The 144,179-nt window shown below is 36.1% G+C and overlaps 1 protein-coding gene across 1 annotated transcript; it reads left to right on the top strand.

Moving 5' to 3' along the window:
• The first annotated feature begins 24,504 nt into the window (after window positions 1–24,504).
• LIN28B (lin-28 homolog B) lies at window positions 24,505–140,708 on the top strand. The gene is made up of 4 exons (XM_040239113.1): window positions 24,505–24,514; window positions 25,331–25,518; window positions 93,302–93,486; window positions 140,348–140,708. Exons 1-4 carry the CDS (start codon window positions 24,505–24,507, stop codon window positions 140,706–140,708), a joined length of 744 nt encoding a protein of 247 aa, XP_040095047.1.
• The last annotated feature ends 3,471 nt before the right edge of the window (window positions 140,709–144,179 follow it).

The following is a 144,179-nucleotide window of genomic DNA, read 5'->3' as shown; positions in this document are numbered from 1 at the left end:
TATCTTAAATAAAGAGGGGAATTTAAGCTCCCATGCTTATCTTAAATACCAAGTGCAATTTGTACTTTAACACTAGCTTTCTAGCTTGATCTGTAGTGCTGAAAGCACAGCAATTTCAGTTACTAAGGTAAGACTAAAGGACAAAATGACCCAGGGCAGATCTCAATTGGGAATTCTTCATGCATCAACTCTATATTTTAAAAAGTCAAGTGTTTAATATAATCTATGCTAAAGTTAAATAACAAGACAAGCTGTGTGCAAATCTGCAAAGTTTTGAGGCATCCTTTTTTTCCTTTTTTGACATTTCAAAATATGTTGCAACATAATAAATCTAATGTCTTTTTTTTTCTCAATAATTCTATTTTTAAGGCCAGTCCCTGACCCCTCTGTGAATTTTTATTGGGGAAAATCTAAATGAAAATGGGCTCTAAAAATAAGTAGATACAGCTTCATGGCTATCGCCACCTACAAGTCTGAAGGGCACTTCCAGTTTAAAAAAAGAAAATCATTATAAAAATTATTTTAAATATATTGTCTCATATGTTGTGCTTCTGACAAAACTAAAAGCAGATGATGCCAGGCACTCCTTTTCTGTGTTAAATGATGATTACACAACAGATCCTTGAACTATACTGCCTTAGTACCTCTTACGATTTACATTTAGAAGTTCTGAGTAATATTATTGAAGAGAGATGGAAGTACCTGAATTTATTTTTATATGTATGTCACTCATTAACCTTTTTCATTCAGTGGCTAGTGAATCAATCATAATTTTATGTAAAAAAAGATGGGTATGTTTTGAAGATTAACAAAAGGGCCTCCACCTATGTTGCCCACATACCACTCCCTACTCCCCCTACCCTGCAAGCAACTCAGAACAAATGTGTCTATCCTGGAAATTATTGTCCTGTTGCCCACAGTGGCCACCCCACTGGCAGAGATGACCATCACCGTCACCTTCCAGGTGTGTGCCCAGCTCGGGGGCCCAGAAGCTGCAAAGTCTAAACAGCTTGCAACCAAGTAAATGACTTAACCCAGCCGCCCACCCTGCAGTAGCCAACACGCACCATCCCCACCCACCAAGCCTCTATTCTATTTTGATACGTTTACCTTCTATTTTTCTCAAATAAAGTTAGAAGCAATTGCCCCCTGCCTCCCTAAATAACTAAAATTCCCTATCTTTGCTTCCTAGTTAGTAAGCAAAGGTAGGAGTTGTGTGAGAAGCCACATAAAAAGAATTCTTGCCTGTGATGACATATGCACACGGAGCACGTGGCCTGCAGTAGTTGTCCCAGGTGGGCTTAGCTGCTTCACAGCATATGAGATGTTCCTGGACTAGGGATTGAAACTGTGTCCCCTGCATTGGCTGGTGGATTCTTTACCACTGAGCCACCAGGAAAGCCCCTCAAGACTAATTTTTAATTAGCCAAAGCTTTTCAAACTCTTTATGTTTTACTGTATGAGGTAAACATGTAGCTGCCTTTTTAATATTGCAAGACCCTGGATTTTGGACCTTCTGTGGCTAGTATTAATAAATCCTTTCCTGTCTCAAAGACTTGGGAGAATTGGGTGAAACTGGTTCAAGTATTCATCTATTGGATCTAATCCACAACTGTTTTTTTGTGTACCAACTCCAAAGAATAAAGCAAACACAACTGTCCTTGTGGGGCTAAATTATTATTATATTGTAATACACAAAAATGATGCTCCTGATGCACATCATTAAATCTTGGATCTTAGTTTTGCAGAAGTAAAGAAATGGGGATGATGTTGTTGTTCAGTCACCAAGTCATGGCTCACTCTCTGTGACCCTGTGGGATGCAGCATGCCAGGCTTCCCTCTCCTTTGCTACTTCCCAGAGTTTGCTCAAAAAGGAGGATACATTTTCTATTAATCTGTACTTTTCTATTTTCATTGTGCCCTTAAGCAATAGCAGGGTAGGATCAGGACTGTGCACTGTCCTTGGCATCCAACATGGATGCTCCAATCCAGTGGTTTCCAAGTGGAAAGAGCACAGAAGACAATCCAGTGAGAAATGGAAAATACAAAATCAAAATTTGATTTTTACCTCATTATCTTAAATTTCTACTTTGTACATGTTTTACAATGTACACAATATAATTTTATGGTCTGAACATAAAGTTTTGGATTGAATCAGCAATAAGTACACAGAAACCTATGCAAACAAAGTCAATTATTAACTCAAAGAAATAAAAATGCAGTACAGAGTAAGAATAACATGTCACTTATGTAAGATTATGTTATATAATCTTAACTATATAAACATTCTTAATCATAGTCAATAATGTAAACACTGAATTACACATGCTGGGAAAAGGGGAGCAGAAAGTATAATGGTTTTAGTATACAAGTATGCATACATGCTATAAATACATATATATACTGGAGGAGATATATGCTCATTGATGAGGTAAAACATACAATTTTTATACCATGTGATAGTGATAGCCGCTCAGTCGTGTCCGGACTCTTTGCGACTCCGTGGATTTTAGCCTACCAGGCTCTTCCATCCATGGGATTTTCCAGGCAAGAATACTGGAGTGGGTTGCTATTTCCTTCTCCAGGAGATCTTCCCGACCCAGGAATTGAACCTGGGTCTCCCACATTGCAGGCAGACGCTTTACCATCATAGTTCTAATAATTTAAAATTTAATTAAAATGAAAAATTTAAAAATGAACCATAATGATTCTTTTAGAAGTTGGAGCTAGATGAGGAAGTTCGATTTTAAAAAGTTGGGGTCTACAGTTCTGTGTATGACTATGATATATACTATTGGCAAGGCTGTTGATTGCATATAGAAAGATACTATAATAATAAGTAATCTTTCAACCAAGCATTTCTTTTCTCCTGGTTGGCTTACTTGACCAGACTACCATTCAAAGGAGGCTTTACTAGTTATTTCTAGCCAACTGCCTTAAAGCTCTGAATTCGGCAGACTCCTCCAAAGCCAAGAAATTTAGGCATTAACAATTAAAAAAATGATAATTTTATTTATTTATTTTTGGCTGTGCTGGGTCTTTGTTGCTGTGGGCTTTTCTCTAGTTGCAGCGAGTGGGGGCTCTCTTCAGTTGTGGTGCACTGGCTTCTCACTGAGGTGGCTTCTCTTGTTGCAGACCATGGGCTCTAGGGCGCGTGGGCTTCGGAAGTTGTGGCATGTGGGTTCAGTAGTTGCAGCTCCTGGACTCCAGCACATAGGCTCAATAGTTTTCCCACATGGGCTTACCTGCTTTGTGGCATGTGGGATCTTTCTGGACCAGGTTTTGAACCTGTGTCTCTTGCATTGGCAGGTGGATTCTTTACCACTGAGCCACCAGGGAAGCCCAGTATTAACAGTTTTTAAGTGATATCTGATTTCTCTAACTTTTTAGAAATTTATCCAATTTTTACATAACTCATGAGATTTTATAAATCCTAATGATTAAGAGAACATTAGAGGGACTTCCCTGGTGGTCCAGTGATTAAGAATCCATCTACCAATGCAGGGGACATGCATTTGATCCCTGGTCTGGGAAGATCCCACATTCTGCTGGGCACCTAAGCCTGTGCTCCGCAACAAGAGAAGCCACCACAATAAGAAGTCCACCCACCACAACTAGAGAATAGCTCCCTTTCTCTGCAACTAGAGAAAGCCCATGCACAGCAACGAAGACCCAGCACAGCCAAAAATAAATAAATGAGAAGAACGAAAAACCTACATATAAACAGAGAGAACTTTAGAAATATGAAGATATTCAAACACATCATATTAGAGAAACTAATATGATGAACATGCCTATACCAAGATTCAACAGTTAAGGTTTTGTTACATTTGCTTCATTAGTCCATTCTTTCCCATTTTCTGGAGATATTTTTTAACAAATGAGTTTTCAAGAAGCAGAAAGATTTTAAATAGTGGTTTTCATAGAAATAGCATTGGTTTTCATAGAAGCAGCATTTGTTTTCATAGAAGTAGCATTTGTTTTCATAGAAGCAGGATTAATACCTTGTCATTCTTCACTGTTTTCACTAGAAGAAGTTTTTCAAAAAAGTAACACATTCACATGGTTCACATACCAAAACTATTAAACAGGCACATATCATCTTGCTTCCACCCCTAGTCTATACACGCTGACCTATTCATCCCCAATAGGCAAATGTTTGATTTCCCAAGTATCTTTCCAGTGTTTCTATATGCAAATAACAACAAATATAAGCGGTATACTCATATTATCACCTCTATTTCTCAAACAAAAGGCAGTATATGTGGAATCTGGCATGTGACTTTTCTTATTTAATAATGTATTCTGGAGTCCTTTCCATGCAAGTGCACAGAGAAATTTTCCATCCATTGTATCAACGTACCATTGCTTTTTATTTATTTGACTTCTGTCGATGGATCCAGGTTATTTCCATTCTATTTGCTATGATAAGAATGTTCAACCCAGGTATATACAAAATTTGCCATGTGGGCATTTGTATGTGTAGGATAATTTTCCAAAAGAGGGATTGCTAGGTCATAGGCTACACTTATAATTTCAAAAGATGTAACAAAATTGCCCTCACTAAATGTCATACCCCTTTTGCATTCCCTCAGTAGGGTATGAAGGCAGTGATTTACTCCGTCTTGCCAACACTCAGTGCTGTCAAACTAGGATTTTTGCTAGTTCTATTGGCACGTACAAGTTGGTCATAACTTTTACGAAGGTTAAGCTCGTGTCCATTTTCATTTTTCTCTTTTGTATATGAGACAGAGAGTTCAATAGATACCTTACCTTACAATTTGGGTGACAGTGCTTGCTTTATAAACTTTTAATTTTGAAAAGAAGATAAATTATGTTTGTGACAGGCATATAGCAGTCTAAAACAAGCTTTCATGACTGGAGTTATTTCTCTTACCACAATATGGAGGAAAATAATCCTATGTGGATCTAGTCAGTACCTGCAGAAAGCTTTCAGTTAAGAAGCAAAATTATCTAGCTCTAACAATGATAACTTATGGGCTGAACTGTGTCCCTTCCAAAAATTGCTTAAGTCCTAACCCCCAATAACGTGAATGTGACTTTATTTGGAAATAAGATCTTTGCAGATGATCAAATGAAGATGAAGTAATTAGAGTGGGCTCCAGCAAATACAATATTTATTCTTTTTTTTTAAATCTAATTTTTCATTATTCTTAAACTTTATTTTAGAAATTGTTTTTGAGCAGGAGAATAAAGACATATAGAGCCTAGTTTTTCAAATGATAACACTCAATACTTCTAAGGCATAAGTAAAATGACATGCTGTCTGGGATTTATTTTCATATACTACAGTCACTGAAAAGGGGAAGGTGAGATATAACACACTGCATTCTATATTTTCTAAATGTCTTGTTAATTATTGCTTGAAAATATATTCAGAATGCATCCTCATGCATTAATTAAAAAATGACATTTCTTTCACATCACGTCAGGCAATGTTGTAGGCATTGAGGATATTAACATGGGTAAAAAAACAGAACAAAACAAAACTTGTGCTCCTTAGGAGTAATTATCAGATATGATTTTTAAAGTAAAGCAAATTAGGCTTCCCTGGTGGCTCAGACAGTGAAGAGTCTACCTGCAATGCAGGATAACAAGCTCAGGTTCAGTCTCTGCGTCTGGAAGGTCCCCTGCTGATGGAATGGCTACCTATACCAGTATTCTCGTCTGGAGAATTCCATGGAAAGGGGAGCCTGGCGGGCTACAGTAAATGAGGTAGCAAAGAGTCAGACACAACTGAGCGACCTTCACTCACTCATTCACAAATTATCACCACAGCCCCAGGTAGAAAAATACACTTTTAATAATTGCCATGAGCCATGCCCAAATGATAAATTCATTTGCTTTTAACTTTCTCTTGTGGCTTTTCATTCACTTCTAATCATGCTAAGATATTCTTTACTAAGTGCTTAGTCTATCAAAGTTCATTATCTCTTCCTGTCACCTGATATGAAATAATACATTAAGCATTACAATGTCTCATTTTTCATTTTTGTAACAGTGGCATGGAGCCGTTGTAATAATTAGTTAGAAATAAAAAAGAAAGATGACTTTGCGACTGTTTGGAATACTAAGTCTAGGTTATATTTTAACATTGTAATTTTTGTTTTCTGATTACAAGTCTTCTCAGTAGTTTAAACAGACATTACATAAGTATACTTAAAGTCTTACAAAGCATCTGAAAGAGTACTGGTGGGGAGGAAACCCAGAACTGATAGTAGGTTCCCCCAAACTTCTGACACTACTATGCTCACTAGATTCTGAGATACGTTACGTTACTCATTGCTCTGAACTGCCGTTAGGAATTCATTATCTCCTAGTATCTTCAGAGGGTTTGTCGGTTAAGGAGCAGACACCTGGGCTGGAGATACTATTTGGTACCGTCCTCCATTTCGCTGCTGTCTCCCTCCAGGTGCAGCCAAGGGACCTTAAGTGTCCTGGTAGGTTTAAGTGTATCATTTGTAAGCTCTACTCATAAATAAAAACTTACCATAATGCTTCTAAATCAAAGCATATCATATATTTCAGGTGGTGATATATAATTAATTGCTGTTTTTATTTCCAGTGATCAATGTCTGCATCATTTTCCACTAAATTATCTTTGAAATCACACTGTAAAGTATGCAGCATTGTAGCAAATCAATTGCAATGGATTGATACAATGGTTAAAACTAAGAATTGTATCTAAAAGAATCCTCAGTATTGCTCCATAAGTAATGTGAACTACTTTATGAACTTCCCAATGAAGAAGCAACTTTAAAGTCAGTCAAGTTGTACACGTGCTCAGTGGAAAATTAGGCAGCCATTCAGGGAATGTTTCAAAGGTGGTTGACCTGGAAAATTCTTAGGGAGTCAAATGGGATTTTGCTTCTGATTAGTTTGTCTGCACTTATCTCAACCCCAGGCTAGAAGTGATTTTTCTAGACTGTGGCTATCCCTGACAGATGAACTGGCTTCCTAATCCTAACCCAGGAGCTGGAAGGGAAAATATGATCAAAGTTATATAGGAATGGTTTCAAGGCTTGCCCTTTCATTACAGGTTATCCAGCTAACTGGCCTTTACTGGTAATGTTTAAATTTTTCGACTTTAATTAGATATATATACACATCAAGTTTTTAGTTGGCTGAAATATTTAATCCTTTTAATCAGTTCCACCAAATAGTCTATATTTGATCATATCCATTCACAAATCACAAGGTTGTCATTTTTGTAGCTGGTCAGATAACGACTGATCAGGACTTCCCATCTGGTTCTGAGAAAATAGAAACTTTGACAAGAAATAACTATGAAGTCGTTAGGTAGAAAATAACAGGAGCGAAGGAAGCGTTATTTTGGAAGGAAATACCATAGATACACACAGCACAATATTTTTGGCCACAGATCTTTGGGCATTGTGTGAGACAACGTCTGTATTTAATTTGCGGTTCAGTATTTTGTTGTTTAGGAAATACAAGGTAGAGCTGATATTAGGTTCCACTAAACTTCTGACACTACGATGCTCACTAGATTCTGGGATACGTTACTCACTGCTCTGAACTGCCGTTAGGAATTCATTATCTCCTAGTACCTCCAGAGGGTTTGTTGATTAAGGAGCAGACACAGGCTGAGGATACTATTTGGTACCTTCTTACAGTTTCGCTGCTGCCTTCCTCCAGGCGCAGCCCAGGGACCGCCGGCTGAGGGTCCTCCAGGAGCCCGTGCACCGCGCAGCGGGACCCGAGTGACAGGCCCCGACGCTCGCAACCTCCACGCGAAGAGCCGGCAGCAGAGACCGTGCGCGCCCACAGACCGCGCGGGGACGCGCCTTTCGGTTGGGGCGGGCAGCGCGCGTCCTCGAGAGACGCCGGGGAAAGCTCCGCCGCCGCCGCGCGCGCCCGGCAGGCCCAAGAATGAATGGAAAGTTCAATCTCGCGCGCTCCGCGCGGACAGCCAATAGTGCGGCCCGGAGCGGCGGCGGGCAGGTGTGCGCGTGCCGCCGCCTGACGCAGGGCTCCAGTCGAGCAGTCTGGTGTGGCAGCCGCCGCCGCGGCCCGCGGCCCCCCCACCCCGGCCCGGCCCCCTCCTCCCCGCCGGGCTGTGGCGGCCGAGCGGCGGCGACAGCGGATTCCAGTCCGGCAGCCGAGCGCCGCCCTCGCTCCCCAGCCCCTCCGCGCCGCGTCCCCTCGCCGGCTCACAATGTGCTGAGCGGCCCGGCCCCGCCGCGCGCATCCCGGGTGTCCGGCCGCCGCGCTCCCTCAGGAAGTGACAGAGTCCAGGCCCCTTCCTCCGCCCCGTCCCCGGACTGAACGCCACACACGTACTCACACCCTCTCCCCCGCTCTACCCGAGCGAGCAACGCGACCATGAGGCCCCGGAGGTAAGCAGCGCGCCCCGCGGCCGGGCGAGTGTTCGAGGGGCTGGGTGTGCGCGCGGGTGCCGACGGCGCTCGCGGCCCCGGGTCTGGCACGTGAGCAACGTCGAGGGGAGCTCGGTGCGGCGCAGCCGGGAGAAGGGAGGAGGCGTGAGCGCCAGGGAGGGGGAAGAACGGGGCCAGGTGGGGAAGTAACAGGTCTCGCAGCAACTTGCTCTTCGGGAACCGGAGCTGTGTCTTGCCTTCGCCCGCCCTGATTTATTGCCCCCGTGTTCCCACCGAGATGCGGGCAGGCGATGTACTTCCGGGTTCACACCTTTCTCTCCCAGCTCCGAGCCGCTGGGTCGGCGCTGTGTGCCGGCGCGGCATTGCCTACGCGGCAGCCAGGTCTCACCGTAGCCGTTTGCCGCCCGGCCGCTGGAACTGGCGGGCCGGGTCGGGAGGGGGCGCGGGCCACTCGGGTGCGATGGTGCGGCGCCGGCTGGAGTCCTGGTGGCCGGTTCGGGCGCCTCGGGCCCGCGGGGCTGCGCCGCCAGGGGGCGTCCGCTCCTGCCCTTCGCGCACTCCGCTGCGGAGCTGCTTTGTAGCCGCAGGCGTCGGGGATCCTTTTTGCTTCGGGATTGGTAATGTAAATTCATGAATTAAAATTAAGGATTTGAGGAGAACAGAGAAAAACGCACTTGGATCTAGGTTGCTTTTGAAAAGGAAAAAAGCCAAAGAAGAATCGATACATTCGCAGGAGCAGTAACTGACTACTGACTGAACACTGAATGCGGGTGCCTTACGAGGATTTGTACTCCCCAAACTTTTTTTTTTTTAACTACACGTTGGTAAATATTGAGTGTTTTCGAGTAACATCTTGCAGTATGTATTTAGTGCCCTCATTGCGGAAATTTTTTAAATGTAAGTAATAGTCCGCCATTTTGAATTGTTTCATGTAACACAGACTGAAATCTTAGGTTCCTGTGTTTCCTTGAGTTCCTTTCTGATCTCTCTGTGGATTTGTTTTCATCCACAGGATATTAACGTTATCAAGTATTGTTACTGCTCATAGAACTAAATTCTCCATTGAGGATTTTTATCCCTATAGCTGTTAACGCAAGGGAAAATAGACTCGTGTTTTATTGCAGTTTTTAATTTCTTGGTCAAAATATTGTGGAAGTTAAAATTACACATGACAACTGTTGTTACAATGAATTTAAAACATTTAACACCATCCTTAGAAAAGTATGACAAAATGATTTTTACTCGGATTAAAAAAATCCTTTCTTTTTTTGTTCAGATTATTAGCGTATTTAGTTAGGTGATAATGTAGTAACGCTTTTTAAAATGCATCTGATGGTAAAGGATATTTTTAAGTCCAACAATAACTTATGAAACATCACAGTTTAATTTTTTAAGGACTTCAGGGAAACTTCAAAATTTTAAATTGAACTACTGGAAATGTATGCCAATTTGTGTGATTTTCAAAATACAAATTTAATTATTATGGAATTTATGCCATTAGTTTTTTTCTGTTATGGGTTTGCACTAATGTAATAGAGAAGTCATATTATAAATTAACAATAGGTAATACTGTTCCATATAGATTAGTGATTAAATAGATTCTTGTTCATTTAGGGGACAGCTCTTGCTTCCCATTATTCTTTTTCTCTGAATGTGTGAAATAGGGCAATCCAGTGTGCCCAAATTTCCTAAAGAGCTTTAAGAATTAAATTGACATAGGCCTCTTTCTAGTACTTGCTGGGGAGGGGAAGGTACTAAAAATGAATAAAATGCTTTACTTGACTTTTCCATTTCACAAATAGGATCAGCTAATCATTGCTTGATCTTAAAATATCGAGAGAATTTAAGGATAGAATTAATTTGTAGTTCATGTTGGTTACTAGAACTGTTTATTGATGCTCCTCAATAGATCTGGAACCAAATAATTCAGTGATCAAGTCCCATTAATCCTTGTCAAATTGTAGAGTGTCTTATTATATGTCTGTGCCAGATTTCTTTCAGAAACAATGAAAAATTTGTGAAGTTAATCAGGATTTAGATTAAAAATTGTATTAATGGGGGTAAATGAAGTGAACTATACTTTTGTGTAAGCGAAATAGATTAAGTTTTAGTATGGTAGTATTCAAAATTAATCTTCAGAATGATTTAAAGTGTGTTGTACATGTAAATTTAAAAAACACTAGAATTTTAATAAATATAGTGGATATAAGTGTTTTTGTTCCTGTTTACTCTGAACAAAGAGATTAAGCAGATTTTACCTAATAGTTTGATAATGTTTGGTATCTAATCATGTAACTTTTTTGTATTTATAACACACTGCTATCATAATTTACAAATCATAATTAAGAGAAAAATAAGTTATTAAATAAACCTTGTATGCATGTTTTCAGGTAATGGTCTTCATGACAGTCTTCAGGTATAGAGTTGATGTTTCTTTAAACAAAATGCTATTCAAAACTTCCAATCTTGGGGACTTTATTAGGAAGCGCAAGTGAGGAAATGATCTGTTAACATTTATCTTAATCCATAGTGGAACTGATTGGAGAAAAAGGAAAACGGAGATTTAGAGATGAATCAGTTCAGAAGTAATTAAGCTATTGATTATGAAAAGGACTATACAAAATTTTGGTCAACTAAAGAGTTTTCTTATTTGTAAATTTTTAATAGAATATTATTTTCTTTTAAAAATCTGTAGTCATAAATACTTCTAAGGTTTTATGTTTAATTGCTTTAGAGCCTGTGCTTGATTTTCTTGCCTTTTGAAGGAACTGTGTTTGGATTATAAGTAAGTGTTGTTTTTGAACTGTTTTTGATGAACCTCATTGTAAAGAATTTCTACTTTGTCACACATAACTAAAAATTCTTTGCATTACAGTACTTAAAATTGATTTATATGGTTATATCTAGGAATGTATGGAGTATAGAATCATATTGGTTTGAGAAACTTACCGGTATATATGTGTACACTGTGTTGGATTTCTCTGACAGTGACTCTCTATGAAGTCGCTGACCATAGTGCTGAACCAAGACAGCCATGTTGGCCATTGCTAAATCTGACTGAAAACTGCACACAGAAATTGTGTAGATGTTCAAATAACATCATCACTGTATATATATGATATATATATAATTTTTTATATATTCTTTTTACCCAGATGAAATTTGGTAATCATTAAAATCAACCAAAAATTATGATAGAGAAATTTCATCTCTGAAGTATATTAATATAACATTGATTTTGGGTAATGTCAGTAAAATCAATGGGATCAGTGCTAGAGGTTTTCTCTTTCTTTGCAAGTTGCCACTTACAGATGAAGACAAGATTTTAAAACCAATTTAAGAAAGAAAACCAGTGAGTTTTCTCAAAAACTGTCCAATTCTAGGGAACACCACTGTAAACTTCAGTATGAATTTGATATTTGCAGTTTTTGACTTGGTTTTATATCATTGTCAAAGTGGCACTATGAAAACCAATATCAAAACATGTGGTTACCAAAATAATAAAATTAAATGACTCATAAAAATAAGTTCTACTAGAAATAATAATAATATATGCATTTTTAAATAAAGAGAAAAATATAAATTTGAAATTATAATAATCTTGAGTTAGCATTTTGTGGGAATTTTCTATTGTTTGAAGCAAAATAAACACCAGGTTGTCACCCCTAACAATATTATTGTGTTCTGTATTGTGTGAAAATAACACTGATATGAAACCATTGTAGAAATTACCTGAAAGGAATGTTGTAATGTGTTTAATATTTCAGTAAAAAGTACTATTTTACGCATAGAACTTTGACATTATTTTCCTAAAAATAGAATGGGTTGACATGCAGGATCCTCAAATTAAGGGTCAAAGGTGACAAACCAGGACAAAGGGCATGCAGCTCATTTCAAGCAATCAGTTTCTAGTTTTTTCATGGCTGAACAAAAGCCTAATTATATAGGAAAAAGGACTTAGCATTGAATGGCCATTTCTATTGGTGGGAAAACATGTTTTAAGTTTTTTATAAATTTTCAAATCAGTATTTCTTATTGGGGAATGTGAGAGCCAAAATACTATATTTATATTTTTCAAACAATTCTTTCAGGCACTACAAAACCATTTCAGCTAAATAATTTATACTGTATAAGTTAAAAACAAAATTTACTTTTTTATAGATTAAAAATTTTAGAAGACAAGTATAAATTATGTTTTGTCTTTTTTGCATTAGGTTTTTGGTATAATCTCCTTTGCTAGTGAAAATCCTGATTTAAAAAAAAATTACATTTATTACACTATTTGGTCACTGGCTGTGATGTAAAAGTGAGCAGCTTCTAAAACATCTCTTGATCTTTATAAAGTGTTTATTAAAACTATTTCAAGTACACTAAAAGTTTTCATTTAGTTGTTAATCTCTTGTGATATAAATTTTTAATCATTAATGTATATCAAAACTTAAAATGCATATCAAATAAAATTTTCTTGTTAATGTACTTATATAGAAATATTCAGGTTTACTTAGAATCATTTTTGTTTATCATATCAAGAAGCTCCCCTAGCTGGAATACTCCTCCTACTCATTAGCCCTTGAAATTACCCACTCCTATAAAAACTGACAGCCCCATACCCTGGGGCTGCTCTCGCCTTCTGAGATGCCCACACTGTCTGTGGAGTATGTTTCTCTAAATAAATCCACTTCTTACCTATCCCCCCCCAAAAATGAAGCTATTTTAAAGTTTTTGTCTTAAAATTATGGTAAGCCTTCAAAATATATGTGATCAGCTTTTTAAAGATGGGACTTCTGCCATTATTTTGACTCTTTTAAATTTAAAACCACTAATGTTTTCCTCCTATTCAATATGACCTCAACAAATGACTCAGCTGTGAGCTTTATCATATAAAACTGTTGTTTGATATGGTAGAAAATACAAACTATTTGCATTAGCAAACCCAACTGTGCCATGGCTTAGTTGTGTTACAACATTCACATTTAAGCTGAAGAATTGTGTTTACCAATTATTTGTGCTATGGTTGGTACCTTTAAACAATCTTGACAATATGCCTGTTGACTTAAATGATTACTCTTTGAAATTTTTTATTTTCTAGAATATATTATCTTTCACCACAGTAGTTGCAGAGAAGACTAGAGCTGCCCATATTTTATGTGAAATCAATAAAATTTCAATATGTAAAATGGTCGAGAAAGTTAAATTCATCTCTGATCGAGTAGCAGTATGACAAGTACTAGCCTCTAATTTAAGGTTAACTTTTTAAAATATATTATGAAAAGTAATTTTTGCTTCATAAATATAAAAAATATAATTTTGAAATGTTTTCTAAAGTGATATTGATTTTTTTCCATTCTCTAAAGATAATTTTAAAGTAGTTCAGTGAGGTTTCCTGTTTTAACAGGAAAACAATTACATAAAGTCACAAGTAAACATTTGTCTTAACTTCAGTTCCAAATAGGTTACTTCTTTAAATTTTCTGTATCTGTGTATAGTTGAAGGTGTAGCATTTTCAGTTTTTTCTGAAGTTACAGTAGAATGTTGAGTTAAATTACACAATAATTTACCCTGATTTTGCTTAGGTGGCATTTGAATTTAGTCTGTTGACTAATTTGTAAAAATATAATTACAGTGAAACATTTCCTACCTATGAAACATTCCTTTACAGGACAGTTTCAGAAACTATTTTTCATAAAGCACACACATTAGTGTCAGCGTTGAACTTCCACATGTAATGTTTTATTTCATATGTGTATATGCTATATTTAAGTTATAGTAAGTGTAAATAAATACTGTGCTTTAGGTATTACTCTGATGTTTGTCCTGTGTTCACTCTGCTGTTTGTACTAGGTTTGCTGTGTGACTTTAAGTAATCATTTAAAAACTTTACCCCCAACTAACTGTTCTTCTAAGCAAGGAAAGTCACATTCCTGCCTACTTTGCTTTACAAAGACAGATTGAGACATACTGTAAATAGACTGTAATTTTTTATAAGCCATGCATGAAGTGAATATTTAGCAAACTATAATGTACTTTATGCTTACATTATTTTGAAAATACTAATCATAAGAAACAAAACTTTTTGTAGATGTTGAGAAATTACGGTGATGAGAATAATGAAATAAATTTGCTTTTATTATGGTGAATATTCTTGATTACTAAACCGTTCTTTGCCAACCTGAAGTTACTATTGCATTTTATTAATATTAGAAGTAAAAGCTAACATGATGTAAATTGAATTTAAATAAAGTTCTCAATAATATGTAGCAGTATTTTATTTATTATTACTCAATTTTCTGGGCTTAACAGCTTGTCAGTTTAAATAAATTATAGTGTATAATGCATACTAGTAATCATTTTCTTTTACATTTAATAGTTACAATAGTGGATTAACAACATTATGTAATGTACTTGAGAATATTATTTTACATATTTTACTAGGAGGAAATATGAAATCGAGTGTAATGAATGGTGTTAAATTAGGCAATTTTATACTGGTAGGTCTGTGGTATATTTAAAATAAAATTATTGAAGTCACTTTATATGTACATATTTTATATTTGCAATAATCAAATGATTATGTATCACATTCTCTTAAAGAAAAGATAGTTTTTAAGAAAAATTTATTTATATGTCCATTTAATTTATAAAAGGCATCCTAGAGATAGTCAGCCCAGGTTCAGAAGTTCATTGTCATTGATTCATTTTTTAAAAAACTGTATTAAACACTAAAGAATATTAGGATTACAATGATGAGCTAAATATGCACTCTCCTTCCCACCACAGAGCATAGAGTTAAGTTGGAAGAGTGAACAGCATCTTCTTGAGCACTTATAGTTAACTACAGTACAGTGCTGGATGGTAGAGGCATTGTACTCAGTATGGAACAGTGAGAAAAAGAGGGCCAAGTGGAGATGTAAATGTTAATTAGGGATTATTCTAGTGAAGGGACAGATAAATACATTATAATAAATAAAAATGCCTATGTATAAAATTACAAAAAGCTGTTTTGGGAATATTTCATTGCCATTAAAGAATTATTTTCATTATCATTTCTTGTCAAAAAATAGTCACCTATAGTAAGAATATGAACATTTAATATTATGAATATTTTATATAACATTAATCTATCTTTCCTATCATAGTTGTTCATATAGGTAGATTTTAATATTCATATTTAAACAATTCTACTTTCTCTTCCAACTCTTGTTTTTGAAAATTTTTAAATCATTATTTAACATCATTGGAATATATTGATATCTGTGAAATAATTCCACCTTTTCCTTTAAAAAGGATGATAACATTAAAACTACCAGTAACTCAAAACATCACATATAAGTTTGGATAGTGAAAAATCTGAACATCTTTATCATTCAGATTGACTGGATTTCATTAAACCCAGAAAGCTTAGTTAGAAATCTTAAAATTGAATAATGTTAGTTAATTCTTACACCATTTGATGTTTAGTTTATTAGATCTATCATTTATGGTAATTTTGCACCTGAATTATTTGAAAAAATAATTTTTGCAAACACTTTCTGTTTTTTCACAGCTTTTGAATATGTCATTTTGAACTTTTTTGTAAATATAAGCAGAGAAAATTAAGCCTGGGCTTTGGGCTATTAGAAAAATATGAGCTAGGTTTTGCTGAAATTTATGTATAATATTTAAATACACACTCACATAAACCAAATGTGTAAAATTAATATAGGCTCAGTGTAAAGGAAAAGTACTTCAGTAAGTTTTGATAATGAATTTTGTTAACAGTAGGATCTGTCATTATCTCTGTATTTTGGTTGTAAACAGAGGATAACTGAAGGATTTAATGTACAGAGGTTCACGTGCCTTTTGTTCACATTCTTCCTCTATTCTTTTCAAATCTTACTCGGTGGGGTTGTCATCCTTTGTAAGAAAAGTCTTGGGTCAACATTCAGTAGAACTCTGCATTTGGAAAACCGTCCATTTTGCTTTGAGAAAAAAATGAGATTGTGATTTGAGAATTTACACATAATGATTTATTTTTTGTGAATTGATTTAGTAGATATAGAGTATAAAACTTAGTTAAGAGCAGAATGACATCCTAGTAGTAGCAGGTGAGTGGATGCATGTTCAAACCAATCTATTTTGCAAGCCATAATAACTCTGATGTGAAGATGAAAATAATAATTCAGTGGTCATCAGGAGTTTTTGTTGCAGTTGCTGTATTTCATTACTGAGTGACCTCTTTATTGCAAGTTTTACTATACTGTGACATCTGCCAATGGATGTATTTGAAAATCATTACTTACTCATTTTTTAAAAAAGAACTGTTTTTCTTTAAAATCTGTGTTAATGCACATTAGATTCCTTTAGTTAAGTTTATTCAGTGATTAAATTTACCACCATTAAAGTTAATTTTTTCTCCAAAAGTATTTATATGTAAATAGACCCAGGATCAGTGGTGTAGCATCACAATTTAGAGTCTCATGATTTGTGTTCTAAAAGATATCTGAAGAGAATAGTCAAATAAGTTCATCAAGGAACACAGTATTGTGGTTTGGGTTCATTGTTAACTGGTTAAAAAAGAATGGGATTCTTGAATTGCAGTGTAAAATTAAATATTAAAAAATTTTTAAACTGCATCGTTTCTGAAATCTGAATCTTTGACTACATCTTAATAGGTTTTAGAATGTTTTTAAAAATACTGTCCTTGAATTGGAATGAAAGGCAAGTTTATGCCAAATTGGTTATCTAATTTTGCTAGGTGAGTCTTAAATTGTAAAAAAAAAAAGAGAGAAAAGTTTACAGGTCGCTTCACAGAGTCAAAACCTAAGCATTTTACTGCTTTTTAATGAGCCATTAAGCTGAAGAAGAGTCAATTAAATGAGCAATTAATGTAGTACTGACTTGAGCTCTTTGATTTTAGGTTCTTCAGAAGACAATGAGGTCATTCAACCAGGTTTCATCAGCCCCAGGTTAGTCTTTTTTTCAATTACATTTTTACTTAACTGACATTTATTTAAAAAGATCACTGGAGGCATATGAGGAAATGTGACAGCTCTCAGAAATTCTCCACTGTGGCAAGATGGGAATCATGTATTCTACTGTACTCTGGATTGCTTCATTTATAAACTAATACTCCCACCAGAATTGCAAGGGTGAAATCTTCTAATTAACTCTTTTTCCTCCTAATTTTAGCAGTATTGAATTTCATGATTGCTTTTTCCCTGTCTCAGGCAAAATAGATAATATTTAAATGCTTATGGACCTGAATAAAAAGTAGTTGGCTTGTTCATTTTTGTAAGTCCTTTTGTGAGTTCATTTTGAAAAGAGGCCTCACAAGTGTTTGTTAAATTAACGATAGAGACTTGCTGCTGTTTTTAAATAATTTACTATAAGATAAATAGTGCGATATATTAGACATTTTTTCAGGAAATTAGAGAATTTTCCTACTCTAGGAGAGTCCCATTTATTTTGCTTTTCACCAGTTTGTATCAAATTAGTTCTTCATTATATTAATAGGCTTCTATGGAGGCTCAGATAGTAAAGATTCCTCCTGCAATGCAAGAGACCTGGTTTGATTCCTGGGTCAGGAAGATTCCCCTGGAGAAGGGAATGGCTACCCACTCCAGGATTCTTGCCTGGATAATTCCTTGTACAGAGGAGCCTGGCGGGCTACAGTCCATGGAGTTGTGAAGAGTGGACATGTCTGAGCAACTAACATGCTATTAATACAAAATGCATCATGTGAACTTTTAACATCTTAAACCTATGCTTAAAAAATATATACCCTTTCATTTGTTCCGGTGTACTTTAAAACCTAGGTTTTTGATGTGTAAATATTCTCTTGTATTACTGAAATTACCTGAAAACTGACAGCACTCTTCTTTCCAAATGGTTTTATTAGTAACAGTGTATTGCCAGGCTTCCCTCTTGGTTCTGCAGTAAAACAATCTACCTGCTATGCAGAAGACACAGGAGATGGGGGTTCGATCCCTGGGTGAGAAAGATCCCCTGGAGGAGGAAATGGCAATCCAATTTTCTTGCCTGGAAAATTCCATGGACAGAGGAGCCTGGTGGGCTTCAGTCCATGGGGTTGCAAAGAGTTGGACCCACTGAGCCCCTGAGCACTCATGAATGCGATTAATGTATTATTCTGGCTTCTGCTCTTGTGGATTTAATGTCTTGGCTCTTCTCTTGACTAATGCTATCAAAACTCTTAAAAGCTATAAGATGACAGAGTTCATGAGCATTTATAAGTACAAGTAAAAAGATATTATTCTAGTGTTAAGCTTATCAAATACAGGATTGTAGGTGGAGAGAGGAAAGCAGTAGGGATCAAAAGGTTTAGTGAGTAGACCACTGATTGGCATTGTCTTTTGACAGCACTTTACTTTTTTTCTAGAGTGAATCCTTTGACATAGAGGTGATGCTCTAAAGAGTACCATGAAAAAGAAGATTCTGAAAAGTTGCCACAATATATTAATTTACCAACTAGTTTCCCCTTACTCTGGATTGTGGTTTTCCTCTGGGGGCATACTGGAGGCAGTCCAGAGGCCCTTTTCTCTTCTGCTGGAAGTAATGTTAACACCAATGTGTTAAGTGAGTGCAATAAAGTTTCATGTCTGTGTTTCCTCGTGATTAAAAAGGGCTTGGCCAGGGAGAGATTGCACTTTCCCCAAAAGAAAGATTATTGTCAGAGATTACATTTATGCCTAAGACTTGAGTATCAACTGCTCCAAGATCCTCACTTTGCAGGTAAGGAAACTGAGGGCTGGAGAAGCTTAATGGTCCAAGGTCACAAGGTCATTAAATGAGACCAGAACTCTGGCCTCCAGTTTGTAGCTGGATCCTTTTTCTCCACAGATTTTCCTCTCACACAGACATCTTTAAAGCCTGAAGATTTCTTCTCATTTGCCTCATCTTTTACTCTTGTAGTGTTTTTTCCCTTTCCATTTTCCTCCTACCTATCCTTTTCCCCCAAATAGACTGAAAATGAAGATATTAAAGGAAATACCTAGGAAACAGCCCCTACTCTTAATTATTTGTTTTGATGAGATTAAGTTTTAAAGAATAAACTCAGAGGGGAAAAAATTGTATGCTTACATTATTTAGTGTCATTTCTGTAGACTCAATATTTATTGCAAAAAGATCTCTAAATTAAGCATACCTGTTCAAGTAGTACAGGTGAAAAACATGGGACTCATTTTTTTCAAATAAAACACAACCTTCATTTTGTGCTGTTCTGGGCAAGGTAAAATAACTAAATGCTTATTACTAAATGATTTCTCTAACATATTGTGGTCATAATTAAAATTACATAGCCAAGTGTTTGTTTAGGACAATTCAGAAAATATTTGGGAGGAGTGACAATAAAATTTTTTTGTTTCAATTGAAGTATGTTAACAGTGATTTTTTGCTATTCGTTTTAAAAAATAAACTTTTACAAAATGATGGTGTTAAAGTAATGTCCCCTTTCTGAAATAATTTTGTTGTTCTAAAAACTAACCAAAATGAAGAAAACGTTTGCAAATGGTTGTTTTCAAGCATTGTTGTTCAATGCTTGAACTATAGAGGCAATTTGTCTGGCAAACTTAAAATGCTATTGTTTTCTGTATTTCCGTAATTTTATTTAATTATACCTAGGGCAATATGTTAAAATATTTAAGGAAAAATTTTAAGAGATTTTTATAGCTGTGTAAAAATTACCAAATCGAAACAATTGTGTTAAGACAGAGCATTTTGCTCTCAGATAAGGAAATTAAACGAGAACGGAATTGTGCTCTTTGGGAAAAAAAAACAAATAGCCCCCATATTCTAAAGTGCCTCTGTTGTAAGATCAACAGCAGAGGCACTCCTTTCATTTGACTCCGTATTGTAAGAATTTCAAGAAAGTTACTTGCCAGTAAAGGAGTTTACTGAAACGCAGTGGGAGGGATAGGCAACAGTTTGCCCGACGTGCGGGTCCGCAGCTTTTGCGCGGGAAACCTCACGCCGCGGCCAGAGAAGGGGTTCCCTAAAATCGCCCCTGGTCACCCTCCACTCCGTTTGCCCCCCACCGCCTTCCCCACAGACGGCTTTTCTTGACCCTCCAAAGGCGCACGGCGACGTTTTCGTGGCTTCCCGAAAGGACGGCGGCGCCAGGGGTCTGAAGACAGCTCCATTTTAGGCATGGCCTGGTCGGGGAGTAGGGGGTGGGGTGCTCCTTTTCTTGGCCGCTTCTGATAACCGCTCCGCACCCCCCGACTTCACTTTTTTGATTGCGGAGACTTTGACATATCAGAGATGAAGAGATCAGATTATAAATGATATATGTCTGGAAATGCAATGAAGGTAGCAGATTGTGCCAAACGTTGCCTCCATCCCAGTGGAGGCAAGGGTTCCTTTTGTTCGGTGTTCATTTGGTTGGGACAAAATGACAAATGTGAAAGTACCCTAACTAGTGAAAAATCCTCAGCCTTCTTTGGAAGGGCTCAGCTTCTAGAACTGAGGCGGTGATGTGGTGAATAAAGGAAAAGGTGACTGAAGAGAGAAAGGGGAGAGGAAGTGGCAAGGGCGGGCGGTGGAGGGAAGGGGCAGATCCGCTGACCTGGGGGTCTCGGCGACCTTGGGGCGCGGGGCTGCGCCTGAAGCTCCGTGGCTGCGAGGGCAGAGCGGGCTGCAGACCCCGGCCTCATTTGCCGGGAGGGGAGCACGGGTGGAGCCGCTCGCCATGGTGCCGCAGCCCCTCCTCCTAGTTTTAAGAAGAACCGAAGCATTGTTTCAGCTGTATTGAAGTCACTCATTGCTTTTACTTGAAAACAACAACGGTGGGCTCTGGAACCTAGTTCGGCTCCTTGCATTGTACTGTTGGAATTTTTAAAAGAAAGAAAAAATTGTGTATTTCGTTTCATAACTGTAGAAATTTTAGATTGTGATAACCAACGGGCATTTAATAAGTTATTTCCTTGATATATATTTTTTTTACCCCCAGTGCATTGAGGATTCTTTGTAGCTACTTGAACTCATTTTAAAGACATTTTGAAAGAAGTATGATAAATCAAGCTACTGAAACATTTGGCTTCCACAAGTATAAAACATTCGTTCTGAGTCAAGCACAGGTCTTTCTGGCACTAAAAACAAGTAGGAAATGAGACAAAAATTAAAACCAGAAGACTTCAGGAAGGTGACAAATTGGAAAGCGTTCTAGGAGATTCAAGAGACCATTTTAGGTGAAAGAAGAACTTTATGAGCTTAAAAAGATTATGGTTAGTTTTAAACAAGGATCTTAGGCTCAAAAGATTGAGGGCAGGGAGCAGAAAAAGATGAGTCTATGTTCAAAGACAGTGCCATATCCCTGAAATGGAAACTGGTATTTTCTATGTCACTGTCTCCCTTCTCTTCCCTCCCTACCCATCCCCTTCCCTGCTTCTCCTCCCTCTCCTCTCCCCTCCTCTCCTTTCTTTTACTCTCCACACTTCCCCTCCCTCCCCCAGGTATGTAAATGCATTTGCCTTAAATTCTCTGTGAATGAATGTTAGAGGATTTCTCAAAGTTCCCGGTTGGAAAAAGCTTTCTACACGACTTGAAAGGCCGATGTCCCTCTCAGGAAATGAATGAGTCGATAACCTCTGACACCAGTGACCAGTCCAGTGAACCCTACCTTAATTCCACTAATACTGGAGGCACCCATTCCGGCAAAACTGAATCTCATAACACCAATGTGGTTCACTTATGGTATTTCCCACTTTTCATCTATGTATTTATAGGTTTGAATTTCATCATATTGAACAAATAAGAATTCAGAACCCACCTACATGTTTGAGTTTATGCTGATTAGGCCATTTTCTGATTAAAAACAAACATAAAATATTGTTTATCAGCTGTGTGTCAGTGACAAAACTAAATTACACTACCTGTGAATTTTATGATAATTTTACATAATGACATGTCCTCAATTTGTGTTAATACTTTTCATGTTATTTCTGTTATCAGATGTTGATTTTTAAAAGTGATTCATTTAAAATATTAAAACCCCCACTATTGATTTAAATTAATTTTTATATTTCCTATTATTCAAAACATTTAACCTGGAGTAACATTGTTAAAGTTATTTCATTATAGGTCAGTGTAATCAGTTGATTTCTAATAAAGTAATGACAAATAATGTTAGCATTTTTTTTTTCAGAGCTTCAAGCTTTTGGGACTCTTGCAAAATAATTTGCATTTTTATACTTTTTCTTTCCTCCTTACCAGCTGGCACATGGTTATCTCCCCCTCTCCACCAAAGTAAATAAAATGAGATAGCTTTGCTCCCTCTCTTGAGAAACAACAAAAGAAAGAAACGGACAAAAAATCTTTTCAAATTCATCAGTCTCCAATGAAGCCTTTTACCACAAACAGCTGAAAATAACATTTATTTGTATACATCCATTTATTTCAGATCTGAACTAATTAGTATAATTGTCCATTTCATTGTTTAATATGGGGAGAAGGTGTAAATAGGAGGATTCTGTGGGTTTTCCAAAGCTTTTGGACTCAGAATCCCTACGTTTTAGTTTGTGTGAAACAGTGTTAAGAGTTAGGAGTGTGTTGGGGGGGAGGTGGATTGCGGGTTTGGTGGGGGAGGGTAAACTCGGTAGCTTTGCCGAAGGGAAGTGGTATCTGTACAGTTTCTCGGTAAACTGCTTGTTTAAGAAAATGGGGGGTGGGGTGGGGGAAAGGGTGGTGGTGCGTTTCAATGTTTCAAAGACCGGTGTTATTTTATATTCTAAAGGAAATCAAGCATTTCCAGTTGATCTATAGTATTTACTCTAGTAGTCGATGAGGGAGGCAATATTGGTGTCAGCATCTAGTAATCAACAATCGTTTGTAACAATCTGAAAGGTAAAAGGATAAGCATTTTGAAACTGGGGTGCTGGTCGTGGAAGGGACGGTAGGAGCCTAATCCGTTATTAAATTTTCGTTTATTCAACTCTTGTACCCACTGGTAGTGCACTTTTACAATGTCAGGGTCCAGTCAATAAGATGTGAATTTACCTTTTTCCTCCCAATGGCCCCTCTTTTTCACCCCTCCCCCCACCCTCGCCCGCTGTTTCTCCCCCACCTCTTTCTCTGGCTCCTCTTCACCTCGCCTGCCTGGCGCTCCCCTCCCCCTCCCTGCCCATACATACGTCGCCTTGCTCTTGGGGAACAATCGCCACTGATTGAGGTTCACTCTATGTTAGGCTGGAAAACTGGGCTGTTATTTAGGAAGTCATTAATCACATCTCCTCCCCCGGAAAGAGATGGCGGAGAAACCTGTGAAGTACAATTCCTTACCAACCCCCTCCAAAATGTTCCGAAACGGTAACCTAAACACAATTTGACTGCATGAAGGTGATAGCGATTTTTCCGGTAGGATTTTATTTTAAATTTGAGAAATATTTCAGGGCACAATCAGGTACTTGTGTGCATTTCTCTTACTGTGGGTGTAGATTACCATTATATAAAGTTTCATGGATGTGTAATTAGGTTCAATTAGATCCTTTGTAAATTGCATATTTTCCTCTAAGAGTTGAATTAAATGTGAAATTTGCATCCTAAGCAGGTTTGTTGTTACCGATCAGTTGAATTCTTGGGGCGGGGGGAGCATAACATCGGTTGCTTTATTTAAATAGCTTTTCCCCCCTAAATGAGATTATTTAGACAGGCTTGTGTGTAAGGCACGCGTGTGCACATATATGACTGTGCCGTTTCTTTAAATCGACGATTCAAAAGGACCCTCCATTGTGTTTAAGTAAAAGCACGAAATCGGCATTCTGATTTATCGTAAAGAAGCGTCCCAAATTGTCTTTAAGATAACATGTTTGAGTTTTTCGTGTTCATTCATAAATTATTTTGATGTCAGCATAGATGAAATGGCGATTGGTTATCTCTTCCTCTTGCCAGCCCCTTAAGGATCCGAGGTGAAATTAGTAGCAAGAAAGCATGTAATTGACAAAGTCACGTGTGCTCAGGGGGCCAGAAACTGGAGAGAGAAGAGAAAAAAAATCAAAAGAGGGAAAGCACATTAGACCATGCGAGCTAAATTTGTGATCGCACAAAATCAAGATGTTAGATTGATGCAGAAGACCACTCCGTTCCAAAGGGAAAGTTTTCATCTCACGAGTTTGGAGCAGAGGGCCCGTGGGGCAACATGGCCGAAGGTTAATTTTCTTTTCTATTGTTTTACTGTGATTTTCTCTCTTCCTTCTCCCCCTCCCCCTCTCCCACCCTTCTTTGCCCGTCCCTCCCTTCCCCTTTTTACCCCAATACTGAGCAATACCCCCACCCCCCGTCGCGCAGTGGGGCTTTCTGCAACCTATTGTTATAGATCTCCAAAAATGTTTTGTACCGCCCACACTGATTCACAACTTGAAAAGCTTTCAGGGGACTATTGTTTGAATTGTTTGAGTGTGATTAAGCGCAGTTTCAGTTAGTGAGCCCGAGAAAACTTTTATACACCTGCCCCCTCCCCCATTCCACCCCAACTTTAATCGAAAGTTATTGGGGGGGAGGGGAATGCACATTGCAAATAACCCTGGATTCAGTGCTGCCGCATGTGCATTAACTAGTTCTAATCATCTTCACGATTTCTTTCCTCCTCGTGCATGCCGGAAAGAATTAGTTTCGCTGAAAAATTCTTTTTGTAAATGGGAGTTGTTAAATCAGCAATATGCAAGTAAAGTATCGCTTGCTGTACTGTAATATGTGGCTGAAAAACGGAGTTAAATGAAAAAGTACACGTATGTACAGAAACGTGGAAGTTGTGATCGATAGAACATTGTGGCTTCCTCCCTCCTCCGCTTCCCCCTTTAACCCTTCAATTTATTTTTTGCAGAAAAAAAGGAATCAACCATTTAGTAACTCCCCCCCCCCCGGTCCGCGCCCCGAGCCCCCCTCCCCAGGGGGACCCCCCCCCCCCTTTCAATGAACTGTTTGGGACTACTGACTAACTGACTTTTTTGTCCTGTTCTACTCAGGCGGGGCAGGCAAAGGTGGTGGAGAAGAGCCCGGGAAGCTGCCAGAGCAGGCAGAGGACGAATCCCAGGTTTTGCACGGAACTGGCCACTGCAAGTGGTTCAACGTGCGAATGGGATTTGGATTCATCTCCATGATAAGCCGAGAGGGAAGCCCCTTGGATATTCCAGTCGATGTATTTGTACACCAAGTAAGCCAGACTGTGGTTTTTTTGTTTGTTTTTTTGCTTCCCATCTTTACTTGTTTCTATGTGGAGGAACTGACCGGTAGTTTTGTCAACTGACTTACAATAATGTGTCCTTCAAAATCTTTAAAATCACGAGTGATTGTAGTTTTTAGGGTATGTGCATGGGCTCTTTCCTGCGTGTCTTTTCCTAAACAGAAAATGAAATCTTTGAAATTTCAGTTCTGGGTGCTTGTTGACTTCAGTAATTTCCCTTCTTCTTTGCACAGCGAAATTGTAGTGTAGCTTCCGGTGTTACTGGTTACAATATTATGTGGTTTGTGTGTGGAAAATGAATTAAGAAGCGGTGATCATACTAAGTTTAAAAAAAAAACACGCCAGTTTTTTACTATAAGAATCTCTAGGTACCCTTATTTTAGACGCCTCTAATCACGGTAGCTTCCCCAATTATTTTATATTTGCTTATAGTGATTTGTAGATTCAAGTTAAAATAATTTGATTTCACAGTAAAATAAAGTCGGACATTGTTGATCTAGTATGGATATGAAGAAATGTAGGAGAGAATTTTTGGTAATCAGACATTTTAGAAACGTGCTCCGTGTAGGGCATAGATCCAAGGATACTGTCTCTTTAAGAGACTGAACTCAAAAAAAACATGTGGCCAGTGGCGGCTCTAGTTTGTGTGTTTAAAATGTACTAGTTGGCTACTTGAGGCAAATTTCCACCGTTGCTAATATTGTGTTTTAATTTTAAAAGATGCTAAAAAAAAAAAAAATAAAAGATGCTTAAATAACAAATATGCTGTCTTTTCTTCTCATTTTCGAAATTTTATCCGGAAACAAGAAAATGAATACATCTTCCCCTTTCACTCTTCTTAGTAAAAAAAGGTATCTACAAGTTTGCAAGCTTGATTATTTAATCCAAAGAAGTTGGAGAAATATAAATGATCTGTAAAGAATTATTCGAAGTAAAGGGATTTAAGACTAAAGAGGTTTATTTTAGCTTGATATCTGAGTTAAAAAGAATTGAATGCATGGATATCAGTCTTACAGGTTCACTAACATAGATACATGCAGGAAATACTTAGTGTATTTGCAAAAAAATTATGTTTTGATTGATAGTATGTTGCATGTTCCTGGTAATAATTTACAGCCTCCTTTCCTCCCTAAGGAATATCATCTTCAAATTAAGTATATAAACAATAGAAACATATGAAACCATTTTGTTTTGATCTGTTGTCCTGTGCTTGGTAGCTTCCTGACCTTGCTGTGTGGTGTGTTTTCCTTTCCTAAAGGCCTGGCTATCATTATTGGCTGTTTACATGTGGAAGGATCAGCATAATCTGTGAATTGAAGCAGGGTTTAAATACATAAATAGAAGTCCACAGACAGGCTACTGGATTTTATGCCTCCTATTTTATATGGCAGAATGAAGCCACATTTTCTGCTTTTCTCCTCCCTATACAGAATGACTGAAATCATTGACAAATCCATTTTCTCTCAGGCTCTGGCTTTCCCCTCTTTGAACCTTCTTTAGGTTGTTAAATTGTTCTTTACAATCTCATAAATTTGTTTTATAGATGAATGAAAAAAAATAGCCCTTTTCTTCTTTGTCTTATCACACCTTGTTATAATTTGGTTTTCTATGTTTACCTTTTAATATATTCAAATATTAGACATTTTATTAACTGATATTAATGTTGAGAACAATGAGTCATCCAGTTTTAAGCAATTTCATGGTTATATGTTGATAAGCATTTCTATATCTACCAAATTAAGAAATGCTGTATTGCTGAAAAAGTTTTTTTATATAAATGGTGAACAGTTTCTAGAGTACAACATAGATTATTCATATTAGACTTACTTTAATCTTCTGTTACACATCATGTATTTACTAAAGAGTATTAAAATGATATATGTGATTTTAAAAATGTCTCAAATATATGTGTATTTTTCATAAGAACAGTCTGGATATATTCTTAGGAAAAAGTATGTAAAAGTCAATAAAACTCAAGTATTAGTATTTTTGTGATGTAAGAAAAATCAGGGCAGTAATAATCTTCAAATTTAAAATTAAAAAGTGATATTTAAGGGCCTTTTTTAATGGTTACAGTATTTGTGTTTTAAAATATATTTATTTTTCTCCAGGGAAAATTATTTTGAATCTGTTTCTTTGTTACTGTTTCTGCTTTTGTTTCTTCTTGACTTTGATGCCTAGGTGAAGGGGTTTCTGTCTTATACTGGTAACATAAAATTTTGAGGAAGGCAGAATTCCACTGATTTCAGCAGCTCAACTGCAAGTAACAATTTGATGGCCATAATGATGTGTGCAGGGATCATGTGAGCATCACTTTACAAATCAGGTTGTGTTTCATGATGATTTCATAAAAGTTTTTAAGACATTTAAAAAATTATTTCTTAGCTGCCATTTTTACTGTATGAGCATTTTTGAAAGCATATTAGATTTTATGTATAATTAAAATTAGATTTTCCCCATTATATATATATTATTTTGTAATGAAAAGGCATCATAGATAATTAGGAATTTTAAATGTTTAACTACAGTGGCATCTAATTATTATTTTAAATATATGAAATAATGGGAGTTTTTTGGACTGTTTAGAAGTACATGTGTTACTGGAGTTTTAAAAAAGTATTCTGAAACATGTTTTTAAGAGTATATATTCGGGAAAAATTTAAAAAATGGTTTTAGTTACTTTAAAATAATATTTAAAAATTCATGCCAAAGCACCCAGGATATTTTTTTCTCCTTTAAAAATATTGACTGCAAAGAACTGCACATCAAAAGCATTAAGTTGCTATGAAAATTAAGAGAATATATGAATGTATTCTTAAAATAGAGCTGGACATTTTTGGTTACATAATTCTGTTTCAAATTTATTGGCAACAATACAGTCAAACTTTGATTTAGTTTCTATAATGTCACCAAGTCCTAAAAAATAAACCCAAGACTTAGGTACTGTCCTTTCTGTATCTTCAGACTTGTTAATAAATATAATAAGACTGCTGTTTGAACATGGTATGTGACCACTGGTTTAAAATGACTGTCTTTATTGGACTTCCTGATGTTAGCTGGTGATTTAAATAATCGTATTTTTATGGATTTGTAATGAATAGATGTATTTTGACACATGTTAATAGTGAAACATTGATAGCATTCAGTATTTTTTAAAACTTAACAAAAAGGTATAAATGTTATATTTGTGAATTTTGTCATAGTTTTAAGATGTTCCTTAAAATTTTTGATAATGATTTAGTTTGTAAGTAGAATAAATTTGTAGAAATTTCTTACTTAAGCAAACAGTGCAAAACAGAATCTTGTCTCTTAACTGAAGGAAGAATATAGATGGTTAATACAGATATGTAAGTATAGCTTCCTATTCAGGTTATGTCAAGTTATGTAAGTGCCAATAATTAATACTCTTATCAGTTTATTATTATTAATAATTTTTTAAAAATTTTGCACCCACAGATTATATAGTAACATGTTTAAATTACCTGGAAAGGTCTCTTGTCAAGTTTCTGAAATATTGTTATCTTTTAATAGGACTTAATATGTGATGATATTTTAAATGAATCACATGGTAATTAAATACTAGATCCTTTATGAAGGAGGGCAGTATTACTCAATAACTACCTGTTGATGTTATGTAACTTTTTCTTTATGTAGATATTTACATTTATTTTTAAAGTCATTACCTCAACTAATAAGATAAAATGATCATTTGAACTTTGTTTTGTCCAGAGGAAGTATAGAATCCATTCTCCTTATTACCCTCTCTACAGCTCATTTGCATAATAATATTTTCTTGCTGAGTTATATATTTGGGATTGTTAGCCATCAACTAGGATACAAAGAATTTTTAACATAAATATTTCATTTGCTTCACAATTTATGGAAGAATTTTTTTCAAAAATGACCATCATTTAGCAATTATCTTAGTTGTCTTCAATAGTATTTTAATTTGGTTTTGAAGTCTGTATTTACCTTTTAACTATTGATGTTTTCTTTTTATGCTTTCTATTTCTGATTTTTAGTTTGATGTGTATGGAGAATACAAATGCCTATATTACAAAGATTTTATATAATTTATGTTCCTTTTATTACTTTGCTCAAAAACATATCAAAGAATAATGAAAATAGAATAAATGAGTAATTATTACAGTATAGGATGTAAAAATATTTGGAGATGGCTAATATTTAATATATAATAATTGAAGTATTATACACAGTTCAATTGACGTAGGACAGAGTTCATGACTCAGTGTTTTTAACATTAATTAGCTACACAGTTATGAAAGTTAATTTACTACAATGTGCTCATGTTTAAGGGTTTTTCATAATAGTTAATTGTTAATTTATTAGCCATATCACTTTATAGTTCAGTATGAAAACATTTTCCAAACTCAGAATACATATGATTATTTTTATCCTTGGTGCTGTTGATAAATGTCACTGTTAAAAAATACATATATTTAGATTGAAATCTTGGAAATTTAAAATGTGATCATGTAACAATTATAGCTAATTTGTTAGTGAGTTATGCATGTTAACGTTTTGAAAATGGTTCCTGAAACTACCAAATTTTCCAGATGAATTTCCCAGTTGACCAATTCGAAAGAATCCCAAGTGAAATGCTTTCAAGTTATTTAATCATAAAGTCACATTTAAAGGTATTTAAATAAAAATTTTATAAGGCTTTAATTATTTTAAAAGATACTGGGTACTTTCCTTCTAGTTTTCAAATGGTGATCCATTTTCAGGACCTTTTATACTTCTAAAGTGATATTCTCATTTGGTTTAAACATAAAATGAATTGTGTACATAATTAAGACCGTGTCTTTCCTCCTCATTTTAAGCAGTATTGCTTAAATATTTCCCTCTTATTTATACCATTCACAGCAAATGAAGCTGATAAATTGAAGAATTGTTTTTTTAAACAAATATGTAAGTTGCAAGCCACTTACAAGTGTAGTGTAACATCTTATAAGCTATCTTTGACTCATCTCAGAGTTCTTGGGTTTCTTAAGAAATTAAAAACTTGTTACCTGCCCTCAACATGCTAGGTCCTTTGTTGTAAATTTTGTTGCTTTTGACACCAAGGAACCCTAATAAGGGTTTGAATTTGAATTATCTTCCTGTTCAGAAATTATATAATTTCTATTACAGATAGTTTTGTATATCTTAACTGAGCAGTTTTATTGGTATTGGGAATTAAATTTACTAGTTAAAAATATGATGTACTGTAGTTTTTATTTCTAAACCAAGTATAACCTCAATAAGTAAAGTAAAGGATATTTCTGACTAATGAAACTGGAAAATTTTTACATTAGATATGATATTTTGTAGACTTGGTTTGAAACTTAATATTGAGAAATTTCTCCCTTGGAAGTTCAACTTGTTCAGTATGTAGTATGGCATTGTAACATACAGTTATATGAAACAAATTATTTGTATTCTTCTCTAAAATAATTTGATAATATTTTCTAATAATCAGACAAATTGATAGCAGTAATATGTTAAAAAACAAGTTGTAGATCAGTGGGAGTACATTGAGAAATGACTTTTTGAAGAGTATCAATTGAGTAACAAAAGTGTTCATTCTGTTGCATTTTGATACATCAGGATTAATCTTATCTTCTATCTGGCAATAAATTAGAAGATTATCTGATGATTCCCCCCCTTCCTATCTAAATTTTGACAGTTTAGAAATGTCTCAAATAACTTTTATTGATAATTGGTAGCTTTAGTCTTATATTTCTTTCTATAATCAACCGTAAATTGGAATAAAAATACCTAACTTTTGGTGGGTTTTGAAGACTAGAGCTCTGTTGTATAAACTGCCTAGCAAGTTTGTGTTGACTAAATAAACTAAAATGTAAACTAGTCTTTGCCACGATAAAATCTTGAGTAAGTTATATATATGATGTGTAACTCAGTAGTATGTATTTGTGGTCGGAAATTAAACTGGTATCTTTTATGTGCTCTCTGTCAAATTAGACAAAATGTATTGCATAATATTATAGCTTAATTTTGATGACTGAACTGTAAGTCTTTTTATTATAATTTTATGGTATACAGTATGGTTTAATATTGTGTAACACATCAGTATATAAACTGAGACTTGGATGTAATTTTGTGATGTTTTTGTTTTACTGCTAATGGTTTGTTGTATCGTGAGGTTTTACCTGTGTATTCAGGTATACATATTCAGTTCGTATATTTTTCAGTGTAAGCTAAGGGGAAGATATGAAATATTGTCTTCAATAGAACTGCTGTGATAATTTAATACCTATTGCTCTATTAATAATTATTCAATCCTCATGAGATACAGTGGGATAGAGTTTGGTCAAATAGATCAGTGTTCAAATCCCAGTTTATTATGTTTGTAGGGCAAGTAAGTTACCTTGTCAGTGTTTCAGTATCTTACAAAGGAAGGAACAAGAACCTACCTGCTTTGTATAGGGTTATTATGAGGATTAAATGGTACTGCACATGTAAAGCATTAAACACAGAACTGGGCAGATCATAAGGACTCAGCAGTGTTTGTACATAGTTACTGTTACAAAGGAGATGTCATGTGGTAGAATGAGGGAGAAAATACCAGAAAGGAAGGTTTGAGTTTGGCTGTGCCACTTGGTGGAGTTCTTTCTTTTGACTAGTTGCTTCCAAGGAGCTTCAGTATTCTCATGGGTAAAATGTGGCAATAATAATTTTGGTCTCTATTTTTGAGGGGTGGGGTAGGGGTCAACTGAGGGAGCATACATGAAAATCATTTAACAATTCTAATGATCCAGGTTTGGTTTTAGTCTTTATTTCAAGCACTGTATTTTTAGTAACACTTTCACCAAGTAAATCATTGTCAGAATTTTCAAAAGATACTAAGCTCATGTCAATTATTTTTTGCCTTGTCAACTTAATTGAGGTATAATTTATATAGAATACAGTTCACCAAAGTTAAGTATAAAATGAGATGACTTTTTACACATTGTGTAACTACCACCGCCATCATGATACAGAACATTTCCTCACCCCAAAAGATCCCTTGCGCCCATTTGTAGTCATCCTTGAAGAAAAAAGGCTCTGTTGTCCTGGGTGATATCAATGTCATATTAACTAGTTAACTGCCCTGTTTTCTTTTAACTTTGTGTATTTAGCTATAAGCAACAATCCAGTATCCTTATGAATACATTCCACCCTTATTTTATGTTCTTTGTTTTTGTTTATTTCTGCTTGCCAGTGACCTTTTCCCCACCAGTAGTTTTTTGTGCTTGTGAAAGTAAGATTAATTAGTATACATTTCACTGATCTTCAATCTTAATTTCATTTATCCTAATGGTACTTTTTCACACACATAAACTGCTTGCCTAAAGGACATAATTAAGCTTATTGATGTTCATATTTCTTGTCAGAAATTTAATGGATTTCTTTCTCCACTGAGTTTTTGTATAGATATTCTTAGAGCTTTAAATCAGCAAGATGGCTGTATCCAAGTATTAACTTTTAAGAAAATGGTTACTCTAAGAAAAACTTACTGTTCAGTAATTTATCTATTCAACTGTTTTTTTTTAACTGATCACATACTAAGTGTAAAGGCTTAATAAGAGTTTTGCTCTCCAGATTGCTGTATGTTCTTCCTATTTTCTTCCTTTTAGCAAACTTCTTAATAAGATTTTTCCAATTAATTCACATTCTTTTCATACACGGTATGGAGCAGAGACTCATTTTCCCATGTACTATTCACTTTCTTTTTACAAAGTTTAATTGTGCTCCTCTACCAGTAATTTGGGGATAATTATGATGAAAAAAATGTTTGTTTTTAAACTTCTGAACTAAATGCAATGATTCCTCACAATCATTCTCATAAGTCTTATATAGTTTTCAGATTTCATGTATAGAAACTAAACTATCTTTAGTATTGCTGAGAATCAGGTTATTTTATTGTGCTATTAATAAAATGCTTAATTTTTACCAGCTTTTGTTATAAGACATCTAAAAATCAAACCCCACTGAAATTTATTACCTTTGTTAATCTTAAAGGTAGCTTCCATTTTAAAATCTTGTATGTTTGCTAATAGCTAAAATATTTATTGTTTTATTCTATATTTGTAAATTTCAAATTAATTGTACTTTGGCTTTCATCTGTTCATGAACGTTTCTTAAGCTTTGTAAGCAATTCCCTAAGTCATTATTGATAGAAACTAGAATGTTCCTAACTATAATTTCTAAATTTTTTTTATCCTAACATGTTTTCTTTCAAATGAATTATCTTTATCTTTAATTCAGTCTGTAACAGAAGTCTGACAACACAGGTTATATCACTTTAAATACTTAATAGATCATTGATGTGTTGTACAGCTTGGAATGAATCCCATCAACTTTTCTCTGAAGCTCAGATTTTTATAACACATCATTTTGCTTACAATATGGCAACATTGGTGCTTGGAAACTAATTCCACTTTTCAGCAGCTCCTTTAAATAGATTAAATGATACTAGAGACGTGTACCTAACACAGTTAAGTATAAGCCATACATTTAAAAAGATAAATGAATAAATCTTTTTCAATTTTAAAAGAAAAAACAAAAAGCTCTTTTTAAGATCGGTTAAACTATGAGTCAGAAACGTAATCACAGTCTTGACCTCACTTTTTTTTTTTAGCTCTCTAATTAAAATTTTTAGTTGAATACTAAATCTCAGGACAGTTGGATTTGCATGTTTGCCCCTTTCACTGTTTCCTCCCCCATGCCATTGAAGAATTTTGAATGGGGAGGAATTTGCGCCCTTTGGCTCAGGTTGCAGACCCACTTGATCAAGCCAGAGAAGCCAGGGTCAGAACTATTCATTGCTTATCTTTTCCTTGGGCCACTTGTAAATCCTGCCTTTCTGCTCTGCAAAAAAAATCTCTTTATATTAGACTTATAATAAAGTCTGGAGAATAAAAATAAGCCTAATAGTTGATGCTTGATTGTGAATCCACATGGGTTAATTTCACTTTTTGAAGTTTTTCATGGCACTACAGCTTATTTGATGTACATAATTTTGTTTAAATGCATGCTATTTCATTAGACATTAGGCATTAGACATTCAAAAGTATCCTCTTGGTAGTGAAAGTATGATATATAATATTATATCTCAGGTTGAGATTTAACACCCTTAAAATGCAGTAATTACTGTTAAGTGAATTAAATTAGTTAATTTGAATTAAATCTATAAAAAGCCCCAAAGTATTTTGTTTTAAAGTGCTTAATTTCTAGCATGTATGCTGACACTGAAAATTTGCCTGAATCAATTATAGCACAAGTTTATGAACTGTATCAATAATGGTGTAAAGACTTTAAATATAGACCCAGGTTTAAACAAACACAAAACACTTTGTTCTTATCTCAGCATCCCTTAAAAGTATACAGCTCTGGTTCAAGACCTCAGGACCACCCATCACCCTGGACATTGGATACTCCTATTTATTCTAGAAGCTTGTGAAGTATCTGTGTGTCAGTGGGGGGATGGTGTGTGTATCTGTGTAGGGAATCACAGTTAGGTGATTTTATCCCAACAAAACAGCACCGTTGTTTATAAACTGAATTATGTTTCTGTATCCGTAGAATTTCCTAGTTGTAAAAACCTTATTTACATTAAATGTGTTATTTTACACAAGTGCTGGTTGCAGTTTTCACGTTTTTGATGCTTTCAGAAGGTTAGAGTGGGCGTCCATTAAGATTAACCTCAATCCATTACAGCTTTTTGGTTTGCAGGCCCCACCCATTGGCCTTGGATAGCTAATACCGAGCTTTTGTTTCTTCCTGTAGAAAGGAAAGGAAAGGAAAGAAAACTGTTCTTTCTTTCTCATTGTGTAAGTCATGTGACTTCCCTATTAGTTAGTTACAGAGTTGAAATGAATCTCAAAATACATAAGATATCAAAGGTTATGTGAAGTATTTATTGAAATGTGCCCCTTAATTCCTGTGTTTTATGCATTAAAATATTTGTTTTGAATAACTATACCTTAGTTTACATCCATGAAGTTCTTTTGGAAGCCAAAAAGATAACTAAATAGATTTATAAAAGAATACTGATCTTTTTATCTATATCATGGTAATTGCTTAGTTTACTCAAAAATTTTTCTGTCAGTTATCTTGTAGCATTGTTTGAGGTTTCTAAACTGTAGCTTATTTCTCAGAACTCACAGTGTAAAAAAAGTAGGAGTGGTATTTGGGATGATTTTAGCAAGGAAAATTTGCTGATAGCAAAAAAGAAATGTGTTATAGGATTGCATGTAAACACAAGAAGGAACTAATTGGGTATATTTCTTTTTGCTCCTCTTTTCTCTCACCTCTCTATAATAGTAAGTGGTGTAGCTAGCTGTTGGAAAATGCTATCCAGCTCTTAGAATATTTACACTGATGTTTAGTCTCAATTTGGTTGATTTAGTCATGATGTTACAATTTACTATTAAATTTTTAATCTTTAAAATTGTTTTAATCTGTTTTTAAGCTGTTCTCCCAAACCTTTAAAATCTATTTTAGTAAACAGTAGACCTGTCCTCAAATAATAAATAAGATATTTTTAAAAACAGTAGTTCTAAAAGAAGTATCCTGTCGATGATTTTTAAAATATAATGTTCTTTGAGAGTGATATTTCCCTGCAAATAATTATTTTTAAGACTTCTAAGAAGAATGCTTCTGTGTTTTAAAATCCTGCATGCATTTTTATTTAAAATGTTTCAATAAAATATGTTCTTACATAAAAGCATTTTTTCTTACATTTTATCGGAGTCTAATAGATTTTAAAAAGGCAATGATATTTAATGCTATGATTTTGCTATCATCCAAAGTTATTTGGTTAGATAAGATTTTTTAATATGAAAATTTTGTGAAGTTGTGTAGAAAAGCTGCTTAAGTTTAATAATACTGGGTTATCAATTTGTAAATAACCAGGATCTGGTTTGAAGTCAGGAATGTGCTAGTCCATGCTTTCATGGGCATTAAAATTCATAGTAAGTGATTTATTTTGCATGTGTTTTACAATTGAATATTTGAGCTTCCAATTATTTCATTAATGTTACTTTTAAATATTTATTGATCTTTTATTTAATGTTTATAAATTGCCACTAAAATTTTCCATTGAGAAAAGGTTTAAGATACTAAATATTTCAAATTTGTGATACTTCTTTATTTACTATTTGGATAACAAAGTATTCATAAAACACCTAGCAGTCTATTTTTAAGGTTTTGAATTAGTACTGGCATTTTTTGGTTGAAATAATCCATTTAGTATCTTAGTGTCACTCTGAATTTAACATAAAAGATTAAGAAATAAAGACTAGTTAAAAAAGATTACTACCAGGTTTTTCTGTGTAACATGTTTTTATTAAACTTTGATATCAGAAAGTGAAAAGTTGGTTGCTTTCCCCGTTATCATTTATTTTCCTCCTGCTAAAGTTTTCTTTAACTTGTGTGGAGAAAAGTCATTTTTAAATGAATTTAGATGACTCTAAGTCTCTTCATGTTCAGTCAGAACTATTAATACAAGGTTTATTTGTGGGGAGTAGTACCACCTGGGATATTGCTACTTGTTTTCATGAAGGTTATTGTAAATATATGATTGATGAATCACTTGATTTCTGGACTTTTTTCTCCTAAAGTAAACTTTATACTAAATGGGAAATGATTTTTCAAATTGTTGAAATATCTGAAGGTCTAAGTAAACAGGGACATTTGTTTCAGTACATGTTCTTTAAGGTATTTTCTTTTAAAGATATTCTAATATAAAAAAGCCTTAGTATGTAACCTTAGGGAAGTTGTCTTGTTAGTTATTGACCACTTTTCCTGATTCTCTGCCTTTATTTTTAAAGTATTTGGTCACTATTAAGTCATTAATATTCCTAAAGGTAATCCATAATACCCTGTGAGATTCAGTGGTGAACATGTATTCAATTATTCAAATTTACAAAATTCAAACAATTTTTTTGAATATCTCTTAAGACATGGAATAATGTCTTCAGAGTAAGATTTTGACAGAATAGAATTCATTATTTTGATATACATGTATAGATTTCCATTTTTAGCTGTAAATTGAAAAAAGAAATTACTCCAATTATTAAAGTATTATGTTGTCCCAAAATGATTCCCTGCCCTAACATCATTTGATCTGCCACCAGGAATTATTACTGCCTTAAGTGGTCTGTCTTTAGTGTCCGCCTCCCTTTTTGCCCTCCCCCACTCCCCTTCGGGAAGGAAGCCTGGGGCCCTGGCTCTAGAGATACCAGGAAAAGCAATCACTCAGCAGAAAGTGTCTGTCTTTAGCAGAAGTATCATCCCTTGCAGAAGCGTGTAGTTGAGAAGAGGTTAAAAACAGATTAATTAAGAGTTTATCAAATTTACTTTACATTCATTTAGAATACATTTTTGATACAGCTGGATATTGTGGTGTTATGAAAAAAGAAGTCAACTTTGTCTGTTTCGGGCATTAGCAAAGTCAAATTTAGTCCTTCACCACTTTTCTTTCTTAGCTTCAATTAAATCTTTTATACTGTTTCTAAAGGGTGTTGCCAGTGGTTTTCCTAACTTTGAAGAGGAGAGTGAGTTCTGAATGAAAACCATGAGTGGTTAGGTAATTTTAACGTTTCTCAACACTTAATGATTATTTGAAGTATTTTCCTAGATTTCCAAAAGAAAGTATATATGAAATGTTTCACTCAATGTGAGTTGTCATCTAAAGATAATGTATGTCTAGCACATTTTTGCCTAGAAGGCTTTTTAAACCACAGACTGACTCATAAAGTAGGCTAACAGTGAAAATAAACTGATACTGATAGATCTAGAAATGTTTTAATTATTTACTTCCTTAGATTGTTCGTAAAGTGCTTTTTTGTTGGTTTCAGGATGAGTAAGGAAATGCAGATTTAGTAGGGTAAACACTGTAAATTTTGGCATAAGCTTGCTGAAGGGCCCAAGTTTCTTTGTGCTATAGATACTTGGGCCAGCATTTCTTCATTTTAAAGGGCAATCCCTTTTCTTAGCTCCACATGTGTTTAAGTCTCTCATACTTTTGACCCTTTGAAAAAATTAAGCAGCATGGCCATGGAATCTCAAAATGAACTTAAAGAGGATTTTAGAAGTTATAGTTCATGTCTGAAAGATAAAAATAAATAATAAATAATATTGTGTAATACTTATGTTTTATAGAGTAAATCAAAGATGTTTGACATTTTTGAATGTTGTTTACCAAAAGGGCAAATATAAAAGTAAAATTTCATGCGTATTTCAAATAATGTAAAAATGATGAGTATAAGTAAAATTTTGGTAGAATAACTTGAAAAAGACAGAATATAATCATATATTCCTTTCTGTTAGTCTAGCCCCTCTCCAGATCAACAGACATTTGTATTTGGTTTGTTATAGCCACTGCTGATGCTAAGTTCCCACTACTATCATTCCCTGGGGATGGACCCCATCATTTGATCCTGTCTTCCCATCATCCAGACTCCCCTGTATCAAGGTTTCTATTCCACCAACACAAGAGACCGTTCAGCTACAGCCGATCAATATTGTAGCAATGACAGTGATTATGACATCAATAACAACAGAATGATAATAGTATCATGTAATTTTATAGTGTTTGCATGTGCAAGGTACCATGCTAAGGGTTTTACATCCATTAAATTTTCTCAAGTCTGAAACATAGTTACTATTATTGTCTCATATTTACAGATAAAAACATGATCTTAGAATTAGAATTGCCTAATTTACACAATTGAGCCAGCAATATGACTCCAGAGCAGTGCTGTTGACTCTCTGGATTCCAGCCACATTTTTAGCTGTTTTAATTTTATATTGATGTGCTTATCTTATGCTAAGTGCTTCAGTTTCAGTTGTGAGCCACAAGCAGACGGGGATTCTGATTCTGACTTCACGAATTTAAAGAACAGTAGGGGAGACAGACAATCAGACCACATAAATGAAAGTAACATAAAAACCACAATGAGTGCCTAGAGGAAAAGGTACATGGTCCTGTGAGTATATAATTGTGAGGGCTCTAACCTAGTTTCAGGGTCAGGATGACTACTTTGGGGATGACTACTTTGTGATGAGAGTAGAAAAATTAGTAGATAATGAATAAGGGAAAGAATGTTTCAACAGAGGAAAGGAGAATGTAGAGAGGCAGGAGGGAAAATGAACATTAGCTTTACAATGTGTTAGGATTAAAAGATCGGTAATATCCTGTCCCTGTCTTTAAGAAGCTTGCAGTTAGGGGCATGTGTGTATATGTGTGTGTTGTGTGTGTGACCAGTGGTTCCCACAGAGTGATAAGTGCTAGGATAAGAGCATTAAGGCATTGCCTGTGCTTTTAGTAGTGAGAAAAGTTTGATGAAAGAAGAGGTCATTTGAGATATGCTGTGGAAATACCTAGGAACTTGGTAGCCTGGGAGGGCATTTCGCATCATACTTGTGCAGAGATGACAAGTGAAAGAGCCTCTATAGGTAGGTAGGGTGTCAGATGCTTACTGGGTGGAAGGAATAGGCAAAGGGCATGGTGGAACTGTGCTGGAGGATGAAACTCTCAGGCCTGGGTGGGCCAGCTAGACATTAGGCAGGTTTATCCATTGGTCCTCACCTTAAACATTGCTATTTTTGAATTTCTTTAAAGTGCTCCTGCCCCCCAAAGCTTCATTGGCTATTTGTTTTTAAATAGAATTTAGATTTTTTAGCCAGGCATTCCAACTCTTCATGACCTGATTGAATCTACTTTTACAGTCTTTCTTGTCATACTTATTTAAATTGTTATCTTTTGTCAAATCACAACATAGCCTATATGTCTTCGCCTCTTCCTCTTGGCACAGACAATACTGTCTTTCCCCAAATTCCTTCCTACGTTCGCCTTTGAAAATTCTTGCCATCTTTGAAAATCCAGCCCCAAATTCAGATCCTTTTGCTGAAGACTTTCCTCATCATTCTAGCTAGAATTGCTCGCTTACTTCTTAGAAACTTCAAAACTCTTTTTGTCATAGATTGTCTGCTGTTAAATTTTGTTGTGTCTCCAACTAAATTGTAAACTCTTGAGTGGAATTGTCTTACCAAATTTTGTATTTTGTGCAGTATAATGCTTTTCATAATTCATACACAAAAATATTTCTTGAACATTAAAGTGTAATACATTAGGAACATTTCCCCTATCTTCCATTGAATGAAAGATATGGATGTTATTCAAAAAAGCATACGTAAACTCTTCTTTAAGAAAACCTAGTGTTCAACTTATGTTTGCTTCTCTTTTAATATCACTCTTACGTGTTCATTATGCATCAATTTACACATGGTAAACTCTGCTTTTATGGACCCAGAACACTTGGGGCTTCTGCCCCTCTCTTTTTTTTTTTTTTTTAGCAGAAAAGATGGTGGCTTCTCTGCTGCATTTATTGCTAAGTCTAAAATGTCTGCAGTATATTGGAGGGGAGGAACTTACGTGTCTCATTTTCTATTTAAGTCCAAAGAGCTTGAACTTTATTCTTTTTCCTTGGGTAAAACTTCCACCTGTGACAATTCCTTTCATATATACTGATTTCCAGTCTGGAGGACATACCTTTTCACTTCTCCCTATTGCAAACATTCACCAAAGTGCTTTAGTTGGCTAAGAAAAGTTAGTGTCATTTCTGACTCCTGTCTCTTCTTTATCCTTCATGTCCAACCAGTAATTGTTGCTGCTGCTTTTATAATCTCAAAATGTCACACAATTTCCTGTCATCTATACTTGAGATCTTAATGATCAGAACCCAACCTTGATTAGCTACTTAGGTTCCATACCTAAAAGAGTGAAGACCTGAAAGGTAGGCAAATCAGAGAAAGAAGCTTTGGAATTAGACAGGCGTTAAGTCAAGTCTATGGTTTTTCCAGTGGTCATGTATGGATGTGAGAGTTGGACTGTGAAGAAAGCTGAGCACCGAAGAATTGATGCTTTTGAACTGTGGTGTTGGAGAAGACTCTTGAGAGTCCCTTGGACTGCAAGGAGATCCAACCAGTCCATTCTAAAGGAGATCAGTCCTGGGTGTTCATTGGAGGGACTGAAGCTGAAGCTGAAACTCCAATACTTTGGCCACCTCATTCAAAGAGTTGACTCATTGGAAAAGACCCTGATGCTGGGAGGGATTAGGGGCAGGAGGAGAAGGGGACGACAAAGGATGAGATGGTTGGATGGCATCACCAACTTGATGGACATGAGTTTGAGTAAACTCCGGGAGTCGGTGATGGACAGGGAGGCCTGGCATGCTGCAATTCATGGGGTCGCAAAGAGTCAGACACGACTGAGTGACTGAATTGACTGACTGAAGATGTGATGTTGAGGTCTTTTTTCCCTTGGTGAGCCTCTGCAAGCATATCGCTTTCCAGAGGGGACTTGGTGGTAGGCAGTCTTCGTCAGGACTTAGCTCCTTCAGGTCATTCAGCAGACTAAACACCTACTATGTGAGATAATAGCAATGAGCAGAAGAAGATGAACAAAAATACCTTTTCATGCATTAACTCTTATTCCCCTGCCTTTTTTTTAATCTTCTGTTTCACTGTAAAAAATAGGGACATAGACTAACAATACTCAGTACAAAATATGGTGTCTCTAAGAAATTCCATAGTGATATTTGAACTCTGGAAAACAATCTCAGGAGAATTGGCACATGTGCATTAAAAAAGGTTTTATTTTGGGAGAAAAGAAAAAATAAAAACACATATGAGATGATGGCTTTAAGTCTGAATTAATTATACTTTGAGGTACATATAGTATTATTCTCAATAAAGAGAAGTAGAGGTAGTAGAGGTTAATGATTCACAGCAGGATTTCTCAATCTTAGCACTTTGGGCCAAGTTGGAGCTTTGGGGCCAGATAATTGTTCGTTGTGAGAGGTTATCCTTTGCTTTATAGAGTATGTAGCAATATCTCTGACCTCTATCCACTAGATACCAGGAATACACCCCCCCAGTTGCGTTAACCAAAAACATCTCTCATCATTGCCAAATGTCCCCTGGATGACAAAATTGCCCCTATTTGAGAACCTCTGATTAAATGACTTTGTTAAGTGCTTTACTATATATCTAACGTTTCATAATTATTATCTGTAGTCTTTTGTTTTATACAGAATTGGTCTAAATGATTTTAGAGGGCCTGAACATTTGGGATAAGACCAATAAATTCATATTTAAATAACAGTGTGAACTGAAAGCTAAGTATGAAACATTCTAACATTTTAATTTCAGAATGTCATATCATTCTGATGATAAATGTCGTATATGTTGACTATGGGAAATTTAGACAAAGGAAAATATAATAAGAATCACCCATTAGTCCACCATCCAGAGCTAACCACTGCTTACCTTTCATTTATTTTTTTATGCTATTTACTGGGAAAAAAATTATTTTTTCTTTTTTTGCAAATGGGGAAAATAACTTTCAGTTGTCAAATTATTGCCAATTTAGAGAAATTTTAAACTAAACTATAATAGGAAAATAAATTTATAAATTAATATAGAAATTTTTGTCATCTGGGAAAATTCAATAAAAATCAGTGGCATTATATTAATATGTCTTAATTTTTGCATGCTAAATATAGAAAGTATTGGTATGTTCTATTTATTTTGTATAAAAATTTAGAAGGTCTTTATTAAATTGTTGACTAGTTTTCAGTTTTATAGGCAAGTTAATATTTTTTTTCCTAGCTGATGTGGAATTCAATTCTGCTATTTATATTTAGAGATGACCTTCATTTTAAAATATACTATTTGAAATTCTGTAATTTAGTATCTTAAATTTTTTAAGTAAAATTCCATGAAAGAATCGTTATTAAAATTTATCAGTTTGTACAAGCTTTGATGAATCTATATATATAACAAAAGCATATTAAGTACCTTGTTAGTGTTACATGCAGTTGAGAGAAGGTGAGTTTTTATTTCTTTTAGAAAGGAAGATGTTTGGCCACAGAGCAAAGAGTAAAAAAAACATTCTTGGCAGGAAAATTAATGCAGATAGTCAAAGGTAAAAACTGTCCTTATTTTGAGTTGGAAAATTTTTATATATGACATAAGGAGTTTCCTGGAGCCCTTCTCAACTTGAAATTCCCAAATTGGTTTCAAAGATGCACAAAAGTATATATTCCTTTTTTATACTCAGAATAACCTAGATTTCAGTGGCAGATATACTTTAGGTCTGTCTGACACTATAGGAATTAAAAACCTATATTAAAGGAACCTATATTAATTTTCACTTAATATGAAAGGAAATAGCCTTTATTGTACCCTCTTTATATGTTTGTTTCTCAACAGCAATTGATTCATTATCTGCTCATCCACATATTTGTTAGTTGTCACCCATGTATCTTTACTCATTGAGATTCCCCTTCTACACTCAGATTGGATTAACATTTTCATATTGTGTGCACTTAAATTGTTGGCTAGGCCATTCATTTTCTCAACAAAACCACGAGGAACAGTTGTGCTGAGAAATCTAATGTCCATCCTTAGTCTAATGTCAGTAATTTTGTTCCTACCACATATTCAAAGGTATGCCTGTTGCTGTCAGTTTCTGCTATGGATTTCATGCTGTACATTTTCTCTTGTCTCCTGGATATTTGGCCCATTCTCAAGATAAATGCTAATCAGAATGGAGGTTGGACTTCACGGTTCGGGAACATCTTATTTTAGCTAGTAAAAAGAAAGTACCACAAAGGTTCCTGGATATATTCTTTCTCCTTTTAAAATTCACCTTAGCCTTTGCTTTCTTTGTGGTATTAGTTTCCCCATCTCTTCTATAATACTGCTGTTTTGAAATCTTTCACTCATTTTGCTCCTCTCACCCTGTTGTGTGTTTCTCCTCTTGCTCAATTTCCACCCCCACTCTCTCTTCCTGGCGTAAAGAGCTTCTGTAGGAAATTGATAATCGGTGTCTTTCTGCTTCAAAGTCTTTAACACATGGAGCTGGCTGCTAAGAGAAATTGACCAGGTTCCTGTGATCCTTGTCAGTTTCTCTGATTAATCAATTTTTCTTTACTGGAGAAGCTGCTTTTAACAAAAGAAAACTAGCTTGAAATTTCAATCATTTGCCCATTGCTGCCAAGCGTCTATCTGCTCTTCTGTTCCTATTTATCACTTCAGCTTTTTATTATAAACTTTTAAATCTTGACTTTCAGTTACCTCATTTATACTGGAGGATGAACAGCCAATTTCATTTAATTCATACATCCTAGACAGTTACAGCTGATTTTAATACTTGCACAATTTAATTTGTAATGCTGTTTCCTATTCAGAAGGGAATGATTGCAAATCAAAATGAGTGTATTTCTTTCCTAACTTGTTGACTTTCCTACAAAACCAAGGCAAAGCACTTCCAAAGCACTTAAAAGAAAATCATGCTGTCATAGAAACTAATGCAGTGAGATCTAGAGAAACCAGGGAGAGTTACTATATTGCTTTTTCTTTAATAGAGGTATTTCTTTAAACACGTCAAGTACTATTATACTTAGATACAGAGTTAAAAGAATTTGTCTTTAGGTCATGGGCAAGTTTGAGCTGCCAGTTAGCCTGATAATAAGGTTTATACGATCTGATGAGAGAATTTACAAAATGACCAAAATATATTTGGACTATTCCTTAGGCATTATATAAAGGTGTTTACACATAGTGGTATTAGATATAGACAAGACTATTCCTAGGAAGGAGTTAATTTGAATGACTCCAGGCCCAGTGGTGAAATTGAATGATGGCTAATGCTCCAAGGCATGTTTTGCAAATGAGTGTTCTATGGTGTTTTAGTAAGTGTTCCCTGAAAGGGAAAAAAAGTCCTTACTCATTAAGTTCTGGAAATTCTTGGTTACACAAAGTTCAGCTAGTTTATTCATTTACTATCTGACTTTTCAATGCTATATTATACTTAAGTATTCGATCAGCTTCTAAGATAAAGGTGCAAATTATGATATTTTACATACTTGAACATTGGCACCTTGGTGGTACCTCTTTTTTTTTTTTTTTTTTAAGAATCATCTCATGGGGCATGATTCCATGAGAACAAACTGAGAAATTCTTGGGTGACGGTCACAAATTTCAGTTCAGTCGCTCAGTCGTGTCTGACTCTTTGCGACCCCATGGACTGCAGCACGGTCACGAATTAATCAATAGTAATTAATTTGTTGGTTAGTTGCTAAGTCGTGTCTGACTCTTTGCGACCCCCATAGACTGTGGCCCTCCAGGCTCCTATGTCCATGTGATTTTCCAGGCAAGAATACTGGAGTGGGTTGACATTTCCTTTCACAATTACCATATAATTATTATTGTGTAGTTAATACTGTGTATCAATAAATGTTAACATCTTTACTCTTTAGCTCATAATTTATCCTTAAATTGAAAGAAATTAAAGGTCTTTTAAACACCTTCTAAACATTTTCATGATATATTTTTATTTTACAAAACCAGAGATATAAATAATATTTAGGACATCCATTAAAGCTGGGAGAAAGGGTTGGTTCATCATATAAAAATAGCCTAAGAGATGAACTGAAATCAGGTAAACATTTAGAAAACATTAGCCATGCATTTGGGCATTTAAAGGAGAGTGAAAATAGCTCAAGATTGGTAAATGGTATTGGTGGTGATTATAAGAACGTTGTAATTTGGCTGAAGGTTCTGTGTTAAGCGGAATAAAAAGAAAAATGGTACACATTTGTCTTTCACTAGCAGCTTCTGGGCTTCTGGCCTGTGGCACCTGGCTTCCTGCATCTTTTTTTCTTTTTTTACTTTAAAAAAATTGAGCAGTAATTAATGTACAATATTATATGTTTCAGATGTATAACATAGTGAGTCACAATTTTTAAAGGTTATACTCCAGTTATGGTTATTATAAAATGCTGCCTATATTCCTTATGTTGTATAAAATATCATGGTAGCTTATTTATTTTAAGCATAAGTTTGTACCTCTTAATTCCCGACCCCTGTCTTGCCCCTCTGTTCCCTCTCCCCACTGGCTTGTTCTTTATATCTGTGAGTCTGTTTCCTTTTTGTTTTATTCCTTAGTTTGTTGTATTTTTTTCAATTCCACATATGTGTGTGTTTGAATTGCTCAGTCGTGTCTGACTCTTTCTGACCCCATGGACTATAACTTAGCAGGCTTCTCTCTCCATGGAATTCTCCAGGTGAGAATACTGGAGTGGGTTGCCATTCCCTTCTTCAGGGGATCTTCCTGACCCAGGAATCGAACCCAGATCACCTACTTTGTGGGCAGATTCTTTACTGTCTGAGCCACCAGGGAATCCCAATTCCACTTAAAAGTGCTATCGTACAGTATTTGTCTTTCTCTATACAACTTATTTCACTTAGCATAGTACCTTCCAAGTCTGTACATGTTGTTGCAATAGCAAAATTTCATTCTTTTTTATGGCTGTCTCCCTTTTTTTTGAGTAGTAGCAGAGCAAGGAGATCCAACCAGTCCATTCTAAAGGAGATCAGCCTTGGGATTTCTTTGGAAGGAATGATGCTAAAGCTGAAACTCCAGTACTTTGGCCACCTCATGCGAAGAGTTGACTCATTGGAAAAGACTCTGATGCTGGGAGAGATTGGGGGCAGGAGGAAAAGGGGACGACAGAGGATGAGATGGCTGGATGGCATCACTGACTCGATGGACATGAGTTTGAGTGATCTCCGGGAGCTGGTGATGGACAGGGAGGCCTGGCGTGCTGCGATTCATGGGGTCGCAGAATCGGACACGACTGAGCAACTGAACTGAACTGAGCAGAGTCTGAAGGTGGCTACCTCCGTTACTCAACAGGATTATATCAGGTGTAGTCTCCTGGCAAACTCTAGGTGTCCTAGAGTAGTGATTGAGCTTTTTTTTTTTCAGTGTTAATAATTTATGATCTCTTGCAGATGATACACCTTGGTGCAAGTCTTTTCTCAGTTTGTATACTTGTCATGGTCCAGTAATGAACCGCTTACTTAGCAGCACTTATCCTCACACTGCACCAGCACTATTACTAGATTATCACCACTTCCGCCCTGCTCTCAACTGGTAAATATCTCACCACTTACAACTGCCAGAAATTCTTCCTACTACAAACTAAAGCTTTTGTTCTACAACCAGAGGAAAAAATGGTTTAAAAATTTAGGTGCTGTTTCAGAGATTGTAGTTTTGTTACTTTCATGGACCAGTAAACACTAAAAAAAAAAAAAAAGGATGATGTGGTAACTTTTTAATAATTGGCTTTCTAAAAAAAAAATTTGTGTCTTATAAGTTTTATTGATATAAGTTCTACTAATGTAGAATACAATTTGCAAATAATAATATATAATACTTTTTATTATAAATTCCATGTGGCCAATTGATTCTCTCAGAATATCTTCTTTTTTTTTCCTGAACTTTTATCTATAGCCAAACTCTGCTTGCAATTGATGAACAAATATAGTTCATATATGAATGTTAAATGATATTTTTGCACTAATGAGTTAGCCCATAAGTCAAACAACAAAAACAAAGATGTATATTCAAATTTTACTGTGACTTTTTTGCTGAACTGGATAACAGATTTTGAATATTTTGGAATATTTCCTTAATTTTGTGCTATTTACAATTTAACAGCTATAGAAAGGAATCACCGTTACATTTAATCTGTATTATTAACATTTTCTCCATCACTTTCCTAAGTGTGTAGACAATCAGTAAAACAATATACCGTGCCATGATTTGTACTACTTGCCAGTTTTCATGGTATCAGTACTTCCACCATAGCCAATCTGAAGCTATCAATGTAATGTCAGTGATGTGGAACTGGGGAGAAATGCACGGTGACACACAATTATGTACTAATTCCACTGTACATATTCAGAAGATGTAAATAACCTCACAATGTAGGTAATAGTAAAGGTAGTAAAATAATTAGGGAGTAGTAACTTTTGAGTATTTTTTAAACCATTTTTTCATATAATTTATTTACTTTTATATTTATGTTAACTTTTAATACTGGCCATGTTTAACAACTATCTCATGAAATTCGTACAAATTTAACAATGAGCTGTCTTTAGCTGGTATGAGCTAGCTCTGGCATGCTGCTGCATAGCCTATTTCTTGTTTTGCCACATAAGGACATGTATTTGCAATTACTATCAGTTCATAAGAGGGACATCATCTCTGAGTAAAGGAAAAACCCCAAGAAAGACAACTTGCAAGCATTGACATTGTCCCTATGTTTTGCATTTCTACAATGCAGTATTTAAAATGTCATACAAGTTTCTGCACAGCTATAAGGGAAGTACTGTCCTGGATAGTGTAAGTAGCATCCGAATGAAGCTAATTTTTATTAGCTAGTGAATACATACCAGAGATCACTCAAATATTTTTCTGTTTTGGATGAGAGAGTGAATTACTGTTAGTCTTAAGAATTTTGTAATCTTCAATGGATGAGGAAAGGCACTCAGAGATAAGAAAGAATGTAGAAAACAAATTCCAAAGACTTAAAATTTTGTGTGGTCTTTTTTTTGTAACCTTCCACACTGCATTGGTAGGTAGTTGCTGTGTAAGAGCTATTGTTACTCTAGGGCTGTTATTTTTCAGCTCTAAGATAGTCCTTGAGCACTACTTTCTACACTGCTTCCTGCTGTTTATGAGGTATACGTTTTTTTATATTTCTCTTCTTCCTTTTTTCCTTCCTCCCACTTCGATACTGAATTAGCTTTCTATTACCACAAACTTAGAGGCTTAAAACAGTGCCCTTTTATTAGCTCACAGTCTGTAGGTCGGAAATCTCCTCACTATGGCTGGGTTCTCTAGTGCTGGGTACGCAGATTATCACAAGGCTGAAATCAAGGTATCAATCAACTTGTTCTCATCGCTAGCTCAATGCTGTCTATCTAGCTCATTCCTATTACTAGTACAAAATACTTCTTTGTGACTATAGAGCTGAAGAATCCATTTTCTCATCAGCTAGGAGCCAAGTACCACTCTTGAGTCCTAGAGGCCTCATGGACCCAGTATCTTCATGTCAGCAATGGTGGGTCACATTCTTTGCCTGCTTCAAATCTCTCTGCCTTACCTTTTTGTCACCAGCCAGAAAAAAATTCTGTTTTTGAAAAAACTCATGTGGTTATATAGAGCCCAAGACACACCCCGTAATCTCCCATTTGATTAACTCAGGGTCAACTGTTAGTAACTGTAATTACAACTGTGTAACATAATGACAGGAGTGATATTCCATCACCTTCACCAAGGAGGGAATTATTAAAGGGTTGGGGATGATTGTTTGTGAGTGACAGAATTCTGTCTACTGCAAGTACTAAATGCATCATGTCTCACTTAAATATAATGATGGCTATGTTAACACTTTGCATGTAATAAAACTTTAAAAATTATATCTGAAACCAATAGCTGTTTCCTTCAGAATAGAAATTAATTTTTAGTATATATAACAATTTAATCTCTTGAATGAGCAACTTAAAATAATGGAGTCAAGGTATTAACATTTATAAAATAGTGAAGACAAGATTGTATTTAATTCTTAAGTCTAAGTAGTAATTAATTACTTAAAATGTATTAAAAAGGCAACTTATTTTTAACATGTAAGTGTTTGTTCAGAAAATAAAGGTACCTACCTAAATGTAGGTACCTAATACAGTTGTATAAAATATAAATTCTTGTGCCTGAAGAGGTAGTCCAACTAACATGCTTTCTCAAGAAAAGGGAGTTTCACCAGGGTAGAGGGAAAAAGATTGAAACTCATAATAGATAAAAAATTATTCTTCGTTGAAGAGTCAGGCTTATAAGGAAACAGTTAAGCAATGGCTTATGGAAGAATTTATTTCATTATTGATAATAGTGCAAATATTGACATGAAGAAAATCTATAAGAATCAGCATATCTTTAAATGATGATATATCCATACAATGGAAAAATTAAGGCCTATTCATTCATCCAGTATTTATTGAATACCTACTACATGTAGGTATTTATTTTGCTTGGCTTTGCATAAAATGTTATTTGTTAAAAAATAACTTGAAGAATAACTAATGCCTCAGAATATGTTCTTTGTGAGCTGTTAAGTGTTATAAAGCTAAACTTATTAAGTACAATTTTAGTACTATTACTGATACGCATAGAAAAATTGAAAATAAATACATTTTTAATGCATTTGGCTACACTATGTGACTTCCAGGATCTTAGGTCCTTGACCAGGGGTTGAACCTATGCCCTCAGCAGTGAAAGCACAGGCTCTTAACTTGTGGGACTGCCAGGGAATTTGCCCCCAAAATTTTGATCGGTCCTTCCTTTATGTTCATTGGAAGGACTGATGTTGAAACTGAAACCCCAATACTTTGGCCACCTGATGCAAAGAGCAGACTCATTTGAAAAGACCCTGATGCTGGGAAAGATTGAGGGCAGGAGGAGAAGGGGACGACAGAGGACGAGATGGTTGGATGGCATCACCGACACAATGGACATGGGTTTGGGTGGACTTCAAGAGTTGGTGATAGACAGGGAGGCCTGGCGTGCTGTGGTTCATGGGGTCGCAAAGAGTCGGACACGACTGAGCAACTGAACTGAACTGAATAAGGGTCAGACACTGTGTAATGCAAATGTATTATTTAATTTCATTTCATCTGGATTAGAGATTATTTCATTTTAAAAAGAGAAGATTGAAGCTCAGAAGGTTAAATAAACTTGACTGACATCATAGAGTAGTAAGTGCCTTAGCTAGTATTTTCATCGGTGACAATAGAGACTTTCCTATTATATTTTTGGTGGGAGAATGGAAATTTAATTTAGTTGTGTGCTTTCAGTAGTTATACAGTTTTGGTGAAGATTTTTAGATGTGGAAGGACCTAGAGAAAAACATGTAAAATGTCTTTTTTCTAATGAAACATCTTTCTATCTAACATCTGATGTTTGATTTAATGGTGAAAGTTGAAGAGCAAAGAATGTTATAAATTTATATAAACTTACTATTAAAGAAAATCAACAACTTATTAAGATGCCAAAACTATATATTTTATGCATTGAGTAATTATTCTTCTAGGTTATATTTCTTTGAAGGAAATACTTAAGTCTATGCTGTTCATGAGATAATCACTTATAAAGAAAATCACTTACAAAAAAATCACTCTTGAAATGGGTTAAAATTAAAAATTTAATTTCTCTGCTGCAGTAGCCACATTTCAGGTGCTCAGAAGCTAATATTGTTAGTAGCTATTGTATTGCACAGTACAAATATAGAACATTTCCATCATCACAGAAAGTTCTGTTGGACAATGCTGACTTAGATTATTCATTTTTATTTTAAAGGAAATAATAGTTTAGTAGTTGTCAGCTTAACTTTTAATTTTAAGAATTTTTTTAATTTGCTAGTTACACCATAGTTCTCCCACTTATATTTCTTTGGGATTAGGAGACTAGAAATTGATTAAATCATTGTTTATTATGGCTTTTTAAAAACTATTTTAAAATTGGTTTTTGTCCTTAATATTTAAAGACATCATATATAGTTGTAGTTAATCCATATTCTTATATGGATTTTCACCTATCTATAATTGGTATTATATACTCTTGCCTGGAGAATCCCATGGACGGAGGAGCCTGGTAGGCTACGGTCCCTGGGGTCGCTAACAGTTGGACAAGACTGAGCGACTTCACTTTCACTTTTCACTTTCATGCATTGGAGAAGGAAATGGCAACCCTCTCCAGTATTCTTGCCTGGAGAATCCCAGGGACAGAGGAGCCTGTTCGGCTGCCATCTATGGGGTTGCACAGAGTCGGACACGACTGACGCAACTTAGGAGCAGCAGCAGCAGCAGCAGCAGCATTCTCTTCTATGGATATACCATATTATCATCATTATTATCATCATTATTATCAATTGATGTTTAAATATTTTGTTCCATTAAAACGATACTGTACTGAACATTCTATTAGTCTTCCAGTACACATATACAGGAATTTTTCTAGACTGTATCTCAAAATAGAACTTTTGAATCATATGGTATGTGTGTTTTCAACTTGATTCAGAAATGCTAAATTGTTTTGTTCAGTTCAGTCGCTCAGTCTTGTCCAACTCCCTGTGACCCCATGAAAGGCAGCATGCCAGGCCTCCCTGTCCAACACCAACTCCTGGAGCTTACCCAAACCCATGTCCATTGAGTTAGTGATGCCGTCCAGCCATCTCATCCTCTGTTGTCCCCTTGTCCTCCTGCCCTCAATCTTTCCCAGCATCAGGGTCTTTTCAAATGAGTCAGCACTTCGCATCAAGTGGCCAAAGTATTGGAGTTTATGCTTCAACATCAGTCCTTCCAGTGAACACCCAGGACTGATCTTTAGGATGGACTGGTTGGATCTCCTTGCAGTCCAAGGGACTCTCAAGAGTCTTCCCCAACACCACAGTTCAAAAGCATCAATTCTTCATCCCTCAGCTTTCTTTACAGACCAACTTTCACATCCATACATGACCACTGGAAAAACCATAGCCTTGACTAGACGGACCTTTGTTGGCAAAGTAATGTCTCTGCTTTTTAATATGCTGTGTAGGTTGGTCATAACTCTCCTTCCAAGTAGCAAGCATCTTTTAAGTTCATGGCTGCAATCACCATCTGCAGTGACACACCCGCCAAAGTCTGACACTGTTTCCTCGTCTATTTCCCATGAAGTGATGGGACCAGATGCCATGATCTTCGTTTTCTGAATGTTGAGCTTTAAGCCAGCTTTTTCACTCTCCACTTTCACTTTCATCAAGAGGCTCTTTAGTTCTTCTTTGCTTTCTGCCATAAGGGTGGTGTCATCTGCATATCTCAGGTTATTGATATTTCTCCCAGCAATCTTGATGCCAGCTTGTGCTTCATCCAGCCCAGCATTTTTCATGATGTACTCTCCATGTAAGTTAAATAAACAAGGTGACAATATACAGCCTTGATGTACTCCTTTTCCTATTTGGAACAGTCTGTTCTACTGCCAGTGTAGAATTTGGGGCTGTATCAATTAATAAAAGGGATTAATGACATATCTGTGCCTTCCTTCTTTGTGTGAAATAAAGATACAAATGTTTGGATCATGAGAAGCTTATCTTCTTTTTTTTTTAAGAACAAATGTATATTGGCTTGTGGTGGAAACACATTTATTGTATCAGTAAATGCATAAAATTCAATATGACCTGTATAAGTATGTGCGGAAACTAAAAACTAGGCTTAGTTTCAGATAATGGAGACTTTTTAGTTAATATGTGATTTGAACAAGATTAAAAGGTAAAAGTAAAAAGCATTATATAATTATATATATGTAACTGCCATCAAAAATATACCTGAACAGTAAAAAAAAAAAAAAAAAATTTAGATATATGATCTTGAGGCAGCAAGGAGCATGGTACGTCATGTGTCGCATTGGAGCATCTCAGTAAAGGGGGTATTAGAAAAGATTAGAGGTTTTGCTTTATGATCTGGGAAAGCGGTCAAGAAAGTTGAGATTTGCTCTGGAATGGATGCTATAAGAAGAAAGGAATCATTCTATGGTGGGTATCTTAATAATAACTTTTCTAGAAGGCAGGAAGAACAGAGTGTAGCTATGACTGGAATTCGTAAGGAAGCATACAAATTAGCCAGAAAAAGGGAGTGTTGATCATTTGTTTCATTTAGACAATGATTTTGTTTCTTGTTTTGGTTTCTGTTCAGATAATGTCAGAGTGGCCTTGTCTGGTGTTGGTGTTCTGAAATCATTTGTGTTGAGAATACATTGTTATGCTCTGCACACTGTAGCATAGCTATGAATGCTAAGCCAGCATCCCAGAGCCTCACTCAGAGTGACGGGCCTGCCCCCAGCTGTCAGGCACTGCTTATAGCTTTCTCAGTCTATAACAGTAGGAAGAGGAGAAGAGAATTTAGCAAAGGCATGGTTCACTTCAATTCAGTTCAGTCTCAGTCGTGTCTGGCTCCTTGCAACCCCATGGACTGCAGCACGCCAGGCCTCCCTGTCCATCACCTACTCCTGGAGTTCACTCAAACTAATGTTCATCGAGTAGGTGATGCCATCCAACCATCTCATCCTCTTTCATCCGCTTCTCCTGCCTTCAATCTTTTGCAGTCCCTAGGGTCTTTTCCAATGAGTCAGTTCTTCACATCAGATGGCCAAAGTATTGGAATTCCAGCTTTAGCATCAGTCCTTCCCATGAATATTCAGGACTGATTTCCTTTAGGATGAACTGGTTGGATCTCCTTGCAATACAAGGGACTCTCAAGAGTCTTCTCCAACACCATAGTTCAAAAGCATCAATTCTTTGGCACTCAGCTTTCTTTATAGTCCAACTGTCACATCCATACATGACTACTGGAAAAACCATAGCCTTGACTAGACGGACCTTTTTTGGCAAAGTAATGTCTCTGCTTTTTAATATGCAGTCTAGGATGGTCATAACTTTTCTTGCAAAGAGCAAGCATCTTTTAATTTCATGGCTGCAGTTACCATCTGCAGTGATTTTGGAGCCCAAAAAGATAAAGTCTGTCACTGTTTCCACTGTTTCCCCATCTATTTCCCATGAAGTGATGGGACCATATGCCATGATCTTAGTTTTCTGAATGTTGAGTTTTAAGCCAACTTTTTCATTCTCCTCTTTCACTTTCATCAAGAGGCTCTTTAGTTTCTCTCTGCTTTCTGCCGTATGTGTGGTGTCATCTGCACATCTGAGGTTATTGATATTTCTCCCGGCAATCTTGATTCCAGCTTGTGCTTCTTCCAGCCCAGTGTTTCTTATGATGTACTCTGCATACAAGTTAAATAAGCAGGGTGACACTATACAGTGTTGACGTACTCCTTTCCCAATTTGGATCCAGCCTGTTGTTCCATGTCCATTTCTAAGTGTTGCTTCTTGACCTGCATACAGATTTCTCAGGAGGCAGGTCAGGTGGTCTGGTATTCCCATCTCTTTCAGAATTTCCCAGTTTGTTGTGATCCACACACAGGTAGAAAAGATAGAAAGGCATGGTAGGAAAGATAAATGTTGGATGTCATTAGGAATTACTCTAGTAAATTTGTAGTTGGAGTACAATAAGGATAGTAAAATAAGGAGGGTTGGAAGGGTAAGGAGAGACCATTGGTGAAATGTTTTAAATGATCAGCTTAGAATATAGTTCAGGTAGATTCCTAAATCAGGTCATGGTGTGATGAAAGTGAATGTTTGTGGACAATTCAATTGATTTCGAAATTATTAAATGTCTAATAATGATTTTAATGACCATTTCACCTTGCCTGTAACTTAAAATAACTCTTTTTATTAAAAATACTTGTCCCTATACTTTCTTGCACTTTTATAGTTATAATTTTGTATTCTAAACTTTAAAAAGGTTCTGCTCAGTGCACCATGATACACTTTATTCTGCATCTTTACCTTTTTTCATGGCATCTGGTCCCATCACTTCATGGGAAATAGATTGAGAAACAGTGGAAACAGTGAGAGACTTTATTTTTCTGGGCTCCAAAATCACTGCAGATGGTGATTACAGACATGAAATTAAAAGACACTTGCTCCTTGGAAGGAAAGTTATGACCAACCTAGATAGCATATTCAAAAGCAGAGACATTTGCCAACAAAGGTCTGTCTAGTCAAGGCTATGGGTTTTCTAGTGGTCATGTATGGATATGAGAGTTGGACTATAAGGAAAGCTGAGCGATGAAGAATTGATGCTTTTGAACTATGGTGTTGGAGAAGACTCTTGAGAGTTCCTTGGCCTGCAAGGAGATCCAACCAGTCCATCCCTAGGAGATCAGTCCTGGGTGTTCACTGGAAGGACTGATGTTGAAGCCGAAACTCCAATATTTTGGCCACCTCATGCGAAGAGCAGACTTATTTGAAAAGACCCTGATGCTGGGAAAGATTAAGGGCAGGAGGAGCAGGGGACGACAGAGGATGAGATGGCTAGATGGCATCACCAACTCAATGGACATGGGTTTGGGTGCACCCTGGGAGTTGGTGATAGACAGGGAGGCCTGGCGTGCTCTGGTCCATGGGGTTGCAAAGAGTCGGACACGACTGAGTGACTGAATTGATTGATTGATTACTTTTTTGAAGAAGATCATTTCAATAGTTTTATGTGAGGCTATCAGTTTTCTCAGAAAGGGAGAGACAGTAAAACAGTGATATAGGGAAATGGCAAACATTTTAGAATAAGAACTAACAAGCCCCTATTACAGATAAATGGAGTAAAGGAAGAGAAGAATAAAAAAGTTTGAAGCCTCGACAATGACAAACATGAAGTATAGCTTCACAGGTGGCGCTGTTGGTAGAGAATCCACCTGCCAATGGCAGGAGCGTCAAGAGATGCAGGTTCAATCTCTGGGTTGGGAAGATCTCCTGGAGGTGGGCATGGCAACCACTCCAGTATTCTTGCCTATAAAATCCCATAAACAGAGGAGCCTGTTGGGCTATAGTCCATGGACTGGCAAAGAGTCAGACATGACTGAGCAGCTGAGCACACTATATTTACATAGTTTCTTTGTTAAATAATAGAGTATCAACAAAAGTAAGTAATACCCACCAATGCTATTTTTGTTAAAATACCTTGAAAATTTCAAGCTATGCCTGATTATCAAAATGTGTTTTTAGTTAAAAGATTTGACATTTGATGACAATGAGAAGATTATGATGGTGGTAGAATTTGCTAGTGCTAAGAAGTTCATATTTATACTGAACTCAGAATTTGTAATCTGTGTGTGGCTGGGTTCACATCCCATAAAAATTAGTCTCAGAGCATTAGTGAAGGCTGACATGTAACGGGTTTCGATGCCTAGCATCCCCATTAGTGTTGGTATTCATCGGAAGGAACACTAGCCTTTCATCCTTAATTTATTCCCTAGTGCCTATTGGATAAGGTGGTTTCTTTAGGTGCCTTTGAAAAACTGTCTTATTTAAACACACTAATAAACTGAGGACAGAAAGTTTCCATTATTGGAAAAGTCTGATTGTTCAAAGAATTATTTTAAATGTTTTTATACTGTAAAACATGAGTAATTTTTTATCCACCTGATTTGTTTTAATTATATTTAGAATAGTTTTAGATATAGTACTGTTATGCAAATCAAACCATAGTATTACACAATATTGAAGTTCATATGTCTAATTCCTGGATCATAATTTTAAGAAGTGTTTCATGTTGTAAAAATTAATAAGTAAAGAAGTTGGAAATGATTGAAGTTCACTGCAGTACAATTTATTGTGTAATTCAAGTCCTGAGATTACATTCATAAAGTTCAGAAAAAGAAGGATGTAAAATTAACGTTTTGTCATTTTATTTAGATTATTCGATGTTAAACTTTAGCTGGAAACATAACGAACATACCTTAGAATTGTTTAGGGCTAGATTTACTTTATCTAATTTTATTCTTAGTATAGTAATTTATGTTTAAATTATAGATAGCAATAATGACCAAGTAATTATTTGTGACTTAAAACTTTTTTGACTATCACCACTTATATTTAACTGCCTTTTGCTCTCCAAATGTGCCAGCTGTGTCATGTTACAGCTGCATGTATAAAAAATTAATTTTGTCTTGCTCATTCATTTCCTCTTAGAATCCAGTATTATTAATCATTCACTGACATGGACACTGAAAGTCAGTTTTTAATTTAGATGACCTATTGTTTATAAAAGCAGTGAGCGATTTAATGAGCGAAATCTTTTATTCCAAATATATATTAATTCCATATGCTACAGTGTAGTTACACATTGGAGTCGTATACATTTATGTAAAGTGCATAAATCAATATAGAGTAGGATAAACCAGATTATTTTTATATTATGCATGACCATGAATCTTTTTCATATTAACTCTATTTTAATTTTTACTTAGATTTAAAAAACTTATAGAAACTTTTTAGGAAATTAAAAGGAAAGTTGCAGAATAAAACTATTTGCAATGCAGAGGGAGAAGTTTACTATCTTTGCAGTATAAAGAAGTCTTCGGACTTAGTAAGAAAAAACAAGCATCCTTGTAAAAATGGGCAAAGGACAGGAACATAGAAATTCATAAAAGTATATATAAAAATTAAGTTTAAAGCAGCATTTAATGCATTAAAGTTTGGCAAATTTTTATTATTATTTTAATGATCATACCTGATGTTAGTAAAGTTGCAGAGAAATGATCAGTTTCATTTACCTCTGGCAGAGATACATGCTGATACAATTTCTAGGGTATAATTTGATGATACGGGTCAAAAATCTGTGAGGATAGATGTACACAAATGTTTTTATCATAGGATCTTTTTAACTTCTATTTTATTCATTTATTCCACCTGGCATGCGGAATCTTAGTTCCCCCATTAGGGACTGAAGTTCTCCCACCAGTGACTGAAGTTCCCCCACCAGGGATGCTTACCCTCTAGTGGAAGTATCTTTTGGGTCTTTTTATTTTTGGCTATGCAGTGTTTCTCCTTGACCAGGGATTGAACTTGGTTTGGAAGTGCAGGGTCTTAACCACGGGGCTGCTGGGGATGACCCTCTAACACTTTTTATAACAAAACATTAGAAGCAATTAAATGTTGATTATGTAATTAAATTATGAACACCCACATAATGTAATACTGTGTAGCCAGTTTTATAAAATGATGTTTTCAGACTTAGATTGTTCAAATGTGTTCAGAAGTGCCCTTGATTTCTTTGGAGGAAGTTTGAGGACCCTCGAAGAGGAGGCGGCAGAACACGACCTCATTCTGCTTCAACCACATCAGCTTTGTCTTATTCGTTTTTGGTTTTGTTTTTGTTAAAGTATAATTGACTTATGATACTATATTTATTTCAGATGTACAGCATAGTGATTCAGTATTATATACTACAAAATAATCACCACAATACATCTAGTCACCACCTGTCCTTAAAGTCATTACAGTATTGTTGACTGTATTCCCTTTGCTATACTTTTTTCCCTCTGGCTTATTTATATTACAACTGGAAGTATATACCTCTTAATCTCTCATCTGTTTTGCTCATCCTTCTCTCCTCTGTGGCAGCCATCACTTTATTCTCTGTATCTATGAGACTGTTCCTGTTTTGTTATCTTTGTCTGTTTTGTTTTTTCGATTCCACATATAAGGGAGATGGTACCGAATTCATCTTTCAGTGTCTGACTTACTTCACTTAGCATAATACCATCTAGGTCCATGGCAAGATACTATACTTTATTAGGGCTGAGTACTATTTCACTGTGTGTGTGTGTGTACACACCACATTTCCTTTATCCATTTATCTGATAATGGACACTTAGGTTGCTTCCATATCTTAGCTGTTATCAGTAAGGCTGCAGTGTGTATAGGGGTACATATATCTTTATGAATTAGTGTTTTTGTTTTCTTTAGAAATACTTTGAAGTGGAATTGCTAGATCATATGGTAGTGTTTTTATATAAAAGTTTCAAATAAGAGTCTATCTGAAGAAAGGGTAGTCCATGTGCAACTTTAAAAGGTTCAGTGCAATGAAAAGTTCTACATGTTACTGCTAAATGAAGAATAGTAGTGTGAAAGATTGGGGTATAATAACATCCACTGTTTGAAAAAAGTCAAATCTCTTGTCTATCTATGCCTATGAAAAAATGGAAAAAATGATGATGAGTAACAAAATGATTTTTAAAATGATAGCAGTGGTATGATGGAATTTCAGGTGATTTTTACTCTCTTTTTTGTATTTGTAGATTTTATATTTTTATAAAATTAATGTTCTAATTACATTTTTATTTTATTAAATTTATAAAAATTACAGGTACTACTTGTGATAAGAGAAAGGCAATAGCAATTACTTATACTTTTAAAATGTTATTAAATTTACATACAAATTTCCCTGTAAATGTGCATGTGGTCAGAACTAGTTTTAGCCTCGTTGGCTAGCTATTCATGATAACTTTATTTATATAATAGATGGTATGTTGTAACTGAGTTTCTCTTTCATTACTATTTTTAATTGATAAAATAGTTTAAAGAATATGTAAGGGCAATAAGCAGAACTTGGATTAAAAATATGTATTAAATTAAAAACATAGAAAATGTTTCTTTACCCAAGAATAATAGCAACTAATTATAAGATCTACTATATGCCATGTACTGTTCTAAGTGGTTGACGTATATTAACTCATAGAATTCTTATAATAACTCAGTTTAGGTACTCTTATTATATACTGAGAGCTTAAATAATATGACCAAGGTCATATTCAGACTACATGGGTATATCTTCTCTTGTTTTCAAAGAATTCAAAATATATAAATGTACTGACATGTTTGTATATATTTTATATTTTGTTTGAATTTTCAGTTTGTTTTTTAATATTTATTTATTTAGCTGTGCCAGGTCTTAGTTGTGGCATGTAGGATTCAGCTCCCCAACCAGGGGTTGAATCCAGCCCACTGCATTTGGAGTGCAGAGTCCTAGTCTCGGACCATCAGAGAAGTCTGAAGATTTTCTGTTTTTTTATCTCATCCTGTTAGAAATATTTAAAACCTGCTGCTGCTGTTGCTTTACTCATTGCCACTATCTATGCAGAAAGGAAACTAAGATGATCTTCTAAGTCAATTCAATGCCCATTCTTGTTAAAACATTTTTGAAACCTGTCTTTGGTAGGCGTGGCCCTGAGTTACTGTGTTTGCTTTAAAGTAAGTTGAGCACCACACTTATATAGAAATGTGTAATGTCCATATACTGTGCCTCTGGAACATGTATAAGTCATTTGTCCTTGGAACATACACAAATCAGTTTTTTATATTTGAAGATGGCATTTCTTTTAGTATTATTTCCTGGTCCAGATTTCCCACTGTCAGTAAGATTTATGCCTGACTTATTTATGGTAGTAACTGATTGTCTTGAGCATTCACATACTCTGTTATCTGTGATCCTGTGGACCTTCACAAAGCTAGGTAAAAAAAGTTGGAAGAGATCCAGGTGCATTTAGATACCAGTCATTTCTATGGATGTGCTTTTTTTCAAGAAGAGATCATTCATTTCCAAAATTTTAAAAATTACGAAGATTCTAAGGGAAAATGGGACTTGTGTAAGAGAAAGGAAGAATTATTAAGTGAGGCAGTGAAGTGTTCAGAACAATTGGATAGGGAAGACAGGAGAATGTAAATTTTGGGTTAAACATGCTAGTGAAAATATCATGGATACTGAAACAGTATTACTGAAAGATGATAAGCTAACTGTAGAAATACTGTATCCCTATCCAGTGTTCTTGCCTGGAGAATCCCAGGGACGGGGGAGCCTGGTGGGCTGCCATCTATGGGGTTGCAGAGAGTCAGACACGACTGAAGTGACTTAGTAGTAGTAGTAGTGTGAATAAAAGGGATATATGAGCCCTTCTCTAAGATCTTCTTGATAATGAAAAAAGAACATATTCCGAGCTGGAAATTGATTTTTTAGCAAGTATTTAAACAATAGAGGAAAAGGGGAGGAAGGATAAAATACATAGCACATCATAAATTAATGAAGCCCTTGCTTAAAATTATATCTTTTTCTGTCTGATTATTTGGAACAATTTGTAATAATGTAGAGATTGTATTGTGGCATACCTGGGGCATTGCCGTACATATATCCAGTGATTTATCCAGTGAAAGAGAAGAGTTGTGGAACTTGTTTCATGCCTGGGAAGATCCCCTGGGCTTTGTGACCCTTCTGTGATCACTGGAGCAGGCTGGACACTTGAAGAGATCCTCTGATTTTTTTTAGAGGAGGAGGGTTTGTTCATTTTTTTGCCCAACCTTGCACCAGCCATAAAGATTTTTTCCCATGATAAATAATCCCCCACAATCTGATACATTGCTTCAAAAATGAAAGTGGTCTTGCAGTTTATAAAGAAGTTTCAAAATAATCTATCTTAAGGTCATACCTATGTTCATTCTTCTACATGAATAGAACTGAACTGTATAGTTATCTAGGGAATTCCCTGGTGGCCCAGTGGTTACGACTGTGCTCTCAGTGCTGAAAGCCTGAGTACAATCCTTGGTCAGGGAACAAAGAACCCACAAGCTGCCCTGTGCAGCCAGAAGCAACAACAGAAACCTCAATCAAACAGTATAGTGATCAATTTCCAAACCTCCTTTGTAAAGTACCTATCAGATTTCTGACATAATTCTAAAATTGCACTGTTAAAGATGGCAGTCACTAACTTGAGTGGCTATTTAAATTGAAAGTAGTACAAATTACAAAATATCTGGTTCCACAGTTACACTGACAGTATTTCAAGTGCTCAGTAGCCGCATGTGGTTGGTTAGCAGCTACCATCTTGGATGGCTGAAATATAGAGAATTTTTATTATTGCATAAGATTCTATTGGTCAACATTCCTCTAGAGGATATATGTTTTGAGGCAGTCATTAATTTTGCTTTATCTGTAGCTTTTAAAGTATAGGTTTATTGATGAGAAACCATTGTGTTTTCTCAAGTTGAGCAGATGTTGTTCTGGTAACTTTGATGGTATATTACAGCGGCAGTGGATTTGTGAGTTAGCTAACTCTACTATAGGGGAGTTTCATTCAAGTTAATCTGTAATGGAGATTCACAGTATTAAGCTGTAAAACAAAAAGTTGAGCTTGTGGGAAAAAGCATTATGTAGGTAATAAAGAACACTAACTTTGAAGACAGGAAATGTGATCTTGTCTTAGCTTTGCCACTAACTAGTTATAAGACTTTAGGCATTTAATTTTCCTAAGTTAATTTGCAATTTCTTTATCTCTGTATTATAGGTTTGAATAAAATATTTTTAACATCTTTTTTCTTATAATATTAAATTCTGGGCCCTTTGTTCCCTCAGATATAATTTTGATCAAAGACCTGATGGAACAGGTAGTGCAAAGAGAAAGAGGTATTGATGAAGCTCTTAAGAGAACCTGCCCTTGTTCACAATCACCTTAGGAGAGAGCAGTTAGAAACCACTAAACCACTGCCTAGGAATATGAGAAGGGCTCTGTTGTTCTTAAGTTCTAGCAGTTCACCCTAAAATATTGTCTTCATTATGTTCACTCCTTCTGCCTAAAATCTTTCTTTTTTAAGAAAAACTTTTTAATTTGTATTGGCGTACAGCCAATTAACAATGCTATAATAGTTTCAGCTGGTCAGCAAAGGGAGTCAGCCATACATATACATGTATCCATGCTCCCCTAAACTCCCCATCCACCCAGGGTACCACATAGCACTGAGCAGGGTTCCCTGCACTATACAGTAGATCCTTATTGGTTATCCATTTTCAGTATAGCAATATGTACATGTTGATCCGTCTAGTCAAGGCTGTGGTTTTTCCAGTGGTCATGTATAGATGTGAGAGTTGGACTGTGAAGAAAGCTGAGCGCTGAAGAATTGATGCTTTTGAACTGTGGTATTGGAGAAGACTCTTGAGAGTCCCTTGGACTGCAAGGAGATCCAACCAGTCCATCCTAAAGGAGATCAGTCCTGAGTGTTCATTGGAAGGACTGATGCTGAAGCTGAAACTCCAGTACTTCAGCCACCTCATGCGAAGAGTTGACTCATTGGAAAAGACCCTGATGCTGAGAGGGATTGAGGGCAGGAGGAGAAGGGGACGACAGAGGATAAAATGGCTGGATGGCATCACCAACTTGAGGGACATGAGTCTGAGTAAACTCCAGGAGCTGGTGATGGACAGGGAGGCCTGGCATGCTGCAATTCAGGGGGTAACAAAGAGTCAGACACAACTGAGCGACTGAACTGAACTGAACATGTTGATCACAGACTTCCTAAAAACCTTCTCATGCAGATCTGGATTTCGATAGCATTTCCCCTGAAACAACTGTGTGACTGTGAGCAACTTACATAACCTGCCTGTCTCCATTTCCAGTTGGATGGGTGAAATGAAGTGGTATCTCTTGGAACTTGCAGTCAATTCAGAGGGAAAGACACATTATTATAGTAATAGAGGGAAAGTCTATTATACATATGTGCCAGGTATTTTAAAACAGAAAGGAAGGTTGTCACCTGAGACCTGGCCAAGGTAGAGAATAGAGTAGTGGAAGAATATTCCAGGTAGAGGAGAGTGCTCAAGGACACTGGGATGCAAGGTAAGTAGGTGAAACATTGAAAAGGATTAGAAGAATGTGGTACGACTTAAGCCTGGGAATACAAGCAGAGGCTAGAAATTTAAAGGAAACAAGTTTAAACTTCATGCTGAACCCTGCAGGGGTACCCTGAAAGTTTCAAGACCAGATTTGTGAGCATCATTGTGAAGTATAAGGAGAGAAGGAACAAACCCCCAAGATGTTCATGAAGCAATGTGGAGAATGGCTTAAAAGCAAAGAGACCAAGTAGGAAGCTATTAATCCAGTTAAAGTGAGATATGAGGAAAACTCATATTAGGAAAATGGGGGCAAAGGAGCTGATGCTTACAAGTGTTAAATAAAATCTATGAGTTGGTGACTGGTTGATGTGGGGTTGAGGGAGATGGATATCTCTGTGTGAAGCAACTAGATGGATGATGGTCAGTTTTCACTGGGTAAGGAAAACAGTGGAGAAGGCAGTGGCACCCCACTTCAGTACTCTTGCCTGGAGAATCCCATGGACAGAGGGGCCTGGACGGCTACAGTCCATGGGGTTGCTAAGAGTCAGACACGACTGAGTGACTTCATTTTCACCTTCATGCATTGGAGAAGGAAATGGCAACCCACTTCATTATTCTTGCCTGGAGAATCCCAGGGACAGAGGAGCCTGTTGGGCTGCCGTCTATGGGGTCGCACAGAGTTGGACATGACTGCCATGACTTAGCAGCAGCAGCAAGGAAAACAGTGATGTTACTGGTGAGGTAATACAGTGTGTGTCTCATAGGCTATATCTCAGAACCAGACTGCCTGGTCTGAAATCGTAGCTTTGCCATTGATTAGCTTTGTGGTGCAGGACTGGTTACTTTGTCTGTCTGTTTCTTTCATTAGATTCATTTACACATGCATTAGTATGTGTAAAATGCTTAGAATAATGCCTGGCAAGTAATCATTGTATATATTTGCTGTTATTATGCATGGAGGATACAAATTAGTTAATTTTTAGACATAGTAGGGAGTTGTTATTCAGTCACTCAGTCATGTCTGACTCTCTGTGACCCCATAGACTGCAGCAGGCCAGGCTTTAGAGTCCACTATCTCCCAAAATTTGCTCAAACTCATGTCCATTGAGTCAGTGATACCATCCAACCATCTCATCTTCTGTTGTCCCCTTCTCCTCCTGCCTTCAATCTTTCCCAGCATCAGGGTCTTTTCCAATGAGTCGGCTCTTCACATCAGGTGGCCAAAGGATTGGAGCTTCAGCTTCAGCATCAGTCCTTCCAATGTATGTTCACGGTTGATTTCCTTTAGGATTGACTGGTGTGATCTCGTTGCTGTCTAAGTGACTCTCCAGAGTCTCCTCCAGCAACACAATTCAAACACATCAATTCTTCAGCACTCAGCCTTCTATATGGTCCAACTGTCACATATGTCTGTATATGACTGCTGGAAAAACCATAGCTTTGACTATATAGACTTTTGTTGGCAAAGCGATGTCTCTGATTTTTATACTGTCTAGGTTGGTCATGGCCCAAGGAGCAAGTGTCTTGTTTCCCGGCTGCAGTCACCATAGGCATTGACTTTGAAACCCAAGAAGAGAAAGTCTGTCATTGTTTCCACTTTCTTCCCATCTATATGCCATGAAGTGATGGGACCTGATACCATGATCTTCATGTTTTTGAATGTTGGTTTTTAAGCCAGGCTTTTCACTCTGTTCTTTCACCTTTATCAAGAGACTCTTTAGTTCTTTGCTTTCTGCCATGTATCATCTGGATATCTGAGGTTGTTGATATTTCTCTCAGCAATCTTGATTCCAAGTTTGCGATTCATCCAGCACGGCATTTTGCTTGGTGTACTCTGCATATGTTAAGTAAGCAGGGTGACAATATGCAGCCTTGACGTATTCCTTTCCCAATTTTGAACTAGTCCATTGTTCCATGTCCACTTCTGACTTGCTTCTGGACCTGCATACAGGTTTCTCAGGAGACAAGAAAGGTGTTCTGGTATTCCCATCTCTTTAAGAATTTTTCACAGTTTGTTGTGATCCACACAGTCAGAGGCTTTAGCCTAGTCAGTGAAGCAGAAGTTTTTCTGGAATTCCCCCTTTTTTTTTTTAATGAGAGTTATTATATAAGTAGTAGTTGAAATTAGTGGAATATAGAAACTCTTGCAGGGGAAGCAGATACAGTGAGTAGAAGGCCACAGTGTGGTTCCAGGGAACTATAATAATTTACAAGTCAAGGAAGATGGGCTTATGGGTGTCACTAAAGGGGAGTGACCAGAGGCATAAAGAAGAAAATTAGGCCTTCAGATCCTGGATACTAAGGGCAGTGAGGGAATGATTGATGTCAAATGCTGTAAAGCTGACAAAATACGATAAAGACCGAAGATTGAAGAGTCAGCTGGATTCACAGTGAGAGCGGTTTTGTAGAGTTTAGGGCAGAGGTCACTTTACCAAGACCTGAGGAATAAATGGATGAAAATGTAATGGAGATGGTGAGTTTTCATCTTTCTCCCGTTCTCTTTCACTGATTTTTTAAAAATTAATTTTATCAAAATAATGGTTAAACAATGAAATAGTTCTGTTAGGCTTAGTAGGTAAACAATGAAAAGCAATCCTGTGTTCCATTCCTCCTCATCCCACTTCCTTTTTCTAGGGGAAATGAAACAATTGTCCAGCTGTTTCTTCTGGAATTGACTGCCGTGTTTCATAATATTTCTTTTGCTTCTTAGATATTATCTGTAGACTTTCTACTGTGGAAAATTACCTTTACCTCCTCAGTCCTCAAAAAAGTTTAGTACAATTTTTGATTAAAGAAGTATTTAGTATTATTGTAGTGCATGAAAGTTAAGATAGGAATCACAGTGTACTGTGATTTTTTTCCCCCTTTTTTAAAAGCAGTTTTTAGAGTTAATAATTGCTTTTTCCTTTTTCTTAATTTTTTATGTATACATCATTACTGTGTCTCCAAAATATTCAACAGAACTGGAAAGCTGCTTTGTAGCTTCAGACATCTCAGATCATTTGCCAATTTCATTTCATTTTTCTTGGAGCATCCCTCCTGAAGTTTGCCACACTCTTGCTCTAGTCTAAACTCTGTTGTTCTATGAAGACGTACTGGATAGCTCTTGTCTCTATGCTTTTTTAAAAAAACTCATTTTGTGAAATTTTTGCCTCCTTACTATTTCTTGAACTCATGTCATCATCTTTCTTGGTTTTATCCCATGCCTGGATGGAGCACATCCTTAAACTGCTTCCAAAGAAAGAGTAAAAGGGAGGTAAATATTTTAAGACTCCACATGTCTGTTGGTTTGGTTAGGTATAGAATTCATATGGAAATGGTTTCTCCTCATATTTGCAAATATTTTTCTGTCATGTTTTAGTGTCTGTTGTTGCTGTTGAAAAGTCAGATGCCATTTTGATACTTATCCCTTTTTATGAGACTCCACCTTTCTTTCTTTTCTCCCTAGAAACTTTTAGGCCACTCCCCTCTCACCAACCTGGGTTGTTCTGAGGTTTCAGAGATTATTTCCGTATGGAAACTCATGCCCTTCTGTTATTGAAAGTATTCTCAAAGCCCTTGCCTCCTTTCTTCTTTCTTTCTTTCTGTAATTCCTACAGATGGATGCTGCATTTAAATTTTTTCACTATTATTGCCCATCATTTTTTGTCTTTATGCACTTTTGGAGTATTTAATCAGATTTCTAACACTTCTTTTGAATTTTCAGTGTCTCTAATCACATACTCAGTTTCTAAGGGCTCTTGTTTTCAGGAGAACCCTAACTTGTTTTATGAATGCAATATAATCTTTTGTATATCTGAGGATGTTAATTGCAAATTTTTAAAGCTTTCTTCTCCCTATTTGCCATGTTTCCTTCAGACTCTTTTTTTCTGTTTGCCTACGTTGGCCTCTTTCTCCCATGTAGAAAGCACGGTGATTCTTGGCTGTTCCTTCTTAAGAATGACCAAGATGTTTTGTTATGCAACAGTTTCACTGAATGCCTTAACACCACATGGCGTGGATTGCCTTCTAGTATAATTTTGTTTTCTTCCACTTGCCAGCCTATGAGATAATGGCAGATATTTTTAGGTTTAGGGTATGGTTACAACTCAGTTCTAGATTCCTTTTTCTGTACTACATAGGAAAATCTATGTTTTGATAACAGACAACCTCAAATTTTTCGTGACATATACAATTAAAGTTTTTTTTCTCTTACATGTACAGTGTGGTCTGCAGGACCTTGTACTCATGATCCTCACTTCAGGACTCAGGCTAATGGAGGCTGTATCATGAAACTTCCTTCTCTAATTGATGAGGCTGCTGCTGCTCAGTTGCTTCAGTCGTGCCGGACTCTGTGCGACCCCATAGACTACAGCAAATTGTGCACTAGCCCTTAAAAGTTCTACCCAAATTTCTACCCAAAGTGAGTCATTTCTACTCACATTTCGTTGGCCAAAGCTAGCCACACGGCCATGCCTAATTTAAAAGACAGTGGTGAAGTAAAAGCCTACGATTTGTACTGAGGGAGAGAACAACCAGAATGTCTGTAATAGCTATAATACATATGTTCTTTAATTTCTTTATGCTCTTGCATTTTCATGGATTGTACTATAGTTCTGAAGGAGATCAGCCCTGGGATTTCTTTGGAAGGAATGATGCTAAAGCTGAAACTCCAGTACTTTGGCCACCTCATGCGAAGAGTTGACTCATTGGAAAAGACTCTGATGCTGGGAGGGATTGGGGGCAGGAGGAGAAGGGGACGACAGAGGATGAGATGGCTGGATGGCATCACGGACTCTATGGACGTGAGTCTGAGTGACCTCTGGGAGTTGGTGATGGACAGCGAGGGCTGGCGTGCTGCGATTCATGGGGTCACAAAGAGTCGGACATGATTGAGCGACTGAAATGAACTGAACTATAGATCTATCTTTCAAGAATGGGATGCCTAGGCTTCCCTGGTGGCTCAGTTGTAAAGTATCCTCCTACCAGTGCTGGAGATGTGGGTTCGATCCCCGACCTGGGAAGATCCCATATATCTCAAAGCAGCTAAGCCCATGTGCCACAATTACTGATGAATATATGCCCTAGAGCCTGGCAAGCTGTGATTACTGAGTGCACAGGCTGCAGTTGTTGCAGCCTGAGTGACCAGAGCCTGTGCTCCACAACAAGGAAAGCCACGGCAATGAGAAGCCCACACACTGCAACTAGAGAATAGCCCCCAGGCACCACAATTAGAGAAAAAAACCATGCAGCAAGGAAGACCCAGCACAGCCAAAAATAAATGAATACATAAAATTATTTTTAAAAACGAGAATTGTTCAGTCACTCAGTCATGTCCAACTATTTGCGACCCCATGGACTGCAGCACTCCAGGCTTTCTTGTCCTTTACTGTCTCCTGGAGTTTGCTCAAACTCATGTCCATTGCATCGATGATATCATCCAATCATCTCATCTTCTGTCATCCCCTTCTCCTCTTGCCTTCAATCTTTCCCAGCATCAGGGTCTTTTCTAGTGGTCTGCTGTTTGTCTCAGGTGGCCAAAGGATTGTAGCTTCAGCTTCATCATCAGTCCTTCCAGTGAATATTCAGGGTTGATTTCCTTTAGGATTGACTGATTGGATCTCCTTGCTGTCCAAGGAACTCGCATGAGTCTTTTCCAACACCACAGTTCAAAATCATCAATTCTTCAGTGTTCAGCTTTCTTTATAGTCCAACTCTCAGATCCATACATGACTACTGGAAAAACCATAGCTTTGAATAGACAGACCTTTCTTGGCACAGTAATGTCTCTACTTTTTAATATGTTGTGTAGGTTGGTCATAGCTTTTCTGCCAAGGAGCAAGCGTCTTTTAATTTCGTGACTGCAGTCACTGTCTGCAGTGATTTTGCAGCTCAAGGAAATAGTCTATCACTGTTGCCATTTTTCCCCCATACGTTTGTCGTGCAGTGATGGGACCAGATGCCATGACCTTCATTTTTTGAATGTTGAGTTTTAAGCCAGCTTTTTCACTCTCCTCTTTGACCTTCATCAAGGGGCTCTTTAGTTCCTTTTTGCTTTCTGTCATTAAGGGTGGTGTCATCTGCATATCTGAGGTTATTCATATTTCTCCCCCCAATCTGATTCCAGCTTGTGCTTCATTCAACCTGGCATTTCACATGATATGCTTTGTATATAAGTTAAATAATCAGGGTGACAATAAACAACCTTGATGTACTCCATTTCCAATTTTGAACCAGTCCTTTGTTCCACGTCCAATTCTAAGTTTTACTTCTTGGCCTGCATATGGGTTTCTCAGTAGGCAGGTAAGGTGGTCTGGTTTTCCCATCTCTTTACAAATTTCACAGTCTGTTGTGATCCACATGATCTAAAGCTTTAGCCTAGTCAATAAAGCAGAAGTAGATGTTTTTCTGGAATTCTCTTCCTTTTTCTATGATCCATGGATATTGACAATTTGATCTCTGGTTCCTCTGCCTTTTCTAAATCCAACCTTACATCTAGAAGTTTTTGGTTCACATACTGTTGAAGCCTAGCTTGAAGGATTTTGAGCATTACCTTGCTAGAATGTGAAATGAGTGCAGTTGTGCAGTAGTTTGAACATTCTTTGGCATTGCCTTTCTTTGGGATTGGAATGAAAATTGACCTTTTCTAGTCCTGTGGCCACTGCTGAGTTTTCCAAATTTGCTAGCATGTTGAGTGCAGCACTTTAATAGCATCATCTTTTAGAATTTGAAATAGCTCAGTATGAAAAGGCATAAAAAAAGAGAATAATATCTCTAAAGTTCCCTTACAGCTTCAAAGTCTATGGATATATGACTTGCAAACTGCCACTCACCCCTTACAACTTGTTGAAAATTACTGTGTTCAAAAATGTTGTAAAAATAAACCCACTAATATTCTATTGAAGATAGGAACTATTTTCTTAAAAGCAGTTTAGTTTTTTCAAGAAAGATTCAGACACTTGAGAGAATGGTAGGACATTTTTGTTTCTGTGTTGAATGGCAGTATTTAACAGCTGCCTTGATTCTTGAATTATAAACATCCAATTGGGGGTTTTAAACAACCAGATAACTTGGTTAACTTAAATGGTCTTGGTTGAAAATAAACATGTATTTTAAAAATATATATCTTGTTAAAAATTATATTATTCTATCTTATCATTTAAAAAAATACTTCAAATATTTTACTACCTTTTCAGTTAGATAAATTTTTTTTAAATCTAACTTTCATTTATTTTGTGCTTTATGTTCAAACTTTGTTGTAATTTTACCGCTCATGTTATCTTTGTAAGCCCAGGGACACTGCAGCACTACATACTAACCCAGTAAGCTTTTTCCTTGTCCATGACTGTTTTTCCAAAGTACTCCATTTAGTACTTTTTAAAGAAATGATATAATTTTGCTTTCCAAACCACTAAGTTAATTTCCTTTAAAAATAAATTAACAGCTTTATTTTCATTCTGTTTTAGAAAATGATATAGTATCTTGACAGTGACCATACAAACACTTTCTTCAGCCTCATTATTTGAAATATATGTATGTTTGATCACATTTTATTTTCAAAAAGGAATATGCCAATATGAAATAGTTATAATATTTTCTTGCCTTTAAATGATGATATATGTGAAAGACTTGGACACTGTTCACATAGTGTAAACAGTTGACCAGTTTGTTATCAGTATAATGGAAATGTGTTTTGCCTTAATTCTAAATAGACTCAACATATTTTTAAATTATTTTTTATTCAAGTATGGTTGATTTGCAATATTTATTGTGTTTCAGGTGTACAGCAGAGTGATTCAGGTATATTATTTATGTATATACTTTTTCACATATATTTTTAAATGTCCTACTTTTAGGGAAGAAATAGAAAATTCTTTTTAACTTTAAAAGTAGTTATTTTCAGCTCACATCGCATTGATATTCAACTCAGTGAAGTGAAGTCGCTCAGTCGTGTCCAACTCTTTGCGACCCCATGGACTGTAGCCTATCAGGCTCCTCCATCCATGGGATTTTCCAGGCAAGAGTGCTGGAGTGGATTGCCATTTCCTTCTCCAGGGGACTTTCCCGACCCAGAAAACGAACCCGGGTCTCCTGCATTGCAGCCAGACGCTTTACCGTGGGAGCCATCAGGGAAGAACTCAGAGGAACACTTAAAATATAACAAAGCTTGTTATGTGTTCACTTCCTAATGCACAGCTGACAATTTACATTATATGGCTGGGTCTCGCCACATTTGTATATGTCACACGTGCTTTAGAAGTAATTGCTCTTATTTTTTTTGTGAGTAGCCTTGAGCAAGTCAGAAGCTTTAATGAAAGAGCAATAAAAGGCTGTACTATTTTAAACCAGAAGCCCAAGTTTTAATATATGCACTGAAATATACTAGTTGAAACTTCTGAAATCTGCACACCCCCCACCCAAATGTGTAAAGCTAGTGGCACTGAGTAATATGTTAAGACGTCCTACTGACTTAATTTAAGTGTATATTATGATTGTTGCAAGTTATAGATCTTTACAGAGTTAAAAATGATAATTAAAAATAGAAATTCAAATCAATTATTGTAGAATCACTGGAGTATTTCTCTGAATTCCAGAGTTTTTTCATTAACAAAGTTTAAGAGTCATTCTTTCAAAGGGCCTCAGATGGGGGTAAGTAAGGGGAGTTGTGGAAAGCCTTAGTTATTGATTTTTTTTCTGCATTGGATAAACCTAGAAAGAAAAATTAGGAGTTTTTGTTATCGTCTGTGCAGCTTGAGAATTTCCTAATTTTTTGCTTAGCTCTAAAGGGAAAGTGGATGTGCTTCTTGTTGAATCATCTTCTCTGCTACCCATCCCTGCCAATGTTCATTGTACTAAAAGGTGAATAGCATATTGTTCTCAAACCCAAATCAGCTCCATGCAGAAACTGCCTTGGAGGAAAGGACTAAATCTCATTGCTCTGAGAATATATGCTAAAGTGGAGAGCAGTATTCCTCTCTCAGTTGTCCTCTTCAGGTTCAAGATCTTTGCTCTTCTGTGCTGTTTAAATCACCTTCCTGCTGCCTTTCAAATTCAGGCAGCAGCCCAGAATGGAGAGTCTGAAAATAATTCTGCTTATTCATTCCAAGTTCTTATATTCATTAATTCTCAGTTCTAATCATGTTTATATTCATTATTTCTTACTCATCTTTTCTTTCTCCCCACCATCCACCTCTCCCCTTTTCCAATTATACAAGTAATATAGAATGGCAGGTTTTGGGGAGAGCTGCTCTGGGTCTTCATTGCAGTGTGTGTGCTTTCTCTAGTTGTGGCATGTGCGATCTTAGTTCCCCAACCTGATCAAATCGGAGTCCCATGCAGATTGGCAGGTGGATTCTTAACCACTGGACCATCAGCGCAGTCCCTAAAAATGTCAGATGTTGAAGTCACTAGAATATTTAATTTTCTAAAATTAGAGGGTAATCACGAATATAGTGCCATATACAAACTGGTCTTATTAAGTGCTTTATAAATATAATAATGATAACTTTAAATTTCAACTTAATACTTTAAAACAGTTTTAAGAATGGCAACATATCTCTCATTCAAAGTATCAAAGATGTATTTATACAATATTTTTAAATGGAAAATTTGAAATATACAAAAAAGTTGAAAGAATTTTAACAGTAAACCATTATATGCAATATCTAGATTGTACAGTTAGCATTTTCCTAATTAGTTTTTTTTTTCATTTAACTCTACATCTTTAAATATGGATCTATTAATCTGTCTTTTTAATGTGTTTCAAAAGAAGTTGCAAACATCAATGTACTACTCCCTAAATCCTTCAGCATGCAGATCATTAACTAAAGTTCAGTGTCTGTTTTGAGTAAAAATTGATATACAATGAAATGCACAAACTGTAAGTGCACCATTCAATAACTTTGACAGATGACTACATTTTTGTAACCTGGGCCACTTTTAAGACGTTAAGCATTATTATTGCTTCAGAAGGATCCCTTATGTCCTTCCTAGTCAATTCTGTACTCTCTTTGTATAGATCTACTTTCACTCAGTACCATTGGGAGACAATTTCCTCTTGGTTTCTTAGCTTGCTGCCTGTTTTATGTGTGAGGCACTGACAGACTTTTGTTCTCAACTATATTTTCAAGAATACTTATATAGCAAACAGCCTTGGAACATAGAGACAGATGTTTCCTTCCAGTGTAAACGGCATTGCTCACTGCCCATTATAAAAATTCAGGTTCCCTAAGGTCAGTGATTCTCTATCATAATGCAACTCATAATGTATATGTTTTATTTGACCTTTTTCACATCACCCTGTAGGAATAGGGACTTATTGAACCAGCATAAAGAGGCTGATAGTCCCTGGTTACTACTGTTGGTCTGAATAATAAACTGTTCTTTGTATGTGAATCTGTAATACTATGCCTTCTGCCATAATCTGAAATTTTAGCAGGCTAATTTTTTAATTTGCATTTGAGGTAAAATCAAAGACCCTTTATAGTTATTGATAAGTATTGTTAGTGTACATTCATTTCTTTTTATTTCTCAGTATTGTTCTGTTGTATATGCATTGCACAATTTATTTATTTGTTCTTTCATTGAAGGATAAAAAGACACTGTTCCTAGATTTAGCTATTACGGATAAACCTGTTATAAACGTTGGCGTACAAATCTTTGGGTGGACGTGTTTTCATTTCTCTTGGGTAGGTACGTAGGAGTGAAATACTGGGCCATATGACAGGCATATGTTTAAGTCTATTAAAAATTGCAGAAGTTTTTTCCAAAGTAGACCTACCATTTTATACTCCTACCTACAATTTATGATAGTTTAACTGTTGCATAAGATTCTGACTCCAATTTAGATTTGTGGATTTTTTGACCACACTACCAAGCAATTCTGTGATACCCACTGGGTGTACTACATTCAACTCAATTCTGACAGTCTTTCTGGAGATAGCATCATAACCCACAGGTTAAAGGCTTAGTCCTCTCAAACTGCAGCCCCCTCTTCAGATGGCAGTTGCAAGCCCACCTTGTCACTTGTGCTCCTGACCTAATGACTGTTAGATTAGAGACTCCTGTGACCCTCTCTCTGGTTTTGATTAATTTGTTAGAGCAGCTCACAGAGCTCAGAGAAACATTTTACTTATTAGATTTCTGTTTTATTATAAAAGAGTATCAATAAGGAGCGACTCAATGGAAGAGATTCATAGGGCAGGGTGTGTGGAAAGAGGGACAGATCTTCCCTGACCTCTTCAGGCACACCGCTCTCTGTCACCTCTTCGTGTTCATCAAACCAGAAGCTATCAGAACTCAGTTATTTTGGTGTTTATAGAGGCTTCAATATAAAGGCATGATTGATTAAACTATTGTCCTCTGGCAACTGAGCTCAATCTCTAGCCCAACTCCCATCCCCAAAGGTTGATGAGAGGTTGGCGAGTGAAAGTTCTAACCCTCTAATCACAGAATTGGTTTCCTTGGTAACCACCCTCCACCCCAGGATGCTATCCCAAAGTTACCGTATTAACATAACAAAAGACACTTTAAATAAAATCAAAGTTTTTAGGAGCTCTATGTCAGAAATTGGGATAAAGACCAAATATATTTCTACCTCTCCCTCCCCCTTTCTTGTTGCGGTGGCTAGGACCTCCAGCACAATGTTTAATACAGGTGTTGAGAGTGAGCACCCTTGCTTAGCCCGTCTGAGAAGCAAAGTGTTCAATACTTATTCAGTTTGATTTTGCTGTAGGTTTTTCATACATGTCATTTAATGGATTGGGATGTTTCCTTCTGTTCCTAGTTTGCTGACAATTTTTGTTGAGTTTTATTTTATTTTCAGTTACTGTTTTCTCTTTCAGCTGTTAAGTCCTATTTTTCGAAGAACTGTCCTTTTCTTCTGGGTCTCCAATTTTATTGGCAATCTTTTATTCATGATATCCTTTATTATTCTTTCAATGTAGGCTCTAGTTCTTTGGTTCCTTCTTTTAGTAATTTTGTTCTAATTTTTTCTTATTAGTCTACCTAAAGGTATATCGATTTTGTTGAAAGCCCTGACTTTTGAGTTTCTTAGTTTTCTCTATTTTTTCCTATTATATTGATTTATGCTCTTAGTATTTTTTTCATTTACTAACTTTGGATTTTCTTGTTTCCTTGATTCTTAGGTGAAACTCTATGACACTGATTTGAGACTTCTCTTTTATTTCTGATATAAGCATTTAAATCTATAAGTTTTTCCCTATGGATGGTTTTAACCACATTCTACAAATTTTGCTCTGTTGTATTTTTCATTATCACTCATATAAAACATTTTCCTAATTTGGGGGGATTTCTTCTTTACCAGTTTAATCAAAAGTATCTTGTTTACTTATAAATATTTACACTTACTTTTCTATTTTTAAATTAGTATTGTTTTCTATTTAATTGTTTTGATGTGAGATCTCTGTAAGACTCTGTAAGATCATCTAAAATGAATTGAGACGCTTTTTTTGGTGAATGGGCCATATGGAATTGTAAAGAATTGTATCTTGTAGTCAATGGATGTAGTTTATATATATATGTATGTATGTGATCTATCTTTATCTATCTATATAATATCTATATATCCATATTTATGGGTTTCCCTGGTGGCTCTTTACCCTGGTGGTAAAGAATCTGCCCAAAATGCAGGAGACCTGGGTTTGATCCTTGAATTGGAAAGATTGCCTGGAGAAGGGAATGGCTACCCGTTCCAGTATTCTTGCCTGGAGAATTCCATGGACAAAGAAGCCTGGCAGGCTACAGTCCATGTGGTTGCAAAGAGTTGGACATGACTAAGTGACTCATACTTCACTTCATCCATATTTATATCTATGTCTATTAGGACAAAGTGATTAATTGTATTTTTTAAGATTTTCTTTTTGTCCTAAGTTATTTTTGTTCTAGTTCTATCAGTTGCTGCGAATAGCATATTAAAAAACCTCCAACTATGGTTGGGCTCTGTCTGTTTCTCTTTATAATTCTGTCAATATTTGATTTATACATTTCAGAGCTCTATTATCAGATACCTGTTTATGATCCTTACGATTTATTGCATGCGTGCGTGTTAAGTCCCTTCAGTCGTATCTGACTCTTTGTGACCCTGTGGACTGTAGAGTACTAGGCTCTTCTGTCCGTGGAATTCTTCAGAGAATACTGGAGGGGATTGCCATGCCCTGCTCCAGAGGATCTTCCCAACATTGCAGGCATGTTCTTTACCACTAGCACCATCTTGGAAGCCCTGATTTCTTATTCAGTTGTGTGTTATTTCATTTTGAAATGCGTTTTTATTTCTGGTACTACTCTATCTTAAAGTCACATTTACTGTTATTAACATGGCTGTAGCCTTCTTACTGCTTATTGTTTTCACATCATGTCTTTTCTATCCTCTACATTTTTGTGTGTGTTCTGTATCTTTTGTAAACAACCAGTAGTCAGATCTTGCCTTTTTATTCATTCTGTCAATCTTTGTGCTTTGGTTGGAGTGTTAAGTTCATGTATATATGATGTATTATTTATATACTTTGATTTATATCTATCACTATGCTATTTTTGTTTACCCTATCTTGGTGTTTTTTCTTTTTTTTTGTACCTATATTATTCTATTTCTGCCTTCTTTTGTTTTGGTATGATATTTTTACAGTTCTATTTTAATTCACCCATTGACTTTTTGATTATACCTTTTGGCTTTATTTTAGTGGTTGCTCTAAGGCTTGCATTCTCAAATAGGATGATATCTCAAGAATGTGTAAATTGGTTTTAGGGGTAGGAGCAAAAAAAAAAAAAAATCCTGGATATCGTATTAGTTTGTGGCCATGCAAAGAGCCACAGTACATACGTTAATATTCAGTATATCTATGTTATTTAAATTTCATGGGAGAGACAAATAAGAAAAAAAGCTTCTTATGAGTGGATGATGAAGAACAGGTTGAGAAATATTTGTCTCAAAGTGTTCATTCTTAAACTTTTCATAATATACATAGACTTAATATCCTGCCACACTTTGAGTAAAATCAGAGTTATATTTTTTTTAATTAAAAAATTATCTTTATGACATCTTAAGTTATATCCAGATGTTCAAGCTGGTTTTAGAAAAGGCAGAGGAACCAGAAATGAAATTGCCAACATCCACTGGATCATCGAAAAAGCAAGAGAGTTCCAGAAAAACATCTATTTCTTCTTTATTGACTATGCTGAAGGCTTTGACTGTGTGGATCATAAGAAACTGTGGAAAATTCTGAAAGAGATGGGAATACCAGACCACCTGACCTGCCTCTTAAAAACCTGAATGCAGGTTAGGAAGCAACAGTTAGAACTGGACATGGAACAACAGACTGATTCCAAATAGGAAAAGCAGTACGTCAAGGCTGTATATTGTCACCCTGCTTATTTAACTTACATGCAGAGTACATCATGAGTACATCAACTTACATGAGTACATCCACGCTGGGCTGCAAGAAGCACAAGCTGGAATCAAGATTATTGGGAGAAATACCAATAACCTCAGATATGCAGATGACACCACCCTTATGGCAGAAAGTGAAAAAGAACTAAAGGAGCCTCTTGCTGAAAGTGAAAGAGGAGAGTGAAAAAGTTGGCTTAAAGCTCAACATTCAGAAAATGAAGATTGTGGCATCTGGTCCCATCACTTCATGGGAAATAGATGGGGAAACAGTGGAAACAGTGTCGGACTTTTTTGGGGGGGGGCTCCAAAATCACTGCAGATGGTGACTGCAGCCATGAAATTAAAAGATGCTTACTCCTTGGAAGGAAAGTTATGACTAACCTAGATAGCATATTAAAAAGCAGAGCCATTACTTTGCCAACAAAGGTCCGTCTAGTCAAGGCTATGGTTTTTCCTGTGGTCATGTATGGATGTGAGAGTTGGACTGTGAAGAAAGCTGAGTGCCAAAGAATTGATGCTTTTGAACTGTGTTGTTGGAGAAGACTCTTGAGAGTCCCTTGGACTGCAAGGAGATCCAACCAGTCCATCCTAAAGGAGGTCAGTCCTGGGTTGTTCATTGGAAGGACTAATGTTGAAGCTGAAACTCCAATATGTTGGCCACCTGATGCGAAGAGCTGACTCATTTGAAAAGACCCTGATGCTGGGAAAGATTGAAGGCAGGAGGAGAAGGGGACAACAGAGGGATAAGATGGTTGGATGGCATCACCGACTCAATGGCCAGAGGTTTGGGTGGACTCCGGGAGTTGGTGATGGACAGGGAGGCCTGGTGTGCTGTGGTTCATGGGGTCACAAAGAGTCGGATACGACTGAGCGACTGAACTGAACTGAAGTTATATCCTTTATGACTTTGTTATTTTAAGGTAGCTTTAGGTTCATAGCAAAATTGAGATAAAACTACAGAGATTTCCTATATACCCTCTGCTCCCACACATGCTTAGCCTCCCCCATTATCAACATTTCCTGCTTGAGTCACACATTTGTTACAGCTCTGTGTTCGTGACACATTGTAATAGCACAAAGTCCATGATTTACCTTAGGATTCACTCTTGGTTGTTTTACATTCTATGGGTTTGGTCAAATGTGTAATGATATATACCACTGTTATAATATCATACAGAGTGTTTTCATTGCCCTAAAAGTCTTCTGTGTCCTAGTGTTCAATGGGCCATGCTTCCACAGACCCCTGGAAAATAATGATCTTTTTACTGTTTCCACAAAATTATGTAATTGGAATCAGACAATATACAGCCGTTTCAAATTGTCTCCTTTCATTTAATAATATGCATTTTAGGTTCTACCATGTCTTTTCGTGGCTTGATAGCTGATTTCTTTTCAATGGTGAATAGTATTTGGTTGTCCAGATGTTCCATTGTCTGTATTTATCCATTCAGTTACTGAAGGACATCTTGGTTGCTTCCAGGTTTTGACAGTTATGAGTAAAGCTGCATTAAACATATATGTGAAGGTTTTTGTGTAGACATAAATTTTCAGCTTCTTTGAGTAAACACCAAGGAGTGTCATGCAGTTACTGGATTTTGTGGTAAGAGTATGTTTAGTTTTTTTTAAATAATTGCCAAATTGTCTTCCCACCAGCAACGGATAAAAGTTCTTGTTGCTAAATATCCTGATAGCATTTGGCATTGTCAGTGTTCCAGATTTGGGGCATTCTACTAGATATATAATGATATTTCATTTTAATTTACATTTCCCTGATGATATATGATATGGAGTGTCTTCTCATGTGTTCATTTGCTATCTGTATATCTTTTAGTGAGATGTTTGTTAAGATCTTTGGCCCATTTTAAAATCAGAGTGTTTATGCTCTTACTGTTAAGTTTTCAGAGCTCTTTTTATATTTGAATAGCAATCCTTTATCAGATGTGTCTTTTGCACATAATTTTCTCTGTCTGTGGCATATCTTATTTTCTTGACGTTGTCTTCTGCAGAACAGAAATTTTTTATTTTAATGAAGTCCAGGAGCTGCAGGAGATACAGCTTTGATCCCTGGGTGGGGAAGATCCCATGGAGGAGGGCATGGCAACCCACTCCAGTATTGATATCTGAAGAATCCCATGGAAGAGGAGCCTGGAAGGCTACAAGTCATAGGTTTACAAAGTCTCAAATACAACTGGAGTGACTTGGCATACATGCATGCAATAAATAATAACAATCATAAATATGTATCTGGTAATAGAGCTCTGAAAGGTATAAATCAAACATTGACAGAATTATAAAGAGAAACAGACAAAGCCCAATCATAGTTGGAGTTTTTTAAATATGTTATTCACAGCAATTGACAGAACTGGAACAAAAATCACTTAGGACCAAAAGAAAATCTTAAAAAATACAATTAATGACTTTGTCCTAATAGACATAGATTAAATATGTATGAAGTGAAGTGTGAATCGTTCAGTCATGTCCAACTCTTTGCGACCCCTTGAACTGTAGCTTGCCAGGCTTCTTTGTCCATAGAATTCTCCAGGCAAGAATACTGGAGTAGTTTGCCATGCCCTCCTCCAGGGGATCTCTTACAATTCAGTGTATCAGTACAATTCAATGTATCAGCTAGGAAGTTTTGGAGAAATTTTTTGAAAGTATTTAACCAAACAATTAAGGGATGAGTTGAATAGGGAGGCCTGCCAGAGACTTGCAGCTTCAAGATTCTAAGCCTAGTGTTTTGAGCTTTGTATTGAAGGACAGTTGAAATATTCTGGAGAATGTCACATTAGGCATTATGAAACCTAGGGCTTTTGGTGTCAAAAGATCTGACTTTGAGTTGTGGGCTCTACCATTAATCAGATTTTACCTCTCAGTGTCCTCATCTAAAAGAGACAAAGTCACAGATACTTTGTCCTTCCTCCCTCCCTCTTCCCTTTGCTCCCGACCAGCCTGATTGTCCTCCTCTGCCTTGAATATATATTAAACACCTGCTGTGTTTCAGGAATGGTTTTGGGGTGGGGATATAAATAAAAATTTATGGTATTTCTTCTGGGGAAGTCTGTAGCCTTATAAGAAAACCCATGATAATGCAGAATGGTAGATGTTAAAATAGTGATACATGCCATATATGATTAAAAGGTACCTGTATTTGCTCAACAATGTCATGAAAAAGTTTAAAGGTGAGATAATGTTTAAACTGAAACTTGGTAATGTGCAGACATTTGCCAAGTGGGGGTCAGGGGTAAGGGTAGGTTGGATCAAATGAAAGCATTCAGAAAATATTTGTGTTTTTGTTTTTGTTTTCTGTTACGATTTATGACAGAGTATTGAATATAGTTTCATGTGCTATATAGCAGGACCTTATGTATCTGTTTTATATATAGCAGTTTGTATTTGCTAATTCCAGCCTCCTAATTTATCCCTCCCCCGCCCTCTTTTCCCTTTGTAACCATTAGTTTGTTTTCTATGTCTGTGAGTTTCTATTTCATAAATAAATTCATTTGTGTCATATTTTACATTCCACATATAAGTGATATCATATGAAATCTGTCTTTGCCTGACTGTCTTCAGTTAATGAAGATATCTGAAGATATCTGTCTTCAGTTAATCTCTAGGTCCATCCATGTCGCTGCAAATGACAATATTGTATTCTTTTTTATGCCCGATTAGTATATTTTATATATATATATATATATACACACCCCACGTCTTCTTTATCCACCTGTTGATGAACATTTAGGTTGTTCCACTGTCTCAGCTATCACAAATAGTGCTGCTTTGAATAAAGGGGTGCATGTATCTTTTTGAATTAGAGTTTTTCTGGAGTGAGTGGATTGCATGGCAACTCTATTTTTAGTGTTTTTAAGGAACTGCCGCACTGTTTTCCACTGTGGCTGTACCAATTTACATTCCCACCAACACGGTAGTATGCTCTCCTTTTCTCCACACCCTCGCTAGCCTTTATTATTTGTAGGCTTCTTAGTGTTCTTGCCTGGAGAATCCCAGGGATGGGGGAGCCTGGTTGGCCGCCGTCTATGGGGTTGCACAGAGTCAGACACGACTGAAGTGACTTAACAGTAACAGTAACAGTAGTGATGACCATCTGACTGGTATGAGGCGGTACGTCATTGTACTTTTGATTTACATTTCTCCAATCATTAGTAATGTTGAGTATCTTGTTGGTCATCTACATGTCTTTTAGTATTCTGCCCATTTTTTTAATAGACTTGTTTGTATTTTTTGTTATTGAGTTGTATGAGCTATTCTGTATTTTGGAAATTAAGCCCTTGTCAACTGCATTGTTTGCAAATATTTTCTCCCAGTTTGTAAGTTGTCTTCATTTTGTTTATGGTTTCCTTTGCTGTGCAAAAGCTATTAAATTTGATTAGATCCCATGTGTTAATTTTTGCTTTTATTTTTATTGTCTTAGGAGACTAAGAAAACATTGGTATGACTAATGTCAAAGAATAGTTTGTCTATATTCTCTTCTAGGAATTTTATGATGTCATGTCTTATATTTAATTATTTAAGGCATTGACTTTATCTTTGTGTATCGTGTGAGGATGTGTTCTAACTTCATTGATTTGCACTGACTGTCCAGCTCTTTCAATACCACTTGCTGAACAAACTGTCTTTTCTCCATTGTATATTCTTCCCTCCTTTGTCAAGATTAATTGACCATGGGTGTGTAGGTTTATTTCTGGATTCTCTGGTCTGTTCCATTGATCCATATATCTGTTTTTGTGCCAGTACCATGCTGTTTTACTGTAGTGGAGACAGCGCTTGTTTTTGAATAGATTCTTGAACCTGTTTGTTTTTCTCTTACCTCTCTCCCATATGCAGAGTGGATGCTTATAGAAATAGTATAAACCATTTATTGAGCTGCTATTCAGCCTGCTAAGCACTGTTCTAGGCATTTTACATTAATTACTTAGAATCTAATAATAACTGGTGTTGTTCACCCAGTCCTGTCTGACTCTTTCTGATGCCATGGACTATATATAGCATGCCAGGCTTCCCTGTCCTTCCCTATCTCTCGGGGTTTGCTCAAAATCATGTCCACTGAGTAGTAGATGTTTTTTATTTCTTGATGATATTATTATCCCCAGTTGATAGATAAAGAAACTTAGGCACAGGAGTTTTTAACATGTCTCTAGTCATGCAATTTGAGGTTATAAGTAGTAAAATTAGGATTTAAACCAGTATTCAAATCCAACTTTAACCTTTGCCTGCTTTACATTATGTCTCGTTTTAAAAAAACTTAAAATATATATATTTATTTTATATTTTTACTTATTTATTGTCTGTGTTGAGTACTTGTTGTTGCGTGTGGGCTTTCTTTAGTTAGAGCCAGCAGGGGCGACTCTTCATTTGCAGTGCTTGGGTTTCTCATTGCAGTGGCTGCTTTTCTTTCAGAGCATGCCCTCTAGGGCGTGTGGTCTTCAGTAACTGCAGTGCATGGACTTAGCTGCCGTGTGGCACGTGGAGTCTTCCTGGACCGGAGACTGAACCCCTGTCCCCTGCGTTAGCAGGTGGATTCTTAACCACTGAACCAGCAATGTTGTCAGTTTTAGTGTAGCCTTCTCAGTTTTGAAGTACAGATCAGGTGAAGGAACTTACTTAAGGTTTACTTTAATATCAAGAAAAGAAGTGTAAAACTCATTATTTTTAATCCCATTTATGTGAAATTGAATAATTTGACTGAGGCGAAACTGAATTTTATCTGTTCAGATAAATCTCAGTAAACATTGACTATTCTACAGCGCTACCATACTTCTTTTAGCTTCTGTTTTCTTAAGGGATTTGACTTAAGTTTTAAGAATTAAAGCCTTGTTCCTCTTTAGTAAATTGGGAATAATAAGAAAGCATAAAGGGACATTTGAGCATTGACTAAAAAATATATACTCATTCATTTATGTCCACATAGAGTGAAGTCACAGAATTTAAAAAATATATTTTAACAAAGGATAGAGACCTGTGTCCTGTAACAGAAAGAAAAGAAGGAGATCCACTCAATTGTAAGCAGTTTGTCCATTGTTGTGCAAGATTGTGCAAAGGCTAGATCCCAGATCGCCTAATACTTAGTCTCATGATATTTTTGTTGTGTTATTGTTCAGACTTCAGACTTATTGATTCTTGGAGTATCTTGGCGTGCAGATCAAAAGCATATGGTCCTTAAGAGTCTTGACTGTTACTCATGCATATTGTGTACTATCTCTACTGCATATTTGCCCTTTACTAATTGTTTAGTTTTCCACTGATACCTTAGAAAAAATAGTCTTTGCCTTATAAAAAAATATATAAAAATATTGAAAGAAACAATATATTGGACTTTTCAGCACTTTTACCTTCTAATATTATAAGGTATTCAAGAATTTTTTTCTAACAAACCTGTTATCACCCAGCTTTATTGGACTGACATTCTTCTACAACTTGATTTTTAATTATATTCTTAATATACTGTCTAACAATGAAGTGAATCACCTAAGTGTGTTGTTATTAGAGTAAGTCAACTATCAAGAAGGTATTAATTGGCCTGTTCGGGGAGTGGTGGTTTTAAAAAATGCCAAATTTTGATTTTTAGAGTTGTCTTCCAGTGGATGGTGTTATCAACAGATAGTCTTTTCTGTGATGAAACACTTGGAGCAATCTTTCAAAGATGTTTGTGTAATTTATATAACATAGCTATCCATTTACCAACTATTTGTTACATGGGACAAGTAATAATTTATACCAGGTGATATGTATGACTCAGAATGTGTTTTGCAAAACCAGTTCCTCTTTTAATTTTTTAGTTTAGTTGTAACCATCTCTTGCTAAGACTGTGACTGTTACCTTATAACAGGTATCCACCTGTAACTGGCATACATTCCTCATGTCTCCATGCATCCTTGGTATTGCCAAAAACGTTACACATTTTTTAAAACACAGATTTGATCTTGCAACTTGTGAAAGCAAAAATGTATCATTGTTTATGTCCTAAAACGCTTAGGATATTAGTCAAAGTTTTCCATTTTCTAGCTTTAACTTGCATTTTCCAGCCTCATTTTGGTCACCCTTTTCACACTGATACACTTGAAGTAAGCTTCTTGTCTTCCCCAAGTATCTATTAATTATTCCTGCTGTACAAGCACATGGTTAAACCATTAGCTCACTTTGGATTACTGTCTTCACTCCCCATTGAAATCTTACTCTCTCTTCACACATGCAAAAATGTAGCTCACGTGTAAAAGCTTTCATGATACATATTCCATAAAATATGCTTTACCCACTATAAGCTTCTCCTTGGCATTCGCCTTAGCTCTGGGAAATTTTCTCATACTGTTCATTTCATAGTTTATCTTCCTCTATCTTTTATATTCTTTTTCCTGGACCCCCTAGTCCAAGGTTTGGATATTTGCCCTTTTGGATTCATCCTTTGTTTCTCCTTTCCTTCATATATTTTGGGGATCCATTTATGTTTATTCTATGTGCTGAGAGATTTTTTAAAAATGTTTATTTCCAACTCACAATTTCAGCAGTCATTTTTAACTATCTGAGTGTATTTTTAAATTTCTCTGATTGTTTTTGTTCTTGTTTTATTGAGAGTATATTGTCTCAAATATCTGGAGATATTAATCAGATGGTGGATAAAGTTTCTTTTGTTTCTTCATTTATCTTGGCTTTTCTTCGTCGTGCTGCGTGTTTAGTGATTCTTGGTTGACCCTTCAGATGTATGAATGGGGGACATATGAGAATAAGGGATAGGAATGATTTAGAGTTGAGTGGGTAGGTGGGGAGACAGCTCATTTACCAGCAGCTTCCTAACTGTCAGAATAAATAGAGATTCGTGTGCAGTACCCAATATTTCGCAAGTTGTCCAGATATTTCCTTTAGTCTCTTAACGAAAGAGTCTCACATTGTTTGCACTGGGATATTGTTTGCCTGTTTTCACATGTATAGGTGGGGAGAGGGGTAGGAGAATTAAATGGGCATCTAGTGTATGTACAGACTGTCCATTAACCCTTCTGTTTTCATAGTATATGTAGTGTCTCAGCACAGTCTCTTTGAGTTCTGTTAGGAATGCTGGTTCCTACTTCTGCTGCAGATCGTTTTATGACTTGTCCTAGGGTGTGGCTCTTTCACCTTGGTGGATCAGTCAGCAATCTTTCTAATTTCCAGAAATTTCTTTAAGTCTGCTATTTCTTGATGACACTCCTCTTTTTCTCTTCCTTATTGTGAATTTATTATTTCTTTTTATTATTTTATTGTTAGTTTTCATGGCTTTTAGAGAGTAACATGAGACATGTTTATTCAGCCTGCCATCTTAACTTGGAAGTTAGCTTATGCTTCTCTAAGGAGAATCAAGCATAAAACTGTGGCAGCACTTCATTGCCTTCCCTGTCTAGTTGGAGAGAAAATGCATATGCCAAAAGAGATAAGGAGTCTCATTACTAACTAGAACCGTAGGTAGAATACTTGGCAAACAAAGTATAGTATTTGGACCACTCTGATTTGACTCCATGTTTCTATCATTCTTTGAAAGTCAATTAAAAACAATTGAGAGGAGGAAAAGGAATATAGCAAGACAGTTGAGCATCAGTATTTTTATAATTCTAAAATAATTTTTTTCCAAGATGAAGTTTAAAATGTGGAATAAAGGGAAGTGGTGTTAGAAGATGGTTAACTCAATATGTGCACATTCAAAATCAGCCTATCCCCTTTGTAAGTGCCTGATATCTTTAGCAGGCATGTCTGCAGCTTCTAAATGCTTCTATATTTTTCTCATCATTCCTTTGTTCATTTATTTATTCAACAATTGTGATTCCTTCCTACAAAAAATAAATGCCTATTTTCTCCAAACAGATGTCACATATGACAGTGGAAGCCCAAACACCAAATGTTTCTCCTTAAGCAAGTCTTACGTGTAGATTGAATACAAATCTACATAAATCTGCATTTCTTGGTTCTTATAGGCAGAATATCATGTATTGTGAAGCATATCAATGAGAGTGAATAGAGAATATTGAAAGAAGGAAGAACAACAAAAATAGATCCATATTGATCTCTGAATGGCTTCCCTCGTGGCTCAGATGGAAAAGAATCCACCTGCAGTGCAGGAGATCCAGGTTTGATCCCTGGGTTGGGAAGATCGCATGGAGAAGGAAATGGCTACCCACTCCAGTATTCTTGCCTGGAGAATCCCAGGAACAGAGGAGCCTGGTGGTCTCCAGTCCATGGGGTCCCCAAAGAGTTTGACATGACTGAGCGACTAACGCTTTCACTTTAAACCTCTGAATGGAGTCAGAGAATAACGTATTACCATGAATCATTATAATCCTATCAGCATTTTATTCCAGAGGTACCATGTGTGGTGTCACCTTGGCACTAAAAATAGAAGTTATTTTATATAGCAGAAGTAGCAGCTGAGAAATTTGACTTGGCTTTAGCAACTCACTTAACCCCTTATGACTCAGTCCACCTTTTTTTCAAGTGAGGTTTGGACTAAATAATCATTAACGATCTTATTGATACTAAATCTGGGATTCTTTAAGTACTTACTGAATGATAGTTGTTTGCAGGTATTAGGCTAGATCCTTTGGGAAATACTAAGATACATATGTCACAACCCCTGGCCTTAAGGAGAGGATAAATCCAAAAGTGCAAATAAAGGCATACACAAATACCATATTATGTAGATATATATTGTAAAAACTAGATAAAAGAATCAATTAAGTGAGAGAGAAGATTGTTTCTGACCTGGGCGATTGAGAATGAGTGCATAAAGGATCACATGAATTATGATACTTTACTCTTCGGTAAGATTTTGATAGACAGCTACAACAAAGAGAATAATGTACCCCATCAGCCTAAGTTGAAATACAGAGATGAGAAAACATGAAGTGTGTTTAGTAAAATACAAGTTGTGCCTGTGTGCCCAGTCACTCAGTCGTGTCTGACTCTTTGCAAACTCATGGACTGTAGCTCACCAGGCTCCTCTGTCCATGGAATTTTCTGGGCAACAATACTGGAGTGAGTTGCCATTTCCTCCTACAAGGGATCTTTCTGACCCAGGGATCAAACCTGCTTCCCCTGCATTGGCCGGTGGGTTCTTTATCACTTAGCCACCAGGGAAGCTAAGTCAGCCAGCTCTATTAGAGTAATGGGAAAGGAAGTGTTTCTTCCAGTCCAGCGTTTCTAGAGGTAACATTATGAGTGGTCTAACCTACAATTTAAGACAAGTGTTGTAAATTTTTGAGACAGGGAAACCAACCGGCTACAATTTCTTCAGAGAACATATACAGGCGTAGAAGAAGCTAAGGATAAGAGAGGAGATCTGATGCTGAAATACCAATAAGACACTCATCCAGGTAGAAGGTAGTTAGGACCAGAAGTAGGGCAGTGGCAATCCAATGAAATGGTTGGGGCAGGTGAAAGAAAGGATGCATGCAATTCAATAAATGATTGGATAAATGTAAGATTGGAACCAGTGTGGCTGGAAAAACAGAGGCACCTTTAATAAAAATTGCTGAAGCAAGAAGTTGATTTTTTTTGACGAAATAAGATGAGCTAATTCCCCATCTTTCAACAAATCCTTCCCACTTATGTAGCAGCAATTTTGGTATAATAGCAAAGATAGAATATTCTCTGTGAATTCTTGTCCTTTTCTTGCAGGCCATTATAGTTTCTTAGGGATTTTTTTTTTTTTAATGGTGAATGATTGTGAATCCAGATTGCCTTGTGTGCTCATTTGGGGAAGGATGGGAGTATATGATAGAATGGAAAAAAGTTTTTTTTTTCAGAATATCATGAAGATTAGAAGTAAGAGCAGGATTTTACTTTAGATTTGGAAAAGCAGTTCAATAACAAATGATCCGTATCAAGAATTGTAATAGTAGAAAATGAAATCAAATTAAGTGTACCCATATACTGGGAACTATGGGGAAATAAGTGACAAAATTTTGATTACATAAACAAAGCATGAACATATGATAGTTCTAATTAAAACTGCTATTTCTCCCTTCTCTTAATTGTAGTAGTTGACCGGTGCTCCACTTCATCTGAGTTGATAATCTGCACTTTCTAGAGTGGGGAGTGAGAAAGGGAGAGAAAGTAAAGGACAATTTATAATTAGTGAGGAGGGAGCTTAGGAGAAAAAAAATAGAAGATTTGGAAATACTATCAGTTCAGTTCAGTTCAGTCACTCAGTCGTGTCCAACTCTTTGCGACCCCATGAATCACAGCACTCCAGGCCTCCCTGTCCATCACCAACTCCCGGAGTTCACTCAGACTCACGTCCATCGAGTCCGTGATGCCATCCAGCCATCTCATCCTCTGTCGTCCCCTTCTCCTCCTGCCCCCAATCCCTCCCAGCATCAGAGTCTTTTCCAATGAGTCAACTCTTCGCATGAGGTGGCCAAAGTACTGGAGTTTCAGCTTCAGCATCATTCCTTCCAAAGAAATCCCAGGGTTGATCTCCTTCAGAATGGACTGGTTGGATCTCCTTGCAGTCCAAGGGACTCTCAAGAGTCTTCTCCAACACCACAGTTCAAAAGCATCAATTCTTCACCACTCAGCCTTCTTCACAGTCCAACTCTCACATCCATACATGACTACTGGAAAAACCATAGCCTTGACTAGACGGACCTTTGTTGGCAAAGTAATGGCTCTGCTTTTTAATATGCTGTCTAGGTTGGTCATAACTTTTCTTGCAAGGAGTAAGCGTCTTTTAATTTCATGGCTACAGTCACCATCTGCAGTGATTTTGGAGCCCCCCAAAAATAAAGTCTGACACTGTTTCCACTGTTTCCCCATCTATTTCCCATGAAGTGATGGGACGAGTTGCCATGATCTTAGTTTTTTAAACGTTGAGCTTTAAGCCAACTTTTTCACTCTCCTCTTTCACTTTCATCAAGAGGCTTTTTAGTTCCTCTTCACTTTCTGCCATAAGGGTGGTGTCATCTGCATATCTGAGGTTATTGATATTTCTCCCGGCAATCTTGATTCCAGCTTGTGTTTCTTCCAGTCCAGCGTTTCTCATGATGTACTCTGCATAGAAGTTAAATAAGCAGGGTGACAATATACAGCCTAGACATACTGCTTTTCCTATTTGGAACCAGTCTGTTGTTCCATGTCCAGTTCTAACTGTTGCTTCCTGACCTGCATATACGTTTCTCAAAAGGCATGTCAGGTGGTCTGGTATTCCCATCTCTTTCAGAACTTTCCACAGTTTATTGTGATCCACACAGTCAAAGGCTTTGGCATAGTCAATAAAGCAGAAATAGATGTTTTTCTGAAATACTATATATAGCTCTAAAAACAATTTTTAAACAATCTTATAGTGTATAGGCAGTGGTGATTTTTTGTTCCTTCTGATTCCTACATAGCATCAGAGAGCAGAAAAAGTGCTGCCAAATTATTCTTCCACATGAGGGACTTCTCAATGTCAAATTACCTGCATGAGAAACTTGTTTTTAAAAAAAAAAACCTGTTTTGGGGACTCTATGACAACCTGGAAGGGTAGGATGGGGAGGGAGTTTTGGGAGGGAGGAGACAGGAGTGTTCCTATGACTGATTCTTGTTGATGTATGACAGAAAATCACAAAATTCTGTAAAGCAAATATCCTTCAATTTATAAAATTAAGTGGCAAAAAAACCCTGTTTTGTGTGTCATATTACTTTTCCAGTGGGTATTCTCCTTTTGCATTAGAATTTGAAGTGTTGGTTTTATCTTTTCCACGTAATTATTTGGTTATATGTAATTATTTAGCTGCCTTTAGAGTCATTACTTGGGAAAGTTAGACTTTTCTCTAATTCAGCATTTCTAAGGATGTTAGTTATCTGTAGTTATACCTAAGAAAGGTCTCTGGGAACAATTAGGTTGAGAATTTGCTGGGTTAAACGTTGTTAAACAAGATTTTTTAGTGGAGGTGGGGGAGGGTATGAATTATCAGAGACTTAAATAGGCTAACAGCAGTAAAGAATCTGCCTACAGTGCTGGAGATTCAGGAGACCTGGATTCAGTTCCTGGGTTGGGAAGATTCCCCTGGCGGAGGAAATGGCTACCCACTCCAGTATTCTTGCCTGGAGAATCTCATGGACAGAGGAGCCTGACAGGCTAAAATCCATGGGGTTGAGAAGAGTTGGACATGACTAAGCAACTGAGCACACACATACACATATATATGATCCAACTAAGAGGAAACTACATTTAGCAGCAATTCACAAACTTATTTTACCACCATCCTTTTCTCATGAAATCTTTTTCCGAACCATTGTTCCTCAGAACACTGTTCCTTAAATTTACAAATAAATTCAAAAAAGAGATAATTGACTCATTCAAAGTTGCATGACTATTGACTTAAAGAATTGGGCTTGAATCAGGGTCTCCTACCTACCATATTCAGATTGGCTTCCTTTTTTCCCCAAAATTCAAAAAAGTCTTTAAGAATTGCTAGGTGTTGCTGGAACCTAGATCTGTTAAATGCACACAAGGGAATTCAGAAAAATAAATAAAATTAGAATGATTTAATTACTTTATTATAGTTTGAATTGGCACATAGGTTGAAAGAGCTGATTATTATTTGTAACCTAAGTTACATTTTTCCAATCAGGAAATTAAAAAAAAAATCAAGTTATCTTTCAAATTCCAAAAAAAAAAAGCTATAATGGTACAATGTGTGTATCCAAGAGCTTCCCCACTTTCCCCCCAAAAAAGATTGGAGAAAATGACTGTATGTAATTTGCTGTCAGTTATTCCAGACCCCATAACTATATAAGTTAAACACGTACCTTTTAAAAACTTCTCTGTATAGACAATATTATGGTAGATACACTGTTCTTCCCCTTAATTGTTTTACTCAGCAGTATTGCAGATTTATCTTGCCTGCAGTAACACATGTAGATCTTTTAGTGACTCAGTGGTATTACATTATGTAGCTTTATTATAATGTATTTAATCAGTTCCCCATTGGTGGACTTTAGGGTGATTGTTGTTTAGTCGCTGTGTCCCCTTTATGCAAACTCATGGACTGCAGCCCTCCAGGCTCCTCTGACCATGGGATTTCCCAGGCAAGAATAGTGGAGTGGGTTGGCATTTCCTTCTCCAACCCACTGATTCAACCCTTGTATCTTACATCTCCTGCATTAGCAGAAGCAGGCAGATTCTTTATGAAATGGTATGAGTTTATTCTTTCACTGCCACATTATTACGACAGGAAACTTTTAAATGATATCCCTTTTACTGAACTTGAAAACAAATGATTTTATACTTAATAATGAATAACTGGAGATGTCTTGCTATGTTAATCTTAAAATCATGGGATAATTTATAAAGCATTAATAATAATCATAATCTCTTTTTCTCTCTTCCTCTTCTGCTCTTCTCAGAGCAAATTATTCATGGAAGGATTTAGAAGCCTAAAAGAAGGAGAACCAGTGGAGTTCACATTTAAAAAATCTTCCAAAGGCCTTGAATCAATACGGGTAACAGGACCTGGTGGGAGTCCCTGTTTAGGAAGCGAAAGAAGACCCAAAGGGAAGACACTACAAAAAAGAAAACCAAAGGGAGACAGGTAATCATTTTACTTTGTTAGTCTGTGAGTTTATTTGGAAAAGATTTCTGAAATCTCAATTTAGATTTTTATTATGCTATTAAATCTAGCCACAATAAAATAAAATGCCACCACTGAGTGTTTGAATAGAATTTATCAGAAATATAGGCTATCTTGCAATTTGAACTCTCTGCAGAATATATTTAACTGAGCCTTCAGCATTAGGCACTGAGCAGTCCCTTAAACCACTATTTCCACCAGACTATTCAGATAGGGGAAGTTCCCAATAGACAGAGGTGGGTGCCCCTCAGTACATCCTAACACTTCACCTGTTTTTTTCAAATGAGAATACATTTATTGTTTTGACTGTTTTGAAAGATAATTCACTAGTGAAAATTCAAATATAAAAAAATCACCAAATCATGATATATGTGCAATGTTTTTGATTTTGCATTTTTTTTCACTTAACAGTGTATTGTGGAACATTTCATGTCAGTCTTTATCATCTATGTAAATTCCCATTGTGTGAATGTAACAAACTTTAAACAAGGCTTTGTTAAATTAATGTAATTGGTAAATTTAGGCTATTTCCAATCTTTTAAATTTACCAATAGCACTGTAGTAAGAATGCTTATATGTACATTTAAAAAATTGTCTGATTCTGTCATTAAGGGATACATACCTAATACTGAAAAATCTGGATCAGAGACTATGCCCTTTAAAATTTTACTATCTATTTCCAAACTGTTCTTCAGAAATAAGGTCAGTGGATAACCCCTTTAAAAGTGGGACTGTTCATTGAATAATGTCATCTTTTAAATTTTTGCCAATTACATAGGTTAAGAAATGCAGCTCATTTTTTCCCTTGGCATCCTTTGACTAAGGTTAAATATATTTTCATATGTTGATTTTCATTTTTATTTTTTTCTTCTATGAATTGCATGTTCTTTGTCCTTTGCTTGTTTCTTCTGAGATGTTCATTTGTTATTGTTGATTTCTAAGTTCTCTCTTTAGGAAAAAAATCACAGTTTTCCTCTTTCCTATCCTGGGAAAAACTCAGTTCTTCCATGTTATGTTTCCCTCCTTCCTGTCTCCATTACTTTTACACAGAACATTTAACTTCCGATCACCAAATGTGCAGAGGTTTTTCCCCACGCCAAGCGATTCTCCACAATCCAGCTAGATGTTCTACAGTTGAACTCAGTTTTACAGCATCTACCTGGAGATAGTATCAGGGCCCCACAGGTTAAGGGCTCAGTCTTACAGGACCATCCTACCATATTTCAGATGCTGATTGCCTTGCAACTTCTTTCTCAGTTGGCTTTAAATCAGAGGTTTCCAAGACCCCCTCTTCAGGTTTGATTAATTTGCTATAGCAGCTCACAGAACTTAGAGAAACCCTTACATTTACCAGTTTATTAAAGATTATGATAACAGCAGATAAAGGATACAGATAGAGATATTTTACATAGGGTAAGGTCGAGGAGGGTCCCAAGCATAGGAGATTCTGTTCCCAGAGGTTTGGGTGCTTTATCCTCCCAGTGTGGATGTGTATGCCAGTCTGGGAGCTCTCTGGATCTTTACTTTTGGAATTTTGTGGAGATTTCATCACATAGACTTGATTTTCAGCCCCTTTCACTTCTCTCAATAAAATTGGGATAGGGCTAAAAATTCCAGGCTTCTGGTCATAGCTTGGTCATAGCCCTGACTCATGAGCCATCTAGGAGCCCACTCAGTGTCTGTCACCTCATTAAATAGAAGACCCTCCTATCATGTAGGAAATTACAAGAGTTTCAAGAGCACTGTGTCAGGAACAGAGGTCAAAAACTGATAACAGATAAAGAGGTACTCCTAGTGTTCTTATCACTTATGAAATTACAAGGGTTTTAGGAGCTCTGTGCCAGGAACTAGGGGCAGAGACCAATATATTTCTTGTTATCTCACATTCTCTTTGTATACTTACCATATTAATCTTTTTTTCTCAAATAGATAGGAAATAATCTGTATCAGCTTGTGAAATATACATATGTATGTGTGTGTTTATATGTATTTTTTACATAATATACATATAGGTAAAATACCATATGATCAAACAGTATATGATAAAATATGATACGATTTCCCTTGCAAATACTACGTAATCTCCCTTACATATAGAATCTAAAAGCAAAAACCAAGGTCTTGTAAACAGAAAACAGATTGGTGGTTGCCAGAGGAGACTTGGGGACCTTTCCTATGAATTGATATTAGAGTAATATTAAGAAATTGTTTATTTTGATGGAAATGATAAGGTGTGATTTTTTTGATTACTGATTCAGTCTCTTTTGATTACTTACTAGTAACTGATATGCTTAGATTTTCTTTCTTCATGATACAGGCTTGGTAGGTTGCAAGTTTTTTGGAATTTATCTATTTATTTTAGTTTCTTCAGTTTGTTGTTGTTGCTTATCACTAAGTCATGTCCAATTCTTTTGCGACCCCGTGGACTATAGCCCGTCAGGCTCCTATCTTCATGGAATTTCCCAGGCAAGAATACTGGAGTGGGCTGCCCTTTCCTTCTCCAGAGGATCTTCCCAACCCACGGATCGAACCCATGTCTCTTGTATTCGCAGGAGGATTCTTTACCATCTGAGCCACCAGGGAAGCCAATTTGTTTAATTTGCTTGTGTAAAATTGCTCATGGTAGTCTCTTATAATCTTTGTATTTCTGTTGTATCAGTTATGATGTCTTCTCTTTCGTTTCCAATTTTATTTATTTGAGTTCTCTTAAGTTTGGCTCAAGCTTTGTCCTTTTTTGTTTATCTTTTCAAAATATCAGGTTCATTAAGATAAATGTCTATTTATTGTCTATTTAGTGGTCTTTATTTTCTTCTTTCTACTAATTTGGACCTCGTTCATTTGCAACTTTTTGAAATTGACTTATTTTACTCAATATAATGGTTTTGAAATTTATCCAAGTTTTTGAATATATCAATACAGTATTTCCCTCTTATCTGCAGTTTTGTTTTCTGGGGCTTCATGAAGCCCCAGAAAGTTATCCATGGTCAACAACTGTCAAAAACATTAAATGGAAAATTCCAGGAATAAACAATTTGTAAGTTTTAAACGGTGCACTCTTCTGAGTAGTGTGATGCAATCTTGCAGCATTTTCTTTGGCCTACCAGGGACCTGTATCATCCCTTTGTCCAGCATACACCGTCATCAGTCACTGCGTAGCCATCTTGTATACTAGGTGGACTGTCATCATAACTGCAGTGCTTGTGTTCACATAACCCTTTTTTTTACTTACTAATGGCCCCGAAGCAGAGGAGTAGTGATGCAGGCAATTTGGATTTGCCAGAGAACATCCACGAAGTGCTCCTTTTAAGTGAAAAGGAGAAAGTTCTTGAATTAATGAAAAAAAATCATATGCTAAGGTTACTAATACATGAAGAAGTCTTCTGTGTGTGAAGTTGTGAGAAGGAAAAGGAAGTTTGTGATAATTCTGCTGTTGCACACCAAACTGCAAAAGTCATGGTCACAGTGCATGATAAGTTCATAGTTAAGATGAGAAAGGCATTAAATTCATACAGTAAGATGTTTTGAGTGAGAGAGACGTTCATATAGCTTTTATTATACTATATTGTTATAATGTTTCTCTTATTAGTTGTTAATCTCCTGGTGGCTCAGATGGTAAAGAATCTGCCTGCAATGTGGGAGACCTGGGTTTGATTCTTGGGTTGGGAAGATCCCCTGGAGAAGGACATGGCAACCACTCCAGTATTCTCGACTGGAGAATCCCCATGGAGAGAGGAGCCTGGTTGGCTGCAGTCCATGGGGTTGCAGGGTCAGACAGGACTAAATGACTAAGCACACATGCCTAATTTATAAATTAAACTTTATCGTGGGTGTGTATATAGAAAAACATCTTATGTATAAGGTTTGGTGGTGTTCATGGTTTCAGGCATTTTCTCAGAGTCCTGCAATATATTAATATCCCCCACAGACAATGGGGCCTAGTGAAGGAATAAGGCATTTAGGTAGTTTCAGTTTGACAATTATGAATAGAGCTGCTGCAAACATTTGTGTACAGGTTTCTGTGTGAACATAAGTTTTCATTTATTTAAGAGTGAGGCTGCCGGATAATCTGGTTGTAAGTTTATGTTTAACTTTATAAGAACCTGCCAGATTTTTCTCCAGACTGATTGTATCATTTTGAATTCCCTCCAACAACATATGAGTATTCCAGTTGCTCAGCATCTTGACCAGCATTAGGTATTGTCAGTACTTCTTAGAGAATTTTAAGCATTCTAATCTACAGTGATATTTCATCATGGAATTTTCATTTCCCGAGTAGCTACTGATACTTACTGATATTTAGCTCCGTTTATATTTTTGTGTCATCCTTATATTCTCATTAGTGAAGTGTCTGTTCATACCTTTTGCCTATTTCATACTGGATTCTTTTCTTATTGTTGTATTTTGAGAGTTCTTTATATAAAATGTGGATATAAGTCCTTAGATATGTGATTTGCAGATATTTTTACCTCTGAGTTTATAGTTTATCTTTCCAGTCTCTTACAGAGCAAAAGTTTTAAATTTTGATAAAGATATTTATCAATCTCTTACTCTATGTCATGTTTAAAAAAAAAATCTTTGATTAACCCCAGGTTTGATTAATCACAAAGTTTTTTCCCCTGTATGAGGTATGAGGTTGAAATCTAGGCTCATTTTTCACCTTTGAATAACATAAATTGTTGAAACACCATCTGTTGAAAACTATATCTTTTCTCTTGAAATGTTTTTAAATTAAAAAGTTTAATTTCTATCATTTCAGGTTAAAAGATTAAAACTTTAAAGTTTTATTATATAGTGTTAATATGTTTAACACATTCAAATTTGGTTTCATCACTCAGAACTTATTTGTTCTATATATGTATATACATATAATAGAGTTATATCTTGTGAAGATCTATGTTCTGTGGCAAGAAATAAAAATAATTTTAAAGATTCTGTCAGTTTTAAATAAACTATTAACAGAAGAAAATGGGTTTACTTTTAAATTCTGTCTTAATTCTGCTGAATGCTGTTTAGTATGCAGATAGTATCCAGCTATGTCATAGCAGTACATGTTAACTGGTTTTATTTTAACTCCTCGTTTAAAATACTCTCTTGAAATTTTAAATGGAATAATTTTTTTATTTATATTTGCTGTTTACTTTTTTCTTATGTTCATTATCAGAGAGTAAAGAGGTTTAATGATCTTATAAAAGCTCTCTTTATACTACTGATAAAACAAAAATTGTTGTTAATTAAAAATTTAAAAACTCATTCTCAAAAACTGGCTTATATTTGGTATCTTTTTATTCTTTGAAGAGCTGCAGTTTACTCTGAGGAAAAAAGAGTGACCTCTAATAGAATAAAATTATGGGGGAAGATAGGAGAATGATTTTTTTGGTCACTATCTTTCCTATTTATATGAAATAATCATGTCAACCTATAATACAGAATTAAATATTTTATATAATAAAATTTTAGTTCAGATTAGTAAAAAGGATGTGAACTGAAACAAATGGTATGATAATGTTTCTATATGTAGGTTAAATGATTTTAATCCTTTAAGAACAAAAATATGTGTAATTTAAAAAATATTTGAAATGTATTTATATATATGATAGGTATATACACATTCAGTGTATACATAAAACTGTTTTCTTAATTTATGTTTTTTTTAAATCTCCTCTATTATTCTGATTTTTTTCTAGCAGAGTGAGTATCTTCTTTGTTCTCCTGAACCTTCCACATCTTTTGACTCAACCACACAGTCCAAGAAGTGCTATTCATAATAATAATGAAGGTTCCTTTTCAACAATGTTTACTTGAGATTTACAAAATAACTTAGAAAATAATGTCAACGTTGTGTTGCTTTTATTCTATTTCAAGCAGTAATAAGTTTGCATCACTGCATTGGCACATGAGTAAGCTTCCTGATTTTCTACATGAGTTGAAGTTTAAATGTTTTTTGTTTAGAAAGAAGGCTAATTGTCATGATGTTTGTTATTACTGCTTTTGGCATGGAAGTGCAGGAAATTCCTTTTATTTGTTCATGTTAGAAATACTTATTAACTTATCATTTTTAAGATGTTTTCATTTAGACTTAAAAATTGATTATGAAATTTGAAAATCCTTATAGTTCAGTATTACAATGGTGTTAGAATGGTACATTATGTTTTATTTACCATCTATGACCAGAACAAGGTGAATGTAAATAGAAACTCATTATATATGTCTAAATTATTCTCTGTTCGAAGAGCTTACTTGTCTTTTAAAAAAAATTAGAGCAGTATAATAGAAGAATTATTTTTTACAGGGTCCTAGTTTTGTGTTTTCAAATTCTTTAAATTTACAAGGTTTTGAAGTCTTAATGATTTTTTTTTTTGCTTTTGTTTTTAATCTATTTACTTTGTCCTCATTGAAGGACTGTATATTTTCACTTGTCTATTAAAAAGAAAAAAAATATTTATTTAATGCCCTCATTCACCTTTAGAGCAAGGGGGCTCAAAACTGACTGGTGGTATGCCTCCTCCACACCTCTCCCCACAAACCTCTGTGGCAAAATAATCTCTTCCTATTATCTCTGTGGTATAATGTGAAGTTTTCCAGGTACTTTATAGTTAGGGATTCTAGTGCTATATTTTTGAAATCCACATAGCATTTTCAGAAATAATGAAGCCATACCTAGGTTTATGGTGCTGTTTTATTAAGAATATCTATTTTATATTAAAAGTTCTTTCAGTGATTTTTTTTTTAATTTATTATGTCCCAGAACCTGCTCCCAAAAGAAAAATAAAAATGTTGAAGATGTTTGAAAAATGTAAATCAACAAATTCCAATAAATAACTGTTTCACCCTGATCCTTGTGTGATTAGATTTAGGAATTTGCTGTTTAGTAGGTTCCTATTGTGGAAGAGAAATCTCTCAGGCATGAATTGATAGTTCAGATCCTTTGAGGTCTGTCTAGTCTGACCTATGACCCCTATTCTTACAAGGTCAACATCTGAGGGCAGGAGATTAAGGCAGTTTAAAGACTGGAATGGTAAATGGAATGGAAAAATTAGCCAGCACATTTTGGGTGCAAAACATCAAAGTCATCAAATAGTTTGCTTATTTTAAACCTGGCTTGTGGTTGTAACAAGCTAATTTTACTGTGTTTTTTGGAATCAGAAAAATTTAATAATCATAATTCTCAATTCTATTTATATGTTATTAACTGTATAATACAAATTAATAAAGCTTAATCTTTTGAAATATCAGGAAATGTGGAAATGTCACAATTTCAATACATTTTAGTTTTTCATTCAGCTTAGATGCTTAATTTAAATTAAAATTAGGAACATTTTTACCTTAGCTCTGAATGTGAAATAATTTTATTTTATCAACATGTTGAATAAAATATATGTTCAGTTGTATATAATTTAAAGTGACCAAGGCTTTAGTTGTAACTATATGCTATATGCTATTGACTTTTAAGAAAAATCTCTTTTTAAAAAGTAGAGATGGAAAATGAAAGAAAGTAAATTGGTTAAGCAGAGACAATTTCCCGTTTTTTCCCTCTTGTTCCTAGACTTTGCTCTTTCATGTTTTACCTCTTTCCTGCTTATGCCTTTAATTGTATGCTTAATTGTATGCTTTAAAATAGACTTTAAATCTTAATTCCTAAGTTTTGGTCTGTAGTAAGCAATTCCCACCACCCTTTTACATTTGTCTGTAGCCTGGACAGCTGTGAATTTGCATCTTCTGCTTCCCTACTAATAACTGGCAAGGACTAGAGGTGGATAACTGAACTGTTGAGTCCACATTTCCATTCATTCATACAGTGACTAAGGAAATTAGTAACACCAAAGGAATACCCAAGTCTCCTTAATTCTCCTGCATTTTTTACTCTCCCCCAAATTTTCCTTATTATATACTTAATTTTAGGGTGCTTCCTTTCTTCTTGTGATTACTTGGCTACAGATCTCTTAATGAGGCAATTATGGTTGTTTCCTTCATTCACATTATTTCAGCAGATGCTCTCCCTGCTGTGACCTCTGTTCAGACCAGGCAGACAATGTGCCATTCTCATCACCCTCCGCAAGACATTGTGTGGGCTGAGTTTCATTTGGCGCTGCATAGGTCTCCCAAGATGACTGATAAAAATGGTCAGAAGCCAAGTGGCAAATAATCACAATTTTAGGTTGATTTTCTGATTGCTGTTTTATTCTAATCAAAATAAATAGTAAAGTAATGCCTATTAGGGAAAAAAAAAAGGTCCAGAAGCAACTCATAATAAGTAGAAGTTGTGTGTCTAAACTCTGATATTTAAGGATCTAAAAGTATAAAGCCGAACTTACAGCTTTTAGATTTGGGAAAGATTTTAGTTTTCTTAAACAAGACCCAGAACACACAAGCTATAAGGGATAAGGTTAAATTGAGTATTTCAGAATTCAAAACTTCTACCTGACAAAGATTTCAGTCAGGAAGATAGTACCACTTTAAGGGTTATGAAAACCAAAGATTTAGAACCTAGACAAATGTGGGAGAGTTGGAGGGGAAGGGAAGAGTCAGCTCATTAGAGAACTATTCATTAACCAGTCTTCGGAAGCCCCAAACTAGATTGACAAATCAGAGCTTGCAGGGAAATCTGAAAAGCCAAGCATATCTGGTATTGCAGAGGAACTGGGGAGAGCTGTGGAATCTGCTGCCTCTGTGTTACCACAACCTCTCTGGGTTTGCAAAGAGCTCATGGGATCTGAGTCAGACATGATTAAGTCACTGAGCATGCACATGCTCTGGGTTTGCAAACAAGTGATGGTGTCAGGCTGGTGGTCAGCAGGACCAGATTTGGGAAGACAAGCTAGGTACAGAGCGCCACAGAGGACACACTAGGGCATGCCGGGCAGACTCTGGGCTACTGTGTCTCACCATGATACCCTTCCAAGAACTGTGGCTTCTGCTTTATTTATGCTTTCTTTTGTAGGATACCAAGTTCTCTTTTGGCTGACTCCAGCTACCTTTATCAATCTGGATTGCTTTTAAAAATCTCACTATAATGTTGAATTATAAAGCAAGTTGCAGAGTGATACATCCAGTGTTATTCAACCTGGAATCATCCAGGAAAAAGACTGGGAAGTATAGTTACCAGACATAACCAAACTGACATAAAATAGTCCAGCACCAACAGTGTAAACCAAGTCAGGAAATACAATATAGGGTGGGAAAAGATATTTGCAATGTGTGTAGCATGAAAGAATTAATATCCATAATGTATAAAGGACTACAAATCAAGAAGAAGTAAAAGCCCAAATGAGCAAATAAACAGCTACCTTTATCAATCTGGATTACTTTTAAAATATTGATATTTCAAATTTAATTTAAAAATTAAAATTTAATTTTATTAAATTTCAGATTTAATCTGTTAATTTTTTCAGTTAATAATCATCATTTTAATTGCTTCCTTTCTCTTTATTGTGAATAGCATTGGATTATATCAAAAGACTTCACCTGTTAACATAATTCTGTAATTTTTTACTTCAAGTTATTGATAAAATGAATTACATCTACAAAGTCTGTGAAGTTGAATAATTCTTATATTCTTGGGGGCAGAGAAACCCATCTTAGTCATGACATGCTAATGTATTCAGTTTCATAATGTTTATTTGTCTTCATGAACTTGGGCTGTAAAATGTGTTTTCCTCATCATATTTTATTATTAAGTTTACTTTGTTTCATGTTTTAGGGAGGTTTCTGTCTATTTCTATGTCGTGAGGGATTTTAATATACATAAGAACTAAAGTTGTTGTTGTTTAATCACCAAGTTGTGCCCGACTCCTGTGGACTATAGCCTGCCAGTCTTCTGTCCATGGGATTTCCCAGTCAAGAATACTGGAGTGGGTTGCCATTTCCTTCTTCAGGGGAACTTCCCTACCCAGGGATCAAACCCAGGCCTCCTGTATTGGCAGGTGGATTCTTTACCACTGAGTGATCAGGGAAGCCCCAAGAACTAAAGTACTGGTCTCCAAATTGGAAAATCTACACTCTGATAGATAGACAAGGTAATAGATTCATTTTCTTCATACATGAAACAAGTCTTGATACTGTTTTATTTATTTTTTGTTTTATTATGTATAGTAGCATGCATCCACTTTGGGCTCTCCTCATGGCGCAGCTGGTAAAGAATCCGCCTGCAATGTGGGAGACCTGGGTTCTATCCCTGCATTGGGAAGATCCCCTGGAGAAGGGAAAGGCTACCCACTACAGTATTCTGGCCTGGAGAATCCCATGGATTGTATAGTACATGGGGTTGCAAAGAGTTGGACACAGCTGAGCGACTTTCACATGCATCTACTTTATGAATACAAATAAATATATGTATATTGGGATGGATATTCAAAAATATTTTACTGATAAGTGTGTGTGATCAAAATGACTTGGAACCCGCAGCTTAGAAGGTTATAGAATGGAGCTACAAAACATCTAAACCCCTCATTTGCCTTTTATAATTTAAAATTTTTAATTTTCAGAGTCTTTTTTATTAGGTTTTTGTGCTTCCTATAGGTCAAATTTAGTATATTTTGCTGGGGAATTATTTACTTCCTTTATATTTTCTCATGTGCTCAGTCCCATCCGACTTTTGGTGCCCCCATAGAGTGTAGCTCACCAGGCTCCTCTGCCCATATAATTTTCCAGGCAAGAATACTGGAGTGGTGTGCCGTTTCTTCCTACAGGGGATCTTTCTGACCAGTGATTGAACTCGACTTTTGCATCTCCTGCATTGGCAGATGGATTTTTTACCACTAGTGTCACCAGTATATATAGCCATAAAGTTGCAATGAGAGTCACTTAATTCTTTTGGTCTCTTCCATTTATGCAGTTGGATTTTAATACTCTCTAGGATTTTACATTTTTATTTTCTCTCTTCCTCTTCAGGCTTCTTGAGGATTACCTTTTCAAAGAATTAGCTTTTCTCTTGTTTATCGTTTCTGCTGCTTTTGTTGGTTTTCTCTACTTCTCTACTTTCAGATCTTACAGTAAAGAGTCTTCAGCTTTTGTTAATTTTATTGTATTTTTCTATTTTCTGAAGTTGAGTATTTAACTTATTTTTAGTCATTATTTTTATTAACAATAAAGATTTCACTCAAGTATTCCTTTAAGAAAAGCTTCACTGTGTTGCATAGTTTGGGGTGTGAATTTCTAATTATTTTCTAGATAACTTAAAATTTTCATTTTAGTATTCATTTTGCTATCTGGCGGTTTATGGGGTAAAGAATCTTCCTGCAATGCAGGAGACTCTGGCTTAATCCCTGGATCAAGAAGATCCTCTGGGGAAGGGAATGGCTACCCACTCAGGTATTCTTGCCTAGAGAATTCCATGGAGAGAGAAACCTGGTGAACTAGTCTATGGGGTCACAAAGCATCAGACTTGCCTGAGTGACTAACACTTTCATTTTTGCTTTAAGGATTATTTCACTTTTTTTCATCTGGCTGGAGATAGGTTGGTTACTAATCCTTCTGGTGTGAGTGATATGAACCAGCTGATAAAGGCAGTCGTCGCTGTACCAGCGTTACATGGAAATGTTAGAAATGCAGATTCTCAGGCCTCATCAAGATTTACCTCCAGGTGTGGACCTCAGCAGTCTGTCTTTTACTTTTTAACAAACCCTCCAGGTAATTTTGATGTGCTCTGAAGTTTGCAAACCACTGGTTCCTCCTTAAGGAGGAAAAGAGGAAAGGTATTAACACAGAATTTTATCATTCCAAGAATTAGAATAGCTTTAGATACGTCTGAATTGAAGGTACATAGCTACTTAGATACATCTGAATAGCTTTAGATACATCTGGCATGTGCTCAATCCACATGCCAGGAGGGACAGAATTGACAGCAGTTCTAGCAGAAGCCCAGGATTGAGTCTATGGCTAACCTATAATGCGGGACTCTAATTTGTTAGACAGAAGTCATTTGCCTACCCTTGAGCTGAGGAGTCAGGTGAGCCCTATCCAAACCATAAGGATTTAAAGTAGAGAAAAGAGAAGTCTCCAAAAGAAACCAAAGTGCTGTTATGAAAAGAAATGTTGGATGAGTTAGGCAAAAACAATTGATATCCATAAAACTGTGCTATCCAGAGAAGCAGGTCTGCAAACTGCTTCCGTTCTTGAACACTAGGAACTTGTGCTGTAATGTAAAACATTGTACTTCCTTCACTGATAAAGTCATAGTACAAAAACAGGGTTGCCTGTGCTAAATATCCATTTTTTTATGTGTTTAGGAATTTTCTACTGTAATTTGTTCACATATTTCTTTTCTTGTTTCCTTTTTCTTTTTAGAGCTCTTTTATTCAACCATTAGTTCCAAAACTGACCTTTAATGTTTCTTCTTTCCTTAGCATTTCCATCTCCTGTCTTTTTGTTGTAAGATTGTCCCTCTTGAACTTCCAGAATATTGAGTTCTCAGGTGTTACTCGCTCCCTTTGCTGTACTTTCTAATTAAATTTAAAATTTAAAATCATGCTTTTAGTTCCAGACAGACTTTCCCCACCCTGTGCTAAACTAGCGGTTTAGAGTAAAATTTTCTTCAGAGAAGTTTCAATGGGCGCGTTTTCTAAAGGTATGTGTTTCTTCATCAGATTACATTGTCCATATGTTTTTCTCCCAACTATTTATTTCTCAGGTCATGGTTTTCCTCCCCTCAACAAGAATACAGTGCTGCCTTTTAACATTTCTTATGTAGAGGCAAATCTCTAAGCTGTGAAAGGTATAGTTTCTGCTGTTCTCAGCTGTCAGTAGACTGCAAACATGACCCTTCTGCTAAGGGAGATGGGGAGATGAGGGGATGGAGGGCAGAGGAGAGAAGCTGTTTCTTCCTCTGCTTACTGAAGAATATATTTAATTTACCAAAAGAACAAAACACGAAAACACTTAGCAACAAATATTAATGAGAAATATGTAGGACCTAAATAGAGAAAATGAATGCTTTGTTAGTGTAAAAGGAAAGTAAACACGTCTAAAATCTATCCTGGATTCTGTTATCATTGTGTATGTGTTTGGGTACTATTAAAAGTGACAGTTTTTCCTTCTTTTATTTTTATCATCTTTTTTTCTAAACAGAATTGATTTTGTTTAATAATTTTTCGAAGTATTTATGGTTTCCCATGTATGAAATGTTTTCACCTACAAATAATTCTATTTCATCTCTGATAATTTTTGGCATATCTAATTTTATTGCTTTTTCATTTGTTGAGTTCCTGCATTTTGTTTCTGTCTTTGTTTCTTATATGTCAGATAAATACTTATCTACATTTTTTTCTGGTTTATTTCTTTTAACTCTTAAATCCATCTAAAATTTGATTTGAAAATTTACCTAAAATAAAGCTTCATTCTAAATTTCCCCATACTCAGCATCTCTTGTTTGAACTCTTTCTATTAATTTATGAAGTTTCTTTTGTTATATTGATTTCTTCTACTATTATTTCTAATGTGTATGTTTCAGGACTCTAATTTTGTATTGTTTGTCTTGATTTTTCTTCAACCAATTGTCTTTATTTGTCTGTATTTTTAATACCTTTTAATACCTAGAAAACAAATCTCCCTTTATTACTGTTCTAAAATATTCTTGTAGCTCTTGGATAAACTTTAAATCTCTTTGTCAGGTATTCCTGTCACTACCAAGAGAATCCCACTTGTATTTTGATAGGAATTCAAGTCATTTTATTCATTCCTATGGTACAGGAATCCCAACTTTACAACTGATAAATCTGAGGAACAACAGTATAAATAGAAATATAAATTTTCATAATAGAGTCATAAGTCTGATCATAGCTGTAAACTATTACTTTATATACCTTGATCTTTTTTTTCATGCTCTAAAAATTGTATTAATAGTTATTGGATATTACTTTAATTGCAACAGTTTAATATCTTTATATTTGTTAAAAATAATTTACTTCTATGTAATAAGTAAATTGGAGAAAGTGATCCCCCCCCCCCGCCCCCCCACTCCAAGTACTCTTGCCTGGAAAATCCCATTGCCAGAGGAGCCTGGTGGGCTGCAGTCCATGGGGTCGCTAAGAGTCAGACATGACTGAGCGACTTCACTTTCACTTTTCACTTTCATGCATTGGAGAAGGAAATGGCAACCCACTCCAGTGTTCTTGCCTGGAGAATCCCAGGGACAGAGGAACCTATGGGGTCGCACATAGTCGGACACGACTGAAGCGACTTAGCAGCAGCAGCAGCAATAAGTAAATTTGGATCTCTGGTGTATTTGAAAGATGTTGTTAAAGACAGAAGAGAGGGGACTTCTTCGTGGTCCCGTGACTAAGACTCCATACTCCCAATGCAGAGGGCCTGGTTTTGATTCCTGATCAGGGAACTAGATCCCATATGCCGCAAAAAAGAAGCTCACGTGCTGCAATGAAGATATAAAATCCCATGGGCCACAACACAGCCAAATAAATAAATAGACTTTTTTAAATAAAGGGAACAATAATTCTATAGGTATATAGCAGTTAAACTGTTAAAAGTAGAAACAGGAAAAGCAGATAAATAATCCCATCACAGACTGAAAATTATGGGAGTAACTGAAGGCTTCCTTTGTTTCTTTGTCTATTCTAGGTATATTTTATATAGGTAGATCTGTTTAATTAAATACTGAGTGATCCTTTACCCGGTCATTTAAAATTATATTTTCTTAAGAAATTGAAAAGCTATCACGTCTGCAAACACTTGTGTGCTCAGTCATGTATAACTGTTTGTGGCCCCATGGACTGTAGCCCACCAGGCTCCTCTGCCCATGGAATTTTCCAGGCAGGAATACTGGAGTGGGTTGCCATTTCCTTTTCCAGGGGATCTTCCCGACCCAGGGGCAAACACTTGAGCCATGCTTTTCAAAAATCACTCATTTTTTGGCTCAGTAAGGAAGTCTGATGTCTTGTTGTGCATGGCCATGCTCCTTTTCAAAGTCCAGTTGGTTGGATGCTAAGCAGAAACCTGGCCAGAACTCAGATCTCTAAACTTAACCACATGCCTCCAAATGGTCAGTATACAATGTCCTTGCTATCTAATACTGCTGTTTAAAAAATCTGAAGCTCCCATATTCTTTCATTCATGAACTGTTTTCCTTCTATTTGGCATTTTTTATAGTTATAATTTTGATCAATACTAAGTGGATTTTAATGTTTTAAAATCACTGTTTCTATATTATCAGGTCAATTATAGGCCTCATTAATTTTAAAAAAATTTGTTTCTTAAATCAGATATAGATCACCAAAATATCTGAGAAATGTTGATTTAGCCACTTTGTTTTATTAAGAAATTCAATACATGGTATAAAATGTAAGACTGTGTTTTACAAATGATGTAAAAGGTATGTAGTACTCATGTAGGCTAAGTAGGTATATCTAAATGGAAAAAAAAGCACTTATAATGGGAAGTTGTTAAGAGAGTCTTTTTTTTTAGTCTTTTTATTTATTTATTTATTGGAGGCTAATTACTTTACAATATTTTATTGGTTTTGCCATACATTTACACGAATCTGCCACGGGTGTACATATGTTCCCCATCCTGAATCCCCCTCCCACCTCCCTCCCAAGAGAGTAAATCTTAAAAGTTCTCATCACAGGAAAAATATTTCGTAACTCTATAATGGATATTTTTGTGGTTGTCATTTCACAATATGTAAAATGTTGAACCATTATGTTATACACCTGAAACTACTGTAGTGTTGTATGTCAGTTATAGCTCAATTTTTAAGAAACAGATAATCAGGGGACACCTAGTTATAATTGAATTATTAAAGAATGTTTTGTTCTAGCTTTGTGTTCAGTTCTCTCAAAGGACTTTTTTTAAAAGATTCAGAGAAGCGTGTGTCATAGATCAAAAGGCCATGAGACCTACAATCTGAGTTACTTTGACGTATAAAATCCATGAGAATAGGATCTGATATTCCTTATTTCTTATTGTATATGTAGTGTGGTATATAACTAGGCTTCCCTTGTGGCTCAGATATCTAGTGTGGTATATAACTAGTGGTTGGTAAATATTTCCAATGTCTGTATGTGGGTGTTTGTCTACATATGTATACATTCATATTTGCCTAAATATATGGTTCTTTTATAACCTGATAATTTTTAGTCGTTAATCTATTTTCCATTGTTACACATTTTCATCTTAACTGAAACCCATACCATATTCAAATTTCTTCTAAATAACTGCAAAATGTCCTCTTCAGGTGGTTCATATAACTAGTATCTAAAGTGGTGAATTTGTGCATTTCTCCCTCTATATTTGTCCTTTTTTGTATGTATGCATAGAAGCATTTATAAATTGAACTATTTTTCATTATGTAGCATACTCCTCTATTCCTAAGAATATATTTTTGCCTCAACATATATTTTTACTGTAAATATCAATAAAATCAGCTTTCTTTTGGTCAATATTTGTCTAATGTTCTAGTCTGCTAAAACTGCCATAACCAAATACACAGATGGGTGGTTCAAATAACAATTTATTTCTCACAGTTCTAGAGGCTAAAAGTCTAAGATCAAGATATAAAAGATGAAGGCAGGTTTGGTTTCTCCCGAGGCCTCTGTCCTTGGCTTGCAGATGGTGCCTTTTCACTATGTCCTCACATCCTGGTGTTTCTTCCTCTTCTTATAAGGGTACTAGTCATTTTGTATTACAGTATCACCCTTAAGACTTTATTTAACCTTGATTACCATATGCGTGTGTGTGTGTGTAATTTTATTTATTTATTATTTTTATTTTTGACTCTGCTGGGCCGTCAATGATGTGTGTTTTTTTCTCTAGTTGCAACAAGCAGGGGCTACTTTCTAACGTTGCGGTGCATGGGCACCTCATTGTGGTGGCTTCTCTGTTGCAGAGCATGGGCTCTGGAAACACAGGCTTCAGTAGTTGTGGCACATGGGCTTAGTAGCTGGCACTCACAGGCTCTAGAGCACAGGTACATGGGCTTAGCTGCCCTATGGCATGTGGGGATCCTCCCAGACGAGGCATGGAACCCATGTCTCCTTCATTGGCAGGTGAATTCTTTACCACTGAGCCATCTGGGAAGCCCCTTGGAGGGGATCAGTTCAGTTCAGTTCAGTCGCTCACTCATGTCCGGCTCTTTGCAACCCCATGGACTGCAGCACACCAGGCCTCCCTGTCCATCACCAACTCCCAGAGTTTACTCAAACTCATGTCCAGTGAGTCTTTGATGCCATCCAACCATCTCATCCTCCATTGTCCCCTTCTCCCGCCTTCAATCTTTCCCAGCATCAGGCTTTTCAAATGAGTCAGTTCTTTGCATCACATTGCCAAAATATTGGAGTTTCAACTTCAGCATCAGTCCTTCCGATGAATATTCAGGACTGATTTCCTTTAGTATGGACTGGTTGAATCTCCTTGCTGTCCAAGGGACTCTCAAGAGTCTTGTCCAACACCACAGTTCAAAAGCATCAATTCTTTGGCACTCAACTTTCTTTATAGCCCAAGTCTCACATCCATACATGACTACTGGAAAAACCATAGCCTTGACTAGATGGACCTTTGTTGGCAAAGTAATATCTTTGCTTTTTAATATGCTATCTAGGTTGGTCATAACTTTTCTTCCAAGGAGCAAGCATCTTTTAATTTCATTGCTGCAGTCACTATCTGCAGTTGGAGGGGATATATAAGATGTAATATAATTTCTTCCATCTCTTTTTTTTCAATCTATTTATATTATTTTGTTTTATATGTTCCTTATAAACATATATCTGATTTTTATATTTTTTAATCTAGTCTAACAATCAGTATTTAAACTTGTACATATAGTCTGTACACATTTAATGCTGTTATTGATATATTTTTACTATAGGTTTTGTGCTGTTTATTCACTCTGGATTTTTTTCTTTTTTTTTTTTTATGTTGTTTTCCTTTCTCCTTTCGTTGATTGAAGTTTCAATCATTTACTCTTTGTTTATTTCACCTTTCCCCCTCAGTTGTATAGAAGTTATACAACTTATTCTAGTCTTTTATGATTCTCTTGAGATTCTCCCAGGCTTAACATAAGTTATCAAAGTCTAAAGTTCGTCTGCAGCTTAACTAAGGCTGATGTTCATCAGTAATGCACTAGTATAGTCGTCATACTGATTATTTTATTGATCATTCTGATTGGCTAGTATCCATGATGTAATAATTGTTAAATATTTTTAGTATTATTTCTGCTTTTGATTCCTTTCCATCAAACAGTAATACTAGAGTAAAGCCTAGGAACCTCCTCCAAACCTTTATGTTATGTTTCAATTTTTATTTTTTGACCTTATAAATAATTATTACCATAATTTGTATATTAGCCATTGTTACATACATGCTTAATGAATTGTATACTCATTTTTTTTTACATCTCTGACTTTCCTTCTGGGATAATTTTTCTCAATATATATCTTTTGGAATTTTTCATAAGTACACCTGTTTGTAGTAAACTATTGTTTTTATCTCAGTATATCTTTATTTTACTCTGATTCCTAAAAACTAGTTTCACAGGGTGTGCATTTCTAACTAACGAATATTTTCTGTCAGCATTATAAAGATATTATGATACTGATTCTTGGTTTCCATTAGTGTAGTTAAGATATCTGCCATCATTCTAGTTGCTGTTTCTTTGCAGATGATTTTTTTCTGTCTCGCTGCTGGTGAAATCTTTTTGTTCTAGGTTTTTACTGTTGCAGTATATTATGTATACATGTAGATTCATCTCTCTTTGTCTTGCTTAGTATGAGTAATAGTCCCTTAATTTATATATTCCAAGTTTTTCATCCCTTCTGGAAAATATTCAACCATTATATCTTCAAATATTGCTTTCCGTTATTTTCTCTATGCTCTCTCTTTATTACACATGTTTATGATGTACTTTAGACATTCTTAACTCTATTCTCAATATCTCTTAAACTCTCTTTAAAATTTTTAATCTTACCTGTCTATGCTGTATTCCATGCAATTTCTTCATATTTATTTTCCAGTGTACTAATCTAACCTTTAGCTGTGTCTAAGTGCTATTTTATAACTCCACTAAGTTTGAAATGTCAGCAGTATTGGTTTGGTATCTAACAGATCTATTGAACTTTATGTTTTCAAATATACCTGGTTATTTTTGCTGGTCTCTTGTTGATTGTTCATTTTTATAACTTCATCTTTTATTTCTTTATAAACTTTGTCTCTAGCTATCTTATAAGCTGTTCTTTACGATTTAAGTATTTTAGAAATCTAACTTGGTGGTTTGTTGTTTCTATTGACCCTTACCTCATGGTGATTTATTTCCTGGTGTCTCATCATCTTTGATTATAAGGTCATACGTGTTTGATTATAATCTATGGAAATAATACAGAGGAAAAGTTATGACCAACCTAGATAGCATATTCAAAAGCAGAGACATTACTTTGCCAACAAAGGTCCGTCTAGTCAAGGCTATGGGTTTTCCAGTGGTCATGTATGGATGTGAGAGTTGGACTGTGAAGAAGGCTGAGCACCGAAGAATTGATGCTTTTGAACTGTGGTGTTGGAGAAGACTCTTGAAAGTCCCATAGACTGCAAGGAGATCCAACCAGTCCATTCTAAAGGAGATCAGCCCTGGGTGTTCTTTGGAAGGAATGATGCTAAAGCTGAAACTCCAATACTTTGGCCACCTTATGTGAAGTGTTGACTCATTGGAAAAGACCCTGATGCTGGGAGGATTGGGGGCAGGAGGAGAAGGGGATGACAGAGGATGCAATGGCTGGATGGCATCACGGACTCGATGGATGTGAGTCTGAGTGAACTCCAGGAGTTGGTGATGGACAGGGAGGCCTGGCGTGTTGCGATTCATGGGGTCGCAAATAGTCAGACACGACTGAGCTACTGAACTGAACTGAAAGTGAGAAAACTTTCCTCTAGAAGGAATTGTGTTTGCTTCTGCCTGGAACTATGGCTTTCCATAGCCTTGATCATTATAACTAATTTCAAAAATCTTCGCCTTGGTATAGAAGAGGTGCTGCAGGGCCTATGACTCAGTCTCATCACCTATTACAGCACTAATATTATTCATCCTTAGGGAAGCCCTGCCTTTCCAGCTTGCTTACAGCTCACTGCTCCTTGCTCTAACTTTACTTTTTTTATTTGGGGAGGTTGTTACCTTTATTTTCTGCAAGCCTGGTATATGTGTTTTTTATAATCTGCATTGTTTAGAGAACCTGGTTGGTCATGTTGCTGGAAGCAAAAGTCCTTAATGTTCTCTTCAGCTGTTTCTGATCTACTTTTAAAAACATCCATTTACTTTTTAGTTACAGTTACATTTTAAAAAATTTCTAGGTATCCTGTTTATTTTGTTAATCTCTTTGCCTTTTGCTCATGATCATATTTTCAGTCGTTTATTATTTCTCTAGATCAGAGGTTCTTCATGAGCACAGTTCTATCACACAGAAGATGTTTGGAAATTTGTGGGGGAGATGTGGTTATTTTCCCTACAAATGGTAGTCAGTGATGGGAAAGGGGTTTTTTTATTATCTCCTCCACTTTGGTCAGTAATGGGAAGGGGTAGTTTAACTATTTAGGAATGTTAGATAATTTCAGTGTGTGAGACAGTCTCAGAGGACCCACACATTGTCCTACCTCCATTTTAGTAATGTCTTCTTGATAAAGAGTTTCTTTGTTTCATTGATTTAACTTCAATTTTTGTTGAAAATCAACTGGCTGCACAAAGGTAGCATGTTTATGGATTCTTTTCTTTTATACTAACCTAGTTGTCCATCCTAGTGCAAGTATCACCCTGACTTGTTTATTGTATGAGAGCTGGGGTTGATTTTGCCCTGGCAGGGACATCTGGCAATGCCTGGAGACATGTTTGGTTGTTACAGTTGAGGAGCCAAGTTGATCCTGGCATCTAGTGCTTAGAGGCTAGGGACACTGATGAGAATCTTACGGTTTATAGGGCAGCCCCCACAATAAGAATTTTCTGGCTTCATGTCATAGTGCTGAGATTGATGAACCCTACTGTATCTTTGGGCTTCCCAGGTGGCTCAGTGGGTAAAGAATCTGCCCACAATGCTAGAGACCCGAGTGATGTGGATTCGGTCCTTGGGTTGGGAAAACTTTATCTTTACAGTAACGCTTGAAATCAGGTGGTATCAGTCCTTCAACCTTGTTTATCTTTTTCAAAATTGCCTTGGATATTTAAAGTCATGAAGTTGCTCAGTCGTCTCCGACTCTTTGTGACCCCATGGACTGTAGCCCACCAGGCTCCTCCATCCATGGAATTTTCTAGGCAAGAGTACTGGAGTGGATTGCCATTTCCTTCTCCAAGTCGTCTGCATTTTATAGAAATTACAAATAAACTTGTAAACTGGAAATTTGGTTGAGATTACATTTAATCTATAGATTAGTTCAGTGAGAATTTATATCTTAACTGTTTTGAGTTTTTGGATTCATTAATTTGATGTATAACCATTTATTTAAGCTTTCTTTTATGTCTCTTAGGAGTATTTTACAGTTTTTAGTATTAAAAGCCTTCCATATCTTTTGTTAAATTTTTTCTTGAGTGTTTTATGTATTTGGATGCCATTATATATGATTTCCTTAAATTTTGTTTACTGTTTGCTGCTAGTATATAACAATACAATTGACTTCTTAAGTACTGTATTTATTAATTCTGTTATCTTTTGTAGATTCCTTAGGATTTTGTGTGTTAACAGTCATTGTCTACAATGAAGATAACCCTTTTTTCATCTTTATGCCTTTTATTTCTTTCCTTTTTCTTGGTTTTATTTTCGATTTTTTTTTTTCTCCTTAGGAGTGATGGACATCATTACCTTCTCATTCTTTGGAGGAAAGTGTTCAGTATTTCAATATTAATTATTTTGTGATAATCCTTTGCCAGCATGAGGAAGTTTGCTTCTGTTTCTAATTTCTGAAAAGTTTTAATCGTGAATGAATGTTGGATTTTCTGAAGTGCTTTTCTGTGAATATACTGAAATGATCAGCTGTTTTTATCTCCTTTATTAATATGACTTTTAAGTCAATTAATTGACTTTTCAATGATAGTACCAACAGACAATGTATTTCTGGATCAACCTCAGTTGGTCATGATACATAGTCTTTTATATTGCTGGATTCTTTTTGCTAATATTTTGCTATGATTTGTGTATTCATGAAGGATATGGGTATATAATTTTATTTTCTTATAATATATTTCTGAGGCTTTGGTATTGGGATTATTTAGATCTTATAAAAAATTTCCTTCCTTATAATTAAAAAGATTTTGTAATGTTGTATAATTTATTTAAGATTTTTTCTTTAAATATTTGATAGAATTCACCAGTAAAACCACCAGACTTGTTAAAAAATTTATTATTGATTCAACTTCTTTAATAGATAGAAAGTATTATAGAGAGCTCCAAGGACACAAAACCAGTGTTTTAAAATAAAAAAACTGATTTTAAAAACGTGTTTTGTTTTTTTTAATCAAACCTGACAATCTGCCTTTTATTTGGAGAACTGAGACTATTTGTATTTAATTATTGATATAGTTAGATGTAAGTCTACAACTTTGCTATTTGTGTGCTGTTTTCCTGTCTTTATTCATTCCCTGTCTTTTTTTTTTTTTGCTTTATATTGTTTAATGTGCTGTAAAATGTAAGCACTTAGAAAAGGGTAATTTCATTCACTCCTCTGTCACGCTTTGTGCTATTAGATCATTCACTGTCCTATTATGTCATATATTTACTTTGATATAACTTGTAAATTCCACAATTTAGTGTTATTACTTTTGCTTTAGATTGATATTTATGTTAGAAATAAGTAAGAGTAGAAAATAGCATTTTATGTTTATGTACACACTGCCCATTTCCATTTCTCTTCATTTCTTTGTATAGATCTAAATTTTCATGTGGTAGCATTTCCCTTGAGCCTGAAGAAATTTTTTTCCTTTTTTTTTTTAGCATTTCTTCTTATGGAGGTCTGCTGGCCACAAGTTCTCTCAGGTATCTTTATTTTATCCTCAATTGTGAAGGATATTTTTAAAGATTCAAAATACTCAATTGAAAGTGTATATTTTTTATCTTACTACTTTGAAGATGTTGTTTGTTATCTGGCCTCCATTAGTTCTGAAAAGGCATTAAATGTCATTCATTTCTTTGTTCCATGGTGTGAAATGTGTCCTTTTGTTCCCCTTGCCTCTATATTTGGATTTTTGGTAGTAAGTATCATGTGCTAAGGTATGTTTTCTTTGCATTTATCATGTTTGGGGTTCTCTGAGCATTTTAAATCTGTTGATCCAATATGTTTTTCATAAAATTTAGGAAATTTTTAGCCATTATTTCTACAAGTATTTTTTTTCCTGCTCCATTCTCTCCTTTTTTTCTGGGATGACTTACATATATAACACACTATTTCATATTATCTCACATGTCACAGACACTCTGTTCATATTTTTCAGTCCTTTGTTTTATCTGAAATCCAGTTCATGTTATTTTGCAGTCTGTTTTTAAAGTCACTGATTCTTTTTCTGAAATTTCTAGTCAGTGCACTTTTTGTTTTAGCTATAGTTTTCAGTTCTAGAATTTCCAGTCAGTTTATTTTGTTTATCTTCTTGCCAAGATTCCCCATTTTTTAAAATTCAGCATGTCTTTCTTTTCCTTTATGTTGTTGAACATATTTCTCATAGTTGTGTTGAGTGCTTTTATTTCCAACATTTGGGTCTTTTCAGCGTCTTTTGTCTGCCTTTTTTCGCCCCTGCTTCTTTATATGTCTAGTATTTTTTTTTTTTTTTTAAATGCAGAATGTTGCTGCTGATAGTTGTAGGGAGTCTGGGTTTTTAACCTTCTTTATAAGATGTTGAGTTTTCTTCTGGGCAATTGAATTACTGTTAGTTTTTTTTATTCTGCCAGCCGTGTTTTTATTCTAACTTAGTGTAGATCTATTTTGGTTTTGTGTTTAGTCCTAGGATGCACCTCTGGGGTACGCTCCTTATTCCTAATTATTAGTTACTGGGATCTCAGTTGAATGCCCGAGGTACTGGATTAGGAATCCAGTGTGGTCATACTACTTTGTCTGTGTAGAACTCCTGTTACCTTACAGCACTGTGTGACCTTGGGTATCTGCTTATATTTCCACCGAATAACAGCTTCTTTCTGCTGTGCTTAGTAGTCTCACTCTGTGTATGGGGGTAGGGGATGTTCTTTTGCATAGATTTCTTCTATCCTGTAGTCTGTTCCACAATTTCAACTGCTTTGTAAACCTTTAACTCAAATCTTTAGTTCTTCTCCTCATTGACATTACTGTGCTATGCCTGGATTCTGTCTCTGACTCTCTTAGTCCCAAGTCTGCTTGAGAAGCCAGATCACACAGGGTGCTTATACTGAATGTTACCTTCCCATAAAGCATCAGGTTTTCACTGCCTGTTGTCCCATCCGGTGCCTGTAAACAGTTACCTCATACATCTTTTTCAGTTGTTGTTTACTGAAGAAGAGCAAGTCTAGTGAGTCTGTCAGGGTCAGAAGGCTACTGAATCTGTATAATCTTAATTTTTCTGTAACATAGAGATTTAAAAATTGCACATAGAAATTATTTATTTGGGAGTTGCAGGTTGTTTATCAGAGCTACTGTGATACTGTCTCCAGAAACAATTTTTCTATAAGCTCTTGTATTATCATCTTATTTTCCAGTTCTTCAGCTATTTCTTGTCACCTGTTAAAAGGCAGGGTTTCCAAGGTCTTTTTATATACTTGACACTGAATTTATGAGGTAGGGTTGAAAGATGTATGTTTTCTGCTGTACTTCAGCACAATTGTCTACCATGTTACAGTATGGGGAGTGGGATACTGCAATTATAAATAAGGTGTAGCTCATTTGAAGAGTGTTACTTTCTCATATTTTATATGTTGATTATTTTCAAACCTGCCTTGATATGTTATTTCAATTACAGTCATTCCCTTTCTCCTTGTGTATAGTATATTCACACTAACTTTTTTTCTAGTATTCCTCTGTACCTCTTTTCATTTTCCTTTGCTTGTACAGAATGGCTTCACTTAAGTTCAAATTTATCTCTCATAAATAAATATCATCCACTGACAATTTTACTATGTCATCTAGTGTGGTTTTGTTACTGCATTTTTTAATTGAAATATATATTACTTTACTATTAATTACTTTTTCTCCTATATTTTATACTTTGCATATATGTATATAAATATATGGTACATAATGTGTATGTACATTATATTAAATTTCTTTCATGAAAAGAATAGGGGCATTACAAAAATATTTATTATAAAAAGTAGATATGGGCCTGATAAAAACCATTGCTTTAAACATATCAAAATGTATTTATTTTACAGTTTGAATCTAATCAATGCAATATCTGAGATCTTTGGGTCTGATTCTGCTGGCTGGTTCATGGTACCCTATTTTCCTTTTGTTTTTCATTATTTTTTTAACCAATCATATTTCTTGGACTTTTACCTATAGGAATTCTTTGGCTCCTGGCTTGAAAAATACATTTTTTTCCAGGAATTTTTTGTGTTTGCCTGGAGACATTTGTACCAACTGGGAACTATTTTTTAAGACATGCTCAGCTCATGCCACATCCCCACATGAGCTGCAGTCTGGGTTGTGGTTATCACTTCTCAGGGGAGATTGGTTTCTCTTCCTCCCAGCATCATGTTGGGGGTTAGGAAAGTTTCCATACCATCCCCTTCTTCAGGAAAAATTTATTTTTCATTTATCTTTCCATTGTGGGTTTAGTTTTGAGGGGGTTCCGGCTCTTGGGACAGGATCTCCTCTGACAGCCCCAACTTCCGGGCAGATCCTGGAGTTTGTTTCCTCCCCTTCTACTTCATCATCCCCCTTACAAGGTCAAAGCTTAAGGTTTGCAGGGTTCTGTGGATGCCTCCAGGGTAAGAGTGTTTCAATGCTCCACTTACTGCCCTGGTTTCCTGTTTTCACTTCCTTTTTGACTTCTAAGCATTCCTTATTTTCTTGCCTGATCAGTAATGCATTTCAAAAGATGTTTTAAAAATATTTTGTCCAGTATTTTTAGTTGTTTTTGGTGGTATGGTCAGAGTATTTTTATATGCTACTTTGAGGGGAATATAATTCGTTATGGGGTTTTTGGTATGGTTGATTCATTTTTGCTAGTGTATTTAAAATCTTTTATGTCATTTTTCTTTCTCTTTTTGTAAATTTTCTGTTTGTGTTTTCTTTTTTTTTTTTCCCTGCTTTTCTATTTGATTCTGGTGATTTTCCAAAAAAAAGTGTGTACAGCTTTGGAATGGGCTTTTTCTGTACTCTTTGACAGACTTCTACTTCCTAAGATATGCATGTTTGACTCTCAGGAAGTTAAGTTTGATACTGGCACTGCAGTTCAATTTTAGATCCTTAATTCTTTTGTTTTTATTGTATGTTCTATCTGAGGCTTTTCACTACTGCCTGATTGCTAAATCCATCAACCTATTATTTTAATACCTCATCTTATTAGCCACTTTCTCCACTACAAAACTATTTTCATTTTTAACTGGGGAAACCCTTCTTTTCTCACCTTCCTGCTGTCAACAGAAAAAAAAAATTGCATGTAACTCTCAATTTTTAGGTTACGCAATTTTTTTTCAGTCAACACTGCTACCCTTTTGACAATTTCGATACTTCGCTGGTCCTTCCACCTGAAAATTATAAATAGGAGTATCTCTGAAAACTTTGTCTGCAGATCTGTTCTCACTCTTCACGTTTTGCTGGTTGACCTCTGTCCTATGGTGTAAACTACCATCTGTCCTTTCAGTGATGTCTGCCAAATCCATGACTTCAACATTAGCACCTCCTCAAGTTTCAGAATAGCAGTACCTCCAGAATGCATGTCAGCTGACAGATAACTTTTAGTTCTTCCATTACAACTTCTTTGGAAACTCCTTTTTAAAAATTACTGATTTATTTTGCTGCATTGGGTCTTAGTTGCAGCACACGGAATCTTTCATTCTGGCACACAGGCTTAGTTACCCCCCAGCATGTAGGATCTTAGTTCCCCAACCAGGGATTGAACCCGAATCCCCTGCATTGAAAGATGGATTCTTAACCACTGGACCACCAGGGAAGTCTGTGCAAACTCCTTATGTAGTGATTGCTGATTCCAAAAGACTTGTCAAAAGATGAGGAAATTGAGCTGAGTTGGTAGTTTTTGCCCAGGAGATGAGGCTGCTGCCTCGGGTTATATGATAGCCTAGTAGGTGCCTCTTCCTCTGCAGTATTGTCCAGAATACATGATAGTAACGACAGTACAGAAAGTAAAGTATGTGGGAATGCATGCCTTTGTTTCTTTCTCTTTTTTTTTTGACATTAGTTACTCTATACCTCAATCACTTTCATAATGATGCCCTTTTGGTACTGCTGCTGCTGCTGCTGCTAAGTCACTTCAGTTGTGTCCGACTCTGTGCAACCCCATAGACAGCAGCCCACCAGGCTCCCCTGTCCCTGGGATTCTCCAGGCAAGAATAGTGGGGTAGGTTGCCATTTCCTTCTCCAATGCATGAAAGTGAAAAGTGAAAGTGAAGTTGCTCAGTCGTGTCCGACTCCTAGCGACCCCATGGACTGCAGCCCACCAAGCCCCTCCGTCCATGGGATTTTCCAGGCAAGAGTACTGTAGTGGGTTGCCATTGCTTTCTCAGCCTTTTGGTACTAAATTATCTCTTTCCACCTTCAGATTCCAGAAGCTCATAGTAATTTTCCTTTTCACTGTTAATTTTTTATCATGCTATTAAAAATAATACAGGGTGACTAACTTAATAAGTTTTTATTTCACTTATAATATTTAAGATAATACTAACATGGTCATTGCTGGTTTGTAATTGAGTGGAACAGGTGGGTTGATAGATGTACCTGGAATATCACTTAGAATGACCAGTCTTTGGTATGACATCATGATACAAGACCAGAAGTCTATCCCCAAATGGACAAGGTACTTGAGAAGACTGTTTATATGTTTAGGAAAGTTGACCTAAGAGTAAGCTTTATGTTTCCATTTTGCTTCTAAAGACAAAAAGTTAGTGTAGATTTTAATAATACCTTTTTCTTTTCTTTGAGGCAACCAACTAATAAGATAGTAGACACTATGAAATGCAGTGATAAATGAAGGAACTAACAGGAAAATTAATCAATATTGGAAGACATCTGGAAACAAGGGGTCAGATGGCCTTGAAGAGATGAATTGAGTTTGAGATTACAGAAAGACATCAAAGTGGAAATAATTTAGGAGTGATCAGCATAAATAAAATTGCTTAAGGAAATGGATCAGTTGTTCAAAGGAGCGATGATAATAGATAAGCATACATTTAGATCTTGGTGAATCCAAGAAGATACTGAGAATAAGTTAGGCAAATAATGTCAGAAAGGTAGAAAGAAAGCCATTATAACAGTATCCTAAGAGCTAGATGAAAAAAGTAGTTTCTAAAATATGCAAATAGTAAGCCAATTTGCCATACATAAAATTGTAGTATACACAGATTGTCTTTATAATTTTCTTCATCTATAGAATTACTGATGGAATTTATTAAAACAAAGTTACTCTACATTTGATTTTTAGGTACTCCAAGATAAAAATCAAAAAAATACTGAACATTTCAACAATTATCTATATACAAGAAAAAATATTTGGCATCTGCAACAAACAAATAAATTTGCTAATAGCTCATCAAAGTTCAGAGTAAGAGATAGTAAAGAAAATCCCAGTGGACAAGGAACGGTAAATACAAATTAAATATAGAGCATTATCAGTTCAGTTCAGTTCAGTTGAGTCCCTCAGTCATGTCCGACTCTTTGCGGCCCCCGTGAATCGCAGCACACCAGGCCTCCCTGTCCGTCACCAACTTCCGGAGTTCACTCAAACTCACGTCCATCGAGTCGGTGATGCCATCCAGCCATCTCATCCTCGGTCGTCCCCTTCTCCTCCTGCCCCCAATCCCTCCCAGCATCAGAGTCTTTTCCAATGAGTCAACTCTTTGCATGAGGTGGCCAAAGTACTGGAGTTTGAGCTTTAGTATCATTGCTTCCAAAGAACACCCAGGATTATAAGATAAGCAAAATATTATTATTAGGCTATTTAGTTTGTTTTCTTCAGTATTCTTGAAAAGATATTTTAAGCTTCTGTTGTAATTCATTTTTGCATTCTCTTACCCTAACTCATGAGAACTTCAGTTCTTCTACCATTATCTCACCACCAATGAAGTGGAAGTGCTTCAGGAATATAATATCCAAGATAAGGGAGAGAAATTGTACCTACTGTTTATATAGAGCTTTGTAGTTTGCAAAGCATTTTAAAATATTTATCTCACTTGAGACCAACAGTGGCCATGAAAAGTAAGTGGGAATCATTATCATCTTTATAAAAGGATTCCTAAATGATGAAACTTATTTTAGGTGAGGAAACCCAGAGATATTAAGTGATTTATCATGCATCACTAGAGTTGTAGAGGGAAATCCTGGGCTGTCCATTATTAAGTTTGTGGTCAGGAGCAATGCATATATCAGCTTTGAAACTCAATTTTTTTTCAACTCTTAAGATGAAAGATTTTAAAATATTAAATTATAAAATATATTTAATATTCTGCTCAGTAATCTTCTCCATTTGCTTTTGCAAGCTAACCAGTTGCCTTCCTAGATATATCCTCCAGTTTTTCACTTCCATTTTCTAATTCAAGCCATAGATTCACCTGGCGTGTTTTATCTATACAAATCTTACTTATTTTAAGTAGCTTTCGACTAACTTGTTGCCAGGTCACCTCCCTTACAAAACCATTCTTATTGCTCCCAGTAAGTGTGACCATGTCTAATCTTGAAAAGATATAACATTTTCTATCTCATAAACACCATTTGTCAAACTCTACATTTTATTAGCCACCAGCATACCAGGAAGAATAGTCATCGCCAGTTACTCTCTGAGCTCAGTGGCCTCTTGTAAAACATATTTTAAAAATCATTTTATAAATAATTTACAGATACAAAAATGAAGGGATGTTGTGAAAAACAATTGGGTTGGAAATTAATAAGAATTTAAATGTAACAGACTCAAATTTTATTCCATATTTTTCTGATATAAAGATATAGACACCCAAAATGGGCAATATCCTTTGAATGAACGTAACTACTCATGGATGAGCTTGGAACATAGCCATCTTAAAAATAGTGATCCAGATTTAAAATATATTTCTAAGAATTCCAGCTTTTTATTACCTATGGTTCTTCTTGTGCTTGTATTGTCAAAATACAGTGCTTTTAAAACTTTTATGGTTCATAGTTTTGTGGAAGAGAGTGTGGTAATTTTCCTCAGTCAATAGCAACAAAATATTCTCATTTTAGATGCTGATTAGAATGATCAGTTCAATGAGATTTTTCATTTCTGTGCTGTTTATCTCCTTACAGTCAGTGCCTTCATCATTTGTCCACTTATTAACCATATCAAGTAAATTCACAAGCACAAACTTGATAAAAGGTGAAAAAATACTGTTACATGTCCTTGTAGCAAACATGTCTTTTCAAAAAATATTACATGATTTCATCCTCCCTGAAAGACTTGAGTAACAAATTTCCTTTTTGTCTATAGAAGTATATTTTTCACTCATTGATTCATAAGTTTGCTAAAATGTATTTGAGAATCCCAGGGACGGTGGAGCCTGGTGGGCTGCCATCTATGGGGTCGCACAGAGTCGGACACGACTGGAGCAACTTAGCAGCAGCAGCAGCAGCAGGATATATTATGCGAGTACTCATGATCTGAGCTTTATCTTATATGATTAATTTTATCATCATTACAGTCTGGAGTATTACTGTCTCTCTTTTTGTATTTGTGTTCTTTTTCATGTAACAACTGCAAAATACCTTCTGTCAGTTTTCTTCCCTTTGCCATTATCCAAAAGGTGAAAATTTCTGAATTCTCGACTGTGTTCAGTGAAGAGGTAAAAAGAAAAAGACAACAAAAGTCCTGTCTCCTGATGTCTTTTATACCTTCTGGAAAGATCGGACAATACTTTGGACAATGCAATAACAAGGATGATGAAATGGCGATTATTTCATTATTTTATCATCCCTCTAGATGATCACATCATTTTTAAATTTTCTCCTTTATTTTCTGTGAAAATTTTAAATTCAGTATGGTTATTTGCCAGTTATCAGAAAGTTATTTCATTGTACAATTAATTGATTATTCTGGAGGCAGATCAGAATAATATTGAACAGACTCTTTGCCAACAGTTCTGGATGCCAGGTTTGTACAGGGCAGTTGAGTGATGATTTCGTATAATTGATATTTAGGGTTATGAAATTAAAGAAGATTGAGACTCTTGAGTCTAGGTATTTAAAATCCTCCTTCCCACCCCCACCCCCATCCCCTTTTTTCATCCTTTGAGTTGCTTCTGATCTCGGGTGCCCCTCTCCCAGCTTGGATGGACTCATTTCAATAATGCTTTTATAAGCAAACTATTCCCCCTTATCCTTTGGTCCCCTCCCAACCCCAGCTTGAGATAAATTTGAGTCTCTTTTACCTACCATTGCCCACTATGGATCTGGCAGATATTTCTCAGAGAGTATCATTAAATCAGACCGAGTTATGCATTATGAGAGTAGAGAGATACAGACAGTTTAAGTTGGGAAAGAATCAAGAGAAGTCAAGTCCTAGCACCGGAGATGTGTGTGCATGTTAAGTGGCTTCAGTTGTGTCCAACTCTTTGCAACCCTTTGGACCAAAGCCTGCCAGGCCTCTCTGTCCATGGGACTCTCCAGGCAAGTACACTGGAGTGGGGTGCCATGCCCTCCTCCAGGGGCTGTTCCTGACCCAGGGACCAAGCCTGCGTCTCTTATGTCTCCTGTGTTGGCAGGCAGGATCCTTTTCACTTGCACCCCCTGAGAAGCCCAGCAAGCTCATGGGAAGTAATGGAGAGTTAGTTAATAGTAGAGCTAAAAACAAAAGTGCAAGTCTCCTGATATTGTCTCAGTGAGTTTCCAGCACAGTGAACTGAGAATAGCAAAGTTATATAAAATGAAAGAGAAGAGAAAAAGCATTAAGTGGCATGAAGTCCTGAAAAGGAAACATTCTAAGTCCTCTACCCACCCTAGCTTTATTGAAGTGTAGCTAACAAGTAAAACTGTTAAGATTTTAAAAATGTACATTATGATCATTTGATATATGTATGCATTACTACAGAATTCTTCCCATCTAGTTAATTAACATGTCCATCACCTCACATATTTATCTTATTTTTTTCTTGTAAGAACATTTAAGTTCTACTCTCTCGGCATTTTTCCGTTATACAGTACAGCGTTATTGTCTGTAGTCACCATGTTATACATTAGATCTTCAGAACTTATAGCTGAGAGTTTGTATCCTTTTACCAGCCTCTCCCTATTTCTCCCACCATCCAACACCTGACAACCACTTTTCTTTCTATGAGTTTGACAGTTTTTGTTTTAGGATCCACGTAAGTACTTGTCTTTCAGTGTCCGACTTATTACATTTAGTGTAATACCTTTGAGGTTCATTCATGTTTTTGCAAACGGCAGGATCTGTCTTTCTTATGGCTAAATAATATTCCATTGTGTGTTTTAAAATACCACATTTTCTTTATCCATTCATCCATCAGTGACTGCTTAGGTTGTTTCTAAGTCTTAGCTATTGTAAATAATGTTAGAGTGTGATGTCTTTTCAAGGTGAGGATTTCATTTCCCTTAGGTCTATACTCAGAGTGATATTGCTGGATCCTATGGTAGTTCTATTTTTAATTTTTTGAAGCATCTCCATGCTGTTTTCCATAATAGCTGTACCAATCTACATTCCCACCAACAGTGCACAAACTTTCTCTTTTTTTCACATCTTCATCTACACTTGTTATCCCTTGTCTTTTTGATGACAGCCATTCTAACAGGTGTAAGGTGACAAACTCATTGTGGTTTTAATTTGCTTTCCCTGATTAATGATGTTGAGCATCTTTTTTTGTACCTGTTGGCTGTTTGTATATCTTCTCTGGAAAAATTTAAATTTTCTTATTTTTTTCAACTACTTACAACATTTGGATATACTTCTCAGGATCATGAAAGAGCAAAATTTTTCAAGGTATAGGAAAAATAACATTCCTGAAGAGAAACACAAAAACTTAAATTGGGTCCATTAACCCTGAGTGTTGGGACTTCCCTGGTGGTGCAGTGGATAAGAATCTGCCTGCCAATAGGTTCAGTCCCTGGTGCAGGAAGATTTCACATGCTGTGGAGCAACTGCCGTGTGCCACAACGAACAATAGCCCCCACTCGCTGCAAGCAGAGAAAGCCCTTGCACAGCAATGAAGACTTAGCGCAACCGAAACAATAACAACAACACAGACAACCTGAGGGTTAAAGTTAGTTGTGCATTTATGCATCTGATCTCTTTTCTAGATTCTGTGTGCTTAAAAAACAAAGTCATCATGATGTCATAATGATCTTTGCATCTCATGAAGTGGCTTCTATACAGATTTACTCTATGAGAATTACAGGATAGTTTTCAAAAAAGATGACATCATGACTTTCATACAGATATAAGCAAGTGTTAAAGATTTTTTTTTAAGTCAAATGAGGGAAATAAGCAGATGTTACAAACTTTCAAAGGAGAATCCACAGAACAGACACATGTAGATGAGAAATATTGAGATTAGCATGCAAATAGAGGCAGCACTAGCTTTTTCCACATGGGAAAGGAAAGTTAATTGAACCTGACAGGGCAGAATTTGCCGCTGTGTGGGCAAGAATAACTTTGCAGTTATCGGCAATTTAAAGAGCTGTAAGATAACTCCCATAGAATCGGAATCAGATAATCCATAATTGTGAGTGCTGAGTCTAGACAATGCAGTTTTCCAGTGAAGCACTACTTTTTCCTTACACATATGTTGTATTCAGGCTTCCCAGATAGCTCAGTGGGTAAAGAAAGAATCTGCCTGCAATGCAGGAGACGCAGGCAGATGGGGGTTCGATCCCTGGGTTGGGAAGATCCCCTGGAGGAAGGCATGGCAATCCCCTCCAGTATTCTTGCCTGGAAAATCCTGTGGACAAGGAGTCTGGTGGGCTACAGTCCGTGAGGTTGCAAAGAGTCGAACATGACTGAAGTGATTGAGCACACATGTATTCAATTAATTATAAAAATAAAATACATAAAGAGAACTTAACACTCAGTGTGATAAATAGCACTTTGCTGCTTGCATCTGTCATATTTTTCAATGTTTATTCTCTGAAACACATACATTTTTATAGTGAAAAGATCAAGTATTATCCAAAGAAGGTCACCTCCTTTTACCACTTCTACCAGGATATTTTTCAAGAATTTTTTGTTAGGGAATTCCCTGGTGTCCTTGTTGTTAGGATTCTGGACTTTTACTGCTGTGACCCAGTTTCAGTCCCAAGTTGGGGAACTGAAATCCTGCAAGCTGTGTGGCACAGCGAAAAAAAAAAAAAAAAGAGTTTTTTGTTAGAGACACATAGAAAAATTCTTCAGTGGCTTTATTTCTTTTGTCCCACTGAGAAGTTAAACGAGATTCTTAGTGTAAACTTTATCAGCCAAATTTAAAGGATGACCAAAGGAGATGAAAACTATCATTCAAATGTTAAAGGAATTGTTTCCAAGGCAAGCCATAGTTTGGCTTATAGAATTTGCAAACGTAAATTTGTTAATGGGCAGAATCTAGTCCTAATGGTTTTTACTTATTAAGAGTATTGGGGGATGTTCCTAGTCATCCAGTGACTTAAGTCTCTGTGTTCCCAGTGCAAGGGTTCAATCCTTGGTCTGGGAACTAAATCTCACATGCTGCAACTAAGAGTTCACATGGTGCAACTAAAGATCCCACATGCCACGCCTAAGACCCAGTGCAGCCAAATAAATATAAATAAATATATATATTTTTTAATTAATTTATTTATTTTTATAAATATATTTTTTAAAAAGTACCTGGATGTGGGTAAGCAGTCCTGGCTTAGCTGTGTCCATGGATCTATCTGCCCTTCTCATACTTCATATTTTACCTCCATCCTTGGCTCCTCAATTGTCTCTTTTTGTTATAATGACTGTGTACTCACAAAATCACAGCCTTTAAATGCTCAAATAGGGAATCAAAATTTCTTAAGGGATCAGTGAAGATCTGTAAGAATACCTTAGAAGCTTGGCCATCAGTCTTTAGTCATATAAAAAGGTGGGATGACATGAAGGGCAGCAGCAACCAGTAAGGAGGAAAACAAGAAGTAGCCAAGCACTCAGTCATGTCCAACTCAGATCTTCCCAACCCAGGAATCAAACTACATTGCAGGCGGATTCTCTACCAGCTGAGCTACCAGGGAACCCCTACATGATTTTAAGCTTTAATTTTCAGAATGAGACCTACACAGAGAGGGGATAACATCACAGTTGATGAAGGTTGTCTGAACATAGTAGAGATTTTCTTTGTTCAGTTTGCACTTAACCTACATACCGACATGTAAACAATATAAGAACTACTGATTCTTGACAAAGCACAATATTATATAGCCAGTCACAGGAAGACCACTTGGGCTGGAGGGAGAAGTGGACAGAGGTCATTTACATCTCATCTGTACTTCATTATTTTCCTCAGCAGTAGCTGGTGCTGGAACAGGAGGAGATCAAACTTATCGATCAGTAAAAGCCTTTCTTTGGTGATTTCAGCAGGATAGTTTTTAACTCCTTCTGATTCTTGAGTAGCTGTAGTGATGGAAGATGGTTTGGCACAATCTTCTTGTGCATCTTTCACATGAATTAATCCTGAGAATGACATTTTGGGTAGATCACACCAAGCAACATGCTCTAGGGCAATAGGTCCCTTAAAAAATATATCTTAATACGACTTGTATAAACACTGTCAATGTAGAAAGCTTACAAGATGTTCTTATTAATTCAGGAATATAGCAACAATTCAGTGTTAATATGAAAAATATTGATCTAGTAATAGGGAGTTGTTTTAACACTATCTTCATAGAAACTCAAACACTACCAACATTATTATTGGCACAAAGGTAATTAAGCCGTGGTAACTTCAAAGCTATAGTCAGTTTGGCTAAATAAAACAACAACAATACCTCAGTTGGCTAAAAGTAGGCTTGCATCTTAATCCAGACCTCTTTTTTGCTTCCAGCTTGCAAATAACCAGCATAAATCTGGAACTGTTATCTAACCTTATTCTGTGCAGTTCATCAGTCATGCCACTAAAATTGGTTCTTGACCTCTGTACATCATTCTTTCCTTTGAAATTTCTCATGCTGTCTCTTCCTTTTATGCTTTAACTGAGAAGGTGTGTGTGACAAAATAGAGCTAGTCACTTTTTAATTTTGCAGTCCTTATTTGAATACCTAAGGTGTTTTCATCTTTAAGTATTTTTTATTATGTGTTTAAATTATCTCATAAACTGTTTTGATATTTATATCTACTTCTCTAGAAAACAAATTATTATTTCACCTATCAAGTAATCATAATGAAATTCCTCTTAAATTTCTGTTTTGGACCAAAAATTTAATAAAAAATTCAATGTACACATAAAGAGAAAGATACCACTTTAGAATGATTTGTGAAATATGGCAATCATAAAAATAAAGCTAATTTTTAGCCAGTGCCTAAAAAAAAATCATGTGATGAGCAAAAAAAAAAAAAAAAAAACACCCCCCAAAATTTATAAACGTTGACATAAAAGCAGTGGTGGAATTGTCTTTCTTCAGGGCAAACCAGTGTTTATTTATAGCAGGTGTCGTACCTCTGACACTGGTGAATGTGAAATGGTCTGGAGGAAAGCAAGCAGCACTGGGGTTTTAAGTTTTCAGCAGGACTGCTGTAATAGATAAATGAACCAACATTTTCATATTGCTGTAATCAGATTACTATAATCTGATTCTTTCCTCAAAGTAAATACCCAATTTTAACCACCTCAAGATAAGATAAATATTGAATGTCTTTCTTTCACTTTACTACCTGCATTAACCTTCTAAAAACACTTTATACCTAAAGTTCGGTGTGACCAAAAATGGTAGATAAATTGACCTTGGTTGCAACTAGAACAAATTTAAACCAGCAGTTTGGATAGTTGCAACTCTGCCACTTCAAAAATACAGTGACTTTTGTGTGTGTGTGTTTGTGTGTGTGTGTGTTATCTGCGTGTTGTCCTGACCTGGACACTTCTTGGCTGTGATGGGATCATGCAAGCTGTGCTGTCAGAGTGCCCACTGCATGTGAGATTGGGTCCTATTTTATAACGGACTGTTTTGACTTCCCCAGAAATTGGAAAGCATTAAGTTATCTATGTTTGAGTCTATCTTTCTCCTTGTTTTTTCAGCTTTTCCATTAGCCAGAAGAGATTACCTGTGTGGCATGTTGTTTGCCACCTAAAAGAGAGATAACATTTCTATTCCAAATACAGGTTTAACTTATGACCTAGAATTCATTATAATGCTCCCTCTCAAGTTATGGTACAAAGTAGCCAATTCTCAACAAGCAATTATTGTTCCATGGAATTGCTGCATGACTTCCAAGTACTTTTAAACATAATGGAATGAAATACAAAAATGCCTGGCTTATACTTATAACTGATGGAAGGGCCCTTACATGAAAAAGGGTCCCTTTGCCCCAATTTTCCCAGTGGTTTTTCTCTCCCGTTTCATGTCCTCAGCTCTTTAAAATCTGCTGTATGTTCCGTCCCTACTTCTCTTGACCCTGCACCATCATTCATCACATGTCTGTCCCACACATTTTCCATCTTATCTTCTTGTTTTTATAAGATGATGAAAGGTTTGCGAATAGAGCTATTACTATATTTTAGCCAGTTGTCAAGATACTGCGGTACATTTTTAGCTGGTGTTATGATACAGATGACAGACCATGGCATTAATCAAAGAGAGTGTCCAAAAACTAATAAACATAAGCAATCCAAAAAGCAGTTAGGCGAAGACATCAAACAAGATTTTACACACACACACACACATATGTGTATATTACCATTTAGCTAACTATTCACATACATTTCATTAGTATGAAGTGATATTCATTGTAGATATTCTTAAGTGTTTGTTTTTTTTCTATTTTTCATTTGTATTTGTGAAAGTGATTGCTGGGGTATTGTAAGCAATTGAATCCACTGACAGACAAGGTATCTAGATAATTATATCTAGATATAATGGCCAAAACAGTCCGTTATAAAATAGGACCCGATCTCACATGCAGTGGGCACTCTGACAGCACAGCCTGCATGATCCCATCACAGCTAAGGTATCTAGGTATCTAGAATCAGGTGTTAAAAAGAGGTTCAGTTCAGTTCAGTCACTCGGTCGTGTCCAGCTCTTTGGGACCCCATGAATCGCAGCACGCCAGGCCTCCCTGTCCATCACCATCTCCCGGAGTTCACCCAGATTCATGTCCATCGAGTCAGTGATGCCATCCAGCCATCTCATCCTCTGTCGTCCCCCTCTCCTCCTGCCCCCAATCCCTCCCAGCATCAGAGTCTTTTCCAATGAGTCAACTGATGCTGAAGTTGAAGCCTGAATACTTTGGCCACCTGATTCAAAGAGCCAACTCATTAGAAAAGACCCTGATGCTGGGAAAGATTGACATCAAAAGGAGAAGAGGGCAGCAGAGAATGAGATGAGACAGCATCACCAATTCAGTGGACATGAGTTTGAGCAAACTCTAGGAGATAGTGAAGGACAGTGAAGCCTAGTGTGCTGCAGTCCATGGGGTCACAAAGAGTCAGACACAAGTTAGCGACTGAACAACAATACCATCTATTATACATTTTATTTATCTTTAAGTTTGAAAAAAAAACAGAGTAGGCAGGAGTAATTTTATCAGTGGCAGTCTTTTAGGTGAAGTGTAGTTTACATTTTAGAGGTTTTAAAAATTCCATGGCTAACATAACATCTTTTCATTATGTTTATATTAATTTTGTATGTGGCCATTAGAAATATTTGCAGGAATATCTCTACAGGAAACAAGTTTATATGGTTTTGAGAATTATTATAGATGGAGGCAACAGAAATGGAGAATTAAAAGAATTATTATGAGAAGTCAATAAATATTAATTGGTGATAATAGTGAAATTTAGAGAAAGGAGCAGTTGATTCAATGGCTATAAATTATCACCTGTTTTGATGATATGGGTGCATACGTATTTAACCCATAACGATGAACTAAGAGTTGAGTAATGGCCTCAGAAACAGAGAAACTACTTCGGAACCTAGACTCCATAGATTTTCGCGGTCTTTTCCTACCAAAATAAGCAGGAGACTTCCCTGGTGGCTCAGATGATAAAGAATCTGCCTGCAATGCAGAAGACCCAGGTTTGATCCCTGGATTGGGAAGATCCTCTGAAGAAGGAAATGGCCACCCATTCCAGTATTCTTCCCAGGAGAATTCCATGGACAGCAGGGAGCCTGGTAGGCTATAGTCCATGGGGTTGCAAAGAGTTGGATATAACTGAGCGACTGACACACACAGTGATGATAAAAAGATGCAGGTTTTTGTGCTGTTAGAAGTTTCAGGGAATCATTTTTAGTTCATAGTAAAGAAACAAGATCCATACATAACCTTTTTCCTCTCTCCCTCCTCCTTTCTGCCTTCTTCCTTTCCAGGCATCAGTGAATTGTTGAAACAGTATTTGGGGAATATTTGGTATTCAGTTTTGAACTACATTTCTTGTGGTTGGGATTATGAGGTGATCTCTTGGTTAAAGTTGTCAGTGGTAAACTCAGGTTTGTATGTAGCAGTGGTTCTCAAGTAGCTGCTCACTATCAACAGGGAAGTTTTTTTTTTAAAGTATTGATGCCTGGGGTGTGCCTTCAAAGATTCTGATTTATTGGTCTGCAGCAGGACCCAGGCATAGGTATTTTTTAAAAAGCTTCCAAGGTGGTCCTAGAATTGCTCATGTGCAAGTTAACTGTTAGATGACTGATAATAATAATGGTCAAATTATAAAATGGAAATACAGCTTTATAATTGTTCTTTTTCCTTTTTCAGTTGTACAAATAATTATAAATTTTCTGGTGGTTATTTTAAAAAGAAACTATAAAGAACTTATGGAATTCTTATATGAAAGTTCCCCTTCACCTTACATCTACTCTCTCCAGATGTAACCACTTCCAGTGGTTTTCTATGCATCTAAAAATGCATACGTTTACTTGTATATAGTGTTTTTGAAACATAAAGATCATATCTTCTTTTATTTATTATTATGTGTTTTGCTTTTTTCACTTAATTTATCTTGGAGATCTTTCCATGTCAATACATAGAAATCTACCTTATTTTAAAAAATATTCTTTTACTTCATTCCTTTTAATATCTGTAGAGTGTTTCTCAGTATATGGGCTTTAATTTCTTTCTCATTTTCACATATCTAGCTCACTGTAACAGAGCAAAGATTCTGTAACCAGACCACCTGGTTTTGACTATAAATATTTATTCTTGTTGTTGAAATTATTATCATTTTAGTTTTTCAATTTTTTACCAGTATGGACAATACTGTAATATTTTAGTACCTAGATCATTGTGCTTATCAGTGAATATTCCTGAAGGCCAAATTCCTAGAGTTAGAGTTGCTGGCTTAGAGAGGATACATATTAATATTTTGAATTATGCTATCACATTTTCCCCAAGAGCAATTTATATTTGCTTCAGCCAATAGAATCTCATTGCAGTTTGTATTTCAAGGCCTGAATACATTGTTTATATCACAGTGCGATCGCATGGGCACTGCAGTGGGAACCACCACATGGGAACTGCAGTTCCAACTACAGTGATTGGAATTCATTTTCTTTATTTTGGCTGGAATTTCTTTGAGTTACTTTAATAGCTCTGATTATAGGTTATTAACCTGAAGTTCCAACTTTCGGTCTTAAACGTATGATTAAGAAGAACAGAAAAATTATTTACTGATTTTTTTAGACGAAAACTTTGGACAGTAGGAGTAGAAAATACAAGAGGAGTGGGAAAAAAACTGGGTGTTGGCAGTCAAAAGTCTGGCCTGGATTAGTTGCTGCTTTTCATTTTATAGATGCAAAGAGAAGCTCACTTGCCCATAGCACAGTGACAGAACAATAACCAAGTCTCAAGAAAAATCGACTTCAAATCTGTGTGTTTGTGACTGTTTTAAATTTCAGGACCCTGTATTTTTTAGATTATATGTGATAACAGTTACATCAATATTGTTGGGTATAATGTTTTTATATAATGAAAATACAAGTGAAATGTATTATTTTCTGTTAAAATTTCCTTCTCTGTATACTCTCTGAGACTTAGTTTTCTCATCAATGCACTGTTCTACTTTTCTAATAAAGAGCAGTAAGCTGTGAGTCTTTAAAGTAATTTTTATTCATTTATTTCTGGCTGTGCTGGGTCTTCACTGCTCCGTGGGCTTCTCTCTGGTTGCGGTGCTCAGGCTTCTCATCGCGATGGCTTCTTTTGTTGTGGAGCGTGGGCTCCAGAGCGCGCTGACTTCGCTTGGGGCATGTGGGCTCAGTAGTTGCAGCTCCCAGGCTCCAGAGCACAGACTCAATAGTTGTGGCGCATGGGTCCAGCTGCTCTGTGTCATGTGGGATCGTCCCAGACCAGGGCCCTCACCCATGTCTTCTGTATCAGCAGGCCAGTTCTTTACCACTGAATCATCAGGGCAGCCCTGATACAATGTTGATATTGTAGTACCTATTTCATAGGGTTCAGGGGAGAATTCAATTTTATTTTGTGTATTCAAAACCTTTTGCACAGTGTCTGGAATGTAATAAGCTCTTAATAAATCGAACCTCAGTATTCCTGTAATTATCATTTTAACTCTTTTAACAGTATGTTCAGCCTTGCTATGACAGATGCAATCTGCCCACCCCTGTACCTTCTGAGGGTAAGAGAGGCAGATTCATAGGCCAGAAGACCCCATTTTGTCTGAAAGTTTCTCAGCAACCTAAATTCACATCTGGGTATAGCTTATTCACTCCATAGGACCCCCCCAAAATACCAAGAGGAGAGTTGATGAACCACATTTCATGACTTTTCTTTACCCCTCTGGACTTCCACTTTGAAATTTGATTGATCTTTTCTTTCATCTCTCTCTTCCAGGGATTTTTATGTACTCCTTTCCTGTATTTATCCCTCCTTCCTGCCCTATTGCCTGCACTTTTCCCACTTTGTTCTCTTTCAGTGAGACTGTCTTACTTAGGTTCTCTCAACATTTCCTTCCTCTTTAGAAGCCTACAGATCACTGTGTCCTTATCTTCTTTTTCTCTTAATGTTCATTTATTTGGCTGCACCTGGTCTTAGTTGTAGCACATGGGATCGTCAGTTGCTACATGTGAACTCTTGGTTGCAGCATGTGGGATCTAGTTCCCTGACCAGGTATCGAACCCGGACCCGCTGCACGGGGAACGTGGAATCTTAGCCACTGGATCGCTAGGGAAGTGCCTGTATCATTATCCTTAATGCCTCCCTCTTAGCTCTCAGAATGTAAGTTTCTATATATCTTCTTATTAAGACTTTCAAATATTTAGGAGCACCTACATTGTTTTGTTTTGGTTTTTTTCCATGACATTTTTAGACAAACAAAACTGGATTTCTGTCTATGTACTGTCACTCCTCATTTTTTAAAATCACTTTTGGGACTTGTTTTAATGCTCGCATCATAACATAAAATTCATTCAAATTAAACTGATTTGGAGGGGTTGTGAGAGTGAACAAAAGAGACTGGTACCATGCAGAGCTTTGTATAGAGAATGTGGTGTGATATTATTTGTGAGCTGTTCCATTTTGGTGTCAGTCCCTAGGGAAGGAAGCGGTTTCCTAATGGGGTGTGAGCTACACTCTTAGGAAGAGTGATTGGCGTTGAATGATTAAATAGAAGAGGAGAATACATACCACTCCTCCCCTTTAAAGCTAAGCACATATATACTGAATGCAAGTCTTTTCATCATGGAAGGCAGTCTGGCCTAATCATAGAACAAATCTGAAAAGCTAAGGGAGTGAATTAACTATGCAGATCAAAATGCAAGGAGACCAAAATGATGCAGTGTCCTTAAAAGTAACTTTCAGAACCCAAATAAATGTAGTGGTAAATGTACATGTGGAATATAATAGAAGACCCCATTTGAGGAAAAATGAAATCCTGACATGAGGCCCTTGGTAAATGAGCGGGCAAGTGGCTCCCTGAATTGGATAACAGTGTGCATTCCACAGTGACTGATGAAATTGATGTGTCCGTGGGAGAGCAGCTCTATTACTCAGCCTTTAACCTATTTTCTCTCTCTTCAGAAATGAGCTCCTAAGTGGGTGTTATCCTCAAGGAAGTGAGTTTAATTCAAAAGGAGGTATTTTATAGATGGGCAAATTTAAGAATTCACTTTGCGCTTATAGGAGAGAAGTACGTGGAAAAGCATTATTATAAGTAATGGGCTTATACTTCTCAAAGATGCCATTTTAGACTATATTTGGGGACCCTGAATTTGAAGCATTAGTGAGTAATTTTTATTGTTTAATTTTGCATTATCTCTGAGAAATTACCACCAAAACAATATTGAATCTGCTTTGTAATATTTCATTAATTTATTATATTAAAGTATAATAATAAATAATTTAATCCTAAAAAGTTATTTTTTCCCTTTAATTTTTGAAGATATGATAGTTGTTTCCTGACATAAGTATTTGTTAATTACTGAAAAAAATAAAAGCCCATCTTGTGATTCCATTATTCTAAAATTCACAAGGTAATATTGATAAATGGAGAAGCAGGGTGTTCATTATCCTAGTTTTTTCTACATTAAAAAAAAAACTCACTCTATAACTTATTTTAGAAGATAAAATATATATTCCTAAATATGATTAGAATGATCAGTTCAGTGAGATTTTTCGTTTCTGTGCTGCTTCTCTCCTTTCAGTAAGTGCCTCAGCATTTTTCCACTTATGAACCTTGTCAAGTAAATGCCCTAGCACTAACTTGATAAAAGGTGAAAAAATACTGTTGCATGTCCTTTTAGCAAACATGTATCATCAAAAAATATTGCTTGATAACATTCTCCCTGAAGAATTAACTAAGTAATAAATTTCCTTTTTGTCCATAGACATATATTATTCACTCATCGATTCTTGAGTTTGATAAAATATATTTCTAGGATATAGTATGTGAAGACTCATAATCTGAGATTTAGCTTATGTGATTAATTTCATCATCATCATTAGAGTCTGGAATATTACTGTCTTTTTGTATTTGTATTTTTTTCCCATCTTAACAGTTGAAAAATGTCTTGTCAGTTTTTTTCTCTATGTTATTATTCAGAAAACAAAAATTTTTGAATTCTTAACTGTGTTCAATAAAGAGTTAGAAAAAAAGACAACAAAAGTCCTGTCTGCTGATGTCTTTTATACCTTCTGGAAAGATAAGACAGTAGTTTGGGCAGTGCAATAACAAGGATGATGAAATAGCCATTATTTATTTCATTATTTTATCATCCCTCTAGATGATCACATCATTTTTCAATTTTCTTATTTTTTTCTATGAAAGCCTTAAATTCAATATGGTTATTTGCCAATTATCAGAAAATTGTTTAATTGTGTAATCAATATATTATTCAGGAGGTAGAATAGAATAATGTTAAACAGATTTTCTCTGCCAACAGCTTTGGATGCACTAGGATTGCATGGGGCAATTGAGTGATAATTATTGTATAATTTCATTATTAATAATTGATAGTTATGATATAATCTCAGTTCCAGAGATTCTTGGAATTGAGATTATATAATTGATATGGTAATGAAATTAGAGAAGATCGAGACTATTGATGCTTCTGGTCTCAGGAGTCTCCCCAGCTTGGACTGGCTCATTTCAATAATGCTTTTATGAGCAAACTAGTCTCCCTAATCCTTTTTTCGCTTCCTACCATCCACCTTCCCAATTCCAACTCTAGATGAATTTGGGTCCTTTCTACCTCCATTGCCCACTACAGGACTGGCAGATATTTCTTGAAGAAGGTCTTAAAATCAGACTGAGTTGCACATTATGAAAGGAGAGAGACACCAAGATCATAGATAAAGTTGGAAGAGAATCAAGAGGTGTCAAGTCCTAGCACCATCTTGCAAGTGAGATGGAGAGTTGGTGAACAGTAGAACTAAAAACGAGTAGAAGTTTCCTGACCTTTGTCTCAAATGAGTTTCTATCCCAGTGAATTAAGTAGCAAAGTTATATAAATTAAGAGCACAGAGAAAAAGTGTTAAGGTGGCATGAAGTCCTCTAAGGGAAACATTCTAAGCCCCATCCCCACCTCAGTTTATTGAAGTGTAGTCAACAAGTAAAACTATAAGATTTTTAAAGTGTACATTGTGATTATTTGATATATATGTGTGTTTTGAAAGAATTCCTCCCATCTAGTTACTTAACAGGTGTCCCAGGTGGCTCAGTGCCAAAGAATCTGCCTGCCAATGCATGAGATGTGTGTTCAGTCCTTGGGTTGAGAAGATCCCCTGGGGAAGGAAATGGCATACCAGCTCCAGTATTCTTGCCTGGGAAATGGCATAGAGAGAGGAGCCTGATGAGCTATATATATATAGTCCATGGGGTCCTAAAGAGTCAGACATGACTTAGCGACTGAACAGTTACAATAACAACAATCCTACATATACTTCCCAGTAGGTTAATAGTAGCTTGTTTTGGAAATACTTGGTAATATAAGTTACTAACTTTCTAGTCTCACACACACTAGCTGGCTAGTTAATTATAACTAACTTTTTTGTCATGATCTTAAGCTGATTCCCAGAGTTACCACCTATTTTGCTTTGATTTTGTAAAATGACCTATTGTGTGTATTTCATGATGAGAATTAATGGAATCATAAATGTATTTGGAAAATAAATTTAGAATAGAAAAACCCTTAAAACATTTCATTTGTAGACAAACAAATTTTGTATTATGTAACTAAGTAGATTAAAAACCTTCACAACTATAAGAAATATATTTTCTCTTGATGTTTTATTGTTTTTAATATAACATTTTAAAAGAAAATCTGATTGAAATATATCTTCCAAGTAACTTTTAGAATCTTAGTCAAAATTTCAAACATAGTACAAGCTGTGCCCCCAGTGTGCATTCATTTATTAATTAAAGATGGATTTATATTTATCTCAATTTAGAATTTACCCTGAAGGAAAACTTAATTTCCTACAGAAAGAAAGTCTTTCCCGTTCCTGAACTAGCATCAACCTTTATTAATCTGATGTAGGTATCTGTCTAGAAGCTTTCTTTTATAGCATTCTTCTGAATCAGACACTTTCTATTTTGCTCTAATATTACTTGAATTTCCCAGATATTCACCATAGATGTCTGACTTTTTATTTATCAAATTTCGCTGCACTCATTTGTGCAAAAGGAAGAAAATTCCTCCAGTTCAACTAATTTCCATAGCCAAAATAATTAACACCCAAAGAAATGTTAAACTCATAAAATTTAATTTGCTCTATAATTTTTCCATTTGCTGATTGAATTGGTGTTGCATTCCAAGTCAACTGCTGGGTTTTAAAACTTTTTCAAGCTAGCTGGTTGTTTTTTGTTGAACGCGGCTGCCCTCTAATGGACTAGACTTCCTTTACAATAACCTGACTCAAATCTCAGGAGTCATTTATCTGTGGAAGTGATTAGTCTTTCATGCTTTCAGATTCTGGTTTTTTCATTGATTTTTGTGTTTAGTACAACCACGGGTGTGTGTGTGTGTGTGTGTGTGTGTGTGTGAAGAAGCCATACTGAAATCAGCTAATCTCTTTGGCAGTCTTTATATTTTAGCATATTTTGATTTCTGAGATATTTTATGATATACCTGGTCCTACTTAAGATGTTTTTCATTGTTCTTGCTGCAGATGCTACAACTGTGGCGGCCTTGATCATCACGCTAAGGAATGCAGTCTACCTCCTCAGCCAAAGAAGTGCCATTGCTGTCAGAGCATCACGCACATGGTGGCGAACTGCCCCCACAAAACTGCGGTGCAGCCGCCAGCCAGTTCTCAGGGAAGACAGGAAGCGGAGCCCCAGCCGTGCACGTCGACGTTCCCTCGGGAGGTGGGGGGAGGGCACGGCTGTTCATCATTTCAGGAGGCGAGGTCCGAGCTCTCAGAGTGGCCAGGCAGGTCCCCTCAAGAAGCTTCCTCCACCAAGTCATCTGGAGCACCGGAAGAACAAAGCAAAAAGGGGCCTTCCGTTCAAAAAAGGAAAAAGACATAACCCTTCCTTAACGTATCATTTTCTCTCCCCGGTTGGGAAGTCTACCTCATGCAAATTCAGGGGAACAGTATTTCACATACAGCAGCTGACCTGGGATTTTTAACTACTGTTGAGGAACTGTGAATGTTTTTAAACAGACAAATCACTCTAAGCAAATTACCTTGGAGCAGGGTGTCATGTGTTATGTGACTCAGAGAATGAGATGCTGTTATCTGTATGTACTCGTGTGAGAGGGAGCGAGCCTGAGTCTGTGTGTGTGTGTAGGAGGATTTTCTTTAGAATGTAGACATATATATAAAGAGGGCTTGTCTTTATATATGTGTGTATGGAGATACAAGCACACACCCTCCCTCACAGAATTGGACATCCCGCAAGAATTGAAAACCCTCAGTGAAGCATTTTCAGATGGTTTTGAAAATAACCCTTGGAGTTTTTCTTGAAATACCATTCCCTTTATATTACATTAGAGGAAAAAAAAAAAAGACTGTTACTTTTTATGTGAACCAAAGGATATACTTCAGATCTCAGAGCTGCCAGTCATATGGTACTAAAGGTTTTTAAAACATCAGTCCTCCCAAATTTGGGATTGCCTCTTTTTCTTGGTATCTGTACAGTGTATCCCCCCACCCAACCCCTTTTCAAGGCAGTACCTTAACTCCATATGCCTCCGACTGCCGTTTAAGCTTTTTTGAATCTGGGATACAAACCAGAAAAGACAATGAATGTGTAATCTGTGCCGATATTTCAGTGTTTTCAATTCCAATGTTTTGATTGTAAATTAGATGCCTATTCAGAGAAATGAGGGGGGGGGGGCAATGTATAAATGTAGTGAAGTGATTGTTTTCAATGGTATTTTGATACCAGCTCATTGTAATCTCTTAACTGTTGTGAGGTTTTTGAGGGACTGTGGCGACAGCAGCTCCCCTTGACTAAGTCAATCCTTCTAACCATCACTTCGAGCAGGGGCCTCCTTGTTTACTACTGAAGACCTTGGAGGAAAACTCCAGTCATTGGGTGTATGTTTTTGGTGGCTGTTTTTATTCCCCCTGGAGAGTTACCTAACTTGTTTCTAAAACAAACACGCAAAACAGCACAGTCAAATGCCAGGGTTGAGAATGAATATTGAGTGGATGCTCACAATTGCCCATGATGTATGACCTTGAATAATATGAAAAAGCATCATGTTTGGTGGCAGGCGACTAGAGTGACGAGCCTGGGGAGAAAGGTTCCCAAACCTCTCCTACCAGAGAGCGGAGTGTTTTTTATACAATACAGTTGATCTTATGAGAATTCCTTCATGGCTGCTAGATTTGGGATGAGCATTCAGTGGTGGAGACAGAGACAGTGGTGTCAAAGGCTAGGGGCCAGCCACAGGATTGATCCCTTCAGCTTCCAGTCATGAAAAACACTCATTTTGCTGTCATCCTGGTTCTAGATCTTACGGATGAATTTTGGGAACATCTCCAAGAAGGTACCAATTAGTAGTAAGGCTTAACATTGGCAGTAAATAGAGTCTTGTATGAGCCTGTTGGTGTAAGCTCAGATAATCAGAAACAGAAAATAGCATGATTCAAATGAGACACGTTCTGCTGAACAGTTTCTGCTCCCTCCCAACTTGTCCTGCCGAGGGAGACTTGTACGGTTTTGCCCCCGTTTCAGCAAGCAAGCCACGCGGAAGGAGAGCAAGCGAGCCTGGGGCTGGGCCACCAGCCCTTCCCAACTCAGCTTGAGTTGACAGTGTTTGTGAGAGTCTCCATGGGATGTACTGAAATCTCAGTATGCTGTGATGCAAAGCTTACCTTTGACGATATTGAATGTGATAAATAGCTATAGAGAAGTACTTCCTTGCCTTATGTGAGGAGTGTAAGCTTATTTAAATTATGTAGACAAATCAAAGTGGCATTGCTTAATTTTTAGCAGGTATAATAAGCAGGTTGACAGTAAAAATGCAAAATGTAATAAGTCACTTTGAAAATTCAAACCAAAGTTCCTTGACCTTATTAGAAATAGGAAATTATGGACTTGAAAATTGGACATTCCCTGTTTACATATAAAAAGTTCAGAGCTGAGATCACGATTTAAAAAAAGAAACATTTTATAACTGTGGACCTTATGGGTGCAATTTGAAATCAATTTTCAGCATCTCACCAGACTGAACTAAGCACATACCAAACCTATCTTTGATGAAAAGTTGGGGTTTATTTTTTATATAAGAATATTATCACTATTACATAAACATACTCAGGACAAAGAACTTCGCTCAGGGAACATACCGTATAATAATTGTTATTTCTTTACAGAATAGTCTACAGTCCTGCTTACTCAAAACAAACCAAATAACTTAGACCTTTATGTAAGTATTATGTACTGATGTTAGTAATAACTACCTCTGAGTCTGACATAGATCAAAATGTCCAAATAGCAATTATCAGCTCTCCTTTTTTAATTTCATGTGAAAATTACTCAAGGAGACTTCCTCCACTCCTTTCAGATGTGAATATCACTGACATAAGCACAGTGTCCATTTACATGGGTGAAATACTCTGTTTACAGCAAAAGGCTACCTCATAGTTGATGCATAGCACACCTTTATGCTGCTCCAGCCTTACAGTGGCTGACAATTCTCTGGTACAGAATCTTTTTATCTAGAATATAGATAGCAATTCATAACTGCATGTTTCTGACAAACACTTGTGAATAATGAAGCATCTCATCTAGTTAACGAAGTCTCCGAGCATTTCCTTCAAGTGACCATGTATTTAAAGACATAGACTCTTCTACTGAAGCAAAACAGAGCACACAAGTCATTCTTCAAAATAGCTGCTTTGCCCAGAGGTCGGTAGTGGGAAGAAGTCAGGAAGTAAGGTTGCTTGTATGAGTGTAGTATGTGCTGGGCAAAAGTATCAAAGATGCCAATCTCCTTCGTTTGTGTCTGTGCTGCGCTGAGGCCAAGTGATTGCAGTATTGTTGTCCAGGCACATAATTAACAGCACTGGCTGCCGAGGAGTGAACATACAGTGGACGTGCAATGCCCTTTCTAGCTACTGAGGGGTAGGATCTGTGTGAAGCATCAGTTTACTGGAGTTGCTAATGGGTTGGGCAGGAGGTCTGTGAAATAGTTCCCCTTTGACCTCTCCCCACCCACATCAACACAAATGTAATTCCTAGGAAAAGATGCACGACCGGTCTCCTAGCCCTGTGAGCTATTCATTGCTACGTGGCAGATTATAGTAGAAACATTTTTATACTTGCATTTTTCGTCTTTACTAGAAGACTTTGGATGTATTTTTACAGTTGAAAGATTTAGAAAGATTTTTGCCTGCTTATAACTTGGAAATTTGGCGTGCAATGTATGGGAAAAGATCGAGAAACATCATGTTATTAGCATTGGTCCATCTACAAATAAAGGTGTTTCTATTGCCGATATATATATTTTTTGGCCCAGTTTTATTTTGCACCAATGTGGCCCCA

Source organism: Oryx dammah, unplaced genomic scaffold, assembly GCF_014754425.2.
Source record: "Oryx dammah isolate SB20612 unplaced genomic scaffold, SCBI_Odam_1.1 HiC_scaffold_4, whole genome shotgun sequence".
Taxonomy (NCBI): domain Eukaryota; kingdom Metazoa; phylum Chordata; class Mammalia; order Artiodactyla; family Bovidae; genus Oryx; species Oryx dammah.
Note: the sequence above shows the minus strand (reverse complement) of the source record. Positions and strands in the feature narration are given on the sequence as shown.

Excerpts from the sequence above, each read along its gene's own strand:
- LIN28B (XM_040239113.1), top strand. Across the intron at positions 25,519-93,301 it reads TCGATGTATTTGTACACCAA|AGCAAATTATTCATGGAAGG; the intron begins GTAAGCCAGACT and ends TGCTCTTCTCAG. Across the intron at positions 93,487-140,347 it reads AGAAAACCAAAGGGAGACAG|ATGCTACAACTGTGGCGGCC; the intron begins GTAATCATTTTA and ends TTCTTGCTGCAG.